Genomic DNA, 106,862 nt, shown 5'->3' with positions numbered 1-106,862 from the left:
TTCAGCACAAGTACATAGTCATTCACAAAGTCATGGGCAACATACAAATACTTTTATGACCATCCCCAAGAACAAAAGAACATGATTTCAGTTCATAACATCAAACACCAAAGAACACTTGAGCAAGATTAAAGTCCCAAATGCTCTTAAACATGTAGTACATCACAATAAAAAAATCATTTGAGAATAGCCCTCTGTATTCCATTCACAACAAGTGCACTTAGAACTAAGATCTTAGGAGCACCAATTAGACTGTAGCTTAAGATCGGCCAATGCTACGAAATCCTTGGACAATTGGGGAGCATTTCATCAAACAAAGTCAGTGACTTTCACCAGCATGTTTGCTCTAAACCAATCAGATGCAAGGATTTAGTAGCTCATAACAAATTATCAGTGAAAATCAATGACTAGTATACTCATTTCATGGAAGGCTCCCTATATTTCATACTGGGGGAAATAAACCGAGTTTGAATTAGAAATGCTCTCCAGTGGCCCGTTGCAAAAAGAGTTGCATTCAAGCAAGTCAAAAAAATCAAACGCAAGTCAAAAACGTGCGTTGTTGATTGGCTGAAAATCAAGTTGCGCACGTTTTTAGAGTTGCGAATGATTGCAACTCTTTGTGCAACGGGCCCCTGGTTTCTCAGAAAGATGGAGTTTGAAAGAGATAGGGAATCATTCAGGAATCTGTTTATCTCCATCTAAGTCAGATTGTGTATCATGTGGTGGGTATAACTGACTACCTTATACCCTTAAACAAACCCAAGGGAGTTTGGGGGCAAGAACCACGCACTTGGACTCTAAATGAGATTACTTCTGATCAGATGAGAGACATGGCTAAGGAAAAGATAGAACATTTCTCCCTGGTCGACTCGTACAAGTTATGTTCTCCCGATGATCATTCAACCCAGTCCAATCAGTTTCTCCCCTTGCAAACCTGATAGCATTAGGAACCTAATGCTGGATTACCTGTTGAGCATTGGATATTTGATGATAATGATTCTTCTAGTATAGCGCCGGTATCCACCTCAGCTGGGCGCTCATGGCGCTTGCTCAAAAATAGGAAATATCTCACAAATTTCAATGTCTTCAAACAGTGCTTAGGATCATCATTCAGTTCAAATACTGTCCTGGTAATGCTACAATTGAGTTATTCTTGCCATAATGTTGGAGTGGGGAACAGAAAGGTCTTCAGGTAAGACTCAACCAGTGATTGGGCCTCTGCTCTCCTGATACATTGGGGTAGGCTATTTCACAGCTTTGGTCCAGAGATGTACAAGGTTCTGTCACACCGGGTTGTGTGACTGATAGATATTTCATCTTCCTAGACAAGACCGTCACTCCATGAGCCATCAAGATCACATGATAAACTTGAGAAGCATTTCATGAAGAGTTTTTGTCAGTAATTTGCCCCGACTTATTTGCACTCGGCTAACAAGATTGCAAGATTTCAGTAGCTGCAGTGAAAATCATTGTGAAATGCACTCTTGATATCTCCTTAGCAAGACTTTTTTCCATGAAGGACCAAGTCTTGCTCTCTTTCCTCTAGAATGCTAAACATCATTCCTTCTACTGTCTTCGGGCTTATCAATCTACCCCATGTCAAACACTTCAAAATAGATAGAACTGATGGTGTACTCAACTGGACGTGAGGCCCGTTGCAGAAAGAGTTGCAATCAATCACAACTTTAAAAATCATGAGCAACTTGATTTTCAACCAATCAACAGCGCGCATTTGGAACTTACAATTGATTTTTTGGCTTGTGTTTAAACGCAACTCTTTCTGCAATGGGCCCCTGATCATCAAGTCCAAAATCAATTCTGAATCTCCTCTTTAATGAACAATTGTACTCTTGCTAATCAATCACAAGCATAGAATCATATGAGATAAAACAAATGTGTCCATGGCTGGACCTGCCTATCTATAGGAGGCTATAATTCAGCACATCCAATGTAGAGGATTCAGATGTTTTTCCCCCTACTGGGTGAGTCTCTATCCCTAGGAGCAAACTCATGGAGGGAGCTGAAGTTTGCTTTTATCAGTCCGACCCTCGTTTGATGTCCATGGCAGAGAAACTAGCTACCAGATCTCATTCAGACCATCTCTGCTTCGGTTTCCTCAATGATTGACGACCTTTGACCTGGGAAGATGGACAAAAGGAAAGAAAAAAAAGAAAAAATTACATAATCATTCAATAAAGATATGTACACAATAAATATTTGTATAGGCCCTAACAAAGGTTTTTTTTTTTCAAAATATATCATCAATTTTACGACAGCATAAATGGAAATACTAACAACAGCATTGAATGGAAAACCCATCTCTTCAAGTGCACATTTAAAGGCACCATGAATTATGCAATAGCATAAAGACCTGTCTTTTAAATAAAAAATTTGTGAACGATATCAGTTTATTTAAGATCAGATCTTTGTGAACTATAAGTTATTGAAATATTGATTTATAAGAAATTAGGCTACATGGTATTACACTGAATGACCATTAAAGGGGAAGTTCACCCTGACAAAAACTTTATTGTAAAAATAGCAGAAAAAATACTTTAAAATATTGCCGAAGGTTTGAGAAAAATCATCAAATAATTAAAAAGTTATTAGAATTTCAATTATTTGATTTGTGACGTCATATGCGAGCAGCATTCCTACATAGCGAATGGTAAAAAATCAATGAAATGTCATTTTCTCAGAAAATTGAAAATGGTTTTCACTGAAACTTTTGTTTTTCAATAGACAAATCATTTCACACCCGATCATGAAAAGAAAACAAAATCATCAGGAACCATACAAAATTTGAAATTCATGCATTTTATATTACATAACACATGGGGCAGCTGCTCGTTTATGACGTCACAAATCCAAAATTTTGAACTCTAATAACTTTCTTACTCTTTAACGGATTTTCCTCAAACCTTCACCAATATTTATTACTTTTTTTCTGCTATTTTTACAACAAAGTTTTCTTCAGGGTGAACTTGCCCTTTAAGAAAGGAATCAACTGAACATCAAAACACACACAAATTGAAAATCTATACTAAAATACAATGTGATAATGAATGAGGGAATATAATCAAAATGTTAATGTTTCTCATACCATCATGAATACGAAGTGAAAAAAGTTAGGAAACAGAAGAGTTATATTCTTCAGAATCTAAGAATATTGAAATGTGACATGGTAAACTTGGGGATCTTTCACGATGCATATTTTAGTGATTTTTTTTAATACACTGACAATTTGCTCCCAACCATTGAGATATAAGGATTTCAGTAGCTTTTATCAGATGTGTGTTTTTTTTACTGTAATTTTTTTACTGAAAAATCACATCATGAAATGCTCCCCAACATACACATGTATGTTTGAAAAGCAGAAACACCAGAGAACCAAAGATATTAGAGAAACCACCTCAAACCAAATGATGGAAATAGAGTCTTGCTTAAAACACAGCAGGGGTCGGTTTCATAAAACTTGCTATAATAACAAATTTGCAATAACAGTTAAAAGCTACTGAAAACTTTCAGTATGATTGGCTGATAGTGTTTTTTTATAGAAATATTACATTTGTTATTGTAACAAGTGTTTATGAAACAGGAACCTGGAACTAAGTCTTCTAACTCCCTTATCACACAGGGGGTTTACCATAGAAAATGAAATGTGTTGGATAATCATATTATTAATGAAGTACTACCATGCACCATCGTTCTCAAACGTGTAGTGAAAAGAATGAAACAGAGAATTCCTTTTAATTGTGTTATAGATAGAACCAAGTAAAACAGCAGAGAGAGACCTATTCTTTCCATGTCTTAAAAGAGTCTTTGGAGAGTATGGGGGGAGATTTGTTATTTTTGTTATTTATAAGCAAAATATTCAGGATTGGAGTGCACAAACATTAGAATAGATTGCATTATTTATAGAAAACCTGCAGCCTATTGCATAAAACTTTTTACCTGAGAAAACTCTGGTAAAAACTGAAAACTAAGGTTAGTCTGATTTCTGCCATTGACTTTAGCACAGGGCAAAAACTCCGGTAAAAACAACCTGAGTTTTCTCAGGTAAAAAGTTTTATGCAATGGGCCCAGTCCATTGAGATTTTTAACAGTCGACAGACTTCTAAACTAAACCAGAGAGATAGAGAGAATAACAGCACAAGACTAATACTTGGCTATATAAAAATATTTTGGCAAAAACCAATCAAACAAAATATTTTAATAAAAGAGCCATTTCAGTTTTATTTACATGTACTTTAAGAATATTAAAGTGTTAATAAGGTTTTGGAATTATGGATGATATTAAGAAACCGACAGCATCACTGCAATACACAACACTACATTGAAAGAGATGTTGGGGACAACACAAAGTGTTTCTGCAAATGTTAATTCCCAATGTTTTGGATATGTCTCTTTATTATTCAGTCTTTTTCTTTCATCTTCACCGAATAATATCTCCCTGATATTGTCCACTCAGAACAGATGACACTGATTTAAAGTTTTATGAATGGTATTGTCACTAAATGTTTATCAAGGTCACATAAACACTAAGGATTTATCTGTATTTAGCACTACAAAGCTCTTTCAAATTACTTTCCAATGAATTGTGACAAATTTGATTAAAGGCTGTACGTTAGGAATTGAGTCTTATATTTGCATTCTAAGAAACTTAAAAGAGGACCCCTTTTTTCATTTCACATCAAAATCATCATTTAGAAAAAGTTTGTTAGAGCCAGCATTAAACATTAAATTCAAGACATATTGAAAAAAAAGTCACTGTTAGAGTGCACCTGTTATAATTTATGAAAAAGGGCACAATAAAGCAGATGCAAGCTTGAAAGTTAATAAAAGACAAAAAATTGAGACACTATTTTTAAACACCAAAGAGAAGGGAAAGAAAATTTTAACAACTACAAAAAGCACTGCAAGAGACAGTAAAGAGCAATTAATTAATTCATTAAACTAAGCATTTTCTTTCACTGCTATGCACTTAAAGTTTATGTAAGGAAAATACTGAGATTTTTTTTAAATGCCTAATGTAGTTTTTTATTAAATCAGAAAATTTGTATTTGAAAAAAACACTTCATTGAAATTTTGATTGCATTGCCAATTCAAAAATTTGCAAGATTTATATTTTTTTTTTCCATTTAATGGCAGATATTAATAAACAATTTTCCCCCTTTTGAACTTTCACATGATTTTAATGAAATTTTGTCCAAATGAGTGATACGACGGTTTGTATGTAGTACATGTAGATAATACATGAAAATGAACAGGTGTATACAATGTATGGAGTATTACACATGAAGTACTGTGTACTATATTTCTGAAATTATGATGAATACTGATGTATTGAAATGCCAATTACTTTGCATATGTACATGTATGTTACGACTTGATAACTGTAATACTCAATTGGTTCACGAATGCAAATGTGATGTGAAAAGAGGCATTGATTTTGCATAGGAAAGCCGGGGGGGGGGGGGGGGGTCTCTGAGGCATCTTATCAAATTTCATAGCCACATCTTTCTTGCAGGAAACATGCAGCATCTTTTCATTGCAAAATGCTCACATTTCATCACAAGACAATAATGAATGCAAGATTCCTAATGAAAAGACACTGGTTAGACTTTTGACAAATCTTAATATATCATCTGATCTAAACAAACTAACGATACAGTCACATTTCCCTTCGGCTGCAGTACAGCGAGTCGAAAATGGCTGTTTAATTCATTTTATTCAAACCACCTATGTGTAACTGGTACGAAAACTGTTAAAACGGCCATTTTCGACTTGCCGTACAGCCACCGCAGAGAAAATGTGACTGGGGTATAACCCTCAGAGAAGACAAGCAAACGAAAAAAATGGGGTAGGGGTATTAAAAAACATCAAAAGCACCGCACTTCTGAATAAAAGAATCCTGAACTTTCCTAAATGTATTTGTTTCTCTGATATTTGTTTTATTTCATCCCTACAAGCCTATAAATAATCTTGGCATACATTGCTTTGTGTGACACATTTACTTTAGATTATGAAAATGAAATCAACCTCTCAAAGGTAAATGCCAGTTTTGGTAACGATATCAAAATGAGTTCGTACAGAATCCAATGAAATGACCACCAAAGTGTCTGTTTCTATAATTAAAGAATATGTGCCAAAGGATTCTAAAAGAAATTGTGTAATTGCTGAGAAATCAGCAAATAAGCACAGGATTCGGGTCAAGCGTCGAGCACGACATTCAAAGCAATAATAATACACTGTCCCACGTGCGCTTATCTGTGTTGGTGATCTTCAGTTGGAATATTTTTCAGCATAGATTTCAAGATTTCGCAGTTAATGTGACTGTACCAGATCTAGATCCTTGATGATATACTGACAATTAAGCCTGGTTTTACAGACTTTCTCATGAAATCAGTGTTTACTGCAACTACTGGCATTTCTCTTTAAGCCCTAGACAGAGATAACTCTGTATGGGGGGTTTATAGAAACCCTGTATTATGTGTATAATATTGTAACCAAGAAGGGTTCAAAGATTTTATCCTGATGTAATTTAAGAAGCTCTACAACTGAACAAAAAATAAAATATAAAACTAATTACATGTACCTTTGCCTATTAAGTCAAATCTTTTGTGACCATCAAAATTGACAGGAGAAATTTTGATTCATAAGAGGTATACAATAAATGTTTAGATCATAAATGTATGGTCTAGAATTGCTTTGACATGGGCAGGTTGACTTTAAGTTTACCTGGAATTGAGTAGGACTTCCTAAATGAACAAGTATGGTATCACCCTTTAACAAAAAATGCTCACAAAACATGAAAGGAGTTAGGAAAGAAAGGAAGGGATGAATTGTGGAGCAAGGACAGAGGAAATAATGACAGAACTGCAGAAGACTACAAACAACCAATAGGGAGACTTAACATACTGCATGGCATGGGCATAAAGCAAGTGAAATGCAGCCGTTAGACCCATTCTTGGAATACACGTTTAGCACGAGCAAGAAGGCCTCCTGAGAAAAAAAAAGGAGTTTCAAGGGGAAAAAAGACAAAAACAAATAAATATACGTCTCAATATTAAGAGGGAAATAAAAGACATGGCGTTCAGCACAAAGCAAGCCAGCATATCAGATATAAAAAAGGCAATGTAAAAAAGTTGGAAAATTTGAAGTATGTTCATCAAGCTCACTTGGGTCTCTTGAAGTGATATTAATATTTCAATCAGTTCAACGTAAAGCCTACAGGTACTTCAATGAGCAAAGTCCTACTTATGCCTGGTAACTGTGTTACAAAGATCTAGTGAATATAATGTGACTGCTAAAATTTGACTTGCATTCGTCAAATAAATCGACTACAAACCATCTCTTCTTCCAACAGAGAATATGCAATTTCCTAACATTCAGCAAATATAAATTAACTTGCCTTTCTCTAAAAAAATTAATTGAATGAATTGATGTAAAGCAAAGTTTTTTATTGTTTTCTTACTTTTTAATGACTGTTTTTTGAAAAAGGAACATAATATATGTTTCCCATACTGGGGATTGAGTCAATAGCTCAGTGCATCAAGATAATACTTAAAAAATAGTACAATGATGAAAATGCTAGCACTTTTAACATGATGCCCTACTGGTGTAGTACAGATTGTGTGCACTGCTGCTTCTTAGTATGTTATTTTTTTTATGAAAAGCACTGTTTTGCTGATAAAATGTTGGATCACTTGTGACACATACATGCATTAGTTGCTCTCTCACTAAAGCAAGGAGTGCTTTAGAACCAATGTAGCATCATTAAAACAAAAGCTAAAACTGCCATCAGTTGAGTTAAAGGTCTTTGTTTGAAGCTTAATGCATAATAAAATAAGAATTGTTTTTTCAAGATATTTGTTTACGAGTGCAGGAATCCACACTTTAAAAATTCTTAATTTTCACATGAATAAAACAATAAAAAAGTTAAGCATTTGCTCAGATGTCTAAAATAAGTTGGAATAGGGTTATCATGAGTACCAGGAGTCCTTAAATAAATGTTACATAACATGCTTTTTTACATCATATACTTCTTGTGATTACACACATACATGTAACATTCACATTTAATATCAATCATTAAAAAGCCTCCATGATATTAGTCCTTCAATGTTAAATTCCTAAGAAAGTGCACAAGAATACCGATAGTAATAATGCATGTATGTAGATTGATATGATACTCCGCTTCCCTCAGAAACCAAGAATAAGGGTTGCTCAGTTTAAAGTTTAACTCACAGTAAATCTATGATAACATACAATGCTTCTCGTTATCGTTAGAGACATCATCTGAACCTGTCATAATTTAACATTTCAAGCAAAGGTATGAAGGCAATTCAAAATGTTCCAACATTCTGAATTGCAATTTTCAGAGCAAGAACTGTATGCTAATAAATTCATCAAAACCATAGTGATAGTAGGAAACGTAAGAAAAATGCTTTCAAAAGCATATTCATTACAACTTGATCTAATCATATACTGCCGGAATGCACTATAGATAACTATTTATAATCACTATTACACCTGTATGTAAACCATGGACCATGATATTAAGAATACAATTTTGTTGAATAGTCAGTTTTCTGCTGAATAATTAGATCCTACCACAACCTATCTAGATTAATGACATGAACTTTACACAATGAAACCTATCCAAGAACCACATGACTATGCTGAAGAGCTTTCTGCTCTGTAGATGGCGACACGACATTTGCTCACGCGACAATTGCTCCAAGTATATGAAGATAAACGGTTAGGGCTGTGGCAGGGTTCTCCATTCAGAATCAATCATGTAAGAATAAGCTAAGGTCGTGTTTGGCTGAATATCTGTGTGTTTACAGAGGAAGCGATTGTCGCAGGAGCAGACGTCATGGATACCTGTAGAAATATATATCTATATCGGGAATGAATTTACAAGCAGCAAACAATAAGCCCTAATCATGCAGGAATTGATGTTTCCTTATCAATACAAACCTTGTGAATTCCTGTCTCCCGGTCTGCCTGCATCAGTGGTGTCTTCAATCTCCTCCGTTGATCCGCTGATAAGAACGTCCGAAGATGCGGAGTCTTCTGAGATAAGGCTAACCGGTCGGCTACCACCTTCCCTACTGTCCAGCTGCGTCTGCTCCGGGACCGTCGTCAAGACTGTTGTCGGGATTACATCCGACTTGATGGTCTGTAGCTTTTGCTCTTCCTCTGGGGTAAGCTCAACGTTGTCTTGGGTCTTTTCCTCTACGCTTGAGACAATGTCTTCAGCGTTGGGGATATCATTGTCCACAACTTCAATCAGGCACGGGTGGGAGTCTGGCTCCTCTTTGGTGGAAGATACTAACTCATCAAGGGTCTGGTGTTCATCAGATGCTTCAAATTCTTGAGTTGTAAGATCAGCATCACCTAATGATGAATCCTTAGTGTCAGCATCGACAGTCACTGGTGCGTTCTCAGTCTCACCTTCTTCACTTATCGTATCATCTTGGCTGACTGACTCAGTACTTACATTAGGGTTACTGTTAACGTCTACTGCTGCGTTTAATTTTTGCACTTCAGAATTTGCTTCATCTCCGACCGCGTCCACATTATTCTCCTCCTCGGCACATTCATCCTCCACCCCAACACCCACCTTCTCGTTACCATTTTCATAGTCTTGATTTGATTCGCTGATCTTGAGTTCCTCAAGTCCATTTGCAATATCCTCAGTGACTAAGGCCTCCGGTACACACACCGCTGACTCCTCGTTTTCAGTTCTTTCACTGGGTAACCCAGCGGCAGACTGCAACTCCAGGAGCTGCTCATTCACTACCGGTTTCACTAACTGAGTGTCCGCATGGAAGATCTCCGGCTGTACCATCTCGTTGGGCGTCACCGGAACATCGGAATCCTGCTCATTTAAACTCTTATTCTCATCATCCACAACAACCGTCGCTTCCTCCGGGTCCGACGACTCAACCGTTTTAGAATCCTCTGACTCGGTAGCACTCGAATCGCCAGAGTAAGATTGGCGATTCCGTTGCTTGTCAGTCATTAGTCTGTCCTCATCGACAGTATTTGGGATAGAGTCTACGGATCCAGGGTTATTCTGGAGAGGGTCGGGTTGCAGGTTACCCAGTTCATGTTTCATGACTGTTAGTTCTCCTGTTAACTGTCTCCTTTCAGCTTTCAATTCATCGTAATCTGACTGTAAGTTGCTGTTCTCCTCCTTCAGCTTCTTCATTTCAAGTTCCTCTAAATGACGCTTCTCCTGTTTTAAAGAAAAACATCAAAGATATGTAGGATATGATAATTCATAGTAAACATTGTATGAAAATCCCTGAAAACTTGAGAATTTTCTCTTCCAAGAATTTTTACTCTTCCTTCCCCTCATTTTCACCGTCTCTTGAGACATGATGGCCCTCCGTCTTTCCACTTCTTTCCACCTTGAGCATCTCATTGTTCAGATGAACCTTACCTCTTTCCTTCTTCACCATATCTTTCCATGTCATTTATGGTCTTTCATTTTTCTCTTATGCCACCCATTTCCAGATCCCGGGATCTGATCACAAATTCAGCCAAGCATCTACGCACACTTTTCTTTACAACATCTAAAATAATGTTAAACACTTTTATTTTCCTCCATTTATTCATGTCCTTTGAATTGAAACTGGATGGGTAACTACTTACGTTGAGTTCAGCAAGTTGCTTTGATAATAGGTTCAGGGCCTTCACTAGGAGTACATTCTCTGTTGACTCCCCAACAGCTTCATCTGAACAAAAAGGTAAAAAAAATCAGATACATAGTGATAAATGTGTGAAGTGTTAAACGTGTTAAGTGTTATGCATTTATTACAGTAATGGAATGAAGTGATCAAACACTATTGATGAAGGTTTCACACTAAGTGACCACAAAGTATTTTGGAGCTGATGTGGTGTAGTAGTTAAGGTCCTTGACTCTTAAACTAAGGGTCGCGGGTTTGAATCCCACATGGCCGTGGCGCTACTGTCCTTTGGCAAGGCACTTATTCACATTTGTCATCTCAACCCCGATGTTAAATGGGTGCCTGGAAGGATGTGATCGCCAATGTGATTAAATTGGCATGTATGCACTGGTAAAAAATGATTGCCGGCCTTGATGCTCCCCAAGGAGAGGAGATGGTGCACTTTATGTGTGAAACAGTGACGGATCCTATGACCAGGATAATAATTACAAAATATAGCGCTTAGAAACACAAAATACGAAGCACTATATAAATGTAACTAATATTATTCATTTATCATTGCAGGCTTTCATTCACCTCCCTCCCAAAAGAACACTCACCTAGTACTGGTATTGATCTATTAACAATGTGAAGTGAACTTTGAAGTCTCTCTGAGATAGAGGCTTCCTCACCAGGTACCTGGATATAAAAACACAAAAACAAAGATTGAGAGAAAAAAAAGTAAGAGTTAATTCCACAGGAATTTGAAGATAAGACGGCTACAAATGCTACAAATAAAAAAGACTGCACCAAGATAGAGATGAAGACTGAATGGGACACTGCGGAAAAATATTGAAAAGATGAAGCCAATAAACTAAACCTGAAATGGGCTGGGAACACTTGCTCAGAACAGAAGAAACTGGCTCTCAACTGTGGAGGCACTGACAAGTGCATAAGGCCTCCACACATGAGGAAGTAAGGAGGTACACATAAACTCAGTTTTATTCAGGGTTTCATACAGGAAGATCATCAAAGAGTCAAAAAATATTTCTTGTCATTAGGACTTACTTCATTAACCAAAAAAACTCTCTTCAGGATCTGAAAACATGTTGGCTGTTAATAAGAAAGTTTGTAGATACAAACTAAGCATTTGAAGACAAGAGTCATTTGTACCAAGTCCAAAACCCACCGGCACAAAATCTCTTAATGGAAAGCGTTAATTTGAATTAATTTCTCACCTGATTTATTGATTTTTCTAGAGCAGTCCTGATATCCTCAGTTGATTCAGAATCTGATTTGGTATCTATTAGAGGCAAAACAGATAAGTTATCAGGGGGGTGTTTCACAAAGATTTAAGTATGACTTAGGTCGCACTTTAATGTCGACGCGTACATGATATGCAATGCCCAATCTTATTGATCAATACGCAGTAGTGCGCGTCCTCTTGGCATGATCTGACCAATGCTGTCATGCCTTTTATACTGCGCGCAACTAGACATTTAAGTGCGACTCTAAGTCATACTTAAATCTTTGTGAAACAACCCCAGGTCAGATTGGCATAATCTAACAAAACATACAATGTGTCTTTACTATATGAACATCTTTCTAGACTTCAATATTTTTCTGTTATGTTACAAGTAGTTCAATTTATTCTTGTGAGATGGCCATTATCTTAACTTAGTGTGATCCAATCAAGGGTTTCTCTCATTATGAAAGATACAGATACTGAGGAAAGGGGGAATTGTCCATTTCATAAAATTGAAAAGACAGTGTGTGACGTCATTTGGCCTCTCATTTCCATGTCACATTATAATGATGTGCACATGACTGCTTTCTAAAAAAAAAAGGGGGAAAATTTAACATGTCAAAATGTTTCCATTTTAAATACATGGAAAGTACTATGCTTACTTGAAATTTGGAAATTTTACTTCAGACCAATCAAAATTTTTCATCAGATCATACCAAACTTTAGAGTCAAAGCTGACACCATGGTAATACTGACCTGAGCTGTTGTTCAGAGTGACCACTTCTGGTTGGGGAGCAATGACCACATTGTTGACCACTTCAGGTGGGTCATTTATTTCAGGCTTCTCTGCACTGTAAAGAGAAAAAAGGACCATGATTACATCACTGGACTTCACTAGACTACACTGGATCAAACTGGATTAAACTGGATTTTACTGGGTTCTACTACATGTAGATTTCATTTGTACTCAGTTGTTTGCACAGTAAGCTCTCTTGCATATGCAAAACAGATTTCTATGTCTTTTCCTGAACTGCCCCGCCCACAAAAATCTCATTAATACATGTAGACGTCTGATAAAACTCAATTACACACACACGGATCCATGTACTTACGGCTTTGAGGTCTCCTCATACACAGGATGTAGTTCTGGCGGTAGAGGCCTAGGATTGGGCGTTATCCTTGCGTTACGACGCCCTCCCTTGGACTGCTTCCTTTCGGTCTCCTGCGTGGTGTGGATGACATCCATCCAGGATTGTCTCTCCTGGGAGGAGTTTGTACAGAGCTCGTAGATCTGAGGACCAGCCGCAGACGAGGTACTGACAAGAAAGAAGGCTTTTTTATCTGGAGGAAAGCAAAAAAGAAAATATATTAAGAACGTGTAATTATATTTTTTAAAACAGGGTGTGGAGAAAGAAACATATAACAGAATAAAAAAGGTAGAGGTTTATGTCTTTGTGGGACAGTCTATCAAAAGAGGGATTCATTTAACAGTCGACGCACTGCCATTAAGGTATCAACAAGGGCATTTTCGCTGTCCCCCAGTGTAAATCATCGGTATCAGGTTCCATCCCTCTTTAAATCATGGCAAAAACTGAAAAATTCCATATTGCAGCCCCTTACACTCATGCCACGTGCCCATTATAAATTCTACTTGGTATTTTGAAAATTTGGACAAAAGTACACTGCAAGAAGCTAAACCTGGAGGATCAGATCCAGAATGAAAATAAAAATGAATTAAAAGTAAAAGCATGGTTCCCACCAAAATTTAAAAACAGAATTCCATGACTTTTCCATGACTAAATTGTTGCTTTCCGTGACTTCCCATGACGTCCCGGAGTTATGTAGAATTTGGGATAATGTCACAAAACTGGGAAAATGGAATTCATGAACCCCAATTATAATAGCTGAGTATTATCACATAGTACGAGATTTGCAAACACGGCAAACTGGGAAGCTGCCATACCCAAGAGGTAAATGCAATTCCACAACTTTTCCATGATTTTTCACAAATTAGTGGAGCGTTGTGGCCCAGTGGATTAGTCTTCGGACTTTGAAACAGAGGGTCGTGGGTTCGAATCCCAGCCATGGCGTAATTTCCTTCAGCAAGAAACTGATCCACGATGTGCTGCACTCGACCCAGGTGAGGTAAATGGGTACCGGTAGGAAGTAATTCCTTATGAAGCCGTGTGCGCTATGAACGCCTAGCTTAGCCGGGTAATATAGGAGCGCCTTGAGCACCTAACAAGGTGGAAATGTGCGCAATATAAATATCCTATATTATTATTATTAATTTTCAAAATTCCCTGACTTTCCATGACCACAAAGTTTTCCAGGATTTCCATGACTGTGGGAACCCTGAAAACTACTCACTTGTAGCTACTGGCCTGCATAAAACTGTGCTGAGTTTGATGATGGGACTGTGCGTCTTCAACTCTTCCCTTGCTTGGTTTGTTGTTGAATGGAGTTTCAGGACCAGCTTCTCATCCTGCTTTGATAGAAGTACTATCAACTCTTCCAGTAATAACACTTGGACCTCTGTATTGGGAAGAATGGGAGGATGGGAGGTTTATATGTGAGACATAGCTTTTCTTTGGAACCACTCTTCGTTGATGTTGTCATCTTCTTTATCATTAGCAAACTACATGATCAAATCATCATTATGATATCTTTCACCACCAACACCATCATCATCATCACAACCAGATCCGCCATCGTCTTCATTATCATCATCATCGTCATCACTATAATTGTCACCATTATCATCATTATCACCATCATCATAAAAACTTTCATCCCAATCATCACCATCATCATCATCACTATCACCAACATCACATCACCATCACCATCATCATCATCTCATCATCATCATCATCATCTCATCATCATCATCTCATCATCATCATTATCATCATCACCATCATCATCGTCATCATCATCTCACCATCACCATCATCATCATCACTATCATCATCACCATTATCATCATCATCTTTATCATAATCATCACCATTATCATCATCACCACCATTATCATCCCAATCATCATCATCATTGCCTCCATCATCATCATCATCATCTTCATCATCATCAACATCACCGCCATCGCCACCGCCACCACCACCACCACAATCATCAACATTAAAGAACCTACAGATCACCTCAATCTACCTTCCCGGTAGACAACAAAGCACAAACTCCATCCTACATCACCACAAAAGCCAGAACCCAGGATACCTCACCTCCTCAATCTATCAATTCATCCAGCCATCCCCTTACCTATGCTTTTATTCCTATTGACTTTCCATGTCAAGACGCCATCATGGATCATCTTATACTGCGCCAGGCTGAAGTTCTTGTAATCCGTGACAAGAGGATTGTTGGACTTGTCCAGTGGCGTCCTATCCATCCTCGAGTCGTAGTCCACAAGACGGAACCTGTTCTCACTCTCCTTCACTGCTTGGTTGACGTACGACAAGATCTCCTTGCTTTTGTCTAAGGCGCGTCCGAGTCGCTCGTACTCTGGACTTTTTGCTGTCAAGTAAAAGAGTAACAGCAAATCTTGGAAAAGGTGCAAGTAATTCTAGCAAAGAAAAAGGGAACATGAAACAAAAATGCAGATGACATAGCAGGATAGATGTGTCATATCTCTATGCTTGTACCTGATTTCCAACTGCTGAGCAAGACAGGAAAACTCCCATGTCTGGAAACACCTACGAATTGTCAACCCAATGCTGAACACAATGCAACACCCACTGTTTCAAAATTCTCGTTACTGCCCAAACAGACTACCAACTTATGATCAAAGAAGGACTTTTAATCAAATGGAGAACCAACGGAAGTATAATTACCCCAACATGTTAAAGATGCCCATAATTTTGCAAGTGCATGTCTGGCCAAAAGTTGCTTGACAAAACACTTTTAATACAAATATGTTCTCGCAAAATACTCCAGCCTCGTTAGGGTCAAAACAAACATCTAGGACTGCATAAGGGGATACTTACGAGGTGTGTATTTGAGTAGATTTTCTATGAGTAGAGGATATTTGGTTAATCTTTGGTATCCGGTAGCAACAATGCCTGGCAGTGGTAATCTCCTACATAATGGATTCCCCTCGGCTTCCTGTAACAAAAAAAATATTAAAAAATCATATCGAAAATGTTTAGAAATATATATAAAAAGCTAATTTTTAGTGATTAATATGTGGTATCAGCGCAGAATCTTTATCATTATTATACAAAAGTATCTATGAATATACATGTAGAGTTTAAAAATATTGACCTAAAAATCTTGTAGAATTCTGTGGAAATCTGGAAATGCTTGGTTTTAGCCACCAGTTCATGATTATAGTATTAACGATAACAACTTCACAATAACCTTAGAAGCAAATCTCAGCTTGAAATCACCTATTATGTGATGGCTTTAATTTTAATTCATATTCATCGTATGCTGTTATTGCCGGGAAGAAGTTGACCAATAAGCCAGTTTATTGTTACCTCTTGGGCAAGTTTGTACAATTGACCTTTCCTTTCTTTCATTATATGATAGGCAGATTTCAAAGCAAGATATTATGTAAGCATGCCTTACATAGCAGGATGCACAAACTGCATAGACCAGGTGACTAAAATGGCAATAAACGCTTAAGGGTATTTGTTGCATTTCCTTTATAAAAGCATACACGTGTTGCTATGACAATGTACTTGGCAAACTGTTACATACAAGTGACGCATTGTGGCTTTCTGGTGGACACATTAAAAAAAAATTAATAATCATGACATCAAAATTGGTGCTTATCTCATTGAATATTAAACCCCCATGACAGGCTCAATGCCACAATACCATGATGAAAAATAACCTCACTAATTTCTCTCTTAACTGATCCCTCCACTTCTTTGGAGATTCCTGAAGTCCAGATGAAATGTAAATGTATGTAATCATGTTTGATGAAATAAAGGATAAATTAATCGCAAATTATTGATTTTCAAAGAAGAGAAGAAATTTTCTAAACTCACATCCATGAACCTTGATAAGGACCCCTCCTTCTTGTCCTTTTCTTTCTCCTTCTCCTTCTTAACGAGTTTCTTGAGATGCTCCATGGCTATACTCTGGTTCTGACAAAACACGGCACACACTCTCTTCATCGTCTCCCCTGCCTCACCATTAAACTAATGAGAAAAAAGACAAAGGAAAATCGGGATTAGAAATATTCTAATATGAGCTTGTCATATTCAAGCTATTTTTGCAATAGAATGTGAGAAGGATGCAGATTTTTTTTTTCAACGACTATTTTCTTTCAAGTCTTGTGCAACTTTTGCTTAAAAAAAATTGAGATGCCTGGGCACACTAAAGCTTGTATGACTAGTCATATTTTGAAATCCATATATAATTTCTCTAAATATAACATACCCTTTCCAAAAGTATCTGGCTGACTTCTTGGATAATATGCGACGTTCTCTTTTCCCGCTTCATGGCGTTATTTAGGGTCCCATGAATTTCAATCATTTCATCGATATTTGGGAAGATGAAGTTGATTGTTTCTCTCGTCAGACCTACGATCTCCTGGTCTAACATGGGTAAGTAGAAGACCTTTCTTAGAACCTTCAGACTTCTGACATGGGTCTTTTCAGTGTGGAAAAGTTCTATCAGGAAAAAAAAAGGATACAGCAAGATATCAAAGGTAAATGAAAGTAGTTATAGCAAACACTTCTTTCATGAAAAGGACTTTAAGATCAATGTTAATCATCACCATATCGTGACAGATCTAGATCCGGTTTATTCTACATAAAATCAACTTTGTGAAATCAAGAAATCTAAACTTGAAAATGACCACACTGAAGATCTCCAACACAGATATGCATAAGTGGGACAATGTATTATTACTGCTTGCAAAAAGAACACAGATAAGCACATGTGGGACAATGTATTACTACTGCTAGCAAATGGAACCAACATCTGAATGGAATGAAATGCTTGGTTTATCTGCAATTACACATTTTTAACATAATCCTTTGGCACATGTTTTTTTCTGGGGATTCCTTTGCATGCTGTTTGAGCACACATTCAGATCGTCATTCAACCAAAAAGAGTTCCAACTCCAATGATAGGCTTACATGTACTTCATTAGCTTTCACATCCTACCAGATTCCCATTCAACACCTGGGCGAGGAGTGGCAAAATGTTTCTTGATGCCTTGCCAAGGACATTAAGTGGGGGTGGGATCCAAACAAGCAACCCTCTGATTATAAGGGGATAGTTAGGACCATAACACCAAAGGCCCAAGACTTACCATTGATGACCTCTTGCCGTTTTACTTCCTTTGGTTTGAGTTTCCTAACGATATCTTTGTCAATCATCTTCTGCCAGTTAGGTGTGTTCGCTTCGGCTTCAATGTCTGAATCGTCCTCCTCAACGGCTCGCGATAGATGTTCTAATGATGTCCTCGGCGAGTCCTGACTTCGACTAAGAAACAGAAAACAAAGAAATGTTGGCCCCATCGATATTATTAATAGTAGGTCTATTAGACCGAGATTTCTCAACAGCTTTAGATAAATTTTCTAGTGATGGACATGGCATGACCTGACTTCTATGAGGAGTCTACTATTTAAGGGTCCTGGGGTCTGTCGCAGAAAGATTTGGATCTTAACGCAACTGATATATCAAGCGCAAGTCCCTAATACACAGGTTTTATTGGTTGAAACTCAAGTTGTGTTCAATTTTCTTGAATGCATTTGAACTCAATTCTTTCTGCAACGATTCCCTAGTCTATTATCTAAACTATATTGAATGTGCAGTCTACAAGAATGTTCACCTAGTAAGCTTCTGAATAAAGACCAGACGGGTGTTTCATAAAGCTGTTCGTAAGATACAAATGACTTTACGCACGACTGGTGATCCCTTCTAGCGCTTAATGATATACCTGTGTAATTGATATTTGACCTAAAAACATGTCCCAGTCGTGCGTAAAGTTGTTCGTAACTTTACGAACAGCTTTATGAAACACCCATCTGGACCTCAAAGGCCACTGATAAATATTCTTAAGATGTCTTTGTGAAGTCACAACTACTTACTTTGTTGATAGACTTGATGATGAACTGGCTTGAGATGGTGATAATACAGCTGCAACAGTCTGTCCATCCATATCAACATCACTAAGGAGAGAGGGAAAATAAATCTCTTTGAAATGTTGCACCATACTTGGACAAAATATAAAGCAAATTTCTGATTGTCCCCCCCCCCTTACAAAATTGAGTTTAAAATCTAAAATTGAAAATACAATCAGATTGAGTATGTTATCAAAAATAAAATACTATCAGATTGAGAATGCAATCAGATTTAGTAGTCGATCAGGTTGAGTATGCAATCAATCTTTAATGAGAGCAGTCAATAATTGTTATGGATATTTTGTCACATCCTCTGTTGACACTGACATTCAGCACAAAATAAATTATTGTAACTCTTAATAAATATCGTCCATTAACTTTTTCTTTCTCTTTCACTATTCATCTTCATAGCAATTTTCAGGCCTGAAAAATTAGGTACATGTAAACAAGACAAACATGCTACAGTGTTCTGAAACAAATGGTTTGCTTGGTACAACCAGAGTGATTCATCATCAATAATTATGATTGATGCAAATTCTGGGGAGTGTTTCATGAAAGGACTTGTCGGACGTTTTATCCGACAAGTCTCATTTTATCCGACAGTTACCATAGGAACAGTGCCTCTCAGCCAATCAAAATCATGGAAAGATGTCAGATCTGACAACTTGTCGGATGAAAATATTGATGAAACGCTCCCCAGATCTACAGTCTTTCATAATATTGATTTATTATTGTTTCAATACCTAAAATGTATGTATCAAATAATACAATTGAAGATATATTTAGATTTATAAACACATAAATACTGCTTTACTACTACACTGTACATGCAAAAGATATACTAAAGACATCTACTATTAATTACACAAGACCACTATTACACAAAATGACAACAGAGTGAGATTGCTATATGCAGAGATTCAAAATAGAATTACAGTAAGCTTAAAAACAGAGAAAAAATATGTTGAGAATTGAGGTGGTTGGGGGGAGGGCAAGTTCAGGGGGAAGAAACAGATGAGAGTAACTGGAAGGAGATGTGAGAAAAGGAGAGATGAAATGAGAAAAAAAAAAGAAAAAAGAGAAATGTACAGCTTGAGAAAAAGATGAGACAGAAAGACAGAGAGGAGAAAGGAGAGAGGAAAGAAAAGAGGAGGTAGTTGAAGCATGGGAAAGATAAATTTAATAGAGAGGGAAAGGGAGTGAGAAAAAGAGAGAAAGAGTGAGAGAGACAGAGAGAGAAAAGGAAGAGGGTAACAAAGATAGGAAAATGAAATAAAGTTTTAATTGAAGAATGCCAATAAGTTAGGGATGTGTACGTGTGATATGAGGAAGACAAAGGAAGATAAAGAAGGGAAAATGTCATTGAGTTACTATCTCATCATCAACAAGAAGTTGTTTTGAGAAAATAAAGGTGATTGAATTAGGTGCAAGAAGTGTAATACACTGTTCAGCCACTAACTCCCATACATGCTATTGATAGCCAAGACAAGTCATTCAAAAATACAATTAATTGCAAATATGTTTGTATGTCTCAATGTTACATGCCTAGCTTAACAGGTAATGTAATATGGATTAGAAATAAGACCAGTGCCCTCTTTCATTAATACAGACAATTGATCCTTAAAATTCATTTATTTAAACTTTTGTACATTTTTCAATAACTTTAGAGCTATATTAAATTACACAAATTAGATTGTAACTTTAATGTTACAAATTTTCATGCTTTTATCAGTTTTTCAAGATCGAGTAAATAACATATAATGATATAAGTATATATAAATGTAATATATTATAATTCAATAAAAGACATTTCCAATTAGTTTCCCCAGAAACTCCCAAGATTGCAGTTATCAACCAGTACATTTTTTTACTAATCTAAACATGCAGAAGATTCAATTATTTAGTGTCATGTAAAGAGGGAAACAGTTAAGTCAAGAAAGTATATTTCAAGATTAAGGATTTGAAGAAAAAAGGGAGATCATTAAGGATGTTAACATAAACCGAAATTTGCTCGACATTGCGGTACTATCCCGATCTTCCCTCTAAAGTATTTAACTTCAGATTCACAAATACCCATCTCTTTATATTAATTCCTGGTGGGTGACAGTTTCATAAAGCTGTTCAGAAGTTACAAGCCACTTTACGAAAAATATTACAAATGAATGGTGACCCTTTCTTTGGAATTAAATCAACACCAATGGAAATCTGGTGTGTATCATTTACCACAATAAATGGTCACCAGTCATTTTCAAAGTCACTCGTAAGTCGTAACTTATGGACTGTCTTATGAAAAATTAAACTGATCTGAGGACGTCTTCACTTCCGAGTTAATTGTTGCTAATTCACCACAGCATTCTACTTTTCAAAAAAAGTTTATGACTATAGAAATGAAATCTCAAAAAGGCCAATGAAACAGCACCCTAATTGCATCTTCATTGCAAATTCAATTACAGATAAAAATAGAGGTACTCTTCAAAAGACGATATTTCCTGCAAAATGCACAATTGAAAATAAATTCGAAAGGGATTCGACTTTCGCTCTTTTACAACGATCACGGTATAGTTCAATTTCTGTAAGGTTTATACAATTTCACATATTACTGTCGAAAAATGAAAATGCTGTATATATCAAGATTACATTATATATGTTATTTAATTTTAACTAAAAATCTAATTTCTCCATGAGAGATTACTTTCAAAGAACATCTAAAAATTTCTTTTCATGCTTTTTACTGTGCAAGTAATCTGGGGAAATAAACTGAGCTGAGAAAGATAATGGGAAAGCAGCTAAGTCCTTTCTAATAACTAGGTGCTACAATTTTTTTCTAAAAAGTCGAAAGACAGAAATATATTTCAAATAAGCAAGAAGTTATGCAAAGCAGGTGTCTTATAAAACAAACTACATATATTTGGAGATATATAGAGAACTATTGCATTATGTTAGTATTCCCAATATATACAAAGTAAATATAAAAAGTTTTGAAAAAGCTCTCCATAGAGTGGTTATTTTTGCATTGAAAATTAGGAATAGAATTCTAATAGAGCCACCACTATGAAAGCAGTTTCTATTCTATATCAGTTAAGTGTAATGAAATTGTAGTTACCTTATTCTTTTTTTTTCAAACAAATAAAAACAAATAGAAAAATATAGAACAAATATTAAAACAAAAATTCAATGGAAATAAAATGTTAGGCTAAAGGAAATAATATCAAAATTATCAAACAAAGTAACAAAACTGAAACTAGAGAAATTGAAACATTTAATTTGAAACCTTGGTAAGTTGATTCTGTAAAAATTGTCAATCATGCATTATTATTTTCTTTTCATTCATGTATTCTATCACCTCCACAGTCATATTCAAACATGCTAAAACATCTTATTCCCTATTCTTCTCATGGAAGTATCACTGCTAGAAATCTTGTTTTAAAGACACCTTGAGTTCTCATATTTTGATATTTGTTTAAATATTCATCCTCTTACATAAAGGGCATTACACAAAACTTTAAGCTGATTTCAACTAAATTTCCATATCCATTGTATTTTGTATTACTTGTAAATTTGCAATATATTGTTTACAGTCTACTTCTTGAAACAGAAAATACTGACTTGAAGTAAAATAAAGAGAGACACTTCATATTTAGCATTGATTTTATCTTTAATGTTACATGTTGATTTCCTTTCTTTGCTTCTTTTGGGGGGACATATAGTTTGTCAATTTGCATCAAAAATATCTATTCCCATTTTTTCTTGCTATTCTTGTAACAAACCCAAGACCTTGTGAATTACTTGAAAAGGTCTTCTAACACTGCATAATTTAATCTCACCTGGGTAGAGTGTGATTACAAATATTGTGAGAATTTGGGTACCACAGGGATTAGTGATAGGACCTCTTTTTAAGGGCATTTGCATTGCTCAAAAACAAACAATAGCAGATACATTCATCATTTTTATTTCATTTTTTGGTTTGTCATGTTTCAATTGTAAGCTCCCTATATGGGGTATTTTTGTCTTTTTTCAGATCATGTTCTACTTGGTTTATTTTTTATTGTGTTTGAGGGTGTTTGTTTTGGCCCTTTATTTTGTTGACATCAATCAGGACCATCAATGTAAGCAGACGTGGGAGACAAGTTGTCACTAACGTCGTCTTTAAGAATGATATCAGTGAAAGAGTAAACAAGTGCTACCAGCACCTGTGGAGCGGGTGAAAGCTTTGAGATGGTAGCTGACATATCATTTACAACTGCTTAACCTAGGTTTAACACTGCTATCACTGTATATTGTAATCTATAATCTAATCTCATTTCCGCCGTAATTCTATTGCGGCATTTCATGAAAAGACATCCTCTACTAACTAGTATATATAACTGACCCTAGATGGCATTTTCAAATATTTTATGCTAAAGCACTGTATTTTGGGGGCAATACTATCAGATGATATGTACAATTAGGCAATCATTCAGGGAATCCTCTGAGAATACACAAATGGTTGGAGAAATTTCTAGGATGGGCATTTTTTTATTTGAACTACGCCTTAGCGATTAACCACTAACTTTTGTGTTGCGGGGCCCAGATTAATCCCTAAAGGTTAAAAGCAATATTATGCCCGAGAAAGTTTGTTTTACTGTCTATCCATATTACTGCATTACTTATCTAAATATCGGAAACTTCCATCTTTATTTTCCTTCTTATACAACAGTTCTTACTGCCTACCAGTAAATCTCAATTATGACTTGTCATGATCTTGGTGCAACAGCTATAAGAAGGACATCCTTGTAGTTGCTTTATGCAAAGGGCCTCCTGTCAAATGCTAGGAACAAGTTTCATTTATAGTTAATTCCACACATCAAAAAATATATTGAAATGTGTATATTTGAGTGTGGGTTGTGTATTTTGCTATATTGTAATGTGTATATTTGAGTGTGAGTTGTGTATCTGGTTTCTTTCACTGTATTTGTTTATTTTCTTGTAAGAGGGCGCTGCTAATATTGAAAAAGGTGATCACTACTTAATCTAGGGTCTTTCGCCATTATTTCATTGTACGGTGAAATATCTTTTTTACGTAATCTTGTATTTTATAATGCTTGAAACAAATGGAATTAAATGATTGCACTTTTGGACTATCTGCCTTTTGGAGGAGCAAGAACAAGCCAAATGCAATGAGAGAAATAGACATTTACATAGATCTTTTTTCAAGACAATGCTTCTCAATACAATACATCTTCTTCAGGTTATGCATTAATTCTTTTTTTATTTCAAGACTTATTTCTATTGAGATTTTCTTTCAGGACAATACTTGTCAATACATCTTCTTCAGATTCGGTATTTATTCATTCTTTTTCAAGACTTACTTTTTTTTAGGCCTGCCTCAAAAAAATCAAACGATATTCCAAATTCTATTACTCTACGAGTATTTCATTTACTTTCCTTAAAAGAGAGAGATATGCTGCTAGAGAACATGTTTACTTTTTGTTTAATTGCGGAATAGATCTCACCTATACAACACCCTACACCCTTTTTTTCCTATTTTTGGGGGGGATGGGGTCTATAGAATGAAGGATGCTACATATCAATATTTCCTTTTAAAATGACTGTTAAAAATCTACATGAATTTTAAGTCATACTACTAAGAAACCAATACCAAAGCCCAAAACAACTAATAACTAAAAGAAAAAAAATGATTCCTTGATAGGTTAAAAACTTCAGGACACTTGACCTTCTCCTATAAATCATATCAGTCACTGAACTCGTCAATGATGTCAACATCATCTACGTCATGAAGTAACCAATCCTATGACAAGTACGTAGTCTGTTAATACAGACCTTGTTGCCAAAAGCTTTAGAACAACATGTTGTTATTGCTGTTGTTATCTTGGGTTTTAAGGCGCGTACCATTCAGATATGAATATTTACGCCTCTACAGGTCAAAGAGAATGTAGTCTGCACAACAGACTGCATTTTTAAAATATCAAGTGCATTCTGATTATTATGTATGAACTTTTTTTCTTCAAAATAACTAGAAACGTTCTAATCTTCACAAATAAATATGTGAATAATTAGGTTCTACAGTTGGCATAGACATTTCAGTCAAAAGTGAATTCTCAAGAGAATAGACCCAGTATAATAAATAAATCGCTGAGTGAATTATGTAAATTATTCAGATAGACTTGCTTCATAGAAATTAAAATATACAAATAAGTGGCACCATTTTAACTTCATATGTACTTACAGGTATGCACCTCACAATCATCAAAATAGACAGGTTTGTTTCATAGCTTTGGATAAATTTGTGGTATCACTTTGACTCTACATGTAATTACTTGTACCTTTCTTAAAATGGCAAGAAAGAATAACCTTTGTATTTTATAATCACTGCATATAATATCAATAAAGTTGAATCTTCTTAGAATTAAAGTTTCAAAGGGTCTGTAAAATGAGACTAATTCATGGAGTGTCACCTGTGCGCTAGGTATTACGTCAAAGAAGTGCCAGAATTCGGTCACTTCTTGGGGTCACGTCCGATTGGGGATGCACCCCCGAGGGGGGCAAGAAGGGAAAGGGGCTTGTTGATGTTTGATTGAACTGGGGGTTATTGATGGTCAGTGGATTCTGTATGTCTGGAAATGATAGGGGGGTTCGTTCGTACAGAGAAGGGGGTGTGATTCTATGGCACTCTGAAAAAGTCTCGGCCACTTTTTGTTGTGTCTTTCAGGAAGAATATTCAATTCAGCATATTTTCCATCAAAATTGTGAAGTGCATATAGAGAACAGTCGAGTTATCATGCACTTCATATGTATATTCTTTTTTTTGGGGGGGGTTAATGTTTTTGTTTCAAATACCTTACTGAACTGTTTTCATGTACAGTGTAATCTTGCGAAGAAATAAAACATGCATTGCATTCGTTCAACACAAAGTTTATTACCTAGTTCTTAAAATCATGATTAGCAAACACACTTGGGAAAATGTGACATACTGAAGATATCATTTCCATAAGGGCTTCATAGCAATTATGTGACCAAACTACAATCTTTCGCATTCTTTTGAACAAATCCTTGTGTTCAAAACAAGTTGCAATTCTGTTTACACTCTAGGAATTTCAGTGAATCTTTCGGCATCGGTTTTGGACAGAGGAATGACCCCCCCCCTCACAGATCAAATACGGTTCTGTTGATTGACATACTCAATATATAGCTTCCCCACACCCCAAAATTTATTTACAAAACCTAATCATTCAAATTCTGCCACCCTTTACCCCAGGGAATAATATATACAAAGTAACCACTGGGGTATCATTTGTGTACCGAGAATTTAAATGAATATTTGATGTGTAAACAAACAAAAGCTGACCAAATGCAAGGGAAGTTCACCCTGACAAAAACTTTATTGTACAAATAGCAGAAAAAATAATAAAAAATATTGCTGAGGGTTTGAGAAAAATTCATCAAGTAATTAAAAAGTTATTAGAATTTCAATTATTTGATTTGTGACGTCATATGCGAGCAGCATTTCTACATAGCGAATGGTAAAAAATCAATGAAATGTCATTTTCTAAGAAAATTGAAAATGGTTTTCACTGTACCTTTTGTATATCAATAGACAAATCATTTCACATCCAATCATGAATAGAAAACAAAATTAAGTCATCAGAAACCATGCAAAATTTGAAATTCATGCATTTTATATTACATAACACATGGGGCAGCTGCTCGTTTATGACGTCACAAATCCAAAACTTTGAGCTCTAATAACTTTCTTACTCTTTTACGGATTTTCCTCAAACCTTCACCAATATTTTTTACTATTTTTTCTGCTATTTTTGCAACAAAGTTTTCTTCAGGGTGAACTTCCCCCTTAAGACTGACACAAGGAATGATCAAAAGGTAAAATCTAAAAAAATATTGTTTTGTCATTGTGAAACCATGGAAACATCTTAGTCTATTCTATCACTGATATGCAACCCATAGCTGAAATAGAAGTGATAATAATATTCATCATAATTCTAGTGGCACAATTTAGTGGCACAATTCCCTTGCTATCTCACAACACTATGGTGCAGACTTACTCAATTGATTTTGTATGGCTGCCTGGCTCAATGCTGTGCACAAGAAATAAGAATGACGCAAGATGATAGAATGCACGACAGTTCCCCAATCACAAGCAAAGAGAGGAGACGTCGAAGGAGAGGGTGGATGGAGAGAACGAGGGATTGGTGCAGTTGATTGACAGATGAGAAACAAAAAGAAAACACCAAAACAAAATAGAAGGTGGGGCAAATGAAAGAAAAGAGAAAACAGGCAAAAATCATATAAAATGAAGAACATTGGGTTATTTGTTTTTCAAAATAAATCAATAAACATGAAACGATGCAGGCAATGACTAAAAATAACTACAAATAAAACATTGGGCATTCATGAAAAAGGGATGTGGAAATTGCAAAAAATGAAATGACTATTCTTAGAATATTCTCATAATGATAAAGAAATTGGAGGAAAATTATTACTATCGTGGAATCTATTGAAGATATATATTTTCTTCTTCATATTCTTTTTTATCTTGAGGTATTCCTAAACCAATTGGAGATGAAAGATGTAGTAACTGCTGTTATTTTAATAAAACTGAGTAAAAATTAGTAAAACATGCCTTAGGGCTTTACACAATACAGTTAAAATAACAATAAAAGAATGCTCTGAATCACAACTACTGAAAAAAAATCACGAAAACTATTTTTAAAATGCAAATTGAAATCACAACAAAATAACAGCCAAATTGTTAGAATATATATAACATGCAGAAAGCATTAATGTTAAAAGATGATGAAAAGTAGTGTGAGAAAGTATAGGAAGGAATGACATGATAGAAATCATAGAATTCATCTCAGATCAAAGGGACAGGGTAAACTGGGGAGAAGGTTGGAAGACCAGAAACTCTATGGCCCGTATTCGAACTCGGATTTGAATTAAACCCTGGTTTAAAGTTGTGGTTAAACTATGGATAGCCAATGGGGCACAAATCACTATTAGTACACATCCAATTTATTTACTCATATGACACCCGAATTGTCTGAGAATGATAACTGTAGTATTATGAAAGCAAAAGGAAACAAATAAGTAAACATTAGAAATATACAATATAAACATAATTTTTGAATTTTTGGCTCCCCATAATGTTAGCCCAGAGTTAGACCGAGGTCTAAGTTAAACCTGACTTAATAATACTGGCCAATCACTTCTGTAATTTCATTTTAATATCTTGTCATTTCTCAAGTCTGACAAGTGATATGCAGCTAAGGACTCTCTCCGTCACTTGTCGGACAGACTTGAATTTGTTGCATCGTAAAATATACTTTGATCTCGTCCTACCCCATCAGAAAAAAATCTCCCTTTTTCCTTTTCTTTTTATATTTAAGTATACTACAGGTAGAATGTATTACGAACAGAATTTAAACCTTACTACAAGTACTACCCCCTACGTTTCCATAGATTCACAACTGCTCGAATGATGTCAATATAATGCAAGGATAATAATAATAATTGGCATTTATATAGCGCTTTCTCAATCTACGACTGTTCAAAGCGCTTCACAATTATTATTACCCGGTCACTGGATTCATAGCATTCCAAGCAGCCTGTTAGGCGCAAACTTGCTAAACCAACCACAATGACGGTTGTTTCCTACCGGTACCCAATTAGCACCTGGGTGCGAGTGGCAAAGTGTGGATGGACGCCTTGCCAAAGGGCGCTAGGCCATGGTGGGATTCGAACACACGACCCTCTGAGTACAAGGCGAGGGTCAGAACCACTACACCACGGCGCTTCCACAAGGATATTTAAGTCATTCTAAAAAAAAAACCAAGATGAAAATATGAAAGTGCCATATCAAAATTCTTCATATTTTTTTATTAATTAAATTGATCAAACCTTGGTCTAATATTATTTGACAAAAATTGAGAGATAGAAGGAAACTTCCAGTTGAGAAGAGATTTAGTCAATGTACACTGATATATGCCACAATATAATCACACACAAATACAACAAACCAGCACAATACAGCATTATGTACACCAAAACATATATTTCTGTTTTAAAGACAAAAGGGTAGTAACTCTATGATGCATGCGTGTATAAAACATTTGAGTTAAACATCCTTTTGCCTCCAAACAGATTATTAATATCCGTTGTTACCTTTTTGAAAGCCTTCCATTACCAGAGAAAGTGTAAGTAAAACAAGACAAGGTTTAATTTTCAATTCCTGTGCAACCGAAATATGGTTGAATGCATATTAAACCAGGGTGCAGTCATTAGTATTATAAAAACACACAAAACATTCCCACAGCATCCTTTATGTAGTTTGCGAACAGAATTTCCTGGTTCGTTGAAACATGTAATAAGGTCTGAATGTGAATGCTACCAAATAGGAATGGAAATTGTGTTGTATTGTCACAGCAAGTTTGGATGTTGGGTAGGTTTACTGCCTAGACCCACTTATTGGCCCATATTCTGAAGTCAGGTTTAATTTAAAGTCAGGTTTAGAGTTGTGGTTTAAGTATGGAAAGCCAATTGTGACATAAATCACTAACAGTAGAGATATAATATTTCAGCTCATTTGACTCTCAAATCATTCTCAATTTTCTAGAAATTATGAATAGATAATTGTCTTCACAATCAAAGAACCAGGAAAGAGCAGAGTCAATACTAAAAACATACAATGCAATACAAATTTTGACACTTTTGGCTCTCCATAACTTAGCACAGAATTAGACCATGGTCAAAGTTAAACCTGACTTCAGAATACAGGCCAATGACTCTAATAGAATGTGAATAAGAGTTATGCTTGAAGATCATTAGTAACTTTTGATAAAGAGGGGGAATACTGGGAATTTATAGTTTGGGGTTCAAAAGGACATGAAAAAATGAGTGAAACCTGAAGAAACCCCCATTTTTAGAAAGCACATAGAAAGAATAGACAATTTCCATCAGAATCATTGAAGAAAATGCCAAGGTTATCAAATTTAAAAGGCGTACTTGACTTTAATATGGTAATATCTTTGACGATTTTGCTTCTTTGCTTTTTATTTTTTAAATTTGCAATCATAGACATTGTTATAAAAAAATGTGGCATATCTCTTAAACAAAAGAAACCTTGCACAAAAAAATAATTCATTTGATAACATGTATAAATTTAATAAGAGAAAAGCACTATTTTGAGAGATTATAGAGAAAGCAGTAAAATGGGATTGTAAAACATTTAGAGATCTCCAGAAAACATGCCATTTTGAAACAATGTTGCAAATTTAAGGATGAAATTGAAAGGAAAGGGCTCATGTTTTGTCAAGTGAAAAGCATATAAAATCTGCACTAAACCAATCATAAGCCAAAATTAGCAAGAAAATTGAGGTCACATGTATGGGTGTGCTTGAAATATTATTTTGTTGTTACTGTTTTGCCAAGGTCAGAGATTTTATATTATTGTTCAATTTTGTTCCTTTGAATAGAAATATTCTCCAAAAAAATATTATTTGTTTATATTTCTAAGTTAAATGAATATAAAACGTAAAGAAATACATATTGCAATGCATGAATAATGAATTATCAATACACAAGTAATCAATCAATAAATTTACAAAGGGTGCTTGGCACAAATAACATGGGCAATTGCCTTCAAGTAGCAATATAAGACAATGTTCAAAAACCAAATGGTAACTTTCGCCTTTAAGAATTGTCCTTTAAGTACCATTATAATGACTTGTTTGTTTGTGTTTGAAGCACCTTCATTTGAAAGACATTTGCTGGTACTTCAAACAGGCCTAATAATCTGTTAAATTGTAACACGTTATATTTTTATTCAATAAAATTTACATTGAGGGTCGGCATTCCAACTGGTACTAATTCACATAGAGCATGTGGTAAAAGCTAGTGCTAACTTGCACCCCGTTTAAGAAAACTTGATGGTTCACTGTATATAATATTAACCAGTTTGCTTATCAATGAATGACCTGATATAATTCCATTGTAATTCTAACTGAAGTGACATCTAATGACTATGATTAAAAATAGAAAAATAGGTCAAATGCCGCCATTTCGTTTTGTGCCAGTTTGAGGATCAAAATGTCGGAATCAAGTTTGGCAAACAGCACCCCTGAATTGCATCAAAACAATCAATAAATCAGCATTAACACAAAATGCCTAAAGCACCTTTTCTGAGCACATTTCTTTAAATCTGGACCCGACTAGTATATAATAACCAGTTTGCTTATCAAAAAAGGACCTGATATAATTCAATTCTAATTCTAACTGAAGTGATTTTAATGTCTAACAAAGTTACTACCTTGAAATATGGTTTCAAATAAATGAGCTAGTCATGATGTATCAAGACATATTATTTCAATGAAATTTTAACGAGCAATTCATCATTGTGTTTTATGTAAATTATAGCAATATTGAGAATAACCGATTTTTTATTTTGAACGTGCTTTTTCCAACTCTATCTTCCCCTTTCCTCTTTATTATATCAAGATATATTATTTCAATGAAATTTTAACAAGCAATTCATCATTGTGTTTTATGTAAATAGGAATACGGAGAATAACTGATTTTTTATTTTGAACGTGCTTTTTCCAACTCTATCTTCCCCTTTCCTCTTTATTATATCAAGATATATTATTTCAATGAAATTTTAACAAGCAATTCATCATTGTGTTTTATGTAAATAGGTTATACTGAGAATAACTGATTTTTGTTTTTTAACATGCTTTTTCCAACTCCATCTTCCCCTTTCCTTTTTATTATTCATAGCACTTTTTGCAATATTTGAATCATTTGTGTGTGTGTGTGTGTGTGTGTGTGTGGAAAAGGAGTCCTTTATAGACCTGCATATGGGAATTTGTAGGATACAACAGGGGGATTTTTTGTAACAATTCACGAAGCTGTAATTACCAAAGATCATCTGAAATATCTTAATTCAGATCACTGATATCCGCTTGCGCAATCTACAGTGTATGTATTGTCAAATTAAGTAGTACACAATTATGGAGTGTGCTCATCTAAGAGATGAATTCATTAGCAATCATATGTACAAAATCAAGGTTCAAGAGCTACTGTGCATGGATTCTAAACTAATTTTATCACTATTTGGTTAAGTTAATATTAAAATAATATCAATGATTCTAGGTTTCAATGTTCACTCATGTAAATCAATGTTCAACCAGGGCCAAATGTATAAATAATTGATAAATTACATGAAATCTGAAAAGTTTCATCAAATAAATATCTTGCCAGATAAACTCCCAGCCAGGGAATTGCATGCAGATTTACAGAATCTATCTCATAGAAAAATTGTTGATTTTTGCTGTCAGGGATCCACCTTTCATTAAAACCACCCAATTAAGGGGCTTAGAACACAGAATACAAATGCTATCATTTCATACTTCCAAGATATCTGTGCTGTCATATTGCACAGACTTCTTTCACCCTCCATTTCCAACATTTAACTTACATTCTTTTTGTCATTCATCTAGTTTGCTTTTAACTTAAAAACTGTTTAATCAGTGTTAAAATTGTTAAATATTTGTTCTATTATGGCTTCATTAACCTTTAATTAAGCATCTTGTTTTATGGTGAAAAAGGAAGATATGTCGATATTACTATTGGTGAATGTAATGTTAGTTATGAGAACTCAATGTCTGACATATAAGGCTGAATAAGACCCTTGATTTATAATATATAGTGCATGAAAAATAGATACACAGTAGCTTGAAATCATTTCAGTGTATTTTATTTGTGATTGTTTTTGTTTCAGAGTTAATTATGTGGTTTCAACGATGATTATTAATGGTGCAAACAATCGTTAAATCCAAACTCACAATGTTAGTTATTGTGAAAAGAGGTTCACTCTCATTAAGGATAACAAACAATCTAACATAATAATCATAACGAAAATGATGAAGATTTAAATAATAATCTTAAGAGTACATGTACTATTATTACACTATAAAATGATAATAGTTACATCATGGTTACCATAATGATCATTATTAAAATATAATACCTAGAACCTCAATGTATGACTACACAGAAGTACAAATTATGACTTGAAGGGACTACATGAAATGATATTTCTTAAATATATTTCTTGAATGTATTCATTCACTTCAACACAGTGATATTCCCCAACACAGGGGAGCGTTTCATGAAACATATAGTGATTTTTAATTCCATTGACAAATGTGCTCTAAGCCAATCAGATACAAGGATTTCCAGTAGCTAACAGCATCTGTGAGTGAAAATTAATGACAAAACTGTTCATGAAATACTCCCCTGGTTAACAATCAATGATAGGATTTAATGAAAAATTAGAAAATTAATGAAAGAAATAAAACATTAATGAAGAAGAAAACCAATAGAATAACTCACCTTCTTGATCTCTTGTTCTCATTAATTCTCCTTCCTTCTTTCTTCTCTTCTCCCTAAAGTTGTTTGAAAAAATAATGAATGGGTCAGAGGTCATATAATCAGGCCTACATTTTTATCATGTTGCCAATTTAAGGATTTAAGAGATTATTTTCCTTTTAAATTTTTTTTAGTCAATCGAACAGAAATACCAATGTGATAAAAAATGGCCAAAGAAATTTTTTTTGCCCCCAGTCTGTTTTTTATAATTCATATGATTTTCTTAACTGTTCATTAAAAATATATACATATTTGGCCCAGCCCATAACATACGTAGATAATTTGTCCACATTTTTATTTCTATGAAGATATTAGCCTTTAAACCAAAATTGAAATCAAATGCCTTTGTAAAAAAATGCATTTAATACTCATCTTGTATATAATTTCAATATGCACCTATAAAAGAAGTATAATGGCATTTGGAATTTCACTATTGTTTCACTATTGTTTATAAAAATAATATAATATTAAATAATTCAAAGTAACATTTAGTCAGTCATAGAACTGCTAAATGTTCCTTGTATGACAACTATGATTAAATCAATTTAAAAAAATTGTATAAACATAAATACAGTTTTACATGTACATGTAGGTATTACAGATTTGTATTTGTTGAATTTGCAACTATCTAAAATGGGGGAAATAAGATATGGTTACAAAAAAAATATGCACTAATCTAAGAACATTTGCAAGCTTTTGGTATCTATTCTAGGCAAATGATATTTCAATGGGAACGTATGAATCATATACAACACAAATGACATAGGTATGATGGTAGTATATAGAAGCCAGTCTCAACAATTAGGAGGTATTGTATTCAAACAGGATAAGACAGGTACAATGCAGATGGTTGATTGCAATCATCTAATATAATATAGATTCAATACGATAAAGAACTTGGAGAAAATCGTCATGTAAATCGACCAAGGCATTAAGATCATTGACATTTAGGACCACCAGGGCTCCTTCATGACAATAAGGTTGATAATCATCAAGCAAAAAATAATCAGATCATCTATCTATATTACGAGCTATACATTGAGAATCAAGATCACAATAAGAAGCAGTATCAGCATTATCACAGCCTGACAGTCAGTCTCCTCCCCCTTGCCTTCGCTTTTTATCTTCTCTCTCTCTCATATTCATAATCCTCACCATCATTATCATCATCATTATCATCATCATAATCATCATCACAATCATCATCATCACAACCACTATCATCACCTCCATAATCAAAATTAGCCAGGACTAAGAAAGACTCGCTCTGCAACTCAAATGGCAAAGAGATCAAGACAAAAAACATTTCAGTCACGATCAAAACATCACTGCACTTTCACATCGTCAACAATATTAGAAGACATATATAAACTAAAGATCATGTACTTACGACCCATCACTGGAACATAGTCCACATACTTCACTACGCACCAAACACCATCGAACTTGCTAGCACACACCGATTGTGACACTCAGACTTGAATTATCCAAACTATGTTCTAACTGGGTCCCTTGGTTTTCAAGAGCTAATGATGACGTAGCAACCTTTAAGGTTGAATGGTGGGAGCAGAGGGGTGCAGGAAGGGGGGTACGGAAGCGGCTAGGATGGGGGTCAAGAAAGGTCAGACAGGGGAAGGCATAAACGAAGGCTGGGGATTGAAGGATGCATGTCAGGGTGAGGTTCAATGGCAAAGAAGTATTAAAGATAGAGGGGTAACAATGTACCCCCAAGGGGGGGAGGTGGTAGTAATAGTAGGGTGCAGAATGGGAGAAGGAATGGGTGCACAAGCAACTTAAATCAGGATTAAGGGAGGTCAGACAGGGGAAGATAAAGGCAACAGATTGAAGGATGTTTATTGGGGTTGAGGTTCACAGGTACATGTAAAATCTAAAGAGGTAAGAGCATCACCCCAATGGGGTAGGCTATTAACAGCAGAGTGTGGAATGGGGTAAGGAAGGGGTGCAGATACAGCTGAAATAGGGGTAAAAAAAATCTTTCACATCATCATGGTTGCTTAAGTTCTCCTCTTCTTCTTCGTAATCAGGACATCATCACCATCATCATCATCATCTACATCATCCCCACCATCTTTACTCTTGGTACCACCTTTCTAATCATTAGCTTACATAGTGACATCAACATATAATCATCTTCAAATTTTGAATCACTTCATTTCACCATTCCTGTCTACATTATCACCACGACATCCACCAAATTCATGATACCATAAATCATCAATATCACAGCACACTGGTCAATTGGTTAGCAGTATCCACAAACCAGTTCTCACAATATCAAATTGAATATATTATTATAACATCAGAGGAGATCCTCAAACTGGAATGGATCACTGCTCCACAAATTGGCAATAGTGGTTGACTTCTTACCCATTTTCATAACTTGAAAAACATTTGTTGATAACATGACAATGATGGATAATGACAAATCAAGTTTTAATGAAAAGTTACCAATTATCATTATTAAACAGTTACCATTTTTTTGTATTGCATTGCCAATTTAAGGATTGAGATTTTAACTTTCAATTAAAAAGTTTTTATTAAAGAACGGCAAAACATTGCACTAGACACAATTTAATTTTTCTTTGTGCATTTTTCTCTTTGGATCCATATGTCAATGTGACTGCGAGCATTAAGGACAACAGAAACTGTAAGAGTCTCCTGAAGAAGAAAAACGGTACTTCCAAACCCCAACGATCATTCTCCAACTAACCTTCAATTTTAGACTTGATGATCGTTTGATAAAATTCTTCTTCTTCTTGTGATGTTCGGATTCCAGACTGGTTGGTGAGGGTTTCTGTAAAAGGGATGGAATACACATGTCTCTCTGCCTCGGATGCACCCCTCACCCTCTGCCATGCACCCATTTATTATAGCTTATCACATCAAGCATACAGTACTATCCTATACCATCCTGACATTACCCCCAAAATTGGTAGCTTATCACACCAAAATTATAAGAGCTAATATCTATCCCCTCATCGGACATCCAAATGAATGCTGAACTGTAACACCTCTTTGCATTCATACATAAGTTCTTAAGTATTCCCTCAGTCACTTACTTATTCACTATTTCATTCATACATTAGTTCATAGGCGTACATTGATCATTGATTGTGAATTCACTCTTTGGATCATGACCTTTTTCTTCACACACTCATTCATTCATTCATTCATTCATTCATTCAAACTTTCATTCATTCATTTATTCAACCATTCATTCATTCATCATTCATTCATTCATTCGTTCAACCATTCATTAATATCACATTCCAAAGCCAGCCCATATATAAGTCCAATATTTTACTGTATCCCCATAGCTTAAATGGATGGTCCAGGCTGGAGATATTTAAATAAATAAGTGGAGTAAAATTCACAGAGCAAACTGCTGAAAGTTTCATCAAAATCGGATAACAAATAATGAAGTCATTGAATTTCAAAGTTTATCAATATTTTGTGAAAACAGTTCATTAGGTGGGCTGATGATGTCACATCCCCACTTTCCTTTTTCTTATATTAAATGAAATAAATATTTGATTTTTTCGTACATGTGTAAATGATGTGTCTCCTTAATGAAATAAGTTGCGGCAATAATAATCAATGCACGTAATCAGTTGTCAATCCAATTGTTTAAGTTCTTGGTAGAAATTTTTTGAATAAACCCAATTTCATATAATAAAATACAAAAGAACAAGTGGGGATATGACATCATCAGCCCACCTAATGAATATTCATAAAGACCTGCCTAGAACTGTTTCACCAGAAAAATGCAAATCTTTAAAATTCAATAACTTCTTCATTTGTCATCCGATTTTGATCAAATTTTCAGAATTTTGCTTTGTGAATTTTACTCTATTTATTTAGATATATTTTCAGCCCGGAGCATCCTTTTAAGACATTCCTCATTTCCTACCATGGCAGATAATTTTCCCACCTATGCTCTATATAGGAACTTAAATATGATTGAAGTTTCTCCATGTATAATCAATGAAAAAAAAGTAACATGCCAATTAACCAAATAATACCAGCTATTAATGGCAGAATATATAATTTGTGTTGGATGAAAATAAATAACAATTGTTATTGAAAACAAGCGACATAAGTTTGGATTTTTTTTGTAATGAAAATGCAAAAGATATTGTATCTGTGATTAAAAGTATTGAAGTTGATAAAAAAGGAAATTTAAGAGAAAAACTAAACTCCTTGTCATCTCCCCTTCATTATTATCAGCAATATCACCATCATCATCAATATTACCATCATCGTCAGCACATCATCATCATAATCATCATCACCATCATCATTGTAAACATCATCAGAAAAGACAGCCACAAAAAAGATACATTTTTCACAAAACATTTCCCAATACTGTAGAACACAATCTTCACAATACTAATATTACAACTAGAAGGAAACAAGAACATTTTCACAATGCAAACATATCAAAATTAAACAACATTCCATTCATGAATTTGGAAGAAAATAAAAGGGCAAATAAAACGATCCAAATAATAGAAAGCTGTAAAAGAAACTATTCAAAATGATGAGATGGTAAGAAAAATACAAATCGATTGAGAACACCGATACCATGGTAAAGAAAATCAAAATAATTCCAGAAAATATGGACCAAGATAAGTTGAATACCCATGCAGAGTTGCAGAGTAAAATCAGGTACTTGATAAAAAGTAACATGATTTCACAAAATCCATAGTGACTAAAAAACTATACATCAACAAGACAGACTCCCAATGGACAAAATAGACAAAATAATCAACCATTTTCTTTTTCTTATAACAGATTTGCAAAGCAACGCTACTGTGAAGAGCAGAGAGATCCTATGATAGTGAGTGACACAAGACCTATTCAACACAAAACATATCACAAGAACTAATCACTGATATTACTCTTGAAAAGTGAATGAACCACTATCTAACATCCAATATTTCACAACGAAAAGAAACAAGAGAAATGGTGCTTCCATAATCAGCAAAATGAGATAAACATTACAAGTCAAACTATAGATGAATTCACTTTGACAAAATAGACAGGACATGGACAATATGACACGGTAAACCAAAAGCTGGTGAATTCAAGTAGATATTTATGTCGATGAGTGGGAAATGACAGAGTGAACATCCAAATACTCAAATAAACATTTAAAAAAAACAGAATGTGTAGATTTCATTTTTTCGACATGACAACTGAATTCCAGTGAAAACTGATAGTACAAGTAGTGCATAACCAAGTGGCAAATATTACAAACAAGTAAATACAGATACAAATGAATGAGCAAGAGCCTCTCAAAATAAGCCTGAGAAACAAAATTTATATTTGAATTAAACTGAAAAATTGAATTGATTTAGAGTGCACAGAAATGACGACAAGCATCATCATAAAAGACAAAAATAATACGAGTTGATGTACAAATGATACTCGCGATGTCAATCAATATCCAAATAGGTTATGATACACAAATATCAAGGAATTATGAACAGTTATTTGGGGGTTAGAGGTGTAGGTTTGTTTGGAGTTTGTTATAACACAGTAGCTGCAATCAAGTGCCACGAGGTACTACTTCATGGAATGACATCTATGTAATACAATACCAATTGAGGTTAAAAGATTTAGGTATGACACCTATTAAAATGCTCCCCTGGGAGTAGAGAATGTGCAGATATGGTGTGCAGTAGCACCAACCTAAATTTTCAGTTTTAGGTTTGATATCAAGAATGGAACTAACAATGGTTGCAGGATGACATGGAACAAGGAAGAATGCATCTAGCCAACATGGCCAACCTTAGATGTGGTACTGGTCAATCTCTCCTCAAAATCAGATAACAATGGCCAACAACCATCAGGAATAAAGACCCAAGACTGGCTGATTTTGTTTGCAATGATCAGACAGACAACTTACTATCAAAGAATAAAATGATAACATAAAACAAGAATGGAATGTATTCAGTAGTGAGACGAACCTCAGACTTGAGACTGACCAATTTCTATCACTTGAAACGGACAAAATAACAGAAAGCAAATGATACATAGAACAAGAATGGCATGGATTCAGCAATGAAAAAACCTTAGAGACTGGCCAAACTTGATCACTTAAAAAGGACAAAGGAACAAAAATCAAATACTAACATAAAACAAATGGCATGCATTCGAAAGTCAGGCGAACCTCAGACTCGACACTGGCCGACCTCGATGAAGCAGACAGACGAACAGAGAGCAGATAACATAGAACTAGATTGGCATATACTATTCAGTAGCAGGACGAACCTTCGACTTGAGACTGGCCAATCTTGATCACATAAAAAGGGACAAACTAACAGAAAGCAAATAACGTAAAACAAGAATAGCAGGCATTCAGCAACAGGACGAACCTCAGACCTGAAACTGGCCGATCTCGATGAAAAGGACAAACGAACAGAAAGCAAATGATAACATAGAACGAGAATGGCATGCATTCTGCAGCGGGACGAACCTTAGACTTGAGACTGGCCGATCGTTTGATGATGTTCCTCTTCTGTTTGGGCTGTTTGCTTACCTCCCTATGGTCGTCACCCTGGGTCTGGTTGTCCAGAGAGGCCAGTGATGATATCCCGCTGTCAGCTGAGACCGACAGGTTGTCCTGCTTCTCAAACTGGTCCACCATGTTGGAGACATCAATGTTCTTCGCAACTTGAGCTGCAAGAGAGAAAAGAGCGGAAGGTCATTAAGGTAACATGCTATCAAGGTGCGTTGCATCTTAAATGCATGATGGTCTGAATTCCCTCTCAGATATTCAGCGGAGATGCATGTAGATTTCTTGATACCTATCTTTGTGTGTAATCTGGGGAGAGTTTCATCAACCTTTTTCATCAGACAAATCGTCGGATCTGACAACTTGTCAGATTATTGATAGGCTAAGAAACTTGATTCTAATTGGCTAAGAAGCACTGTTACTCTAGTTACTGTCAGGTAAAAACAGGGCTTGTCGGATAAAACATCCAACAAGTCCTTTCATAAAACCCTCCGCAGCTGATGTTTACCCTAATCAAGTAGTCCTAGTACAAGCTTATGTGAATAACAGCATTCAACAGGTTAATTCAGTGTACCCTGAGAAAGGACCGATAGTAAATGCACACTTTTTTGCAGAGATTCCAAAATTCATGCATGTTCCCGAGATTTAGACAATACTTTATCAAATTATTTCGAACAAAATGTAGGTAGATTTTATCAGTCAAGGTCTCAACCACAGCAATGAGCATGAATCTCAAACCCTCTACCCAAAAATGTAGATTATTCATTTTAAGTGGCCATGCAATTAATAGCGCCTAAAACACAAAATAAAAAAAATCAATATTACAACCAAACTTGTAAATTCTGATTGATAGAAATATTATGGAAATAAACAGGTACATGTACAGGTACTAGATTGGCTCACCATCATAACATTTTGAGGGATATCATGACAAGCTCTGTTTTCTTCAGTGAACTCCTACTACATACATGTGGTGCTATGCCAGGCAAGTCTTGGGAAAGCTTTTAGGTTGCCATGTACATCAGTCATTCCAAACTACACTTCGAATTCATTTCGAAGATTAATATATTAACATATAAGAGTACATTTATATGACTTCCTACTCCCTTTTCTTTAATATATACATGTTAAAATCATAATTTTCATTCATTCATGCAAATAAAGCAAAGGTGAACCAGCTTTAAATCTAAACTATGGAATTCAATGTCATCCTAAAAATAGATATTGAATTTCTAGATGCCATAAGCCACTATACCAGTAATACAATACCTGTATGGCCTGTTTCATTAATCACAACTATTGTATTTTTTTGCATTTTTTCAATTACCAAAATGGTCTCGAAGTGATTGGCTGCTAAGCCCTGTCACCATGGCAGTCACCATAATTGTTGTAATTCTTTTATGAAATGGGCCCCCAGAAAGCCATAACTTCTTTTTCATTTTTTTTGCACCACTTAGTAGTCTATATTGAGTGATCAAAGATGGACTTGGAACTGACATGCATTTGAAGAATGAATTGTAATATTTAAATCCTTTTTAATGAAAATTCCTTTGAATTCATATTCTTAAAATGCCTGGAATATGGTTTCAGAAATTCAATAAAAGCCCAGCACCTTACCCTATTGAAATATGAATGTAAAACTAAGTAAGGGCATCAAATCATGCAATAATCATAATCAATGAATGATGAAGAATAAACTTTGAATAATAAACAATATAAAAGTACAGTCTGAGGGTGTTTCACAAAACTTACAATCAATTTTAAGTCAATTTTAGATTCAAGTATCAATCATAAGTCTTTGAATCTTTGCTAATCTGCTTACATATCAGACAGAACATAAAATTATCGTTAGCAGATTTGCTTCTGCAGACAGAAAGCAAAAGCATTAGAAATTGATTTGATCTAGTTACAAATGATTGATCAATTGCAAACTTGCAATGGATATTTAAAATTGATTGCAGCTTATTGAAACATCCCCTACGGCTGCATTCAACGTTCGTACGGATCTAAAGCTCACAGTAAATGCTTGTTTATTATACTACAATCTTAATGTTGTACCATGCTATTCTGCAAAATACTATAAAACATGGACATATTCATCAATACACATCATGCTAAAACCATGTGTTGGCATCTCCATGCCAAAACTAAAAAAAAATGATTAACTTATCTTGGAATAACAATTACAATAACTTAGATACTGAGATAACAATCATGGCTTTTTGTGCATGCTAATATCTCAATATGTATTGATACAATTATCAATTGCTACAAATGCTGTGTATACTATATAATGTACTAGTAGCTTACTTATTTGGTTATTACACAGATGAACATGGACAGGCAAAATGTTATAAATTTGTCTTTGCAATTAAAAACTAAAAATGAGAATGGGATTAAACTAAAATGGGAAACTGCAATGCGAATTAAAAATAATAAAATTGGCTAGGCAAAACCATGCATTATCTCCTACAATTCAAAATAAACAAAAACAAAATCATGCTGCACTCGTAAAATTATATGAAGAAAAAAAAAGGTTGGAAAAACTGGCTATTCCTACCATTGTGCATCTCTTGTTTCATTTGCGCTGTATGGATAATGGCATGGCGGAGTAATCGAGGAGAGAAACGATACATAATTGATTAGTAAAGATCAACAGTGTATTTAAATGAATCCTCTATGCACATCAACTGTTAGGTTTTCACTGCAGGTTTCTTGAAGACATCATTAACAAGGTTTATTTCCAGGTTAACTTCCAAGAAAAGGCATAGAAAATCCTTTGGGCTTCTTGAGTTTCTTCTTTGTGTTGTTGAACTATGGTTTAATGCATCTGCACATTGATATTCCAGAGTAAAGCTAAAGTTGATGTCATATTAACACGGAGACATGTATGCGTACATATGTCAAGTAGAAAACAGGGCTCGAGTAGTTTATTGAGCATGCACTTTGGCCGTAAACTCAGTTTTAAATGTCAGAAAATAATCAGTTGGAACATCACGTTTATCATATTAATCTACTTGAGAGTCTGTCAACGCTTTAACGGGCAGGTGCTGCATCATGACTGGGTCCGGATCAAGATTCCTATGTGAACACTTCCTTTCCTGCAAGTGAATATTGCACTGATCCATGCAGGGGAAAATGACCTCGTTCACACTGTATCAATAATCCGTACAAAGCAACGATCCTCAGCTGTTAAATAGGATTTTAAACAATATTTCCTTCACGAACAAGTTTAAGGAACAAGTTTTAAGCTATGTTGGTCCAAACCTACATGTACTGAGAAAGGTCTATCGATGTGGACTTCTAATGCACACTGAGAATTCAATACATGACAGATGAACCGTGCTACGCTTGTTTATGGTATTCCTTACTCTCTCATCGACCCCTACGCTAACTACTGAGAGATATAATATAACACTAGGATGTAGATAATAGTTGATGGTAGTATCACTGCCGTCAATCCTATAGGCTTTGCTTCTTAGCAGAACGCTATCTTGTTACAACACTTTTTTTATTAATAACAATGTTCCATGAAGACTACAGGGCGACTCAAAAAATATATACATACTTTCAAGTTTCAATAGACCAAAATAAAGAGAGTTGCCATTCTTAACTCTATGGCACTATTACAATGTCAAGAAGGTAAGTTTTGATAAGTCAAGGAAGTAAAATAAATCCCATACAGAAAGAAATAAAATAAAGTGGCACAGATCATTAAACTATATTATATAATACTACAGTGTCAGCAGTAAAACAAATCAAATAGAGAGTTGATAATTCTTTATTGTCTGTGTTCAGTTCAGTTTATTTTTATTTATTTATTTAAAAATCAAGAAAAATCATACATGAATAACAATCATTATAAATAGACTTTAAATGATTAGGGTGCCCCTATAAGCAGAAGCTTGACGAATGGAGCACCCATTATAATAAAAGTACTTGAAAGTAACAATATTAACACATTAGACCTACAGGGAAAGGAGGAGTAGGGTCAGAAAAAGAGTGTGAAAAATTAATTGTGATTATTTGGTCAATAACATTATCAGTCAGTGGACTTAAAACAAAACCAATTGTTCTTTTTTGTTTATTGTATTTATGCAGCTAGTACTCTAATTTACTAGAAAAATTTCATGACTCCAAACAAAGGTGGAAAAAGCAGATGTCATTTCTACAATTTCTTGTCAAACTTCTTTATTTTTCAAATTGAACCGTTATCCTATTCCATCCCTCTCATTAAGTAGAATATCTACATGTAGCTGGTTACAAGAAATGCATGATTTATTGACTTCCTTGTTTCTAGGAATACATGCGGGTTAGAGTGATCAAAGAAAAAAAATTGGTAAAACAGTTGCTAAATACTGTCCTGTCACTACACGCGATGTAGTTTCATGATGGTACGACCCAATTACTTCTAAATACAAATCACATGTCAATTATAAATAGAAACTGAAAGAACTACATGTAGTAATACAAGCAACTTCCCATACAAATGCCTTTTCAAAACGCATGATATACTATTGTCAAGTATTTGAGGAAGAAGTGCTTTAAAATTATCACTACTTATCATTTGTATTTTGAGATCCACTACTGTACTGCATGTATTCATTTCATAATGAAGAAATCATGCAATATAAGAAGTATTCACTTAAGTATTTACTAGATATTTTACAACATAGACGGGTGTTTCACATTCTATGCAATACTTCAATTTGCAAGTTCTTAATATTTCCACTTCTTATTAATATTTCCTTCTCCCCCTCTTCTTTACTCTTTTTTTTTTCTTCTTCCTGTTCTTACTTTCTACTTTTCATGCAGAGAACCTCCTTACTTTTTTTTCTCCTTCCTTTTCCGTACTCCCATTTCTCCTGTCCCCTTACCTTCCCTTACCCTTCTTTTACCCTTCCCTTACCCTTCCCTTACCCTCCCCTTCCCCTTCCCTTCCCCTCCCCTCCTCTTCCCCCTTCTCCTTCACCCTTTCCTTCTCCCTTCCCCCTCTCCCTCCCATCCCCCTCCACTTCTCACATGTATTCAGGCATGAATATCTAGGCTGTACAATATCCACCCAGCATATCTATCACAAGCTGTTAATCAACATTCAATATCTATCCGGTTTGACTGTCATGTCTGATGTTTTTTATGACATTTCAAGGTTATTTCCATGAAATACAGTGAAAATGATATCAGCCATCGCACATACATAATAGCATACAAAATATGCTTATGGTCACAATTAAAAAAATGTATGACAGCCCAGAAGCAAAGCACATTTTTCAAAGATAATTCAAAATTATGTGAAATACACTCAGGATTAAGGTCATGAAAAAAAATTGACCACTCATTTTGTCAAACATTAAAACTATTCCATGGGTTGTTTCATAAATAGTTTATTATAACTAAAAAAAGTTGTGTGTTAGTACCAACACAACATATTTGACAAGTAATCACATTGATCAATATGTAAGAATGTGTACCCCATTTGTACGCTCTGTTCTGTGATGCATTACTCACTAAATATGACTTCGAATCATGTGTGATATTTAGTCACAATATTATGTTTGTGAAACACCCCCTCTCCCCCCTGGTGACAAAAGTACAAAGTCTTTAGATATCAGCAATGTTGTATCTCGTTACAAATTGCATCCTGCCCTCTGAATTAGAATTCATTAATAAAGACATCTCCAGTAACAATTTAGGTCTAGATAGGCATATTGACACCCGCCTAATCACCAAAAACAATCAGTTTACACTAAATTCAATGTTTACGCTATGCTTTGAGCTTTTTCATGTTCACACTTCTCTGAGCCAGATGAAGCTCTTGTAGTTATGAGCAAGCAAAAATCCTGGCAAAAAAAGTTTACTTATTTTGAAAAGTACTGGAAAGTTTGTATTATCTTTGAGAGTTATTGCAAGTAACATATTCACACATCTTTTTTCATCAGGTGAATGTGTTCTTTTTCCCCGTTAATGGGCACAATACAACACATTATTTCATTTAACAAATGTGAAAGCTCCTATCCTTAGTCAATGGAAGAAAAAAAAAATTATCAGGAGAGTGTTAAAGCTCCTTTTTTAAGTTAATGGAACAATAAAATAAGAACTTTTAACCCTGAAGTTCAATGATAAGGTCATATATTGTTCAATGATATCATATGTCATTGATAAGAGGATCAACAGGAACAGAAGCTAAAGTATGCAATGCCTTTCATACATGCATCAGAAAACACACTCTCCTACTCAATGAGGAAAGAATAGCATTTCCTGAATAAACAAATTTGATTCCTCCATAAAACAGTTGCTTATTATATATAATTTATTCTAAAAAGAGAGAGAGATTAACTTCATGAATGCCAACCTTGTAAAATGAACTGTAGTATTTTGAGGGATGAAAACAGGTACATGTACCTTGGGTAGAAAGTGTTTTCAAATTTCAATGCATTTCAGTAAAACCTGCAAAATCGTCGTTAAAACACTGTATAAGATACTGCAGGAAAGGAAAAGTTGGCGCCTCTGTAATTCCTAAATTAAGGCTATTTTCTTTCTTCTGTATCGTTCTGATTTAATGTTCGAGCTCGATCAAATAGCAACGACAGCTTTTGCACAGTTTAGTGGGGAGTCAAACAACCACATTACCCTTATGCACCTCACATGCCAACTCCCCTCCTCCCAAAAGACCTTATTAAAAAACAATTTACATTTATATCTCACATATCAACAAAACAATCATATCTACAATTTCCAAAAGCAAAAACTAATACATTGATCCAGTATGTTAAGGTAGAATCAAATCAGAATCGGACCGATTTCTAGAGAGCTAGAAATATTAACATAGACAATAATGCTATGCAATCTGATGTTACATTTTACCTGTCTTCTTTATTGCTTTCTATCTCTCTTTACATGTTAATACCAAATAACCTTGGGTGCCAAACCATTTGGACGCTAATAAAATGAATCTCAAGAACATCAGACGTTACAAAACAAAGTATTAAATTTCACACACATCATAAAGTATATGAGATATGTGAAGAAAAGAAAGGTAGGTTCGTACTTCGTAGAGAAGATAGACTCGTAATGATCGTCCAAGCCAAGGTGAGCATGAATTGCATAACATATTGTAATCACTATCACTGCCATTTGTTAACAGGCAGATAAAAGATATCTGAACATGTTTGCGTACTTGAAATGATAAAAAACAATGTTAACTTCAGATTTGTGCACCTTGGTAGCATACATATGATACCTGGGGGCCGTTTCATAAAGCTGTTTGTACATTAAGAGCGACTTTAAGAACGACTGGTGATCCGTTCTTGTGGTAAATGGTATATTCATTGGCGATGGTTACGCGAGTACGAAAGGTTCACCAGTCGTTCTGAAAGTCGCTCTTAACTTACCAACAGCTTTATGAAACACCCACCAGTGCATATAGGCAATGGTGTATATTTAATGGCTTAAGAAAGAGAAGTGAAAAGAGGGGACTATCAATGGCATATGTAGAGAAAAGGAGGAAAGAGGGGGAAGGGGTTGAAGGGGGAGGGGGGGGAGAGGAGGAAGAGAAAGGAGAAAAGTATATAACGTGATGCAATACTCAATAAAGGAAAATACACCCCCCCCCCCCCCCCCGCCCTTCTAACATAGCAAAACAGGAACTTTCCACCTCTTTTTACAAAATGTAATTCTCCTAATTAATAGAATTTCTGGAATGCGAACTACATGGATTTAAAAACTCCTCAGAATACTCACCTAGTTCCTCATTATCTCCTTTCATGTGAATCACATTACTGGTTGGACTAATAGGATTGGCTGTTGACTTGGAGTCATCTTTACCTGCAAGAAAAAATAAACAACATAAATATTCAAGTACAAGTTAAGAAAGTTAAATAAATAAAGTAAACAAAATCTTCATTTCTAAGCCCTATTCCATCCTGCTCATCGCCAACTTTTTACTTTTAAGAGGAAGCACTCCTGTGGAGCTTTTTGTGGAATGAACAGTAGATTTTGTTTACTGATAATTTGTTATAAGTTACCAAAATTTTTGCATTTGATCGGCTCAGAGCAAAAGGGTAATTGAAAATCACTGACGAAAATATAACTACTGTGGTATTTACCTACACATTGTGCTGCACTCAACCCAAGTGAGGTAAATGGGTACCAACAGGATGAAATTCCTCAAACAGCTGTGTGCAGCAGAATCGGTATGCTAGATAAGCCGGGGTAATATAAGAGCACCTTGAGCACCTAGCAAGGTGGATACGTGCACTATACAAATCCTATATTATTTTTATCATCGGCATTGACATTAGGGAAATTCATTCTGGGGGAGCATTTCATGAAATGATAATAAAAACAAAAAACAGTTGTTGTATAGTGCATTATCTGATTATGATTATAACGTCTCTTTGTGCTTTCAAAGGATGCCATTACCTCGGCTTTAGCTTGGCCGCCGTAATTACGTACAGTGCACACACATTTCAGGGAGTCTATTTGTACCAGGTACCCATTTACCTCACCTGGGTCAAGTGCAGCACAATGTGGGTACATTTCTTGTTGAATGAAACTACGACATCGCTGGGATTTGACCTCACGACCCTCTGTTTCAAATAAAACACCTGGTCAGTCATTTTGACTGGCTGTTATAAGCTACAAAAATGCGTGCACGTGATTGGCTCGGAGCTAAATATACCTACCTTGGTTATTGGCAACGACATTTGGGAAATTCATCCTGGTTCTTCTATGCTCTTTATCCTTCTCTTTCTTTTTCTTTTTTCCAGGGCATTCCGTCGTTATGTGCTCTAGACATGGACCTGACTTATGGATATTGAATTCACAATCTGAAAAGAAAAAAGAGTCACAAAGTTAAAGAGTAATTCATTAACATTTGCTTTCTAACATGTTGTCAGATCTTGGGAGTGGTTCATGAAGTCTGTTTTATACAACCCCCAAGAATGTCCTGTAATCTGATTGGTCCAAATCGGATCACATAATATTCAGCAAATGGCACTATTGCATCTATCCTGCACTCTGACATCATACCGAAAGTACTATCCTGCGCTCTGACATCAGAGTGCAGGATAGTGCGAGGTCAGGAATTATCTAGAATTTACATCAAATATAGCATTCCGGGCAATTCAGTAACATGGGGGAGGGGGTTTGTATAAAACAAACAATGCACGCATTCCTGTGCATAGAGGACCTAAATAATGAACTCTGTGCTCGACTCGCCAAATGTATATACCACACTCAGTCCTGCAAACCTCGGTGAGGTACATGTATATCCATTGGCTCTTCTCGAACATCGTTCATTATTTGACCCTGCATGCACGTGCTTAAGTCTGTTTTATCCAGCAGTTACCGCAGTAACAGCCAGACACCTATACTTCAAAATCCAGGTAAGCTGCTAGATCAACCAACTTGTCAAACAAAAGAAGGTTGATGAAAGACCCTTGACATCCAGTGAATGATTTGCTCATTAGTTTTGTAAAACAAATCAATCACAAATATCAATTACAAAATTTGCAATTAATAGATCAATTTCAACTATGGCAAATCAATTCTTATAGCCTATTCTCTGTATAACAACTCTGTATGATTTTCAGGCTAAGAATTAGGTATATTCACCTTGAAACACAATGGGGGCATTCTACTTTTTTTCTTTCTCTTTTTTCTTCATCATGTTCATCTTTAGGTAATACTATGGCATGGACCAGTAATTAAAGTTAACAAATGCAAATTAAAGGTCAAGTCCACTCAGAAATATGTTGATTTGAATCAATAGAGGAAAATCAGATAAGCATAATGCTAAATATTTCATCAAAATCGGATGTAGAATAAAAAAGTTATGACATTTTAAAGTTTCGCTTATTTTTCACAAAATAGTTATATACACAATTTAGTCACATGCAAATTAGAGAATCGATGACGTCCCTCACTCACTATTTCTTTTGTTTTTTATTGTTTGAACTGTACAATATTTCAATATTTACAGATTTGACAGAAAGGTCCAACTTGACTCAACCATAAAATGTTTAACAATGGTAATTGCACATGCTCAGGGAGGAATAAAAATTCTTTTTATGGGACAATGAGGAGAAAATTAGAATATTTCATATAATAAAATACAAAAGAAATAGTGAGTGAATGATGTCATCGGTTACCTCGATGTGCATACCAACCAGGATGTGCATATAACTGTTTTGTGAAATTAAGTGAAACTTAAAAATGTCATAACTTTCTTATTTCACATCCGATTTTAATGAAATTTTCAGTTATGTTCGTTAGATTTTTCTCTTTTTATTAAAATCAACTTTTTGTTGGGATGGGACTTGTCCTTTAAAAATCAATCACAAGTCTTATGCTTGAATTCTTGCAAACTACCCCCCTAGTCTAAACACTTACATGTACATTGTAGTCCTTGGTAGCCGATACCCCACAGTAATCCATTACACTGGTTACAGAATGTTGTATTCAAGTACTGATTCTCCTGAAAAACATGACCTTTCACAGATTGCTGGATCAGAAGAGAGAAGAATGACAGAGAGTTTGGTTAAATTGATGGAAAATGAACACCACGACAAGAGAGAAATGCTATTATTATATTTAGTATTGGAATCTACACAAGAGATTCAAAGTTCAGACGAGAGATGCATGAAATTTAAAGCAGGGGACCATTACTCAGCGTGAGATCACTAGGCATTGTGGGATGGGCTGTGATACCATTTTTTTTCTATTGTTTGAAATATACACCAGAAATGAAATACTCTGGAAATTTGTTTTACCCAACTGATAGTGGGCCCGGCAGCCGCTGTGCAGCGACAGATCCACGAGGCTCTATCGTTTTAATCGTTGAACGCCAAACAGGGTAGCAGCAACTCCCATCTTTTAACGTCTTTTGGTCTGACGTGGCCGGGATTTGAACCCCCAACCTCCCGGTTGTGAGACAAATGCTCTATCAACTGAGCCATTACACAGGCATGAGTCAGAAATTTCAGGGGATGAGCCAGTCCCTAATGTAGAAGTCTTACGCCGAAGATGTGGCATGTCTGTTACAACTTCATACTCATAGGAACAAAGAGGTACTCTTTCAGACAGCTTATTTCATTCCAAATTGAGAATGATTGAGAGGTCCAAAGAGGACCTAAAATTAAAAGTATTGTTGCATAAAGGGTCGTTACACAATGTCGCCTGGACTTAACCGGCGATCTAAACGATTAATAGCTCCGCACTCACCTCTGCGCATGAGTGGACATTACGCACGGCACGCCCGCAATACCCCCAAATATATACCCCCGATGACCAAGAGTCATTGTCAAGGTCAGTTGAGAGTTCTGTGTCAAGAGAGTCAAGTGCCTAAAAGTGAAGGTCAACGCGTACAACAGCTAACAGGGAAGAAGCTACCATGTAGTTGCTGTACAACAGGGCATCTTGGACAGACGGACATGGTGGAGAGACATCAATTCAGTAAGTCCCTCTCACTCTCACCTAATTATTCAATAGTATTCATGAAACATTCATGACCATTCTATATGAGGAAAGAGTAGTGGCTAAAGTCAAACGAATCATGAATGACCCCACCCATCCATTCCGTCATAACTATAACTACAATAGATCAGGTTTCCGCCTTTGCGTACCGAGATCTGCTCGAGCAAGGACGAGTCAATCTTTCACCCCAAACTCGATCCACCTCTTCAACGCTACTGCACAAAGATACTGATCAATTTGACAATTAGCCACCGAATGAAAGAATGCCCGGATTCTTGATTCTTTATGCTTTAATCTCTTCGAAAGTTATGATTACTGTTACAAGACATTTCCCTTCAGGGGATAATAGAGTTATCAATTCAATTCAGCACTGACCTTTTTGGTAGAGCGAGGGAATTTAAGAGGTCCTCTCCTGTCTTTGGTCATGAAGCTTGGAGCTCTCTCTAGGGCACTACTGGTCTGGTTCTTCACCCCAGCTTGCTTCATGAAGGTATTGAGTGCTGCAGCCAAGGCTTGGTTCTTGGGCTCCTTCTCGGCCTCAGATCTGTGGAGAGGAGATGCGAAGATGAGGAAATGGCCTGATTTAGGAGTGTTTGCTCAGTCTGTAGAGCAATCTAGTGACCAGGGGAACGTTTTATCAACATTTTTGTCTGACAAGTTGTCTTTTTGATTGGAGAAGCAATGTTTCAGATAGAATGGGACGTGTCAGAGAATACGTCTGACAGGTCATTTAATGAAAACGCTCCACAGGGTTTGATTCCCACTTGGTGTGATAGTGCCCTATGGCAAGGCATTTATTCCCATTACCAGGTCCCTCACAGAGGATAATACGCCTTCACAGGGAAAATTAATCATTCTTTTAACTTTAATATTGCAAAGCATGTAATGCAACTTATGACACAAAAATTACAGTTTACTGATGTGCTAGTGCCTTTGGTAAGGCATTTAACCTCACTCTCAGGCCCCAAAGAGAGAACAAAAAGCCTTGGAAAGAAAAATAACCATTTTTCAATTTAATATTGTAAAGCATGTAATCATGCTTATGAAATAACCTTTCAGTTTCATTGCAAGCACTGACAGCATCCGGGGCCCCACTGCTCAAATTTTTGCAAACCTCAAAAAAGCTCCTCAATACCTTTACAGGGGTATTCCTGACTGAAAATAATATGATTTGAACAGAAAAAGAAATTAGGTAACTTCGTTATTTATTCTCAGATTTTGATGGAACTGTCAGCATTTTGCTCTGTGAATTTCTTCACTCTATTTATTTACATATTTTCAGCCTGAAGTACCCCTTGTGCCTTATAAATCCCCATGTTACTATTGTTTTTTTCTCTCCTTGTTATTTATTGTTATTTTTGCAGAGGAAAGATAGATCACACTCACGTTGTTAACCTATCAAGATGGGGTAATAACGTTGACTCTACGATCTTCAGCTCCTGTGCCTTGTCCATATCCTCGTTAGTTAGGTACTGGTCTCCGAAGATGGAACCAAGCCCTAGCGCCCTCTTGTGACGGAAGTCAGCCAGGAGATCATCGACCTCCTCCTTGGCTAGGTTGCGAGCGGCGATGAAGACGTTCCTCATCGCCTCTTCATTGTTCTGTTGTGTGTTGATGGTGTGTTCTGAAAAAACACAAAATATAAATGTTCATCTATATCTCTATTTCCATTTCTAGAAGAACAAGTGTATTCTATGTACAATTCGATTCCATTTCTGATTCTGGTTTAAATCATTAGCAGTTGTTGATTTGAATGATTTGTTAAAATTATAAGAACCAGCACTGAAAGTATGAAACTGGACGGGATGGAGACTGTACTTCTACAAGAGCAGATAATATGATCAATGAACAACTTCAACAGGCACTCAACTCAAGCCTACAGCATCGTGGACTTAAAGTAAAGAGACATATTTTATTTATTTATTTATGGACTAGCATCACATGGAGATAATCTACATCTACTTATTGACATAAGTACATTTTCATAAAACAAATAATTCTATACTTTCAAAAAGAAATGATATGGTTGCTCCATCAAACTGTAATCTGTGACAATTACACAGCTTAATACCAGAAAAGGAATATGCATAAAATGATTTCCACGCATGAACTTTTAAGGAGAATTTCGATCCCATTAGGGTGTATAAACCAATTACCAGCTGGGCCCTAGCTTACAATGAGTTGTGATTGATCCAATCACAACTAAGGAAATCCAGTGACAACATTTTAAAAACCCATAACATCAACTTACCTATATTGTTGACAAGACTTTCACTCATCTGTATCCTCAGAGGCTGGATGAGATTGAAATAAAAAGAGAACACAGTGACTACAGTTATAAGAGTAACATCAAGCTACACACAGAGATCATGCCTGCTGGAAGAATTCTTAATGGTATTGTGAATTCATAGAAATCTTGATGAATGAAAATAGACAATTATCTAGCCATGTAATGTTTTGGCCATTCCTGTGATGCTGTTCCTGACTAAAAGCTGTTTAACTCCCCAGGGAGAGGAGAATGTGCATATGCCATGTGAGGGAATGACGGATTGAATCCGATGCTGGGGTCATATCAAATCTGTAAGCGCTTAGATACGTGCAGTGATGTCTAAATCATGTCTTAAAGACGTTGCATTGTAAATAACCAGATAGTTACTATATTATTTTCACCTTTAGCTAATCATAATACGATCTGGAAATCACTGCACAATAAAAAACATAATTCAGTGTTTAAATTGGCAACTTTGGGGTAAAATTACAACTTCATGATACTTACCCCTCCACTTCCAAGAAATGTTGAGAAGATATCATAAACCCATTTCTTCATATCCCTCAAGTTTCCACTTGCGTATGAGTCTGTGACTAGGTAGAAAAACTGTATCATAAAGAAAGACAAAGTGCAGGTAGATTAAAATATTGATGCCAGTTGTAACAGACACACCAAATCTCAAGACTTCCGCCTTCGGGACCCTGGCCTATCATGCCTTTATCACAGCCTATCCCCATATACATGTACATTATACACAATGCCTGTGATCTCGTGCCGAATCACAGAAATCCGAACACACAGCTGGTCTTTGATCTCGGCATGTCTGTTGTAACAATCTCAAAGCTGAGTTTGTACAATCTTGAAACCGTGTTTGCTTGTGTAAAAATAAATGCCAAATGATTCTGCTAGAAAATGTACAATTGTTGAGAAATGGAAATGTGTGTGTGTATTTGAGTTTTGTCAGACGTGTATCAATCAGATTGATTATTTTCGTCTGGGACCGACCTTTAACGTCACCATCCGAAAGACATGACCAGGGCTCGAACCTCGAACCTCTGCATCAATTTGTAACTTCCCCACAGCTTGGATTACAGGCGCACGCCACAACGGCCAGTTGTTGAGTCTTTTTCCAAGCAATAATGACTAGTCCCATATGTGCTTATCTATGTTGGTAATTGTAAGTATGATCATTTTCAGCTTAGAGTTTATAATTTCACAGCAGCAAAAACTTACCAAACTTGAAGGGTCGCTGTTTGAGATGAGATAGTGGAGGAATACAGCCATGTGTGCTGATTTCTTCTGGAGCTGCTCAAGGTCATTGAATGGTCCATGATCTTCAAGCTGGACAAGATTCAATCAAGAACACAGCCAAAAAGTTAGTCAATCAAAGAAATACAAAGAAATCCATCTATTCAGATTAAATCAATGAAAACGTAGATACATTTGATAGAATAATAGACTCACAACAGGAGTGTGTTTCATGAAGCAAATAGTGAAATTCAATGATCAATATACTCTCAGCCAATCAGATGCAAGGATTTCACTAGCTTATAACAAAGATCACTGAATATTTGATTCATGAAATGCTCCCTAGAAGGTCAAATCTATAGGCCATATAAGCACAGTATGAAAAGGAAAACATGGTCCAAGGATATAAATCTTGAAAAGGTATTCTTTAAATATTCTAACCTAAGTAAATATATCTTATCGGGCTAAAAAAACGTCAGAAAGAAAGCATCTTTGTTATATATCAATATGTTAAGAAAGAAATTAAAATCACTGAGTGAAACAGAGCGAGATATGTAGTATCTTTAAAGATGGTAAAAGCGCACTTTGTTCCAGATACACGTATATCGCTACCTTTTAATGTATAAATTTGTTTTGAGCTTCGCAAGACCTTACCACAAAAAATAATGAGGAAGACCAATATATTTAAATATTCTAACCTAAGCAAAGATATCTTATCGGGCTAAAAAGCGTCAGAAAGAAAGCATCTTTGTTACGTAATACCAAGAAATTAATATCACTAAGTGAAACAAAGAGAGCCAGATATGCAGTATCTCTAAAGATGGTAAAAGCGCACTTTGTTCCAGATACACATATATCGCTGCCTTTTAATGGAGACATTTGTTTTGAGCTTTGCAAGACCTTACCACAAAAAATAATGAGGAAGACCAATATATTTAAATATTCTAACCTAAGCAAAGATATCTTATCGGGCTAAAAAGCGTCAGAAAGAAAGCATCTTTGTTACGTAATACCAATATGTTAAGAAAGAAATTAAAATCACTGAGTGAAACAGAGCGAGATATGTAGTATCTTTAAAGATGGTAAAAGCGCACTTTGTTCCAGATACATGTATATCGCTACCTTTTAATGGAGACATTTGTTTTGAGCTTCGCAAGACCTTACCACAAAAAATAATGAGGAAGACCAATATATTTAAATATTCTAACCTAAGCAAAGATATCTTATCGGGCTTAAAAGCGTCAGAAAGAAAGCATCTTTGTTACGTAATACCAAGAAATTAATATCACTAAGTGAAACAAAGAGAGCCAGATATGTAGTATCTTTAAAGATGGTAAAAGCGCACTTTGTTCCAGATACATGTATATCGCTACCTTTTAATGGAGAAATTTGTTTTGAGCTTCGCAAGACCTTACCACAAAAAATAATGAGGAAGACCATATGAGTTGAAAATGTTTTTTCTTAAGCCATAAATGATCAGCATTTATAACCGAAATATTAGAGATTTATTACGAAATCTTAAGAATTGCAAAAAAGGTTATTTTCCCCTCATTTTCCATAACCAGCATATAATACCGTTCTTGTATACAGATTGAGGCATCCTCCAGCATATGAACTAATGCAAATTACACAAGCACAAAAAGATATTCACTATTTTTTATTTGCAAGAGCCTTTTATATCTACTCAAGATTTCCACGAGGGGGGGGGGGTCAATCAATCAAATTCCTAGGGCCCCATTTATACAAAACTTAGCAATTGCATGTACGACTGATCACTATGCTTGATCTCTTTCTTCACTATAAGCAATCAACTTTAAAAATAAGCTACACAAACCACCTTTCAGATTCATATTTAATACTACGCCAGGAAGGCCTTTTTTATTTCAATTATAGTATACCACTCATTTCATGGATACCACTAACCAGACTCTTGCTTGTCATAAAAAAGGGAAGATCCTGCTCTGTTACCCTCTTAATAATATGGGTCAAGGACGATATTCGATATCAAAGGCTGTTCATAAAGTTGCACATAACATTATGAACAGGAATAAGGAGGAAATCAGGCTGTGTTGCAGAAAAACAATTATTACTGCAGACAATATCTATGTTGAATCATCTGATCATTAAACTCCTACATCTAATTTTCACCAAAAATAGTTTTCCCTTTAAATGTGAATGAAATTATTGGAGATTCAGTCATACACTTAGTAAGGGCATGGTCACACCGCCCGAGCATTGTTGGAGCGGTCGTGGAGCGGAGAGAAAAAAATCATCACCGCTCGCTCCCGTTCACCATTTTCGATTTCGATTGTTTTTATTTTGTTTTCGATTTTTTCCCCCAATTTTGAGAGCGAAATTCGACCCTCTTTCCCTTACGCTCCACGACCGCTCCAACAACGCTTGGGCAGTGTGACCAGGCCTTTAAAAACTCATGGATAACTAATGTCTCATATTTTGACGCTTTGTTTGTAAATATAAGAATACTTTAGAAACAGGTTTATAAAACCCTTGGAGATAATGTTGAAAGTTTAAGAATAGAATAAAAGAGCATTGTTTAATAAAGTAAGTGATTTTTAATGCATATAACATTAGATAATCCGAAACAATATGAAACACAATACAAATATACAAAATCTAAATGAAAATGCTAAATAAATCACTTCAAACCCTATCATGAACAAAATCATGGATTCTAACTTATCACATGCTTTTATGGGATGAATAAAGTTCATCAAAATGGATTTACAATCTGGGGTTAGATTTGAAAATATCTCCAAGATGCAAAACAAATTTTTACAAATTCAAACACATGATCAAATTCAACTATGAAAACTTCTACAAAAATCTAAAAAATGAAAAAAAAAAACACTCTTCTCGTTTTTTAAGAAATGTACAAGTTAAAGTAAATAAGAACAGACAGGATTCATTAAATCATTTTTTAATTTGTTAGTTAAAAGGTGCATAATCGTAGATTTAAAAAATCACCATCATAAATAAATTAGTTCTATATGCTTCTACATAAAAGTATAACAATGAAATCATACAAATTGAAGGGTTGTATTCATTAACTTAATTGAAAAAGTTAATTGTAAAATTAGAATTTCCTTTTTTATCTCATAAAGAAGTTATGAACATAAATGTTAACTCTACAATATAGAATATAAACCCCAAGCAAGATCATATTTCCAGAAAATTTACAAAGTACTATAGGTCTGTGTATAAAGAGAAATGCTAGTGGAATCTAGGCAAATTCAATTTTTTAAGAACATTTTACAAGGCGAATGTATACGTTATACAGATTCTTTTCAAATTCTTGAATTCTAAGGAGAGGTCATGTCCAAGAAAATCTATACAGAAACTACATGTTTATTGAATTCTTAAAATAAATGTTAATAGTGAGAAGATGCTGATGTAGATAATGTAGATTTTGCTCTAGGAAAAAGAAAATCTGAATAAATGCATGAGGTCGTTAAGAAGAAAGAAAGTTGCATTATGACACAAACAAGCAACACGCAAGCTTTACACTGATAACGATAACAGATGAGAACAAGTATGTTTGTGTCCGTTAAAAACCTGAAGAATGGTTTGTTTTTCAAACATTTTTAAACTGGAATATATTTTGTCAGAGGTTAGGTTAGCTATACATTTTGTTTGGGAATTGATCGTCTTGTAAGTTTAGCCAACACCCCTGCATAAATGAATATAAATTAGTCTGCAGGCACAGACCCTTGGTTTTCGCTATTTGCATAGTGCATAATGCAGGGTCTGGAGTAGTGAGACTAGATTCACTACATGTATGTACTGTGGCTGGCTCTACACAGATAGAGAGATTAGCATCTAGTCTTCAGTCTAGATGTGGTTTGGTTAAAGTGTCAAATACGAGTCTGTGCTTTTGCAGACTAAATATAAGTGTGCATTTAAAGTCTGTCTCACACTGCGATCCGACACATTATTTTCTAATAAATCACATTTTGCATTAAATGTGATGAAAGTTCCAAAGAGAAAAATTACTTTATTTGAAGTTTGGCATAATGTTTAATAGGAATAATGAACTCATAATGTTGCTTTGCGGCCGATGATGACATCCTACAATGAATTTTGATTTCAGGAGTCCTACAACCATTCTGACCACAGATCACCAAGATTTTATTGGCTGGAATGTTCATGGCAAATGTAATTACGATTTCTTTAAAAATCAGATCGCTACCAATCACAAAGTGTGAGCCGGGCTTACTCTCTTCTTCCCCACCCCCTTTATGGAACTGCTAGAGGAAACCAAATTGAAGCCTGTGCCATCCTCAATATTCCTTTCTTACCACACTTTACCAAAACAAGATCTGTAAACCCCTACTCTTACAAATAAACATACTTTAACACCCTACTCCCTTTCCTATCGATCTTAAATGTACCATCATTAGCAAGAATATTTACATTGTATAATCCATTTGCCCTAATATGATGTTTCATCTTTTTAATACCTCTATTAGGATTGCCGCTTTCCCAGCCAAATATGAATCAAGTTTTTCAAAAGAAAGGCAAAAATGCTAATTTAATGATCTACCTACATTTCTAAATTTTGTTTGATGTCTTTAATAGCGTACTAGTAAATACAAGCTTTCCGATAAATATGTTTAGTGATTACAAACCCCCTTTCTTTACTTGTTTAAAATTACTACTAGCAGTGTAAGTTTTGCAAGAATTTACTTTTTTTTCTAAAGAATTCTATGGGTCCATTCAATCGAAACTTTTTAACACTGGAAACATGTTATGAAAGATGTTTGGTTCAAAGCTTTTGAGGTTGGTCATAAAATAATGTCTCTCAAAACACAAGAAAGACTAAAAACATGTATGTTTGTGGAAAGGTAACTCTGTTGAAACATGGAGGTTGCGTGAGACTTAAAAAATGCGACAGAGATCTTAATGATTCTATGATCATTTCTCTTCAGGTAATGCACTGTAATGCAACAGTCGCATCAGCAAAACAGACTCAAGACTGACAAAAGCTATAATCAGGGTTCCCACAGAAATTTGAAACAGAATTCCATGACTTTTCCATGACTAAATTGCTGCTTTCCATGACTTGCTTTTTGGCACGGTTTCCAAAATCAGACACATTATGATGGCCTCCATAACCTCCCCTCACAGCCATCCATTCCACCCACTACCTTACTCATGACATGTACATCTACATGTATTATCATTGGTATATGGTCTGTTTCTGACCAGGGTACAGTACCACTTTCGTTTCACCAACATCAAGATTCAAGCCATTCAGCCATGAGGTAAATGCAATTCCGTGACTTTTCCATGACTTTTCACAAATTTTCCAAATTCCCTGACTTTCCAGGACCACAAATTTTTCCAGGATTTTCCATGACCGTGGGAACCTGTATAATGTTAGTCCTAATCAATATCAGTATATCACCGATCGGTTTGGGGTCAGTTTCATTGATGCAACTCTTGGATTGATCAAGTGGCAGGGCTTGAAATGAGGGAGAATTGTGGGCTAATGAAATTTAGCTTGAATGTTGTCTCAAAGTTACTATGGTTTGTGTTTGGGAATCATGAATTTGGATTCATGTTTGGAGGTCTACTCATGGGTGAGTAGTAGCAGTCTTGAATAAATATACTTTCCACTGATGTTTGTGTTTCTGGTGTAACAAAACAATTCAAACCAACCAATCATTGAGGCATTGTTGGGAAATGGCATAGTGACTTTAAAAAAAATGATTTGAATGAATTGATTTATTTACTTCGGAACTGGTGCTTACAAAGGTGGTGTTTAATGAATGTTTTGATTTAGATTTTTACTAAAACTCTATTCCGACGTTACATTCACGCTTACCTAACACTGCAGTCAGGTTGCAATTTTGTAAGTAATAATTGACAATTAAATGCAATGAGATCCTCTACCTTTGCTGAAGAGTGGTTACTTATTCCAAATAAAATCACAATTGTCAAGCAATTTGAACAGTCATAGATTGATAAAGCGCTATATAAATACGAATTATTATTATTATCATTTCCTATCAATTACAAAATAGTGGGAAATCCCCTACATTTGTGAGGGGATTCCCCTCATTTGGATGAAGAAAATCAAGGTTCATTAGAACACATTGTAGAATTGCTATACTAATTCAGCATTTCCATTTCTAGAAAAAAGTTGTCTTCTTAAAGCTGGCGTGGGGGGAGGGTAATTTAACTAGACAGTCACATGACCTACAATACCTCGGCTGATTGGATGGTTTGAATTCTTAATACGAAAGCAATCAATGATGAATACAAAACAAACACAACAAGCTCTTACAAAGACAGAAGCATGAACGTGTCTATCAATCGTGGAGCAATATGCAGTATTGTCTTGTAAAAACAATGCATTTGCACTTACTTCAGGGGGTACTGGAGGCACCTACGATTTCCAAAAACCAAACATAAAAGAGGACACAGCTCAAATAATGATAAACATAGAACAAAATTTATACTACATTTTAAGGTAGTTAAAAAAAAATCTTGGGATTTCTTTGGGGGAGGAGCAGGATTGAAGATGGAAGATTGATTTGGTGGCACCTAAAATTTTCAAAAGCAAACTTAAATGAATACACAGCACGGATCAGAATACAGATTTTACAAAGAGACAAATTAACACAAGTTGTACAAAATTCTAAAAGTGTTTTGTTTTACAAAGAATACAAGCATCACAAAGAACATACATTACACAGATTTGACAAGAACACAAATTATATATATTTTTTAATTATGTGTGTCCTCCCATTTCTTTCTTCAATGAGAGGGGAGAAATGGTGGTGCTTTTGAAAGAAAAAAAAAATAACTAAAAACAAACTTAGAATAATGGCTTGTGTTTCTATGTTACACAACTACTGTACATAGGCTTTAAAAAATCAATATTGGAACTGAAGCTGACATAAAAGAATAGGGAATCATCTTTCCAACATTTAACAACCAGAAAAGGTTGAAAATCTCTCTTCCCTTCCCTTCCCTCCATAGGAATCTTCAACTATTAACAAATCTCTGGCAGGGGCTACCTAAACATCAATTAATTATTTAAAACATTAGCAAGGATTCTGTTTGAAGAGACAGATATTTCCAAATAGGTAGTCAGATTTGATAGGGTTACTTGGTAAGGATAAAATCATCTTCATCCACCAACGCATGTATCGCAGGAGATAGCTACACTTCAGAGAATCAATGAATATAATTAGCAAGAAATGTGTTTGAAGAGCATTCGCCATCAACGTGCTCATCGAGGATACCTTACCGGTTCGTTATCAGATTGGAAGTCGTCTTCATCCATGCACATGATGTTCTTCTGGCCTTGGGGCGTTGGTCCAGGGGCATGGAGTGAGTGGAGTTCCGAGACAGCGGGTGCGTTGAACATCTCCGGTTGTACGACGGTAGGCATGTGAAACTGAGGCATGTCTGCCGTGTCGGTCATCACTCTGGCATGCTACATGGATTGATAATGAAATGGACAATATTTAGTAGGGTGGAGGTGCAGAGTGATCTCCCATGTCTTGACTATACACAAGAAATTCAGGGTTCAACCCTCGGCCCAATGCTTATGTTTATGATCGTACACCCCTTTTTTCACTTTCCATCTTTTTGGCCAAGAATTCATATTTATTTTATTCCCTTTCATACTTTTCTTTTCCTTGCATACTTTCTTAACCAATACTGATTTTTATATATAAGTATCACTGGAATATTCATCTTTGTACACTTTTTTTTGAACTGCTCAGGGGGCCATATCATAAAGGCGTTCATAAGTTAAGAGCAACTTTAAGAACAAACGGTGAACCTTCTTTACGCGGTATTAAAACCATCTCCAATGAATATACCATTTACCAAAAAAAACGATCACCAGTCTTTCTTAAAATCACTCTTAACTTACAAACAGCTTTATGAAACACCCACCAGGTTTTTTCTATAATTGGATTATCAATGGCCAATGAATCACATTAATTAATACTTCCAATATTATAAATTGCCTTCCTTTAAACAAACTATTTATCTCTTCATATAGTTTTATACCTACACAATCCATTCTACACATAAATAAATGTGTAAAAAAGTATATTTTTTATAAAGCTTGTTAAATGATATTTTCTAAATACATTGGATAATGCCTTTTTAGAATTTGTGACGCTGTATATGCATGTTACCATGAACAAATGAAGGAAATTGGAAATGAAACTAGAGTTGAACTGTGGTAGCTTTGTCCATAATAGTTAAGAAAAAAAAGGTATATTTTTACATCTGATTCTATGAGACTTGTTTCCACCACTCCCTCCATGGGAGTGACTGCCTCCATGCCTAGCATCTTAGAGGTAGCTGCTTCACCATCCTCAAACTCAGGATCCATCGTCTCTCCTGGTAATGACTTGGTCTAAGAAAAAATAAAAAAGTTAATCAATAAGATGAAAATAAGAAACTCTTTTATAACTTTGAATTCAACCTGGTAGCTATGGCACCTTTAAGTCATAGAAACTGTCACAGAAAAAAAAAATTACAAGGGCGAGCCAGAAATTAGGTCTTGGCTCAAAGAAAGCGTTAATGTCATTTTCTTCATCTTTATGGCCACTTCAGAGGTTTGCAATACAAAAGAAAACCTGAACATCAGCAAACAAACTAAACGTACTGGATTTAATTCTGGATTTTATTTCTGTAATTCCAGATTTCTCATACAACAGAAACATCTTATACAAAGGAATCCAACAAGCATCTACACTGCTAATCCTCATATGGGGGTGCAGCAAAGCTGCTAGGGGATTTCTGCTTTAACAGGGCTTTCACAATTGTTCTTGCGATCGTTTGCCATCATTTGGTCACAATATATGTTGTACAGAATTACAACGGTTGTAAGCAGTCGCACCACCAATTATGAGAGGGGTTAAAGACACCCCACAGATTTTCAGTAAGGTATATACATGTAGATGGCTTTCACAATGTACTCTCCACAATACAGACTGAAATCCCAATTAGAAATAATTTTTTGGGAAAAGCCATATGTGTGAGCAATGATCTGACTCCCTAGCTCTTTGTCTTGTCAAAACATCAATTGACCTTATTCATTGACATCATCGAGCCACCATCTTAGAGGCTAAATCCATTGCCTTGCATATATGTTGATGATGCTGCAGATGGTACATCACTAACAACTCCAATTACACACATTCCTACATAGCCTCTAAAGGAGGGCACTATGAGCTTATGACATCACATGCAAAACTTATATTGTTATAAAGGTCTGTCACATCTTTCCGTGCAAGCTTTGCGGGTGAATTGCGCTTGATTGCCCTCAACTTGAACGCAAGAAAGTTATGAGCATGTTCAAAACTTTTCTGCGTGCAAATCAGTGCGCTCCTGTGGGCAACTGCCTGTGAGATACGTGCAAGATACTGTCATTACGGGCGACCTGCGTGTAGCGAAAAAAGTCACCCGCAACTCACATACAAGGCTTGCATGGATCAAAGTCACTAGGTCTTGTATTGAGGTTAACGTTACATAACTTCCTTCATTCTTACCCTTCCTATTGCCTCAATGTCCTTCTTCTGTTTCTTGTCCCTGTTGAGTGGCTCAACCACGTTGACCTTGCCGTCTCTGACCTTCTGCCTGGCTACCTCCTTGGCCTGTGCGTCCGAGTTGTTCCTCTTGACCCCTGCTGTAGGCGATTGGTTGTTGATCCGGGTGAACGTCTCCGGACTACTTCTCTGTCTGTGGTGGCTTATTCCTTGCGGTAACTGTGTCGTCGGTGAAGTTTATGTAAGAGATAAGGAGTAACGGATGGAAAGGATTAATTCCACATGCAATTTTCATTTTCATTGTAAGCGCTTTGGGCCTTATGGGAAAAATGCTGTATAAGTACTAAGTATTATTAGGGTACTGGATGTATGGTTCCCTGACATTTGATCCTGTGACAATTGCTCCTGGGACAATTGCTCCTGGGACAATTGCTCCTGGGACAATTGCTCGAGGGACAATTGCTGCTGGGAAAATTGCTCCAGGGATAATTGCTCCTGGGACAACTGCTCGAGGGACAATTGCTCCTGGGACAATTGCTCCAGGGACAATTGCTCCTGGGACAATTGCTCCTGGGACAATTGCTCCTGGGACAATTGCTCCTGGGACAATTGTTCCTGGGACAATTGCTCCAGGGACAATTGCTCCAAGGACAATTGCTCCTGGGACGATAGCTCCTGGGACGATTGCTTATGCGCCAATTGCTCCTTCCAAACTTCCACACACAGGCCCCCAATTTCAAACCTAACCCCAACCATAATCCTAATCCTCAGGTCATTCTGAAGTTCTGAACTAAGAATTCCATCACAACCTCAAGCCTTTATACCTTATACCCTGAGAGGAATTTGTGGAGGAGCAATTATCGCAGGAACAAATGTTGCATTTCTGGAAAAGGTTTACATGTACATTGGGGAGACTTCAACTATGGTGTTGGTGTTAGTGCTGGTTATGGTGTCAGAAGCAGTTCAGATTGCATTGGCTTTTAATACACCAACACCTAACATAAGTTTCCATACAGGAGCCAAATTACAATACATTGATAGCTCAACACCTGGTGTTGTGCTGATTTGGGTGTAAAAATCCTTCCAAGAAAAGACCAACACCAAAATAGAAACCAGACAGTGTCACCAATCTTTGATCCAGTGATTGCAAGACAACAGGCAGCACCAGTTTGCAGGTTCACTCGGCTTTAGATAGTCCACAGGAGACGTTTACCCAAAATTTTGAACAAGAAAAAGTTTCATTTATTTTAATGATCATCCCTACAGATGACAAATTACTCCATCAAATATAAGTAATACATTTTGGGTAACATACAATCTCAAATCTCAAAAGTATTGCAGAAAGGGTTGAATTTTAAACCAACTTAAATTCAAAAGCATCATTGATTGGTTGAAAATCAAGTCACATTTGATTTTCAACAGGCCACTGAGAACTAAATTTTGTTTGTTATTCAGTTAAGTTGCAGGCAACTCTGTCTAAAATCTCTTTAGACAAAAAGTCTGTTTGACTACAGAGGCAAATTATATCAATACTTTGACATAGGCAATTATGGATTTACATGTATCAAAGGTAAGTTTAATGTAGATATGACTTCACCCTTGTTTGAGCTCTCATTTAATGACATAGTGATTTTTCTTTATATATCTTTTTCCTGTATATAAATGCTGAAGATTTGTTGTTAAAGCATAAAATGTATATGTTCATTGGTTTTTTTATTTGGTGAAGTAGTTTTTAACTGACCGTTGATAAATAAACACTTCGTTTTTCTTCCACAAAGGCCCAGAATGCCCTGATCAATCCAGAATATTTTAATTCATGAATTAAAAACAAATGCATGAAACACAAACTATTCAATAAATATGGAATTAAAAAGTGTATTGATAATTCATTTGGTTAGCTGCATGAGTTAAATACACCACATATGTTGCCCAAGTTGTGAGCCACAATACATATACTTTGTATACTTTTTTTTTGTAATGTTAGCTACAAATTACAAGAATGTTAGATACAGAATGAACAAGAATTAATAGTCTCACAAATTGTAAGTAATGAAGAAGTTCAACTGCAATGAAAAGCAACAGGGTTATATAATTGAATGCAACCAGACATAAAAATAAACACTTAGGTGAAACGGATAAGTATTATGGAATGAAGGGATGGGAAAACATATAACCAGGGAATAAGTTAACTTTACAAATTTGAATAGCATTTTTGGTCATAAGAGAAAAGCTCTCAACTAAGTACTGTACAGTCCTATGGAAAAATATGCTATACATAAGACTATGTGTGGTAGTCTTTGAAAAATGTGGAGCAAATTGCAATGCTATATCAGGAAAATCATTCTCTGATATTTTATAAGCATTCTCTTTCAGTAGCTAATGTTTCTTTCATGTTATCTGATGAACATGGTAATAGAGCCATTGATAATAAAGAGATTTAGTCTAATTGCTTCATGTTTTATTTCATACATGTTTTAGACAGCATTTAGCAATAAACTACACCACAGTCTCAATATGTGATATAAACTTTTTGAGTTGAAAAATTTCACAAAAATTTCTTACAGGGGATATCTTATTTTCATTACATGGGCTCATCTATTACATAATTTATACATACTACCGTTAAATTATTAGTAGTTTTTTTATAACAAATATAAGCAAGTTAATTTCTCATCAAAGGATTGATATACTTTGCATGCCATTTCCTTATGATGCAATAGATTTAAGGCAGCAGTAAAATATCAAGTGATTTAATATCAAAGTTAGTAAAAATGTTAGTAGTTAAGAAAACCAATACATTTAGCCAGTCTCTAACGAGTTAATAAAAAACTTTCAAATAGTCAGAGAGTAAGATCAAGTTAGTTATGTATTATAAGTTGTTTGTTTGTCTGTCTAAATGTATTTATTTGAATCTAATGAATATATTGCTGGATGTCATTATGTCATGATAGTAGCTGACGATGGTTAGGAAAAACACCATCAAATAGTTCACCATTTCAATTATAACAAAGAAAGTACAGATGTTGCTTACTTGGAAAAAAAATGTGAATTGTGTTTGTGATAAAGTGATATGGTTGTATTCAGCTTTCAATATTTACCCCCCCCAAAAAAAAAAACAAGTGGAATGCCTCTGGCCGTCTCACCTGCATCACGCGGTTCAATATAGCAGCAGTGCTGACTATGAATACTACTCTAACTCGCACAAGATGTTCAGTGATACATGGTTACTCTTATGTCCAAGTTTAATGAACTAGACCACTTTTTATGAACTAGACCAATAAACTTACAGAGATATGATGGTTATTCAACAAAAAACCCCAACATGGCCAAAGTTCATTGACCTTACATGACCTTTGACCTTGATCATGTGACCTGAAACTCGCACAGGATGTTCAGTGATACTTGATTACTCTTATGTACAAGTTTCATGAATCAGATCCATAAACATTCAAAGTTATGATGGTAATTCAACGGATACACCCAATTCGGCCAAAGTTCATTGACCTTTGACCATGGTCATGTGACCTGAAATGAGCACAGGATGTTCAGTGATACTTGATTACTCTAATGTCCAAGTTCAATGAACTAGACCAATAAACTTTCAAAGTTATGATGGTAATTCAACAGATACCCCCGATTCGGCCAAAGTTCATTGACCCTAAATGACCTTTGACCTTAATCATGAGACCTGAAACTTGCACAAAATGTTCAGTGATGCTTGATTACTATTATGTCCAAGTTTCATTAATCAGATCCATAAACTTTCAAAGTTATGATGGGAATTCAACAGATATCCCCAATTCGGCCAAAGTTCATTGACCCTAAATGACCTTTGACCTTGGTCATGTGACGTGAAACTCATGCAGGATGTTCAGTGATACTTGATTAACCTTATGTCCAAGTTTCATGAACTAGGTCCATATATTTTCTAAGTTATGATGACATTTCAAAAACTTAACCTCAGGTTAAGATTTCGATGTTGATTCCTCCAACATGGTCTAAGTTCATTGACCCTAAATGACCTTTGACCTTGGTCATGTGACATGAAACTCTAATAGGATGTTCAGTAATACTTGATTAACCTTATGGCCAAGTTTTATGAACTAGGTCCATATACTTTCTAAGTTATGACATCATTTCAAAAACTTAACCTCAGGTTAAGATTTGATGTTGACGCCGCCGCCGCCGCCGCCACCGCCGCCGTCGGAAAAGCGGCGCCTATAGTCTCACTTTGCTTCGCAGGTGAGACAAAAACCAATGTTTTTAGAGCAATAGTATATCATTTTTTCAGTGATATTACTGAACAAATATGCATAAATTTAATTTTTAAAGTATTATGTTTCTGGTACCATCAATGGCATATACTCAGCAATGTTATGTGATTATCATTGTATCATAGTGTGACTATTATCAGGTGCTTGTAATTGGAAAACTATCCAAATAGGGTGTCACTTCTGACAGTTTATCCTAACACTCTCGAGCAAAGAAAATCCTTGGAGCACATATGGTACTTTTTGAAGGAAAAAAAACGATACCTTTAAACCATGAACAAAAATCATATTTCAGTCTCTAATACTTGGCACAGACATGAAAATTTAAATTGAAAGTACTAGTCCTGAAAGTACTAAAGGTAAAGCATATGTAAAACATACTCAACAACCAAGTGAAAGAAGAACGTGGTTGTTTCATAAATACATCATTGAGACCATGTAAAATTCTGTATCATTACTGCTCTGCATAGACACAAGTGCATCAAGACCTACATAATTATTGTCTATGTCACTTTGTTAGAAAGTCTGAATCTGTCCTGAAAAATTATGCATCCGTTTTGTATATTTCATTCTCTCTTTTGTGAGCTCAATATAAGATTTGAAATAAATCTCTAAAAAATTCAAAAGACACTGTAAGCACAAAATCATGCTCCTGAGCCATTTTCCAAAAGCATAATTTGAAACAAAAATTGGTAAAAATGGTTTTCACAAAAAGCAGACACATATATCACTCTGATCACTCTCATTTTTTAGTTTCATTTGTCCTAAATTTCAATGAGGAAAATAAATCAAACATCACTCAAAAATGATCGGCTCTCTCTGAAGTAAAAGTGTGGGGGTTACATTTGTGATTTGCAGCCAATATATCTCATCTGCCGATTTATTATTGAACAGTGCATTAGGCAACTGTGGTTTTGATTTGATGTACATGTATGCTTTGCCCGACACCATTGAGAGTATGTTTTTAAATAGTGAGATGCAGTAAGTCAAAGACAATGGAAATACTTTGAAAGAAAATAGATATTTTAGTGTAATTATTATAAAAATACTTTTACTGAAGAAATATTTGTTTTTTATTATCAAGAAAATTGTAAACCATCAAGTAGAGAGATAGAAACTTCAAAAGGCACTCAGGCAAAAAGAGATATCAAATTCAAGAACAGGCTCAGAAAAGAAGGCAAACAAAAAGGACGGAGACACAGAGATTGAGAAAATACTTCATCAGAACAAGAAAGTCAAAGGAGTACAGAGAATGAAAGAGATCTAAAGACAGAGAAAGATATGATTATTACAGATAATGCTACAGAATGAATGGGTAGAGAATACAAAAAGAAGAAAAAAGAAATAGCTGGTAGAAATAAAGAAGAAAAATAGAGAAAATAAAAGGGAGGGAATAAAAAGTAGAGAGAATGAAAAGGAAGGGGCAAAGAGTAGAAAAGAGAAGAAGCAAGAGAAAAAGGAGAAAAGACAGAGTGGCGATGGAAAAAAGGAGGGACAAAACTATAACTTTACAGGAAGCAAACAGATACATACCAAATGAGAGGTAGAAACAATGAGAAAGAACTAGAGAGAAGTTTGGAAAGAAAAACAAGTAAAAAGCTATGCAAACATAGGACAAGAGGACAGGACAAGAAGACATAGGACAAGACAGACAATACAGACAAGCAGACAAAACAAAACATTGGCAGAGACACATAGAGAGTCACAGGGGGAGCATTTCATGGAAGAGATAATGATTTTCACCAAGTATTGTTACAAGCTACTGAAATCCTTGCTTCTGATTGGCTCAGAGCAAGAAAGTTGATGAAAATCACTATTTGCTTCAATGAAACACTCCCACAGATACAAGAATGTGATTTGTGATAAAAGCACAGCAAACCCATGTCCCACTGCCACAATTTATATGAATTCACATCATACTGTATGTACCCATTTTCATATTTATGTTGATTTATCAGTATCTGCATGGTGCAAATCTCTTGAGAATGAAGTGTTGTGCACTACATGCAGGAATACACAAAGAAATATTGTGGCAGTGGGAACAGCAGAACCCCCATCAATGTGCATGCTCTTGGAATCATCCAACATTCAAGATGCTATGGGAGCCCTCAGGTACGCTCAAAGATTGGTCACGTCACCACAAATTTACGATAAGTGATTGCCAATAAGATGAATATGCAGTTGACTTTTTTCAGTCATAAATTTTTGGAGGAAAGAAGCAAAAGGTTGCGATGTCAGAAAGTTCATAATGTTCAACAAAAAAGTTGATTTATGGCCTTTTCATGAAATTTGTTATCGGGGATGCCATGTAGGTTTGATAAAAAAAGTCTAAAAATCTAGAATGACCCCTTTCCTACATGAAAAAGGGTGTTTTCTCTGGCAAAGCAAAGTTTAAAATGTCTGAATTTAGACTTTAATCTGAAAAGTGGCATCCCTGGGTATCAGTGGTTGTGAACTTCCGAATGACGTGACCTATGTCAATGAGTGCATAGCAGACTATGAGTATCTTAAATGTGAGATTACAGCATTGCCATGGAAGGGTGTTTCAGTGGATTTCAGAGCAAAGTGAGAAAGGGGCTTGGCAGAGAAAAGATGGCAATGTAGCAACAACTAACCCAAGGCCGTTTCACATCAGTAGCTTTTACATTCTTTTTCTGTACGAGAAATGAGAAACGAACAATGCGAAGATCGAAACGTGAACTGCGAAGAACTGGTGCTCACCAAAGCATGCAGTACTTCAATGCATGCATTGTGAGCATAAAGGAAAACATTTTTCTCTCCTTACAAAAAGCAGTATTCCTTAATGCAAAGAGTCATATCTAATTACTAAGATTTAATAAAGAAAAACAAATATTATAGATTAAGAGCAAAAACTATGAAACTACATGTAAATCTGAGCAAGAGACAGATTAATTTTGTTGCTAATTAATTTGTAATTGAAAAATCACCACATAACTAAATTCCTGCCTAAAAGAAGACTTCTAAAAAGTAGTTTTAACAGCTCAAAAAACATGCAACAATCAAATATGCGCAGGATTCCACTAAAAGATATCCGATTTCACAATTCGGGTCGTCAGAAAAATGGTGAATATTTACCAAGTATCAAGAAAGAAGGTGCGAAACCGCTTGAATATTTCTAATATGTAACAAGAAATCTCTACCAGTCAAAAAAAAAATCTCTACCAGTCTACTTTATAATCTACATCTCGTAACCCTCTCCAAATTCCCTATCCTGATCCTTGCATTACCTCTTCTGGAATAGGCTGGAATTCTTCGTTCATATTCGTGTGATCCGAAGCCGATGCGTGTTGCCCCTCCGTGGCTGTATACACGGGCAAATGGGCTGAGGTGGACGATTGCTGATTATTGCTCCCACCAGCCTACAAATATCAAACAATGAGATACAGGTTTTAATGATAAAATACTAAGTTAAGATAGAAAATCACAAATATCAGCACTCTTGGTGTATCATTATGTTGCTACTTTTGATTGTATTTCATCTATATTGTGATCATATTCTATTCATACTCATGTATTTACAGCTGCAATTAAACATCTTACCTACTAAACTTCACAATGAAAAAAAAATACTTCAAAGCATTTTTTAACTTTAATCTGTCTTAGTTTTGATTGTTGCTTTTTTTTTGTTATTTTCTGTTTTTTTTTTTTTTTTTACTTTAACATGGTATACATGTAGGGCCTAAATGTTAAAGCAACTGATTCTCTCTTCATGTTTGCCACTGTAATTCCATCATATTGAAAGGATTGAAAGATTTAAACAGAAATACTACATGTATGCAGTAAATGTGGACGACAAACACAATTTAGAACACATATTATGCTTTTAGTCCACTCTACACAAATTATCTATTGAACAGATTAAGCACCTTAAATCCCATTAATAAACATCAACAAAAGTGCACAAGACATATCAAAGACATACAAATAAAGCGATAATAAATGCAACAAACAGTGAAATAATGAATATTTTACAACTATTCTATGAGCAACACAAATCTATTTATTGACACAAGCTTCAATGTCCTGAAAAGGTCATACGACCTTCTCCAATTAGCTACCTAATGGGATGACATTTGACCTCTCTGTGGGGTGAAGGATCATGGGAGATTTACAAAGTCATGTGGGGTACTGTTTCAAGCACCTAGTCTACATTATCAGACTGTCTACATTTTTGCAATTTATTACTATGAATTTATCACTCGATGAAGCAGAGTTATAAGCCCTGGCCTTTCTAATTGTTACCCCTTTCACAAACCCATCCTCCAATTATCCGCCTAAGAGTAATTAATGCAGATAATTCAATAAAAATTGCATTCACCAACTCCGAAAATAATATGCACTATCTTTTATGAGCACCCGACCTGAAAAAGGCAATTGACATGGCAACTGCACACGCCCCCTCCGATGGGGTTGTGTTGGAAAAAGGTGACCTTTCGTGACCGCACCATGGCTATTGTCCACATTACTTTGAAATGCGTTCATAAAGTCAAAATCTGGTCCCGATGCCGCTATTATGCGGATAATTGCAGCATCAAGAAAGTGCGGATTACTCTGGTCCCTCTCCGATTTTACGACCAAATTAAGCGGATATTATACGCATAATTGAGTTTGTGAAAGGGGTATGACTCTATCAATATCTATTTGCCCCATACCTCTCCATCACATCCCCCCCCAAAAAAAAATTGTCGACAAGTACAGACTAAAATTTGACACTTCAACACATTATTCCATATCTTTATCAAGGTTAGAGACTACACTCTAAATCATTTATCTGTGTCAAAGCAGCCATAGTACATTAGAAAAACTAGTCTCCTACTTCAGACTCTGCATCATGCATTACATAAAATCTGCAGAATACGCCCCCCCCCCTCCCTCCCCACTAATTTGCTTCCCCTCTCCCCCTCTCTCCCTCCAAAAATCTATACATAAGATAACCATAAAAATTATTTCACGAAATATCAATAAAAGCCTCGTGATCATGGCTCAAGCTATTATTAATCCCACATATCGCCTCATCCACTGTCATCCCCATAATCCCCCACCCCTTCCCCTCTCTGTGTTTATGAGATGCTAGTCGTTCCAGTCCAAGTCCTAATACAGATGCAAATGATCACCCATGCAGCGAAGCAAAACTCCATTTTAAATACTACTAGCTCCTGCAACAGAAACAGGGGTAACCTACTACATACATCACTAGAGATGCTTGAATGTAGGCTATTCTGTTCAGTAATTTAATCTAACCTAAGAAATAAATTTCATCACATTTTGCAGAGTCACTAATTACTTTTATGTACACGTATGAAGTACGTAGGTTTTCATACTTATTTTCTTCCTTTTTTTTTGAGAACCCAAACCTGATTACAATATCAATCCAATTTGCTCAAAATGTTAATTCTAGCAATGTTGACTATGGCTTTTACTACATGAAATTATACCCAAGCTAATTATTGACTGCTTTACACCTAGACATTTCTATTTTGCAATAAGTATAACTTATATTTTCAACGAGTATAGCAATTAAATTTGTATATTTTGCATTTTTTAACACATTTCAATTCCACTAATTTGACATAATTTAACTGACATAACACATACACAAAAAAAAAACTGTAAAGCAAAACAGAGATAATTCTTTCATATACAGTAACTACCTTCAGAAAATTAAAGTTTCTATGTGACAATACCAAGGAAATTGTATTTTTTTAAATGCCATTATGAGTGGTAAATAAAATATAAAAACTGTCGTTTATTTCTTGATTTTTTTAATCATAGAATAATTCACTTTTAACAAATGATTATTTAAAATGATACATAATTCAACCATACAAATGGAAACAAGAGAAAATTGTAAAAAGAATAAAGAAAAGAATGAATAAAATTGTTGTGTACACGGCTGATTTTATGAAGAAAATGCTCTGAACTTCACACATTTTTAGAGAGTGAAAGTAAAACTGAAGAGTGTACATGACAAGAATGTCAACAAATGATCTGATTACGTATTTTTCCTGTCAAAAAAAATAATTTGGAGAAGAAATGGATGCACAGAAGGACTTTTAACAGAAAAAAAGAAGTGGCAAAAGAATTCATGAATAACCGAGTGATATATTACTAAAACATCAAACCTAAAATCATTAAATCTGAAAAAGCACAGAGAAACAATGAATGGGAGTAAAGGCCTGGTCACACCGCCCGAGCGTTGTTGGAGCGGTCGTGGAACGGTAGGGAGAGAGGGTCGAATTTCGCTCACAAAATTGGGGGAAAATCGAAGGAAAAAAAATTGAAATCGAAAATGGTGAACAATAGCGAGCGGTGATGATTTTTTCCTCTCCACTCCACGACCGCTCCAACAACGCTCGGGCGGTGTGACCAGGCCTTAAGAACTGCACAAAACACAAAAAACACAACTCTAACTATTATCATCATGTGGTGGATTGATAATTTTTAAATACACGTATCTTCAAACAAATGATTATTTGAAATTTGACAGTCGAAAGAAGCAGTTTTTATGTTATTTTTTCTTTATCTCTTTTTATGACTTACAAAAAAGCAAATTATTACAAAAATTGTCTGTATTAAGTTTAAATGTTTTCTGCATTCACTAGTGCTGCACATATATCAAAAGCGGATTATAAACACTTCATTTTACACTAGAATTGAATGTGAATGACAATTTCCAGAAGTACAATTTTCCTGTTCTTCTCTTACAGAAGCAATATGGGGTTTAATCAGATTTTATGCCAATCGCATTTAACCATCGCATTCTCCCCATAGCTTTTAAAAGCTGTTTCTTTCTTTCCTCTAATACTTGATCTAACCACAAAGACCGCTATCATAATTTTCTGCATTAAAAAGTATTCTCTACACTTACAGGTATACAGTAGATGTATATATGCAAAGCAAATCATAAACGATAACTATGCACTACTACACTGTATGTGTATAAGGCACAGTATTTTCAAAGAATACAATAAAATCCACATTATGCTATATACTTCTAAGAAGTATAGGTATTAAATGCTACAGGAAATTGTGACGAAAGGGAATACAGTTAACCCTCACATAACAAATTAACAAATTTAACTGTGTAATAAGCTACTGAAATGACTTGATTTGATTGGCTGATAGTGAACTAGCTATACACTGTAAAAACGCTGTTTAAAAATTTAAGCATGTTGTTTAAGCCCATCACTTTAACAACTTTTGTTAAGGCTTTTTAAACAACTGCTTAAACTTTTTAAGCAACTGTTTAAACAACTCGTTGTTAGAGTGACAGGCTTAACAGCGAGCTATTTTATTTTTGCTGTGTAGAAAGTCTGCATTTGTTTCTGAAAAGAGCCCAGATAGATTATTTCTTGAGAGTTAATTTTCTATAGGTTTAGATTATACATGCATCACATAGATTTTACAACTAAAGCTTGTTTAGTACTCAAAAAGCAATTATCTAAAGTTTGGAGTTGGCCTACATCTACGCGACTACCAACAGATATAAAATTAAAGGACTTAAAGCGAAAACTTATTCTCCAATTCTGACCCCACATTCAGACGCACATATTGGTGTTATTTTCATTTGACCTATAATATGCATATGATACGTATGTATATAAGATATGAATCGTATAATACGTATTATGACACCCATTGATATGATACATAAGAACCATACATACATGTATGTTACAACGCATATGATATAATATGTTTGATGATACCGGTATGTATTATATTGTTTGTATGATCCAGTTCATGATATATCATGTACATGTATGTATTAAACAATAGATGATCATTCAGATGCCATTATTTAATAGTATTATGGGAGCATCAGGATATAAAATCCCGTTGATATCTTGAAACAACTTATCAGTATTTATAAGAAGATTCATTTCAAGAGCTTGCTTGTCTGAATGCGGGGAAAGACACGATTTTACCACACTTTTGCCAAAAACCTGTAATAGACATTCTAATCTAACATCTAGCACTTACCTTATTCTGTATCATATTATTAGCAGCCTTCGTAAGTTGTTTCTCGAGTACACTTATTCTCGTTTTAATTCCATTAATGTCCTTTTGGAGTTTTTCTGATGGGTTATTCAAGTACTCATTTTCCGTGTGCTGTAGGCGTTCAGTGCAGGAGGGGGATAAAAATATGAAATGGATGCAAAAATTTGAAAATTAACAAGCAAAAAAAAAGGAGTAAGAAAAGAGGGAATGTGAAAAATTGACACACAAAGAAGAACAGTTCACGAAACGTACCAAAATTCAGGCCGTTAGGAGTTTGAAAGCTTCTAGATGCATTATTTGGAAAGATGGCGCTAAGTTTTCTATGTTTATAGCATTGTTGGTCTGTGTTATCTATGAGAAATACAATGCATTACTTAAACTTTAGCATACAGAGCACTATGATTAAGTTGCTTCTCTTGTTATAATTTTTTTCATGATTTGACAAGGTTTATTTCTTTCTTTTTGTTTCAAAGGATAGATAGGAAATGGCATTGCAGCATACAAAAGAACTTTACAATATAGTCGCTTCTTTTTTAATATATTTTTCTTTCTCTTGATTCGAAGTTTTTTTTCTTTCTTTTCATTTCAAAGTTAAGGATATATTAGAAATGACATTGTAGGAAAATCTAGTTTCTATCGTACAATCTTTCCGCTTATTTTCTACAAGCTTTCAAACATCCCAAACAAACAACAAGATGCATACACTAGACCAATGATCCGCAACAAACAAAAAACAAAAACTGACACAAAAAACAGACAAAAACTCTAAAAATCAACCCTAAAGGAAGAAAATAATGAATGCATGACATCAAAAAAAGGCTTCCCCAATTTTGACAAAATTGAAAAGATAATCATGCAATGTCCGCAATACATTGACAATATTTCTTTTTATTTTGAAAGAATTTCAAAGCAGAAGCGTGTGGACTGCAAATGGCAAGCTGAGAGCGATGCAAAAGAAGAACGAAGGGTTTATCTTTTCTGATTTCTTCCATTTACTTACGTCGATGGATTCTACATCGATACTTTTCTTGCGTTTATGCCATGCTCTCTTTTTGACGGAGGGGGACTTGGGGGCCTCCAGGTTAGTGAGGCTCTGAGACCGTTTCTTATGCAGACTGGATTTGCGTCTGCTGAACGGCGAGGCCCACTAACAAAAGGTTTGGTGGCCAAAATAAAAAGGGGCGGTAAAAGGAAATAAAAGAATACGTAAAAATTTGGGAGTGGGGGAAAATGATTGGATCGTAGATAAACAGATAGTTAACATAACGTGAGCTAAAAATGATGTCATCTTTTGATGGAGTGCAACAGTTATTTTCAATGCAATGGAATTTATATTTTAATGTAGTTTAGTGTACAGGATAATTTGGAAGAATCGCTCAGGAATATATGAATGTAGCAAGCAGAAGCTTGGGAAATAGCTATTTTACAGTACATGTAATTACTGCACTTTAACAATTAAATTCATTAACATTCAAAAAGATAACATCATTTTCAGAACACCATCACATGACATGAAAAACGCTTTATTACTAATTGAAAATTGAATTCTACTGACCAAACTAAACAAATTAAAATGGTGTAACCTACCCAAAAAATATGCAATCATTAATTTGATAAACAAATGACAACCAGCACTGAAATACAATCACCAATCTAAAAAAGAACTTGAACATTTAACAAAGAAGAAAGGTTTAAAATTAATTCAGATAGAGAATATGAACTCCACATAACAATACAATTAAAAAAATTACATGGCCATCATTAGTGTCAGAATTATCAAATATGGAATAAAAGAGAAATGTCTGTCAAGAAAGAAAGAATTGAAAACATTAAATTCACAATATTGAAAAGAACAAAGACAGATACATTAAAAATAATTCATTGGATACCAAAACACAGGATGGGCATTAACTTCATGTTGCAAACCTTGCCTAAGTATCGTTTTTAAAGCGATATGTAACATCGAGTATGAACTCGCCTTCAAGGTGTGCAATGTCAATACTTGCATTAGATGGGGAGAGGCATGTAACATGACCTTAAACTAGTATACCATTACTGTATCTAATGAGATTGGCATCCGAAAGGTGTTCAGGTGTGGGGCTTACAATTTCCTGTCAGTTAATATCCATCTTAAATCTTACCTCTACCCCCCCCCCCCAACCTTGCCCCTGGCATTTTTTTTCTAACATTATCTCTCACCTATAAACTCTTCTTTATTTCTCATTCTTACGACTTCTCAATCTGTCTCTCTCCCTACCTCCCTCTTCTCAACCCACCCCCCCCCCCTCCCCACACTCCCTCATCTGTAGCCCTTACCCCACTTTCTCACTCTTAAGAGCATTTTGCATCCACAAACAAAACAGGTAAGGGGGAAATTCCTAATAATCATTATAAATTTAACATTGATATTTTGAGGAAAATACAAAATATGTTATATCACAAACTGCCAACTTTAATGAAATTTCCAGTTATGCTATACACTCTAATTTTAAAATAAGCTTGTGCATATCTACCAATCAATTCCCTGATTTCATTTTTTCTGTTGAAATTGATATTGAAATGATAAGTCTAGGCTTAAAAGAAATGTAAATCATTGAATGTTCATACCCTCACCAAATCAAATCGCTAGATTAAAGTGAATATCGGTTTTTAGAGTGCACCATGGCTTTTGTAATACAAGCAGTAGAGCAAAAATAATTGCACAATATCTTTGAAAATATACTACACTTACCGATAATATCTCCCATCAGTATACTAAACAACTGACCCATTATACTCATATAAATAGACACAGGGTCGATAAAGGCGGCCTGTTTGACATGTGTTGTTGGATTCAAGTTTGACACCCCAGTACTGTCATATGTGCAACAAATGGCAAATCAACTCTTGTTCTATGTATGTATTTCATACGTCACAGTCTCTACTTTCATTATGGCCCTCTTTCAATATGATGAATTTCTCATTGATTGTCCTTACTCTCTCTCTCCCTCTCACTTTCTCTTTTACTAATTCTTTATTCTTAAAATTCTCTCTTGCTCCTTGTTTTAACTACCATTTTACACCCAATTCCTAAGTACGCATTAATAAGAATCTGTTAATTCAATTATTATCCATTTGTCTTTATCTGTAATAAATTGCAACCCACTCATCAAAACAGTCCCACATGTTTATTCCTGTGTTAGTACCTGTACCACAATCCACCTACAAACATAGCCTTGAAAAACACAACCCCAATGACAGCGAACAGGATCTATCACCATCTCAACCTCCAAACAGACATACATGTATTGGCCTATGTGTAGGTTATAGAATACTTGTTTCAATTCAAATTAGTGAATGTAACTTATTCATAATACACTATGGATTCATATTTTTATGATTTAATTGACTGGTCAGTCAGGAAATTGATTGATTCGTTCATTCATACATTGGTTGGTTGGTTGGTCGGTCGGTCGGTCGATCGATCGAATAGTTGATTGGTAAAACAATAGATGGAACAACTGATCGACTACAGTTTAAAGGTAAATGCTAGTTTTGGTAACGATATCAAAATGAGTTCGTACAGAATCCAATTAAATGACCACCAAAGTGTCTGTTTGTATAAATAAAACGCATGTGCCAAAGAATTCTGGAAGAAATTGTGTAATTGCTGAGAAATCAGCAAATAAGCACAGGAATCGGGTAGGGCGTCGGGCCCGACGCCCTAAGCAATAATTATACATTGTCCCACGTGCGCTTATCTGTGTTGGGGATCTTCGGTGTGAACATTTTTCAGCGTAGATTTCAAGATTTCACAAAGTTCAGTTAATGTAACTGTACCAGATCTAGATCCTCGATGAAATACTGACAATTAAGCCTTGTTTTACAGACTTTCTCATGAAATCAGTGTTTACTGCAACTACTGGAATTTCTCTTTAAACTGATAATTCAAAACCAAACAGCAGTTGGTCAGTGTAAATTACCTCAATGTTACCACCACTTGTCTTTCTGGTAGTAGTAGTGAGAGTTGCATACTTCTCAAGTATCTGTTCAGTATATGGTTTCACAGTTGACTATACCACTTCCTCTTAGGGTAATAATTGCTGAAATACCCTGCAAAATGCTTCTCTACATGAAATTTGTATACATTATTTAATGATATATCAATATACTAATGCCTTATTCAAACTTCAATACAGATACTATTAAATGCTTTATTATTAACTATTCAAAAGTGTAAATCAAACTATCATAAAAAGAAAAGATGTGACCACTTTATAAAATGTCAAATTAACGATAAACATTGTTGATTTGCCTTAATCATTTCAAAAAACCTTTCGTAAGAAAAACACAAGAAAACTGTAATATTGACATCTGAAATACCTTACCAGTACAATAAAGGCTTGATTAGTGATTTAAATTAGTACTTACTATGATTAATTTAAAATCCTCGTATAAATTTGGTGCTTAGAAATCCAAACAGAAGGATGCAAGCAGCTCAACATTGGTCAAAATAGATGCGAACAACTGAGGAAAGCCTTGGATAGTCATAACAACAGTTAGTCATATGAATGGTAGGATACTACTGTACTACCAGGCCAGTAGACACTTCTAACCAAAGTTATTTCACAGAATGTATAAAACCACAGTTCCCTATAATGCGAAAAGACACCATTTGAACATCTGTCACATTGACAGTGCGTATATGCAGGTAGGCATATTGATGCATGAAGAAAGTGCAGTTATGGGGCCTACTATAAAGAACAGTTTTACTGCAAGCTTTCAGAATTACCCGGGAATGTCGAGGAATACTCTGGAGTATCAAATTGAGAAGAGTAAGACGACTATGGAAAAAGAATTAAAAATACAGTTAAAACCTTTTTTTTTTCGAAAACTAATAGAATTGAACTCATCACTGAATAAAACTACTGACCAAGGTTCAATTCCTCAGGTATCATCTTCCAACATTCTTCACACAACCAAGGGTGCGTTTATTCGACACTTTTTTACCCTAGAATCATGATTAGAATCATGATTCAAATCACGATTCTGCAGAATCACGATTGCGTTTAGTCGAAAGTGGACATAAACGTCTTTCAAATCACAAACATGAAACACGGAAAAAGGGGCGTTTGGAAAGACGTTTCTGTAGAATCACGAACGAAAAGGGTCGTATAAACGATATCGTGATTTGAATCATGATTCTATGACGTCATTGTGTCGTGCTTCTTCCGGGTTCGACTCAAAGGCGCGCGCTGTGTTTCGTGCAGGTTAATTTTCGTGTAGCAGATTGCCAGTGTATACTAGTACCGGTATATGCCAATTGTCATGTGCATTTAGGAATTATCATTCTGTGTATTGTACCCCGGGGTTGTACTGTAGCGTCATTTGTATATTTCACTCAGGGTGACCAGATTTCACAAAATGAAATACGGGACAATTGACAAACGAAGATCAACAAAGAAGCCCACACAAAGTGTGGGCTTCTGAGAATCCATAGTATAATTATAAGACTTTTGAAAAAAATATAAAGAATTAGAAGGGAAGGTGAACGAAAGAATGAAGGAGAGAAAGAAAAGAGATGATTGGGAAGGAAAGAAAATAAAGGAAAACAGAAAAAATAACAGAAAGTTAGAATAAAAGGATGAAAGAAATAATAAAAGAGATAAAAAAAGGTTTCCGTCATTCTTTGAAATGAATATAGAAAGAAAGAAAGGAAGGAAGGGAAGATTAATAAATGTCTCGCAAAATAAAGGAGATAATTAAAGGGGGAAAGGTGAGAAAAAGAAGGAGGAAAGAAAGAATGAAGGAAATAAACATGTTTCCTTCATTCTTTGAAAGAAAGAAACAAAAGAAAGAAAATAAAAATAAGGGAAAAGAATAAGAAGGGAAAAATGAAGAAAGGAATAAAGAATGGAAGGGAAGAATGAAGGGAAGAGAACGAAAAAATTGAAAATAATGGAAGGAGAGAAAGAACGAAACTTGAGAAACAGGAGACGAAGAGAGAAGGAAGCCAAGGTAATTATAAGGAAAGAAAGAATGAAGGAAATAAAAAAGTATATTGGATAAAGAAGGAAAGAAAGAAAAATGAACAGAGAGAGAAAAGAAAATGTCGAGGAAAGAAAGATAGGAAATAAAGATAGATGGAACAAAAAAGGGCAAGCAGAAAGGAGAGGGTATATATAAAATAAAGAAAAGGGAAAAGTTCAAACTTCAAGTAAACAAAAAATCCAATCATCTAATAAAAATCATAACTTTATTTGGTGTTTTTTTAATGTATTTTTAAAATTTTAAACATAAAATATTTTAGAAATGAATAAAATTTCAAAGTGAAACATATTGTCAAACTTAAAAATTAGATGAAACATCGCGGCATCGTGCACACCAAGACTCAAAACGAAAGCTGAAACAACTAGATCTATGAAAAGTCAATAACATTTTCCTCCGATTACATCTCCAAATCATTAAACTGAGAATCCATAGTATAATTATAAGAATTTCCCGCCGATTTTGTGATTATTTTGGTGGAAAAACTGTTTATCATGTGAGGTGTTTGCACCATTGAGAATTTGCTTCGATCCTCCATGCCTAGCTAGTAGCCTGCCACACACAGGCAGGAGGCCAGTTCGTTTGCAATGTATTAGCAAGAAATCATCGCAGAACTTGCAAAAGTTTACAGTTATCGATTTAATTGTTGTCCCTGCTTCGTCAGCTGTTGGTTATTTAATGAAAATTCGTCACTTTTAAATGTATTAACTACATTTTGTTCAATATTCTGAAATACGGGACAATCCCGGGAAATACGGGACGTCTGGTCACCCTGATTTCACTGTTTTCATCAATCATGTGTTCAAGTTCCAAAGGCACAAATTGGACTGACGACGAACTCAGGGCTCTGCTTGTGCTTTGGGCTCAGCCTGAAGCACAAGCATCCCTTACCGGGATTCACAGAAATATAAGACGATCTACGAGTCCCTTCCAGCGGCGCTTGCGAGGGAGGGATTTCAATGGAGATGTGGCACCGCCTGTCGAGACAAAATTAACAGAATTCGTGCCCAGTACTACGGCTACCGAACACCATTTTTGATGAACCGACAAGATTGAATACAAGTAAACAAAAACAATACGAGGTACAATACACGGAATTCTGGAAGTAAAAGATTTATTTTTCGGAAGCCGAGTTGCACTTGCACAAACGATCGCGCGTTAGCTCCGGTGGCAGCAAAAATCTAGCAGCCGACGTGAAGTTAGAAACACGCGCGAAAATGTTGACCTATACTTCCTGGTCAAACTGCGCACTGTGATGCGCACTGTATCGGCCCGAATTCAGGTGAAACAGCGTTAGAAAGATGGTCGTATAAACGCTGATTCTGTCGGATCGTGATTCATGTTGCTGTTTTGAATCATGATTCAAATCGTGATTCCAATCATGATTCTGGGTTGAGGTCGCATAAACGCAGCCCAATCAAAATCAAGTTTCTTAGGGTGTGTTTATGCTTCCATTGCGAGGACAGAATCGGCGATTTCAAACGTTGATTCAAAACGCCGATCGTAAACGTAGTTCTGGGAGTGCTGTTTATGCTTCACTTTTCACAGCAAATCATGATCTCCAGCTGGCTTCGCATCGTAAAGCGAGGTCAAATTGGGCGCGCCTTTTTTCGAAAGTTTTTTTTTTCTGATTGTTGTTATTACGTAGAGATAACATGGAGCAATACGACTGTATTTGCCCGCGGATTTTCATCTCATCGGAAGCATGTACCAAATGACGTCATTTAAACACGTTTACGATCGTGGTTCTGTTTATGCTTCCCCAGAAAGCCTGATTCTGGTCAAACGACGTTTAAAAACGCACCTTTTTGTGAGTTTACGATCGGCGTTTTGAAACAGCGTTTAAATGAAAGTAAGCATGGACGCAACCGTGTTTTCGACTAACCACGTTTGGAAACGCTGATTCTGGCCTGAAAAGTGGAAGCATAAACACGGCCTTAGTATGCAACCTCTGTGTTTGTAAATGCAAGAAGTTCAGAAACAGCACTGGTCTCGATGGTTACAGAACAAAGTCATAGACAAATACTCACCAAATGTCGAAAATTATAAAACTGATCCAGCTGGGTTGAAGGAGCTTCTTACAAGAGACTGGGAATATTCTTGTTAGCTGTAAAAATTCTTCGCTCAAAGAAAGTGGTCTGAATATTCAGCCTAACTGTGACTTATGCATGAAGGTTCCTCTTGCTCAAGAAAGTTAAGTATTAATTATATTTGTGCTAGTCTTGTGTAAAGACCCACTGGTTTATGAAGTTTCGCCCAGGATCTGTGACTGCAGACTAGATGCATATTCCATCTCATCTAACTTCAAATATCATAACTTCAGAAAACTACAAGTTTACAATACAAAAACTTTTCACACTATAACATAAGTGTTCCAGATAGGTCCTGCTTACACCAAGCAGGTTGCTTTGGTGTTATGCTGGGGGAATTATTCTCTCATCACAGGAACTGGCTTCATCCTACTCTTGAACCACAATATGCTTCACATGAGAGGTGGACTGGAGAGGGGGTCCAAACAATGACTGGTTGATTTGTGGAGTAGAAAGAAGACTTTACCCACTCTTCTGACTGTAAATTGATTTCAACTTCCAACAGTAGCAAGTTGCCACCTATTACAACGTTCACCAAAAGCAGCAATATAATCAAAACCATGAGAGTACAGTCCTCAAAAGTTAAACAAATCTTCTTCAAATTATTTATCTCGTCAAAACACCATGTTGCAATACTACTGGTAATACACTCAACAGGAAATGGTAGTTGACTGTCAGCTGCAAGGTACATGTTCATACTCACTGACAATCCATTTTTTTTATGCACTCCAAATCGTTTCAAGGGGTATATGGTCATCTATATTACCTTTTTCCCCATCAATACACTTCCTGGATTCTGAGTAGTTTGCAAATGAAAAACCAGTGACAAGATGTTTCCCAAAATGCTTGCAGCTAGTATGCATTCTTCCAACAAGAGAGATAATTATGCAGAATTTACCATGAGAACATAAAATGGCACGATAAAGCCCCTTTGTGAATGTTCAAAAGAAGGGGATTTCCCTCGAAGAGTTGTCAATTTCACATCAGTCCTCATTCTCAAAATATTTCAGATATAAAAAGTTCCCCAAAACATGAGTTTCTGTTCACTAATGGATGCAATTTCTATAATGCGATTTTATTTCCATTGTTGAAGGGAGGTCTTTCTCTGTCTGTCTCACTTTTCACTTTTGCATTTGGACCACTTTTCTTGCTCCTTTACATCCCTTGCACATCCGTTCACCCCCCCCCCCCCCCCGTCTCTCTCTATCCCCTTTCCTCCCCAAGCTTTCACAGTACAGGCTTTTTGCATTATACACCATCTCTCTGTCATTCCCAAAACCACAGTTCATAAGTCCATACTTTCAACGACCAATCAATACTAAAAATACGCCCTCGCAAAAGCGTAACATAACACTACCAGGATTTACACACATAAATACCATGAACCCAAATAAATAACACTACTGCAATAGCTAGATTACCTTGACAACACCACATATTCATCACGTATTCAACATGTCTGTATATGAGGTTGCCAATTTAGTATTCGGATCCAAACTAATATTGCTAGAAGTTATCTTCCTTATTCATGATCCAATTATTGCTTTTTTGTGAAATTCCTAAAGAGAATTCTGACATCCTAATTCAAACCGATGAAATTTCAAATGACGCCATTTAACCTTTACGCAATGACTTTTAATTAATGGGGAGATGATTATTTCAGATCTTATTGTGGATGCATGTGATTTGATTACCGACACAAAGTGGATATTCGATTCCATGCAAGCAAAGAGACAACATGCATAGACTATAAATGCCTTTACTGATTTACTCACATAGTTCAGTCGTATAAATTACCAACAATTCTATCCTTTCTGGATAATATTCTGATTCTATTTATAAACCTATCGTAATCCTTTCATGTTCCTTTCATGAAAGGACATTTGCCAATTTAATAATCTGGTAAAAGTGGAAATAGTTTAATAATTCTATTTAAAACAAATGGCACTTTCAGATTAAAGATTTGTTTATGGGCATGATTATTAGTGATTTTTTACCTTACGTGAACTGTGATGGTAATTTTACAAAAAACGGTCTGTGGGTGACTGATACTGACATTGCTAGAAGTCTTCGTGTGGCATACCTCAAGGACCCTCCTTATGACCATTGTTATTCACACACATCTACCACACTTCACTAGGAGGTTTCATGTTTGTTGTCAGCAGTGAAAATCACTGACAATTCATTTAAGCTACTGAAATCCTTGGATTTGATTGGTCAATAGGCAATACTGTTAGTGAAGATCACTACCCCCAAACACTTCTTGAAAGGCTCCCATGATGGTTGAAAGAATAATTTATGGTTGAATACTTACGTCTAATAACGTCCTTTCTTGCTCCAGCATGCGTTTGAATGTGTTTAACCTTTCAGACTTTACTTGAGCGTCTTGTTGAGACTAGATAAAGACAAAAGAGACAAAGACAAACAAATGAACTACAAGAAGGGATGTGTATCACAAGCCCAAGACCAAGTATCACAAAGCAGTTGTAACTCATGCATAACTTTACAATTAACTGGAAAATTGGGCTATATTTGAAACAGGGGCCCCAAACTCCAAGAACAAGAATACTCTACAAAAGAGGCCCAATCATTGTTTTGAATAAATTCTCTGCTACTCTGTGTTCTCATGAAATCATTTTTTTTTTTGGGGGGGGGGTTAAAGGAAGAACAAAAATGTCCAGACGTCCATGCAAACATCCATGGGTAACTTTATTGAGATTACTTTCAAATGTAAAAATATCAATTTTTCAATTCAATACTCATTTTAGTAATATTTCATGGAAGTAATTCATTATAATATTATCTACACATATCTAAATTGATGTTTGATTATAATCCTGACAGCAGAGTCTAAGGAAGATGTATGTTGTGCTTTCATTTGTTGTAATTGTTATCTCTAAAATTGTATTTTGCTTTTTTATCCCTTTGCCTCTTTATAATATTTGTAAATATTGTTTTATCATGTTAAATGTATGATTTTATCTTGGATGCAAATAAAAGGCCATATCGGCATCAATCAATCAATAAAATACTTTTTTACAAAAAAAAGAATTGTCAGATAGATAATATTACTATTTACTTCATACAGAAAGGTATCATTTCCCCCTATTAGTCCATCATTCCCTTCTGTCCCCCCCCCCCCCCTCCAATCCTTAGCTTCATAATTTCAACCACGAATCATTCAGCAACATCTAATTACACTCAGCTGGCACGAGGCATATTGTCACCACCTGTCCATATTAATATAACACACTGCTCGGTTCTAAATTAGGCCCCAAATTGCCACCGCTTTCCAAATAACGAGCCGTTATTGTGGTCAATTTGTTTAAAGTGTACTTGAAATACCCTTGTTCATAAAACCAAAAGTTAATATCATTGCCAAAGTAGATCATTTTCAGCATACTAAATCTACAGTGCACTTTTGGTTACTACTGGTATAGATGTAGGATATACAGCTAGTTACAGCAATTTATTTCAAGATTGTAGAAGCTCGGAATATGGTTTGAAATAAACATAAGGGAAAAGGAGAAAATGGGGGAATTAAATCAAATTTACTTTTACCGTTATTCAAAAGAAGTGCATATGCAGGAGTCAATGCAATGTTAAAATAGAATCATTCTATTAAACTTAAACAATCAATATGTATACTGGTATCAATCCTAGGTAGCATTTCATGAAACAAGTAATGTTAAAAGCTACTGAAAATCCTTGAATCTGATTGGCTCAAAGGAAACAAGACAGTGAATATCACTGACAACTTGCTTCATGAAACACTCTCCTATTGACTTTGTTCACACACAAGGAAGCATTAAGTCACTCACAGTGCAATCTGTTATTGTATCGTTACGACTTAGCTGCTACAATCATAAATCATTATTAGCGTTCATCACAACTAGAAGGGGCGTATAAACTGCCCAGTTATAAATTATAATTCCATTCAGTACATGCTAATGCTGTCATAAATCACATGTATATTACTAATCTTGCTCACAAATTGATATTAAAGTGATCATTAAATGACTGCAAAGAAAAAGAATATTTTACTCTATTGCAATCAAAGATGATATTATTCATTGCTGTTATTGCTAATGATTTCATTTACCTATAACTTTATTGCAAAAAATGGAATCTTGATTTCATAAATCCAATTTCCACAATACTAATACTTTTATTCATCATTTAAACTTGCTTGTAAAATCAAAATTGCGATTTCAATCATATAAACTTAAATTTCTGAGAAAGTGAATATATGAGTCACTCGACCTAAACTGATTGCAAGAAATGGGACACAATTTATGTCATCATTGATGGATTGAAAAATGAATGAAAAGAAAATGATATAATCCCAACAAATTGATTGCAATGTATGAATTGCACCCAGTGAAATGAGTAATAGCAAGCTTTTGATAATTGAAACCATTTGGGGGGGCAAAATGTGCTATAACTGTGACAAATGGCATGCATTAACATATTTTGGTTTTATGAAATTTTTTTAATGAACTGGGTGTTATTTTGTTGGTGATTGTTTTTAGATGAAAATAATATAAATACAATGTTGATGAGCAAGCATTTAGTGCATGACAATCATGATCTGCTACCTTATTAAACAGTGTTATGATCACGGAATATGACAAAAAAAAATTTTGCAAAGAAAGGATGAATAATAAAAACAAGTAGATGTATGCAATGCAATTATCATTATGATCGATAAACATTGATTAGAAATGAAATGAAATTGATATTATCATAGGCCTGTAATCGTTTCAGGAACTGTAAAAAAAAAGGTGTTAAAATCCATAAGTCATTTTATTGTTAATTGCTCCAATGGTCTTTGGTCATTGTGTCAGCACCCAGCATGTCCTGCAAATAAAAATAGATTTAATCATTAATTTTTTCTGCATAGTGGTTAAGCCTAATATCCAGGTGTATGAAGAAAATATGAAGAAAGTTAAAATGGAAGATGAGCGGGGTAAGATGAGAAAATCGCTGAAAAGGGGAAAAAATAATAAAATTAGTAAGTGACAAAAGAATTCTTCAATAACAGTGGTTTATAATGAACTTTCCAATGTGCCGCATCATGATAGTCTGAATATGTGAGCAAAATTTTGACTACTTTGTCAGCTATTAGTTTCATCCAGGGTCACCTCCACAGCTTCTGATAAAATGAGTCTGTGAAATCAGTCTGTGTTGGGCACTCACAACGTAGGTCAAAGTCACCAATAGGTTTGCAAGTCAACATAATCTGTTCAAGGCATCCCCTGAAAGTTGAGAGGTCAATCAACTTTGATGCATGTATCAGATAAATAGGTCAAATATTAGTACCCCCAGCATCAACTAAATAAATGGGTCAAAGGTCAATTTTTCCAAGCACTCCATCCTCAGCTAAATAGGTCAAAGGTCACAAAACCCTGTTTCAATACACTTAACATTAGCTATATAAGTCAATTCATTCCAAGCCCCCATCATCACTTGAATGGGTCAAAGGTGACAAAGTAGCTCAAAACTAAGAATCCCATCTGAAGCTAAATAGGTCAAAGTTCAATTTGTTCCAACCTCCCAACATCAGCTTATTTGTTCAAATATAACACAACATTTCAGATTCAAGAATCTAAACATCAAAGATAAAAAATTACAAAATAGTTCAAAAGGTCGATTAGTCTGCTTTTAAGAATCCAAGCATCCCAGTATCAATTAAGTAGGTCAAAACTCATAATAGTTCAAAGGTCAATTTGTATGTTTAAAGCGTCTAAGCCACAGGTCAAAGTTCATTATGTTCCAAGTATCCCATCATCAGCTTAGTAGGTAAAAGGTCATAGTTCAAAGGTCAATTAGTATTTTTCAAACATCCAAGCCACAGGTCAAAGTTCATTATGTTCCAAGCATCCCAGCATCAGCTTTTACTAATAGGTCAAATGTCATAGTTCAAAGGTCAATTAATCTGCTCAAAGCACCCAAGCATAGGTGAAACGATATCCAGGTGTTCAATGATAAAAAATTTGTCTCTTTCCCAACAGCAAAAGCACCGGTTACAAACTGGTGAAGGGTTACCGTTTTGTTCACGCGGGCCGAGAAGAAATTTCTTTGGGTACGGAAGGGAAGTGGAGAGTGGCTGCCCGGTGATTGGCTTAAACTCCTACAACGGTTGCAGTCGCAGGATGCCTCATGGCTTACGTTGGTTGACCTGCGCAAGAGACCCATCTGGAAGAGTGTAGAAGTATAGTATCAATAGCAAGCAAGAAATATGATTATACATGTATCTAGAATGAAACAATATGACATAACTGGATGATGCTGATTTCAAGCCTACCATCAATACAGTTGCAGGAAACTTCTTGTGTGTACAGGAGACCAATCTAAAAGAGTGTTCAACCACAAAATACTTAATAGGCAAGAGTTAAATAATATTCATCTGGAATGAAATCTCATTAAATAAGTGGATGACACTGATTTAATCTATTACGATTTCAATCGCAAGTGTTTCATGGAGTAAATTGGTTGACCTGTACAGGAGAGAGATCTAAAATAGTGTACAATCACAAAATACATAGTAAGGAAGAGCTAAAAGAAATAATCATATAGAAAGAAATATGACAAATTAAGGGAATGGGGCTGGTTTCAACGACTTCAACAGTTACCAACAAGGGGCTTGGTTGTGTGTCCTTTTCTCCATATGATTAGCGTTGAGATCTGGAACTATGAAAATGATTCAAATACCAGCTACTAGTATGAAAGAGGCTTTAGTACATTTTAAACAAATACCCCTGGTAAATATCATTAGTAGATATACATGATATACATCTCAACTTGTTTCAAGTACTACATGCATACAAGATTAAGAAATTATTTTTTAAATGGCAAACAAGGCAGCCATAGTTTGCAATATCACAAAAAAATGTGCAGGAATCATATTTTCAATGGAATATGAAATATTGTAATTCAATCAAGTATTTTGTGAGATATTTTACCGTACCACTGCTTGTGAGATGGGATATTTCTGAATATGAACTACTAAAATCACAAAGATTTTTCATGCAAAAGACAGCACTGCCTGATGTTCCACTTTTGCAATTACAATCTCAAAACTAATGGATGAAAGAAATCTTTATGCTGTGCTTCCTAGCTCCACTCATCACTTCAGAAAGCACAGATTTGATGAATTGCCCACGTTAGCTGGCTTTCTCCGAGTTTACTTTGGCCGATCGTTAGGGCCAGGTGAAGTTTATTTCGATAAGGAGCAGCGGTTGCTAGCGTCAACTCTCCTGGGTTCATCAGCATCACGCGGAACCATCATAGTGAGACTAGGTGATAAGGGGGCTTGATTGATGAATGGCTCAAGAATAACACTTTGCTTGCTTGCGGGACGGCAGGTTTAGGTGATAGCGTTTTCATTATAAAAACACTGTACTATATCTACTTCAAATGGATTGATGATAAGGGTTTTTTCCCATGTTCTTCCCCAAGGAGCACTTTAAAACCCAAATATTGTTTTCTTCAAAATTTGATTTTTGGTGCACGATCCTAATTACCAAGAAAGTTCTTTTTCCTAGATTTGCTTTCCCTATATAAATATTTTCCCTTTTATTTCTCTACAGTAAATATTTCTTTATTGTTGGGTAGAGTAAGGGAGGTTCCCCAAGCCCAAGGCCCCTTTGAAAAAAAATTAATATTATAGTAACTTTGCCATTCAATGGTAAATACCATGGTAAATATTGTTCAGCAGCCAATCAAAATCAAGGATTCTATTGAAGTAACCTCTGGATAGCAAAGTTGCTAAAATAGAAACTTTGATGCAATGGGAGCCTAGATTTTATGTTTCAGAATTGGGGTTTATAGGGGGTCGGAGTTGGCAGATGGGAGTTGGGATAGAGGGCTTTGGGCTTGGTGTTTGGTTTGGAGTGGGGCTTGGGAGTTAGAAGTTGGAAGTTGGGAGCTGGGGTGGGGGGGGGGGTTGATGGTAGTCTGCAGGCACAGACCCTCATTGGAACTTTGATCAACAAGTGTGCCTCCACACAAAGACTAGCACATACAAAACTTGCTGTTCCAATAGCGAGAGAACCTTCAGTACACAAGGCATGATTAGGATGCACATTCAGACCCTTCACTCGAGCGAAGGGTTTGCCCAGCAGACTAGGTTAATGGGTCCAAGGGTTAGGGGTGAGATGGGATAGTGGTTGGGGATGGGGATGGAAGGTAGGGTTTGGTGTCAAAGGTTGTGGTTGGTTGGTTGTTGGGGTTTGGGAGTTAGGATTGGGGATTTGGGGTTGGGTCAAAGACCACCTATAGCATTATTTGTGTTCATATATTACTACACAGCTTAGTTAGGCCATAATTTATTAGAAATGTTACATTCTATAAGATATTTGCTCCTGGCAAATCAAATATGATGATTGCAGTGAAAAAAAACATATAGAAAAATTGTAACTAAGTGTAAAAAAAATGTTGTTTTACTGATTAAAGGATCACTGTCAACAATACTTCAACTAATATTAGAGAATAAATTTGAAGTATTAGACAACATACATTGTAACAAAAATATTAAATATATAATATTTTTCAAGCAACATTTGTTAAAAATTCAATAATGAACATATATGTTATGTACTATAACATAAAACTCCTATATTGCTACAGGGATAAAATTCTTTTCGTTAATACTAATGTACATGTATAAACTGAAGACATTCATTTTTTCATTATTCTTTAAATGTATACATCACACACATGCATGCGGCAATGTGCAGATTTGTTTTGATGAGAATACTGAAAGAAAGATATTTGTTCTGGGGGTAATTCAAGTTAAAAAGATAAGGTAGAAAAAGAGTTGAAAGCTAAAATAGATAATAAAGGAAATGGGGAAAATATCAATTAAAAGATGGATAAAATGCTGATTATCATAGGAATGTTTCAGGGTTTGACATGCATGCATGTTACTTTTCCTTTGTGAGATTTTGTGGGAAAGGGAAAGGAGGCAGCATTTGTTTATATGGTTGCTATGGTGCGGATGTTTCAACCTGAGCAGTCCAGCGAGAATGACTGTGAAAGGAGGGCTCCCTCTTTAGTCCTGCCGCAGTGCAAACTTGTGCATATTTTCCCACCAGCCCCGATGAGATAGAGGAGGAAGAGCAGAGAGGACACTCGCAAAGATCGTCATACGACGTGGCACTGACCTCGTGCTGCTGTAGGTTGTAGGTCCGTGAGCGGGCGGTAAAAAGGTTGAAGACTGTCCCTTTAGAGGGCGGCAGAGGCTGCTTCAACGTCATAAAGAGGGGTATGATAATAGTGGTGGGGTCATAGGATGAAGATATATCAAAAAAGAGATATACTCAGCATGCATGATTTCTTGACATAAATCAATAGGAATGATTCATGCATACAAGAATAGGTCCAGAATCAAATAGAATGAATATCACTGCCAAACTTTTTTTTTTTAAGACAGAAAGGCTAATTAGTCAATAAACCACTGATGAGAAATATAATCGGTAGGGAGCCTTATAACAATAACAGCCTCCATAGTTGATTTATTTTGTTAGAATAGAGGATTCTTAATAGGGCTAAATTGGTACCATTTCATAAAGCTGTTCATAAAGTATAACAAACAACTTTCTGAATTACCGGAATATGGCAAGCTAAACCGTTTTCTTGTCATGGTTATTAAATTCAATAGCCTAAAAATATGGCAAGCTTATTGGGTTACTTGATCATTATACAAGAGCAAAAGTTGGAATATCGATTGAATTGAGCATGTCTTTATTCACCACCATTATTAAAAATTCTTTCTGTGCAAACACATCTCCATATACCTGTACCACAAGGGTGTGTCAGTTTCCAAACTGTATCAATGGCCTATATGAAGTCATTTGTTAAGTGTTGAATCAATTTAAGAACTGCTTTCTTGTACACCCCAACCCCTCAAAGTAACATTTTTCACTATATATCGATTTATATTTATCGCCCGCTACTTCTTTTACCAAGGAGACATGTTCATTTATTTATAGATTTGTTATAGGGGGTGATTTATCCTAATGTAACTCATGAACCGATACAGAGTAGAATTGAAAAGAACTGAAACTCTCATTATCTGTAAATAACACTTGCAATTCCTAAATCTAAACAAACTTTTTTTCTTCATAGCTCATTATGGACTTGTTAATTACATTCTAACTACTTTGTATAATCAATGAAATGTGAAAGTACATTAATACCACTTCGAAGCTCAAATGGAGGTATCCGTTACAAATGAACTAAAGCAAAGATTCACCTCGAAACTAAAGAAAACCGTCAATTACATTATGTCAACTCAAATTTCATTCCCTATCAGTGCAATATTAATTAAGCCCTTCCTAATGTCTCCTTCCACTGTCTTTATTATAAACATTGCTCATTTTATTACTTTTTTTAAATATATTTGTCCCCTTCTCAACTCTCTCTCCCTCTCTACCCCTACAAACTGAACCTCCCATCCTAATTATTTTTTTTCACAACCCCTCCCTGTCCCCTTCTCTAAAAAAAAAATCTTGCGATCAGGGCCCTGTCTTAAAAAGAATGACGATTGATCCAATCAATCTAAACTCTATGGAAATCCACCAGTGTCATAATTATTTATACAGGAAATTTGTAAAATGTTGTTTGTAAACAAAGGAAAACACACCGAATTGTTGAGAAATCAATGACTTTATGGATCTAAATTCATATCTATAAATTTTTTTGAACAAACGTGCATTTCATATGTTGACTTTGCTGGCTTTCCATAGTTGGGATTGATCGGATCAATCGCAACTCTTTGTAAGACAGGGCCCTGATGTGGATCCGATCTGTATCATTGTGCAAACACCTCAAGAATTGTGCTTTTAATAATAAAGATGTTTGTGCTTTTATAAAAGATGTATTCTTTGATATACAATAGGTTTGACAACAATGAAAGGTATACATGAGTGTACATAAATGTGGTGTAAGGACTCGGTGGAGACGGATGTATATGTGATTAAAATATATGATGAAATGTAGCATGCAATATCAAACCAAATGACAGATGTATTTCTATGAGGTGAGGAACCTTAAGACAAGATGCCTCACACACAAATCAAATTCTTCAAAATATGCATAATTTGAATTTAACAATTATGTGAAGTGTTCAGTAATTTGACTTGCAAAGTTGTTGGTTATAACATCCAACATATTGTGTATTTATGTAAAGACACGTGCGAACGAAAAAAAAGGGGGGTGAATTATCTGGTATAAAATTTAAGCCTGAGAGAGCTTCAACTTAAAAAAAAAATCTTCTGAGATATCTGTGCTATAAGACTAAATACGGATAGCCCTTTATCTTGTATTCAATGGGATATAATAAAAGGCTGGTCATCATTTAAGAGAAAACTTATGAAAGTTAACAATTACATTATTTATCATAAAATCAATATTCTAACAATGTACATAATAAACCAGCTAATCACCACTAATGAATGACTAATGAAATGTGTTCTCCTTTGTTTACAAAGGACATTTTGCAAATTTCATGTAGAAAAAATTATGACACTTATGGATTTCCATAGAGTTACGATTGATTGGATCAATCATGATTCTTTATAAGACGGGCCCTGAAGATTATTTTTAAAAAACAAAGTAAATATGAAGACAAGAACTAGCCAACAACCTGTATGCACATGCATGATTCAAACTTTGGGTGTCTCACGAGTCGATTGCAACAAAGTTTCAAATCAAAAAATATGTTTAATACACATTTCATCAAAGTTCTATATGAAAAGGGACACTGTTTTACTCACAGTAACAGGCTGCGGCGATGTTACAAGTGTCTTTCTTGACTCCGAATGTCGGTTGATACCCGGGGGTGGGGCCAGATGGGGGCGGGGTAGGTGGCCCAGGTGGTTTACCAAGTAATGTTAAAGCTACAAACGAACCAGCTGTGGAAGGCAAACACAAGACAAGAAAGTGAATTCGCTTGAGTTAATGATTAACTTCAGGGAATAATTATTCTACAGATGCCTAACAATCCACACTCCTCTTTTTCTGTGTGCTAAAATAAATGTCTTTTGTTTAGGTGTACAAATAGACTATTGTTAAAAGGATAACTGTAGAGAACTTTCACTCTAAGCCAAACATTACAACCCAGGGCCTTTTCAAACGTGAATCTTGAATCCTCATTGTAACGATGATTGCTATTGTAATCATGGATGTGATTAGCGTTAATGATTCTAATCATGTTCTAGTTTGGTTTCACACGTGATAAATATTCGTCACTAGCCTTGTTTTCACTGGAATCATCATTCAAATTACAAAAAAAAAATTCCATGTGGTGAAAGGGCAGTTACTTTTCCTGGACTTATACTGCCCAAATTTAAATATTATCAAAGCATATTAAACTGATGTATGTTTTGATTCATCCCGGAAAGTCAAATATCGATGGAAAAGATAAATCTATTCATATTCAGAAGAGCTGAAGAAGCGTCCCGGATCGGACGTGAAACTGTCCTCTGCTTCAACAAGTAAGTCCAGATGAATAGATTTATCTTTTCCATCGATATCAAAGCATATTGTTATGAAGAAGTTGTCCACCCCCCCCCCCCCCTCCTCCTCCCCCTCCTCTATCCTCCTCCCCCTCCCTCTCCTTCCACTAATTGATCCATTAATTAATCAAAATGTATTTATCAGCTGCTTCATTCAAATCAACTCTAAATTCCAGCTCCAAATCAAACTGAATACTCAAACTTGGCTAGCCTCTTTTCTTGCTGCTTCCTTATATTTATTCATTCATTCATCATTAATCCATCACTCCAACCACTTATTCTTAGTTTCTTTTATTTTTCCCCATTAAGAATGTATTTCATTTTTCAGAAAAGACCAAACACAGAGGCCCGTATTCTGAAGTCAGGTTTAACTTAAACTCAGTTTTAAAGTTGTGGTTTAAGTATGGATAGCTAATTGTTACATAGATCACTAACAGTAGAGATATCACATTTCAGCTCATTTGGCTCTGAAATCATTCATAATTATCTAGGAAGAATGAATATATGATTTTCTTCACCATCGATGAATCAGGAAAGAGCACAGTAAACATAAGAAACATACAACTTAATAAAACAAAATTGACACTTTTGGCTTCCCATAACTTTAGCACACACTTAGACCATGGTCTAAGTTACACCTTACTTCAGAATACGGGCCAGAGACTGCAAAATAAATCCAGAATTCAAAGTGATGTGTAGTTGTATACTCACATTTGATCATTTTCACCACCTCCACATGGTTGGATGATGTTACCAAGGTACCATTTACCTGCAAAGTACAACAAGAAAAATATATATCAACTACAAGTCTCAAATGGGTCATTTCATAACTTTACACTGACTGATATATAATAATAATAATAATAATAGCGGTATTTATAAAGCGCCTTTTGCCTGAGGATACAAAGCGCTGCTATTATTACCCCGGCTTTAGCTCATATGGCACCCAATCAAAATAAAGCCAGTTTTGATCTTTTATTGACCATCTTCTAGTTTTGACAAATCATGGTTAGATAAATTTGTTACGCAAGGATGTCACTCGAATTGATTTTTAAAAGTCTAAAAATCATACCAGTTCGAAAACAAAAATAGTGTGTTTTCTATGGTTAAATACAAGTTCATATGTCATCCTCAAAAGTGGCATTCCTGATTGTTATTATGTTAATCAATGGGCCCGTGTTACATACTGATTTGAAACAATAACATCACAAAAAACCTGAATCTTTCTTCGGATTTTTAATTCATTCTTCAGCTAGTTTGTTAACATATCTTGACATTGACAGTTTCTAAATATATCTAGACATTGACAAGTAGCGATTTAAAATATTAACAAGTTCACGTTCAAATTGTGGATATCTACAGTAACATGGCCTGCCAAAAAATGTTTGACGGATGCAGTGGAACGAAATGCAACAAGATATTTGGAAAAGGGTTATAGAACAATCTGACAGCAATTGGTCAGTAGTGGCCAGGCAACAAATCTTTACTTCCGGGGGCTAATTTTCACAACTTTTAACTGCCTATATCTACAACATTGGAGAAGCATTTTTATAACATTGCGATGAATTAGGATTTCCCGGCCACCCTTTACTGGTTTCCAGGGCCATTTTCAGCATTTTGGGGGCTATATCGCCCCCAGCACCCCCCCCCCCCCCCCCCCCTCGGAGTAACCTCTTCCCTGGTTGTCTTGTCTGCTAGCAAGGCTCAAAACACTCTGAGCTTGGAATGAAAGATCAATGACATTGGCAAGGTATCAACTCTATGGCCAAGGGGGCTTCTTCAAAACCTTGTTATTTTTGCCATTTCAATTTCCGGACGAAACACATGGTGCGTTGGGGGATCTCGACTGGCCTAAAGAGATTTGAATGTTGCTATATTGGAGAGGAGGGTTTTCAGGGTGGACCTTGCATCAACAATTCATTACGAACTGATTTTTTTCTTCTCGTTGGGAAGACTTCTTAGTACTATCATCACAACAATGTCATCTGCAAGACTTCCTAGGGAGTTAATACGTGGGGCCTGTCCTTGCTTTGGTAAGCCTCATACGTGACTGATTTGAGAGCACAAACTGATTAACGGAACCAAAAAACACATGGATTAATTCATGACTTTATAAACAGCGGAAGCAAATTTCTTATTGCTTTCAGTCATTAAGAAATTAAAAACTTTCTTGTTTATGAAATCATTCATTAAGAAAGAACGGCATTAATTGTAATGTTTTACTATCATTAAACACATTAAAACTTATCTCCATATGGAATGCCAATTGCCACCATCTCAATCAGCCCTCTTTTTTAACTCACTACTCCAGGGGGGAGTTTCACAAAGATTTTAAGTATGACTTAAGTCGCACTTAAATGCCGACATGTACATGATATGCATCGCATGAACTTATTGATAAATACGCAGTAGTGCGCGTCCTCATTACACGATCTGACCAATGCAGTCGTCGTCAAGCCTTTCATACCGTGCACAAATCGATATTTAAATGCGACTCTAAATACTTAAATCTTTGTGAACTCCCCCCCCCCTTTAAAATTATCTCAATCAGAACAATCTAAAGGCAAAGCAGGATAATGCATCTTGTTTCATGTTATCCTTGGTTTAGGGGAGACCGGGGTTAGTTGGAACATGGGGTAAGTTGAAACATTGTAATTTTTTTAACACCTGTAAAATAAATTTATGCAATACTACCCTCAATTTATTGCTCTTAATAATACAACATTGTTGAAATATTACTGCAATAAATTGAGGGCAGTATTGCATAAATTTATTTTACAGGTGTTAAAGAAAATTGCAATGTTTCAACTTACCCCATGTTCCAACTAACCCCGGTCTCCCCTACCTAAGATTTGGGGGGGTCGAAAAAGTGCAATTTGTCTGGCTAAGTGAAGAGACCCAGTTTAGTTTCTGCTTGGGAAAATTCCATTCAAGATACTGTACGTTCATTTGATTTAAAAAAATCATCTGCCTGCCAAATATTTCCCCCTCTTCAACAGTTAGAAAATACTTATTAGCTAAAATCTGGAAATTAAACAAACTCTGGCTGATCACTAGGAATTGGTCGATCCAACAATAAACATTTTATTTTTTGCTCCTTGACCAAATGATTTAGAAATAGACCATGAAATCAACATACTTGAGCCTCATCCTCTGATGTGCTCTCAGTCTCCTTGTTCCTTTTAGTTTTCTTCTTGCGATGAGAAAACGCCATTGTTATAATACAGGCTGTACCACACAATCGTTGAAAAAGAACTCAATTACACCATGACATAGTCAAAAATATCACACGATGATGGGGGTAATAGTATGTGCTATTTCCTTGTAAGCCTGTTCTGTGGAAACATAACTTTGCTAATACATTCCAACATTCGGGCTGTCACCAAAAAAAGTTGTTCCAAACCACAAAATTATGTTCCAGCTTGTCTGTTAATTATCCGTATTAAGAATCCACATGAGTTAATTCCAAGTTATTCCACAACAGGGAAACTGCAAATCCAATGAATTATTTATGATGAAAGCAGTCACTTCGAAATTTGGGTCTGAAGTGTCGATTTAAAGAACAAAGGGAAAATACAACCTGGAAAAGGAATGCTCAATTCCACTCCCAGTATTTTGCATATCTCTGATGATAATAGCTTGGCAACATGACAACATTGACGGATAAGATTTGCAAAATCCTTGTTGCATCAACTCTCTGGAGGACTGCTGCTTCCGACAGAATGTGGGGTGAACATTATTTTCTTCTTTGTTTCTTCGCGCGTTCGTAAGCTTCCGCTGAACAGTGAGATGCACTACCGAGCTAGTGTAGTCCTGGTAAATCCCTGATAGAACGGCATCAGTGATGACATAAGCATAAGTAGACCATATGGTGTCTGGAAGAGTACCCTATGAAGATATACATGTACCTATGACGGTAATTAAAATGCAACCTCCATGCCAAATTGCTTCAGAGGTGACTAACGGTTAGGTGAGCTGTCGACGCGAGTCCAGCAAAAATGGAGTCCCAAACAAGGTGTATTCCAGTGAGTGAGACCAAATAGAAATGCATGCAAAAGTGATGTGGTAAATGTTTCAATATGAAGTCTGATTTGAGCAGTGCATGGCGTAGCACGTAGGCCTATAGCCTAATTGCAGACATGATATTACAAACCATCCATCAAACGTTGATGTGAGTCTCAATGTGAGGGTGCAGAATGCTGACACCCAATACAGCCTTCATGTGAAAGTTCGCACTAAAAGAGAATGAAATCCACTTGATTCTACACAGCATGTGAACTTGACCTCACGGTATTACCAAAGCCATCTTTTGAATGGCAACTTGAAGCAGCTATAAAGGCAAATAAAAGAGGCTCTCTCCCAAGCTTTCTCTCTGTTTAGTAGGTGTGTCCGTAGCCTGTCAAATATCAAACAGTGCTCAACAATAGCATATTCTTGTAATGATGTTTACATTAGCACAATATCAACAACACTGTCACTTGTCAGTGACTTTGCATGTTTGGCAATGCAGGACAGGACTGTATGTTCAGGTTTCACTGGATGAAGCCGCCAACAGGAAAACAAATTGTGAGGATGGCAATCTCTGCTTATATATTCATGGGTTAATGTTCTCTTCATTCTCCGCACGTGAGTCAATCGAAGAGATGATTCAATTGAATAATTTTATTCAAAGCATGTAGGACACAATGGATGTTGGACTTCAAGGGGATTCCCAAGTCCAAAGACGGTTCCGGGTTCAGGGTGCCACTTTGTCACTTGACACATCCAATATTCAATGCTTCTGAAATCTGAATTCACAAGTAAACTCAATAATAATAGAAAATGCATGAATAAATTCTTTTGTTTTCCTCTGAGCCTTGTATGAACGTGTTTCATGGCAACTATTCATGACTTCCTGCAACTTTTCACACATTTTTCCATCGAGATTTTGGTACAAAAATAACTGTAGAACAATAAAGAAGAAATCACTCCCTTTTGAGAGCCTTTTATGACAATAGTCTACGAAAACTCTTCATTCATTTGAAGCACTCTGTTGAGATAGCAGTCCAGAAAGGAAATGTAATCCAAGGATTGCCAAGATTGCACTTCCAGGTCTGTGTGTGATAACCCCTTGGAATTACTCATGAATATCTTCTACTTTCTGTCTCCTTGAAGATACAGTACTACCCTGGCTCACTCAAGGACAAAGTTAAGCAGTCAAAGCCAAGTTCAGAGGATGCTCAGAATAATAACAAGTGTGAACGCAGCATGACAGGAATCATTCAGGTTAAAACAAACTTGAATGGCCACAAGGGTTCAAAATGTGAACACACCACAGATGGATCTCTTTTCAGATAGATATGAAATGATTCTTGATCAGAAGAGAGGGTAGCTCAAATGTATGAACAGAGTTTCTGCAGAAAATGTCAACGTCATGAAGGAAAATGCCAATATAGGCAAATAAGGAGCCTAATTAAGTTTATGTTTATATATAGCAATATAGTGTGTGAAATACTTTCCAGATATGTTCTGGAAATTTTCCCTCTTGATGACAATAGCAAAGTCCAGCTCCCACAAGATGAGAATACAAATAAAACGTGCAGTTCAGTAAATGTCAACAATATTTCCCAATGTGAACAAGGCTCTATCACAGAGTTTTCAATTAAAAAATTAAATGGTTCTGAAGATCTTGGGTAAAGGTCAACTGCCTTAACCTAAAATGTGAACATGGCTCGGAAGATCATCCTATGTTGATGCCGATACAGAAACATCTGGCATAAGAAGAGCAGAAAGGTATCTCCTTACAGGGGGGAGAATGGCAGAGGAATAAAGGGCTAAATCAGGGCACGAGCCGAGTCGCATCCCTGGTTGAACCAGTCAATAGCTCACAGGTATGAATCCACAGAGCTCTCAGCTGAGCTTGAACGGTCAATACAACATCCCTCAAGCTAATGCACCCGGGCACCCCATCGCACATACACCGATGATCAACTTTCTCTATGGTACTACTGCAAGGAGATTGGTATAAAGCCTGAGCAGGCCTGCACACGATGCATGCCGATGGTGTCATGCGGCCGCAGGGATTACGCAAGGCGCAGGAGTAAACAAGTGCAATACCAGCTGACAGTTTGGATGAAAGTATTCCATTTCAGAATCCGAGCTGGAATTCACAATTTAACCTCTCTCCATTTTCACTAAATGGACAGGAGTCGAATTGTATCATCTCTCTATATTCAGGAGAGTGTAAAACTGTGAAAGAGCACATACAAATCCTTGTTGTTGTAATTGTGGTGGTGGGGGCGGCGGTGGCGATGATGATGATGATGATGATGATGATATTGATGATGATGATGATTATGATGATGATGATGACAATGGTGGTGGTGATGGTTGCAATGATGTGGACAGTTTGTTGTGGTAGTGTTGGTGGTGGCAGTGGCAGTCAAAGAAGTGGTGGTGGTGTGTGGACAATGCCCTGAGCACCAGGTGCTACACAGACGTTCTTTTCGGCAATACCAATCAAATCTTCACAAACCTTGCTCCTTTAACAATGTATATTGTGGACTCCCAAATGAAAAGAAAATGCCCAGCTAACAATATGAATGAAGTATACGCATTTGATAAGTCAGTTCACAATCAAAATACACGAAACAGATCCCACTACAACGCATAAAGTTCACTTGGACACGTTACATTTCCATCCCAACAAAAGCTTTTGCACCACATGCGCAGGAGATTTATGATCCAATTATAATGATGAATCAACAACAATTCAAAAACTATGTCAAAAGCAGATAATCTGAATATTTTCAAACAATGAAAATAATGAGAAATATTCTATATGGAACTTCCATGATACTGACGGTACAAAGATGAACTATGACAAAAGCAAGAATAATATTCATGTGAAACACCAATCATCAAGATAATTGCTATAACACATGGTAATTAAACCAGCTAATATGCCAAGTATGCCCTTCACTTTCGATACATAGGAGAATAGTACTCAATCATGATATCATTCTCAACTAATTTGTACATCTAAAATTGTGTAACGACAATAATATAGAGATTTCGATTGAGTGATGCAAACTTTTGGGGGAAAAGCACCAATGGCACATGGGCACATGGACTCATGGAGTGAGTTCAATTGATGTACGCAAAAATCAACAATTAAACCCTCTTCTTTAGTGTCAAATCTACCTCAATAGAATGTCTAAAAGTTTATTTGACATTTGAGCTTGTTATAATGTTCCAGCTTTCCTTCCCCTCCCCCCTCCCCCCCCCAAAAAAAAAAATGAAAACATCCTCAAACACAAAACAAAAAGCAAAATATCATTTGAAGTCTCATACTAACTAAATCAGTTTACAAACTACAACTTTTATTTATGATTCTTACCATGTTCACATATTACCACTCTCAAACCACCCCCTGCCCCCCCCTTCCAATGGCAAAACATAAACAAACTTTAATTCTGAGCTATGCTAAATATCCCCCCCCCCCCCTTTGACATTGATCTACTACAGGTAATCCATTTCTGTGTACGAATTTCATATTTTCAATATCGCATTTCCTAATTTCCTTGGAAAACCAGATCCCGGTCAGATGAATTTCTAGTCCGTTAATCGCCGCTGACAGGTTTTACTTCAGCCCCACATATTGGCAATCTTGTCATGTCCCTGAGATATGGGCCAAGTGTTGCCCCACATGTGTTTCTTTTACTGTACAGTAGAAATAACTAGTGGAGTTCACACTACGATCGAGAACAAAACTCAAATCTAATTAAAAGCCTGTCTAAAATTTTGGTTAAGATTCGCGAAAATTGGCAAATTATTGTGGCTGTTCCATTAAACATTTATTGCTAATTTGACAAAAAATACCCCTTTCATAAACCCAATTACTATGAATTAGGCGGCTAATAGCAGCATAATTTGGTCGTAAAATTGGAGGAGGACAAGAGTTATCCGCATTACTCTGATGCTGCTATTATCCGCATAATAGCGGCATCGGGATAAGATTTTGAGTTTATGAACGCATTTCCAAATAATGCAGATAATTGCCATGGTGCAGTCACAAGGTCACCCTTTCCAACACAACCGCATCGGAGGGGGCGTGTCCAGTTGTCATGGCGATTATCCGCCTTTTTCAGGACGGGCGCTCGTAAAAATAATGCGGCTTATTTTCGGAGTTTATGAACGCAATTTTTATTGAATTATTCGCATTACTCTTAGGCGGCTAATTGGAGGATAGGTTTATGAAAAGGGTATATGAATGTTTCAAAATACATTTTTTTACAACAGGGCATAATCTTTCCTTTAAAAATAAAAGAAAGTAATATATAGCCCTAAATTTACCGAAGCTCAATAAAAGTTGGAAATGTATCTTATCATGAACATTTCTAGTGGTTTGTGGTTTGCTGTTATCAACTTTGAAGTCTTACACATTTTAGAACTATATGTACATTGTTCTACATTGTTAAAGTGTTTGTGTGAACCATCTAAAACTTGCACTGTTCATATGGTGGTTTGCTACACACAACTTTAAAGCCTTACATATTCCATGACTACAAGTTTTTGTGTGAACACGACTAACCATCCCAAGTCTGCAGTGCTCAAGTGGTTTGCTTTCGACATCTTTGAGTTCTCACAAATAACACTTCAAGCTTTTGTGTGAAAACTCCTGACCATTGCAAAAATGATGCAATGCTCAAGTGCCCTAACCCTGAAGAAATCAGAGCAACAATTAAAAAATCCATAACTCATGTCTTCACTTTCTATCCTATCTAACCATTCACCTATGAGTGCGAAAGTTTGTTGTAAACTTGTTCTTGTTGGCATCACTTGCACAGAAACAGAAGGACTTTAATATGATAATAATGCCCTTTTACAAACAAAGGTAGCTGGTTACCAACTGTTTTTGTGGACACGTAAATGATTATTTCCATATGCGAGCAATATTTCAAGTAGGCCTATAAATTTCTAGTATCATCATACTGGAGGATACTTTAGCCTGAATTTGTCAAAGCTAGAATTCAGGCAAAAGTATCCTTGAGTATAATGATACTAGAAATCTATAGGCTTACTTGAAATTCTTGAAAAATTCCTTGATTAAACCTTATCACTCAATCGTGAGACCAATTTCTATGACTTATGGCATTGATGAATTGTGAAAATTAATATTACGATCAGACGCACAACATTGTGTCAGGGATTCCAAGGTAGTTCTTGTTGTGCAAAATTAAGCATAGATACATGTAATCAAAGACCTCCTGGGAAGCATTTTATGAAGAGTTCTGACAGTGATTTCTAGCGACTGATATACTATCAGCCAATCAGATGCAAGGATATCAGTAGCTTATAACCTCAGTCGGTGAAAATCACTGACACTTCATGAAACCACCGCCTCCACT

At 35.7% G+C, this 106,862-nt stretch overlaps 1 protein-coding gene across 11 annotated transcripts; it reads right to left on the bottom strand.

Moving 5' to 3' along the window:
* Positions 1 to 1,719: 1,719 nt before the first annotated feature.
* Positions 1,720 to 103,225, bottom strand: LOC121420408 (rho guanine nucleotide exchange factor 12-like). Of its 11 annotated transcripts, none has more exons than XM_041615026.1 (41): positions 100,613 to 103,225; positions 98,185 to 98,242; positions 96,733 to 96,870; positions 91,001 to 91,150; positions 87,267 to 87,347; positions 76,818 to 76,946; positions 72,062 to 72,193; positions 71,429 to 71,467; positions 64,546 to 64,761; positions 63,276 to 63,407; positions 62,280 to 62,468; positions 61,392 to 61,412; positions 54,989 to 55,096; positions 54,263 to 54,361; positions 53,738 to 53,780; positions 52,873 to 53,110; positions 51,862 to 52,030; positions 50,404 to 50,515; positions 48,696 to 48,839; positions 47,752 to 47,835; positions 42,572 to 42,598; positions 39,973 to 40,175; positions 36,202 to 36,285; positions 33,435 to 33,487; positions 27,089 to 27,121; positions 22,132 to 22,137; positions 18,996 to 19,076; positions 18,215 to 18,387; positions 17,335 to 17,567; positions 16,941 to 17,093; positions 15,933 to 16,050; positions 15,208 to 15,462; positions 14,299 to 14,463; positions 13,041 to 13,269; positions 12,685 to 12,779; positions 11,921 to 11,985; positions 11,303 to 11,381; positions 10,669 to 10,751; positions 8,986 to 10,249; positions 8,251 to 8,307; positions 1,720 to 2,138 (listed from the first exon to the last, which is right to left on the bottom strand). In XM_041615026.1, exons 4-40 carry the CDS (start codon positions 91,148 to 91,150, stop codon positions 8,258 to 8,260), a joined length of 5,535 nt encoding a protein of 1,844 aa, XP_041470960.1. In that variant the 5' UTR covers positions 96,733 to 96,870; positions 98,185 to 98,242; positions 100,613 to 103,225; the 3' UTR covers positions 1,720 to 2,138; positions 8,251 to 8,257. The 11 variants fall into 11 exon arrangements, with proteins under 11 accessions (XP_041470960.1, XP_041470961.1, XP_041470962.1 ...); XM_041615027.1 differs by lacking the exon at positions 8,251 to 8,307 and adding an exon at positions 6,922 to 7,005; XM_041615028.1 differs by lacking the exon at positions 8,251 to 8,307.
* Between the last annotated feature and the right edge of the window lie 3,637 nt (positions 103,226 to 106,862).

The sequence above is a fragment of the Lytechinus variegatus genome, chromosome 8, assembly GCF_018143015.1.
Source record: "Lytechinus variegatus isolate NC3 chromosome 8, Lvar_3.0, whole genome shotgun sequence".
In the NCBI taxonomy this organism is placed as follows: domain Eukaryota; kingdom Metazoa; phylum Echinodermata; class Echinoidea; order Temnopleuroida; family Toxopneustidae; genus Lytechinus; species Lytechinus variegatus.
The sequence above is the reverse complement of the archived record's forward strand: the minus strand, read 5'-3'. Positions and strand labels throughout refer to the sequence as shown.

What these genes read in the sequence shown, in the direction of transcription:
- LOC121420408 (XM_041615026.1), bottom strand. Translation starts at nt 91,150, where the DNA reads ATGGGTCTCTTGCGCAGGTCAACCAACGTAAGCCATGAGGCATCCTGC. An exon ending in TGTCGTTGCCAATAACCAAG is followed by an intron (nt 47,836 to 48,695) that starts GTAGGTATATTT and finishes TTTTTCTTGCAG; the next exon opens with GTAAAGATGACTCCAAGTCA. An exon ending in ACGGCAAGAGGTCATCAATG is followed by an intron (nt 17,568 to 18,214) that starts GTAAGTCTTGGG and finishes TTTTCCTGATAG; the next exon opens with AACTTTTCCACACTGAAAAG.